This window comes from Diadema setosum, chromosome 5 (assembly GCF_964275005.1).
Source record: "Diadema setosum chromosome 5, eeDiaSeto1, whole genome shotgun sequence".
NCBI classification, from domain to species: domain Eukaryota; kingdom Metazoa; phylum Echinodermata; class Echinoidea; order Diadematoida; family Diadematidae; genus Diadema; species Diadema setosum.
The window spans coordinates 19,869,058-20,006,089 of NC_092689.1; the positions used below are offsets into that span (position 1 = coordinate 19,869,058).

Sequence of the window (137,032 nt, forward strand, 5' to 3'; positions counted from 1 at the left end):
GCGTGATTCCTGGATGGCATTCTGAAGTTATGATAAGCAGGATGTGCGCAGTGTGTACTCACGGCAAAAATGTTGCGCAATGTGATGTAGAATGTATACCTGTGTATATAGTAACCTTACGCTTCGTTATATCAAAGCTAGATCATTGATTTTGCAGTGTTGCTTTACATACTAATCTATATCAAAATGCCTTGCATTGCCAATCGAAGACTTGACCTGGGCTATTTGCTAACTTTTCCATGTATATAAACACAAACAAACACACACACACACACACACACAAACACAAACAATTAGGGGATGCTCTTAAGTGCAGATTTTGGACATCTTTCCCCGCTTGGTCACTTCGACGCCCCCTCGCTGGTCATACCTCCCCCAATCATGAGCATAAACCGACACCCTTGACATACCAGTGGCGGATCCAGGGGGGCGCCCCCCCCCCCTCCCCCTCTTAATTTCCAAAGCGGAAAAATATAGCTACAAACGGCAGTTTTTGGACTGTAAAATGTCAAAATTTTCAAGCTCGCTCGCTGTCATTTAATCGTTATGCAATTCTCCTGATGTTGCTTCCAGTAATTTGTCGTTTCACACCGTCATTCCATAATCCATGTAAGGAAAACTTAGGCCTACAATGTTGCTCAATGACTGCGCTGTGGAATGTATCACATTCCGTTGTTATAGACTGACAGCGCACGCACACACACATATCCACGCACGCACCCCTCAAAATTACTTTCCATGAGGTGCCCCCCCCCCCAATGTCTTGACCCACGGTACGCCACTGCCCCCACCCCCATTGTAACTGTCATAAAACACGATAACAACACCACGTCACGTGGAGTTTGATGATTCCTCACATAAAAAGTACCGGACGGTATCTACATGAAGTAAAACCACTGCAACTAAAGCGATACTACAACATACGATGGAAAATTATGTTTCATTATACACTTTGGGGACGTGATGATTTAGTAGCAATTTTCACTTTATCAAAAAGACATTATTTTTCTCTGTCCCGATAGTGGGAAAAACTTCGCATTGAATTATCATATATACTTTCTTACTTAAAATTATCATTCTAAGTTGTTTGCTGTTTGTTGATTAAAGAAAGAAAGAAGAGAGAGAAAATGGGGCCCTATACAAATAATCTGCCTCCGCAACATGCAGCACTAAACATTATACATTTTATAGAGGTATAAACAAGAATATTAAATATACCATGTCTCCACGAGGGAGCTCATAATTTGAGCTCACACTGTCTCCACAAAGGAGTTCATTATGTCTCCACGAGGGAGCTCATAATGATATTGATGAAAAACTCATATTCTTCAAGCAAACTCAAATAACTACATAATACACGCGCGCGTGTACCGCACACTAACTCACCCACGTGCACACACTCAAACACATACACACATACACCTCCAACCACGCACACACATACTAATATCAGAAGTAAGCCCAAAGTAATATACAGTATTTAATGTATTTAATGCAGCTGATGAGCTGATGACATTCATGACAAAACTGTTTGTAGATGTCACTATTGTGAAAGGGATTGTATTTGTAAAAATATTGTTTTCTGAATACTATACAAATATTACTTATATTACCTTTCATGATTATCTATGCTTTCAGTTCATAATCATGTCAATGCATGTAACAAGGACTTTGTCCCCTCTCTTTCCGCCAGCTCGGAACTGGCTGCAAACAATGGTATGCAAAGAGCTTTTCACCCCAGAAAACATCTCTTTGATGGCATGCAATGTAAGTTTTCGGGTATAATGGTAACATAAACAGCGCCAGCATGTGGTGGAAACAGCTTATGAAACACAAGTCCTGTGCGTCAATACTGGCGTGTGGGCGATTGGCTGGAGGCTTTGAAGTTGGTAGTCCACATACGACAGCATTGAGGAAGAGTTTAAATGCAAAAAAAAAAATAAATAAATAAATAAATAAATAAAATAAGATAAAATAAAATAGATTATATAATAATATATATATATATCATATAAGATTTCAGTAACTTGAAATTTCAGAATGAATTTTAGATGACGTGTTCCTCCTCTACCTCTTCCACCTCCTCCTCCTCAGAGGTACTGTCTACCATTGGGAGCAGTGATTCTAGTTATCACATGAACTGATGCACATGATTGTGTATGGGTCAATAATTGTCACAAAACATCCTACCCCATAATAATTGCGAAATAGAGCCTCACATTAAAGCGAAATTACTATTTTCTCAATAAACCATAACAACTGTAGACGGTTTATTCTAGAAACATTCTTATTCTTCTCCTATGTCATATTGTGTAACGTTGGGTGCTGTTTGTTGTTACTTACTAAAACGAACCCACTGATCGGTGTTAGGCCTACATGTATAGATAACAAACATGACAAACGCCCGTTTTTCCAAGTGTAAGCGAATGTGTGACCATAGTCAACATGAAAATTTGGATGTTTACATGAAAACTAAAGGATAAGTTCACCGAAATATCGGTCATGTGGAATGAGTGAATGCAGCGAAGTTAGTAGAACACGTCAGTGAGAAATTGGGGAAAGTCGGGCATTCAGTTTAAACGATTTTTTTTAACATTTTCTTCGCAGCAATCGCTGTATGAGAAAACTACTACAGTTTGTAATGTCACGCATGTATTTTTTTTTTCTGACCTAACTCTCATACTTAGTATTCTTATCCCATGATTAGAATATTCTGGCTGATGGTCATAATTTGTCATGCTTTTATGATGAGCTCAAGCAGGTGTATTATAGCAAGAAAAAAAAATACACCTTACTGGACAAACTCACTCCTTTCTCTTATTTTGGTGGAATTTATCTTGATTTATCACGCGTTATGAGATATATTTGACTATACTTGCAGGTTGCACTGCGGCATGAGTTCAAAAGAGCATCTCTTCCCCCAATTTCTTTGATCGAAATATTTCCCACTTTTATAATGACGGCAAGGTTGAGGCATTTTGTTGAATACATTCAAAACGTCTGTTAGATTAAGCAGCTTTTTATATCGAAAGAAGCATACGTTACTCTGACTATTAAAAAAAAAAAAATCTTCTTTCATCGGTGGGAGAACAGTGAAAATTATAAGGATCTGAATTAAAGAGTTCGGTGCGTTATAATCTATATTGATCCTTGGACAAGCTGTTTTGCCCACAATGATTCTCTTGATCAAGGTGTATTAACCCTTTGTGTGTCACGTTCATTTAGAATCCATTTATGTTTGTGTGTAAACACATTTGACTCTTTGACACAGAAAGGGCTAATGGATACTTGTCGATGGCAGTGCTGCATGGGGTATAACAGGGCTCCCTGGAAGAGCAGTGCGTTAACACTGAAGAGGCTATTTCAAAACCATGATGTTCGTTATTCCGAAGGTTTGTTAATCCGGAAATAAAATAGGGTTTGTTATCCTGAGGGCTCGTTATTCCGAAACACACAAATTCCCTATATACCGAGAGGTTCATGACTGTATCCGAAAATGAAAAGTGGTGCGTTAAGCTGAACATTATATTTTTGTGGCGTTATTCTGAAGATTCGTTATGACGATGGTTTGTTAATCCGAAAATGAAATAAAGTTCGTTATTCCGAAGGTTCGTTAATCCAAAAATGAAATATGGTTTTGTAGATTGTAACCAAGACCATCAGGTAATGGAAGCGGTCTACATAGTTATATACCATGCAGGGAGGTTATACGCACAATACATTCCTGCATCAAGTCGAGATATGGCATTATATTACATGGGTTAGTCAAATACCGGTTAGTGATTGGCTAAACACAGTCACGTGATGGAGGTACATTCATTAACATGTTTGCCCATGGGCGAACATTCTTGTAATGTTCTCCCATGGGAAAACATTTTTCACGTAACTAATGACAGAAGGCCTAGGAACGCGCGCGCACAGTGCATTTGGCTCCGCGCGAGCGAGGGATCGAGTGCGTTGTGCTGGTATGATGGTGGTTCGGATGTTGACGTTAACGTACAATGTACTTGACGTATTTGACTTATAACAGAATGATGATGACTTTTGTTGTCGGGAACATGTACCAAACGTTCCACCCTCAGGGTTTGAAATGCTATTTCGGGAGGCTATAAGTCCCTCGACTTCGTCTCGGGACTTATAACCTCCCTCAATAGCATTTCAAACCCTTCGGGTGGAACATACGGTATGTTCCCTCCCCCGCCAGTCCATCTGTAATAATAATGATAATAATAATAATAATAATAATAATAATAATAATAATAATAATAATAATAATAATAATAATAATAATAATAATAATAATAATAATAATAATGGGGCATGTGAATTCAGTGGCGGATCCAGGCGAAGGGCGCACATCGCGCGCGCCCATTTATTTTTCTGTTAAAACAAAAGAAATAAAAAGAAAAAATGGAGGAGAGCGCTTACGCCCCTCTTTAATTTTGTAAAGGCACCCCCCCCCCCCCCCCGTTTACAAAATTACTGGATCCGCAGCTGGCCTTCTGGAAACGCCTATCGTGTCGGGATGTGCACCATCAGGTAGGCCTAGATGTTCGTCTGGAGCCCAACAGATGAGGCTGTAAGGAAACTGGAGGACTGTGCATTCATAGCAGCCGAAAGGTCATCTTTCAAGATAAATATCAGGGTGCACGGCATCAGGTTTTGCTACCTTAACTTCAAAGTCTTGTTATAGCTGATGATGTTCGGGAAGCTCTTCAGATTTTTATCACCTAAGAGGTGGTGTAGATGTGACTTGTCTGTCTAGCATTGTCTCGAGCGGCATTGTATTTTGTTAGTGCAGTATATGATTGACCATCTCATACCGGGTTTATTGATAACTTCTTGATTTCCTTCTTCTGGTCTGATGATTGGTAAAGTGCGAATTACAGAGAGTAAAGGGTGTATCTGCTGCTTCTGCATATCATAAAAATGCCTGCATATTATAAAAATGCCGCCATATCAGATTCGGATTCGGGGCATGTTTCTGGTGATCACCTTCCTCAAAAAGTCATTTCAGCTTGATGCACAGGATCGAGAACGGAGTTGAGATCATGAGAAAAACATATACTTGATTTGTGTGTGTGTGTGTGTGTGTGTGTGTGTGTGTGTGTATGTGTGTGTCATTTGATAATGAATAATAGCGTCATCGGATTTGCCATATATATTATGTAGCGAAGTTCCTTTTTACTTTTACCCTGGTTTAGATTACACAAGTCCAGTTAAGGTCTGCATGGAAAGAAATAAAGTCCAACCGTCAAAAGTTTACCAAAATCGGATAAAAATGAGGAAAGTCATAAAAAAGTGGAAAGTTTTGCTAATTTCCACGAAACAGTTCTTGAAATATGAAATTACAATGAGTGAGGTAATAATGTCATTTGGCCTCACAACTTGCCATTATAACAGCTTGTGCACAAAATCTTGATATTTCTATCTTTCTTCTCAAACGCAATTTTGCCCCAGTTTCATATCAAAATATATCTGACTGATCATTATTACTTTGAAGTTATTCAGCCAAGAGTAAAATTGTTTTACTGAATTTTTATCATCTTTGTACACGATCACTGGAAAATTGTTACTGGTTATGACGTCATTAGCTCACACATTTGCATACTCAATTATCAACTGTTTGAGAACTGTTTTGCAAAAATTAGCAAAACTTCAAAATTTCATAGATTCCCGATTTTTATCCCATATTTGATCAAATTTTCGCTCTTGTCCTCGTAAATTTTTTCCCTTTCTTTTCAGAATAACGTTGAGATTTTCATTTGAGGAATGTCAACAACTTTATATGCTATCAATTTCTGTCACACAGAGTTCCAAACAAGACTTATTAGAAAATGATTATATCTTGTATTTTGATCATTTCCAGGAGAAACTTATATTCAAAAACTATGTCACATACACCTATGAAGTTCCAAACATTCCTCAAAATACTAGACCCGACTCTTTAATTGGGAATTCAGGGCCATGTTAGTTCAAAGTTATAGGAGAAAGGAAATGGTAACATTTCACAACCAAACCTTGCCAGTGTCTCTCATTTTCAAGTATAGCTGTTACTACCAGGACTGAAGTTTCGCTAGGACCTCTATCACGTGTATGGATGTCACATTCATTGAGTTTTTCTTTGAGAACAATGCACTGCATGCAAACTCATGGTATGTGAAAAGAAAATAGATGTGGAAATTTATTTCCATTCATAATCTTAAATCATTCATTTTCGTAGATCATACAGAACCCGAGTCAGTTGCAAGTGCTGCTCTGTTATTGAAGTATCTACGTAACGAAACGTAAGGCGCTATCCCTTTGTGTGTGTGTGCACTCGTGTGTGTTTGTTTCGGTTGGGAGAGGAAGAGCTAATTTTTTCAGTTGTATAATGTACTTTTTTGTGTATGATATATTTTCTTACAAGTGGAGTATGAATATTTTCATGTTTACAATATTCAAGTGGAATATGGTTTGATATGATAGTGAACTAAGATATAATGCAAAAAGTATCGTTTCGTTAGTATTGTTTACATTGGTTTAAATGGTTTGCCTCCTTTTGATTTATCATCATTTTAACTGTGCATATCATTCATTACAGGGTGCAATTAATTATTCTATAATGAGTCTTTACCTGAATCCTCGTACTTGATCATTTCAAATTAAGCCCTGAAAATCATAATTATGGCACAAGAAATTGTAGAAATTCCTACTTACCTCTAATTTGTACATCCTCCTACAAAAAGTCTATATATAACTTTTTCAAGGCCTTCGAGTCTTCAATCCTTTACACACTGATGTCAAATACAATAAGACTGTAAATAGTTTTATGAAAGTTTTCAAGCACGATAGGGGTGGGTGTGTCATTTATATCTGCTTGTATACATTAATACATTTGTGTAGGTTTTTGTGTGCATGTATGTGTGTGTTCCTGTGTATGCCAAATTGAAAAAACAAAACAAAAACAAACAAACACTGTACGTATTTACTTTCCTGGGATTCGTTTTAAATTATACCCATTGCCGTCTCATTAACCACTTCACTTGATAACTCTGTTATTTGTTTGTGTAATAATACAGTCATTTGTAATGTTATATTTGTTTATCATATATTGTTGTCACATTGTATGCATGTTTTATTCAGTGAAAATAAATGAATGGGCGAATGAATGAATCATTGTCGATGTCTAAGATGTTAATTTTGTTTTAACTGTATTTTTTAACTTTTATTTTACCTTGTACTCAGATCGGAAGGTTCATGTAGGCCTATATAGGCCTATGACTTGAATGAAATCAATGAAAATCACAGAAAAAAGTGTGATGTCTGCGTCTGCGTAGATGTTTCTGTATGTTTTTGTTTGTAAGATTGTGTATACATAGGTTTAATACTTGTTCATGCTATGGGACTCCCATTGTGCATGAGAAACATTATAGTACTGCACTGTTGTACATACTACATGCTTTCGTGTGTTTGTGATGTCTGCAAGTATGTTTCTACGTTGCTTTTTATAATTTGCATACGATCTCCTTTAGTGCAACACAGTTGTACCTATACTTGATCATATAGCGTATGGTAAAAATAGACCGAGGAATGATGTGCTCAACGATGTGGTCAACGAAGTTGGCCTGTATGTATGTGTGTGTGTGTGTGTGTGTGTGGGGGGGGGGTAATATGGGAAACCCAATTCAATTTACTCACAGCAGAATTCATTACATGACCGATTGAAATGCAAAAAGAAAATAATCTGAAATTGACTTCATATAATCACAGTGTCATGAAAATTGGGATTTTTTACGTGATTAAAATTTCAAGTACCCATACCTCCTTCAGAGAGAGAGAGGGAGAGAGAGAGAGAATGAATCAGAAAAATGTTACCCCCTCCAGTTTCTGACAGTTTGGACCTTATAGAGGACAAACGTGAAAAACAAAAACAAATCAATTTTAGCGCAAGATTCTATGTGAGCTGTTTTCTCATACTAGTACACTGTGTGGATAGAACTTGGAAGATGAAATCAAAGACAGCTTTGTCCCCTAGAGTAGTAATTGCGATACGTTTATGACATTCAGTATTATATACGAGATCTTCCGGACACCGTTATGGAGGACACAAGTACAAATAATAATAATATTAGTAGTAGTAATAATAATAATAATAGTTATTATTATTATTATTATTATTATTATTATTATTATTATTATTATTATTATTATTATTATTATTATTATTATTATTATTATTATTATTATTATTATTATTATTATCATTATTATCAACATAATCATTATTTTTCATTTATTCATTTGGCCGTACAATTGCAATATAATATACATACAAAGGTACGTGTATAAAATGTGTAAGGGAGTGACACATGATCGGCCAGGGCTCACAAAATATAGTAAACTTTTTTTACTATTACCAGGAGGCATGTGAGTCCCAACATGTCACTCCTTATCACATAACAAAGACGTTCATGATATCAAATCTGATTAATCGTTAACATCTCAATAAAACAAAAAGTAAGAAATCATCGCTCATCAATCATGTCACTTATTAGAACGGACAAATACGGACAAAAGGTCTAGGACCTGCATGATCATAGACTATGTCATAATTTGCATATACGGGGGCCCCATTTCGGGTAGTCAAGTCTATAAACATACACCCTGCGTATAACGTGTGAAACACCGTACATTATCCATCGCTCGATCCAGGGTCACGTAGGGCGTGTGTGAGTGTGGGGCTGAGATCTATCCTGTTTCACTAGCAGTTTTCTTTTTATGTCAAGAGCAATCCCAGTTGTTCAAAAAAAGAAAGAAAGAAAGTATAGACAATTCAAGTCAACCCTAACAATGTGGGGTAGCCTATCTAGATACCTTTCTGTGTATGCTATGCGAGGTTTTCTACTCTATTCACGAGTATAGCCAGGTGCCCGCACCTCGTCAGGGGCCCGAATACCGTCACCCCGCTTAAAATCGTTTTGAGCGCACTGAACAAAAATGTATGCCCGGGACTGTGTTCTGTACGCTTGAAACTTAGCAGGACTACCACAACCAAGCAAACTGTGGTGAAAACCGAACAGTTTTTCGCGAAAATCTGAAATTTTAATAGGGCTATAGGAATACGTGTTATATGTCACCCGCACGCATCTTTTACGTGTATGTCTATGCGAACATCACTGTCACCCGCACACGTCTTTTACGTGCTAAGTCTATGGGAGAGCGGGTGACGAGTTGCGGGCCCCTTCCTTAGCGCGCAACTTTTTCTCATCGTTCGCGTTCGACGGCGATAGCTGCAAATTTTCAATATCGATCAGTGAACTTGTGATTCCATTGGAATTTTCAGCATTTTTCCTGTATGTGAGTTGGATTTCAAAGAATTTCAGTGGCGAAATGTGATTCAATTATGGGCAAACATTAACTATGACGAGGTGCGGGTCACCCAAGTATACTAATACAGTACCTTACGATTTCCCCATACACGTTACAAAACGCGAGTCGCGGCAACAGGCATAATAATGAATATGCATTAAGCCGCGTCCGTAAATAGGCAAATGCAAATTAGGTAAGGTAGCCGTCAAGCGAAAGGCAACAAAGACTGCCGCACTACGCCCAATTCTTGCTGTTACTGCTATATTTACTAGAATTTCTTCCAGATAGTTTAGGTGCGTATAAGCAAATCTTTTTGTTGGCCCCATCTCTCCTTTCCACTGTAAAGAAAAATGTGCGGAGATTCGGTCACTCGCATTCCTGTTGACGTTAATGTCCACCTTCTGGATCCAGAACACACGAATTTCACTAAATCTCAAACATGCAAAGAAGCAAGAACATTATTCAATTTAGCACGAAAGAAGAAAACATACGGCTTTCCTTAACACCAACACTTGCCTCTTTGACGCTCTCTTTAGGCTGGTTTGTCACTTTGTAATATCATAAACTGGTCAAATTTGACATGTTTTATGACTTAACCACCATTTACGGTCATTTGACTAATCCCCTCTGATACCTCTGTCGTGGATCTGATGTAGTGTGGAAAGTATCTGAAAGGAATATGACATCAGATATTACGAGCCATTCCCTGGTTCCCATTCAATATATCCAAACATGCTCTTTCCGCAACCTGGGGGTTCATAGGCACCTGCACATCGTCTTTCCGGTTTTCCGTCATGCCACGTGTAACATGAATGAGGTCCGAAAACAAAGACTAATACGTTGCCCTTGGGACGTCCCGATGCCCCCGCATGCGATAAATTGGGTCAAGGGACACACTGTATACCCGTACTCAGTAAGTCATTGAATTTAAGTAATGTTTCAATTTATGCATATACACAGACTTATAAGTGGTTTCTCAATGTATTGTCCAGCGCGAATCTTTGAACCGCGATGACTTTCATGTTTGTTTGGGTTGTTTTTTTTTTTCACTTGATGCCATTATTGCACATGGACATACAAATTGAAAAAGTGAGACCTCCATGTCATGCGTATGCTGACGCATAATGGTTGTCGTATGTGGTGGTGAAGTCCTATCCTATTATAACAGCGCAATTATTAATGCTCGACGTAAATGGGGACTATGAAATGCAGCAGGACTTATGTGCACCACCATCATTTTATTTGAATGGCACTGCAGAAAAAAAAAAACCCCACCCGACTCTAGAGATCAACGGACTCTGCGAGTTTGTGTGTGTGTGTGTGGGGGGGGGGGGTGAGATGGAGGTAATATTCTGATCATGGGACAAGAACATCAAATGTTAGGCAAACTGAGACTTTGACCTTATGGTCTGACGAGTAAAGTCTCGCCTCCGGTTCACATATCGAGGACAATATTTGCTTCGTTCTGTTTACGTTCATTGCAACGCGTCTCGCAGCTATTTTTAGCACGTTATTGTATTCATATTTTTGTTTGAGACATGGGAACAGATAGATTTACAATGCCTTGTGTTTATGTGCTCTCTTATCATTGTTTTCGCGGGACTGGGGGAGCTGATATGGGTGGGCTGATGAACTGAGAGGATGTTTGTATTTGATTTGTTGGTTGATTGATTGATTTTCTGTATAGCCGAGAAATAATACATGTTTCATAATTTGAGTTGTGCATGGTATAACAAGTGCCTGTTTGAAACAGTCAGATTGAATGAACAACAATAGGGAGTGTTGTTCCCATTTCGCAATGTATGGGTCTGTGAGTCATGTAAAATAATGTCACTTTGTGAAGTCGATTTGTCAGAGCATATCATATTATTGCCTCATCTCTGGACGGGAACGGCTGCTCTGCATAAAAATAACATGCATGTGACTTTATCTCTCGGCAGCATATTACCAGTACAATTTCTTCCAGCTTATACTGCAGGACAAGCATCGTCCTCGGCTTATGTAGGTCTCATGCCATGCAAACAACACGTGATTACTATAAAATCTGCAAACCTCATTTTAACGACCTTTGTTGTCGCTCTCTCCCACTACTTATCATCAACATAGCATTCAGGGACTTCACCAACGGAGCTATTGGCTCACCACTTTGCTAGGCTTGCTAGGAAGGTGAAAATTTTACTGTGGCGTCCTTATAAAATTCGTGAGTCCTGATCTGACTTCTCGCCAGGTTGCATTCTTTTGTGTGTGTTTGTGTGTAGGCCTATGTGTGTTTGTTTTATCAAGGAATAAAAACACAATAAAATCTTCACAGACAGATATGAACTGATAGCCTTTTATGATCAGTGGGGAAGAAAGGAAAAGAAAAAGGCAGAGTACATGTAAGTACATGTACCCATGACAGATACAATATAGAGCCCCCATGGTAATGAAAAGTATCTAATGATTAACTTATTCGGTACATGTACGAACAGTTTTGTAAGCTATACAAAAATGTATTGAAGTAATGTCCCGTGAGTAAGTGAAGGGACTGCACTATACAAGTTCGCTTTTTAGCAGCCCCTCAATTTTCACTTCCCCCAAGTCTTTAATGAAACAAGATGTATTACATGTTACAAGATATGTTATCATTTGACGTTTGTATTACCTATGTATATTGATTGGAAATGAAAATAAAACATGAATGAAATGAAATGAAAAGGTGATTCCCAAGATCCCTTCCGACCCCATGCAAAATAAATAGAAGGGGAAGGATCGACAGAGGTTCAGCACTCTTGTTTGGTGGTAATATGGCGCCACTGTGATACCAGGGAGGTGGGAAGGTGATATACCAGCTCAATACGCATGGAGCTAGACTGAGCTCCATCCACGGTATTATACGTTTAATGTATACTTTGACTCCTTGTGGCGCAAAAACAAACAAGAAGTCTATAGTGTTAAAAAATATCGTATTTCAAAACTCCATGATCAGACAGCTTGCCTGGGGCTTGCCACATCTGTATAATGGCTAAGTGTGGTATTAATATCACAGTGCTTTCAGACTGATACGCAAATTACATGGTTATATGAACAGCAGCTGCAGGTGAATTCTATATATAGTAAAATGAAATGATTCGCTGCTAATACGTCCATGGGATGTAATAAATTAAAAGACTTGAATGTGTACGTAAGATGCAAGACAATAAGCTATTTTGACCTGAACACTATTATTGTAAATGATTTACAGCTTATACCGGCATATCATACTTAACAATGAGATAAGGTGATGATATTGCCATTGCCTCGCAAGCCCCATTGTTTTGTTCACACACAAAAAAAAAATATTACCAAAAATGTTAATATGCATGGTTATAACAATATTAATGATGATGAAAATGATAATAACAATCATTTTTTATTATCATTGTGTCGTTATCGTCATCATTATCAGTATCATTACAATTATCATCATCACATATATTTTTATTATCATTGTTGTTGTTATCATTATCATTAATATTTTCATTTTCATTGTTATCATTATTTATTATCATCACTGATTTTCATTATCGTTTGTTAATAATTCGACAAAATATGACCCCATGATTGATCCGCTGAAGCACTAAAGCACAATTTTATACCGATGATTTTCTCCTGTTTTTGAAGTCCAAAGAGGAATATTAAAGACGTGTATGGTGCAAGGGATATGGCAGTCTCGTGAGCCCATGTCATTATACAGTACACTTCTTTTATTTGATCCACTGTGACTGTTATATTGATATGTCTATTGTGTAAAGACAGTAATCAAATTAAATGACATAAATTTCTTATCGTTTCATAACTTTATGACATCTTCATAACACTCTTTTGTTGGTTACAATGTATCACTATTGAAGTCTATTCAAATACGCATCTCATTTTGGAGGGAATGTATAGTTTTGGTTGAGATGGGGATTCAGATTTAACTCTTTGCTAGATAATATCATTAGAAAGCCTTTAGGCCTATATGAAATATCAAAGAGCACACGATTTTAAGAGAATTTAAAAGTTTATTTGATGAAAATTGGTTTTGAAGTTGCTGAGATATCCACAAACAAACAAAAGGTGGGACACAAACAACACTTTCATTAAAAACCGAATCCCCATCTCAACCCAAACTATACCATCCCGTTAAACAACATCGAGATATGAAATAACCTATCCTTGAAATTTTCCGTTGCTTGGTATAGTGTCTTCAAACATGAGATGATGAACCATTTAGTGGAAAATAAACAATGATAAAGGGAAATACAAGCCCCAAATCACTGAAACAAATGAAAGCGAAATTCCCTTCGTTCGAGCGTGCACGTAGCCACGTACTCTTGAAAACCTCATGAATAATTCAGTGTACAGAATAGGGATTCACACAGGGACACATGCACGCACACGCTCAAACGCAAAGTTGCGGACACACACCATCACACAAGCACAAGCACACGATACACACAAAACGCACGACGAACTTCATGGAGCATAATATTCTTCTTAGCACAATGCTATGCAACAGCTGAGTTTTGACTGGAAACCACACCGTCAAAACAACCGCAAACCGTTATCACTGCTAGTGTTGTGTGGCAATCGACAATGTGTTGAGCAAGGAGGTTTGAGCATAATAATTAGGAGCGGAAGAGGGAATGGAGGAAAAGAGTAATGGGGAAAAAAGAGATGCGGAGAAAGTTATAACATTAAAAAGTTTTACTAGCTTCTATTACATTGCTCAACATGTATTACAAACCTTGCATACAGATTTGGTATGCGAGGTAGCTTGGGTGAGGATATACCCCATTACGTCTGTATGGTATACGTAAGAAATCATATCACACAGAAATCATTCCAATGTTATAACAATCAACTCCAAAATAACTTACAGTGAAGGATAAATTTTATCCATTTAATCTGAGATTTTCGACAATGAATAAAACAGCGAGGCACTATACTAGTATACAATCATTTAAAGGGTGTGTACAGTTCTAGTCGAGGTGAGGATTTAGCTTTTAACGTTTTGCGAGATATTTAGAAACCACAGAGATGCCAAAGAGCATGCGATTCTAAGGGGTATCAAAAGTTTATTCGATGAAAATCGGTTTCGAAATGGCTGAGATATTCAAAAAACAATGTGAAACAAAGAGATCCTAATAAAGTTGTGGCATGTCGCCTTTTATTATTATCACTTTTTTGGATATCTCAGACATTTGAAAACCAATCTTCGTCAAATGAACGTTGAATCCTTCTTAAAATTACGTGCTCTTTCATATTTCACAAGAGGTTTCTCATTATCTCACTTAAGAATGTTCAAAACATGAATCGCCACCTTAACCAGTACTGTACAGTCCCTTTAACTCTCTCTTGCGATTCTTCTCACTACCAGGATTTTGACTTCAAATTTGTCATCAAAGATAAGAGTGGTTACACGTGAAGTCTGTAGTCTCTCATTGCTTTGTCCAGCAGTTGGTAAAGAGAAATGGATGCTATACCCCGGAGCTCCATGGTGTGACACACAATACACAGTGATTTCTAGAGCTTTGGTTCGTAAATATTTTCTATTCCATTTCATTTATTTCATTTAAAAAAAATGCAATTGCAAATCAAATACATTTAAATACACATAATTACATAAAATCAATACAACATTGTAATTATACTGCGGATGCATGTGAACTGAAATACATTAGATATGACTTTCCAACAAATACAGAATAAAAATTTATAGAAAATAATAATGAACGGCTGAAAAGCTGAGTTTGTAGTTTGCAGTCTCCTCTTAAACAATAACTAAAATGACTAATTACTGCACTAACAAGACTATGATAGGCAACTTGCCTTAAAACTTCCGTCTTCTCCATCTCGCCCCTTCCTTCCTCCACCCCCCCCCATCTCTCTCTTTCTCTGTTGTTGTTGTTGTTGTTTTTTTTTTGGAGCATTTTATAGGTGTGATAAAAATCAATGATGACAAAGAATGCTACAGGAGCATTGACTTTTTTGAAGCTTTCGGCATTCATGTCTTCATCAACTGTCCGTAAAATAGATGGATTGATAAAGAAATAACATAAAACGGTGGTGGTGTTTAGGATGAACCTAACCTTGAGGATCCGTTGTGGTCTTGGCCTAATGATCGTCTAACACCAATATGACTAGGCACATTTGGTGTACCGTCAACTTGGTCTAAGGTGCTGGCACTGTCAACTTGGTCTTATGACCATTTTAGTCTCATCATCATTTCGTTCAATGCCCACTTAGCTAATCAAAGTTCGTCCACTGATTAAATGATCTAATGTCCACCTTGTCTATAATGTAATTTTCCCCATTTCGTCTAATGTTTTTGGTCTATATTATAGTGTCAGTTCGTATGATTCTCACTTAGTCTATTTTTCAATTAGGTTACATATGAACAGTTCGTCTAATTGCTGTTTGGTCTACCATCTCTAATGGCCATTTTGTCTGTATTTCACAATGTCTAATATTCATTTGGTCTATTTATATTTCGTCTAATTCCGATAGGTCTAATTTTCATTTGGTCTTCAAGCCAATTCATCTAATTGTCATTTTGTCCGAACACTGTTTCGACTAATTACCACATCGCATGGTAATACGGTGCAGATTCGTGCAGATTGCAAGTCCAGATATAGACAATATAGATTTAACTTTTTTGTCTTAAAATCAACGTGCCTATAATCTACTAGTATCATATTAAACATGTAAATATATGTTTTTAACATAAAACATAAACTATGTATGCGCGTTCGGCGAGAGTATTGTGCGGCGGCACCATTGCAGGATGGTATAAGTCGGTCTTACATAAACCTATGAAACTTGTAGCTTTATTTTGTATTGCAGCGATAACGATTTTCATTATACTGCTGCTGTATATATCACGAACAATGAATATCTTAAATGTTGTGCCATGCATCATCGTTTTAGAATCACTAACTTTTTGGCTTTTTTTTTTCTCGCGGATGAGAAAAAGAATGCAATGATAGATAAATTATAATCCCTGGGTGTACGACAATTTTCTCCATAACGATCATTCTGAGTCTCCATTTGGTAATTTCGTTTGTTAACACTACATTACAACTTGTCAACACTACATTACAATATCAATACCAGGTTAGCCGTTAGATTAGACCAAGTTAACATTACACGAGACCCATCGTGCATTAGATTAATTGGCCAGTATAGACTATTCTTGTACATTATAGACTATGAGTGGCCATAGATCATTTGGTCAGTAGCCCAACTAGTAACTAAATTAAACGAAGCTTTGCAGAGTGATTATAGACTAAGCGATGAATAATGTGAATAATCAAAGTGGGTGGAGCCCAAGTGCGTTATTGGCGAAATGGTAATCAGACAATATGGGTGGTAGACCAATGGGGATTTATAGACGAATTGACTATTAGACAAACAGGTGATTAGACGGACTGGTAGATAGCCTAAGTGGCGATAAACCAATTGAATGTTATAGACAAAATGTGGGCATAATATAACTACGTCAAGTGTCATTACACCTAATGGCTATAACAAGACAAACTGGTTGCAGACGAAACAGAATCAGACCATAAGTACGATAAGACCATGCAAATGAGGCATGGGAATTCGGCAAAGTGGGATTAGACATTAATGGTAGCTCCATGATTAGACCATGGAGCTATCAAGTACGATAGTATTTCCATTATTAGACGAATTGGCAGTTTCCAGATCGGGACGGTATTTCAATAATTCTAATCTGCGACAACAGTTGTGAACATGGTCAAGGCTCCTGTTTGAATATTCCTTCGAAATGGAGGAGACAGACGGTGGACCCGTTCCTTGCTCCTAAGCATTTTGATTTCTTCTCGGTGGATGCATAAAATGAGGCTGCCGATTCCGATCCCCAAATCCTCATTTGTGGAAATCGCACACTATGGGAAGTTTGCTGGTTCATATTAATTTTCCTTCGCGAGTGGAGACCCTATGGTCACGCCTATGGACCTACCGAGAGGAATCATTCATACCCCTTCCATCGATTTTCTTTTTCCAGACGCTTCATAAAAAGCACACATTATTTATCTTTGCTCTCTAGCCTAAACTCTTCTCCTTCCCACCCCCTGCTAAACACGTAATACACACAGCACAGTGTAACAATCTGTACCTTTCTAGAAAATTGAATCTCAGACGTTATTCTGACGGAAGCGTGGGAGCATAAACCATTATGATCATTACTTTAAACAATCATGATTTACTTCTGCTATCATATCACTGACTTTTGGTCGCCTCCCACCTCCCCGTCGTTCATACCTTATAGAGTACACCTTTTCGTCACAAAATATTTTCCACTACTCGATGCTGTTCGTCCTCTTTGACGCCACCATACCATGTAAAATGCAACGTGACTTCATTAGTATGCAATTTTTGCGGACCAATGGCAAGCATGCCCTTTTCAGTTTTTCTGGGTCACGTTGCTTTTCATGCTGGCACCGCGGTTGGTCGCCAGCAGCCTGATATGTGCTTTGCTTTGACGATCGACATTGCGCAGACTGGACATGTAATGCATGATCACCGTATGGAATCGTTCTCATAACATACAACGCTGCATGCAATATTGTAATGCGACATTACCAACGCCGTTTACGAAGAGGAACTCTGTACGCCATACCAGTGCATATTCTATCGCACATCGCTCGTCATTTTCCACAAATTGTCAGATCTGTTTGTGAATCTTCGTAATCTCTTTGCGGTTAATTCACCGAGGGAGAAACGACATGACAGCTGGAGTTTGGTGACAGAAGCATATTGTTCTTGTGGTCGAAGGAACCAGTGATTTTCCAGGCTGTCGTCTGGTTTCTACATAGTGTGATGTCGACATCGGTGGAATCTCTTCGTTACATCTTCATGATGCTGTGCATCGAGAATTTCGACAAAATTCGTGCCGGTTGATCGGTTGTTCTCGTGAGCACATAGTTTTATTAACAGATTAGGAGAGAGATTCACTACTGATATTGACTTCTGTAGACTAGGGTCTACAAGCTTTAGACTTTGTAGTCTAAAACCCAACCCATCACCTCCAGTTGTCTGAACTGAGAGACGTTTCCAGAGAGATCTAGCGACTACATGCTCTGTGGAGCCCAAGGTCACGTTGACCCAATATTTTCTGAATCAGTCTAGCTCTTGTTGCCACTGGAAAGACACAAAACTAATAAACCTAGAACTTATAATTGTGACATTTTGTCTTCATTCTGCTATTCTACTACAAAAGGGGACTTGATTCTAGATTCCTTGGGATCTAGATTAACCTTTCGTTATCGCCAGTAAAGTACGCCTTGCAATGCCAAAGCGTAAGCGGTCTTCGGAAAAGCGTGGTTGCCTCGTTCACTGGTTTCGCAAAGGTCTTCGATTACATGATAATCCAGCTCTGAAGGAAGGCATTAAAGGCGCAAATGGATTCAGATGTATCTACATTCTTGATCCCTGGTTTGCTGGCTCATGTAGCAAAGGGGTCAATAGATGGAGGTGAGAACACAGTAAAACAGTAAGACCTTATTTATGATCTTGAACATTTTAGAAACGATACCATTTCTGTGCCAGTGATTCAAATGTGCCCAAATTGTAAACACACATACAGTAAATTACAGGTGTACTTTCACCTCATGTACAGATGGACAAGAAGTGAATGTAGCGGACAGAGCAGAGGGTTAAAGAAAGGAACATTGAGAGGGACAGTTGATATGTAGATGTCTATAGCATGGCATCATGTGTAGGCTACAATTATGTGTCCACACTTGCTGCTGGTCATTTTATGCTGCGTTTTCATTTCAGAGATGAAGCGGTAGGGCATACAATGTATCAATAAACTCATGTGTCAGATGGAGTCATTTATACAGGATCAGAGAAGAATGACTGGTCAAAATGTCAGTGATAGTCATTGAGAGTGATAGGACATGATGTTGATTATCATGGGAATTTGCTTTATTCACATCTATTTGCTGCCTTGTATTAAATTATGTTGTAATTGCAGATATACACTACTTTGCCGATCAACTTGGAAAAAAAATAGCAGTGTAGACAGATTATTGGTGGAATAGATGTCTGTCGATTCAGATACAACAATGCAGTGAAAATTAAAGTGCTAATTAATGGAAAGTGCTGCATGTTTAAGCGGTCATGATGGAAAGTGGACTTTTCCATGTACAGGTACATATTGTAGGGCCTATACGTACAATTGTACAATTGAAAAATACTGCAGACCAACTTGGTGTACATCTGTGCTGCCTGTTTGCTGTCACTTCTGTGTTGCAAGTTTAAAAGTCCTTGTGCCATTCTTTCAAACTAGATACTTGTATTTCTAAAAGGATTATTAAATATTAAAGTATGTCTTTAAAGAGTACAATACATACTATTGTAGGGTCACATTCTTGTGACCCGGATGTCATTTTCCTGTGATGTACTTGCCCTACTCAAGCAACTTAGTGTACAATGATACTATTTTCTTCAAGACCCAAGATGATGCTGAGGGACAAATAAAGTCTGTATACTTATAAAAAATACGTATTAAACATCAAGGTAAATCAAGGTATAATTTGCTGTATACTCTTACATACTACATAGATTACAAGTATGCCCTTATCAGATAATATCAGTCAAGAAAACGAAAGAGAAATTTTTAATTTGGCAAGACTTCCTTCTGTAGATCAGCAAGGTTGAAGCATGACAGTAGCTGATGTTTGAATTAGTTTTGAACCTTGATTTCTACAAATAAGATTTTGTTTGGTGCAAAGACTGGAGTACTGATCAGTGGATGCTGTATTTTTATAATACAAAAGAAGCAAAATATAACAAAGTAAACATCAGTACTGTATGTGATTCTGTATATTTCACTATACATGTATCTCAGCCCCATATTCAAGCTAACAAATTACTGACAATGTAAAAAAGTCCTTTGTGGTTGATATTAATGCAAAATGATTATTTTTAGGGTTTTCTTGTTTTTAGTTTTGGGAAAACAGGTTTTCCTTCCAAGCAGATTTCCACCCATAAAAGACAAGTTAAAAACAAGGAAAAATACTGTAGAGCCCTGCAATAATGATCATTTCTCTATTTTGCTGAAGTTTTCACTGGTCTGTCACAGTTGCATTGCCTTTGATTATCTAGAATAATTGATATTGTTCCAGCATTTTGTATTACAGTAGAAAACAAAATGTCTGTGTTTGGCTGCATTCCAATGTGCCACCATGAAGTATAATTGGTTTCATCATTTGTAGTCTTATGTAGACTAGAGGCTATTAGAAAGCTTATTAAATTTCCTATTATAAATGACCTTGCTAGTATTTTTAAAACTGTATATGGATACTGTGACACAAGCATGACACATTACAGAACTTTGTATAGTGGAAAGGAAAGGGGTTATTTTGTATTGGCATTGGATTAGATGGAGTAATGCTGGCATGAAAGGGAGGTAGGGAAGGTGGAAAGAATAATGCAGATCTGCATACAAGTTGTGGTGGTCTGTTTCATATACTGTCTACTGGTCCTCCCTGATCTCCTGAACACTATTTCCAGTCTGTCTTCATTTTCTTTTACGTACCTGGTACCCACACATCATAAAAATCTGAAGTCACTATTGTTGCTCAGAAATGAATGATTTCTGGTGTAGTTTTTTTTTTTTTTTTTTTTTCCTTTGGTCCTCGGTGTCTAGTGCTAAGATTAGCTGACACAGATGTCATTTAGAGTATGATCATCACATTGATAATTGAATTGTTATCAAGCAATCCCACTGATTTGTTCCCAAAATAGACTAACATGATTCGTCTGCTGCTCTGCAGAACTTCTTTTAATTATGTTAACGTGCAGTTCTGTCCATGGTGATGAGGTATTAGCCTTCATTCTGCATAACAGGAATTTGTAGGGGATAAAGAGCAGGGCAGACATGGCTGAACCCCTGTCACTGTGATCTGCCAGAAACGTACATATTGTACAACAATAATACAATAGTGTACTCGGCTAAAAGTAGTGGCACGAAAAAGTAAAGCCATTAATCAGCAAAATAATTGTACATACTTGGGTCCACATACTTTTTCATTGTTTTCAAGAAGTGACTTGATGGGGAAAAAAAGAACACTTTAAAAATCACTCTTATTTTCTATACATATTTTAATGCAAATTTCTCAAAAGCATGGAAAAAAAGAAGAAGAAAGGACAGAGCCATGAAGAAGTATAGTAACTAAATGCCATCCAGAGTCTTGAAGAAGTCTAGTAACTAAATGCCTTCAGAGCCTGGGGCTGGTGCAAGAAGCGAGGAACAACACCTTGTCACTGTGTAGTTCTAAGCATGAAGCCATCTTCATTACTATTACTAACAGTGAATCTTCCACCATTTTGCACTACATGCAATGTTACATATCAAGGCTGACATCCAACCATATGCACCTCCATCACATTATTATCATTGATTTATTTTTATACATTGATTTATTACTGCCGGCCTGAGGTACATGTACACTAAGAGTACACCCATTGTTTCCTAACATATGTTTTTCAGTGTAAATGGCGATGTAATGTATAGCATGGTTTATGGAAAAGTGCAGGGGTGAGATAGATCACCCATTTTGTGTCTTCAAGCTGTGAGCTAGAGCATCTATCACCCTTTTTATTTCTCTGCTGAAAGCGTCAGTGTGTAAGTAGATTCTGAATTGCACACGTGGTTCTCCCTCAGCTTGATGTCCACAGAGGGACATTTAGCTGATAGTCTTCCTGCAGGCCGATGAGTGCATGAAGTGAATTACAGTTGGACCATGGAGCTACTAATACATAGCTCCATGGTTGGACTGAGAGTTACCATTTCTGAACAGCGTACGTGGTATTCCAAATGGTATCTGTGTGCGTTTGATCATGACAGCATGGCATGCAATACCAGGAGATGTTGTTCCGATCAAGTTGCACTGTACTTATTGCACTCCCTGTGCCCACATCATCTGCATGCACCAACTGGAAAATACTACACTATGGATACTTTCAACACATTGGACTGTCTGGAGCCAGGAAACAGCTGACTTGGTGTAGAAGACCCACAGTGTTGTTCTGGATGATATGCAGCAGTGTACAGTGATAACTCCTTGATGTTGGCAAGGAGTTTCAAGAGCTGGAGTTCCAACTTGCTATAATTATTCAAACAGCTGGCAGTTTTCTGTGGATGTGTAGTCCACTTCCTGGACTGTATTCGTAGTGTGCCCGCGTGTGTACGGATGTACGTTGATGGTGTCTGTATGTACACTGTATTACACAACAAGATCACCCCTCCTGAATTTTTTTCGGGAGTACCAATTGGCGGAGTGTCGCAATCAGCGGTTGGCCGCATTGGGTGGGTGCCGAGTGTGTGGGGACTGCGGATATAAAAATCGTCCAGTATCTGGACTAGTGGATGTGCAAAAGAATTCTACAGGTGAACTTGTGCCTAAATTGATGTTTCTTCATGTTTGAAAGTGCCATCTCTTCCTGAGCAATCTGAAGCTTTGTACTTCAAAATTGCTTCCACCAGTTAAGCTTTCGAAGGATGGAAATAACACTTTATTCTGTGGTGACTATATTCCCCCAATTTATCAACATCAGAGAGTAGCTGTCACTATATATAGTTCACACACCATAACAAGAGAATCTGGCTATTAACCAATCAAAGGGTTTGCTATATCATAGTCTCTGTGCGTATAAGTTGTATCCATATGGGATATGCATACCAGGGTACTGTATTTGCTACACTCAAAATTGTCAAGTGACCTCGCATTACGCGAAAATTCCCAATCATGTTTGAGATTGTACCCGGCATTTGCCTGTTTGTGCATTTTATTGCTTTTGAAGTATCAGCTTAGCTGTATCAATTTTATTAAAAGTATTGGCCACAATATGCATGTAGTTGTAAAATTTATTTAACATCATTATTTGATTCTGACATTTAGCATAGTGTTTACAACTGGATACATGCAGGGTCCAACAATACAAGTGATGTGTTGTGATCAGAGTGTCCACCCAGGAAAGGATTGTGCATCAGCCCTTTCCGACTCAGGAATTGAAGCAAGGACGTCTCGATCATTGCAGAGCCATTTAGTCAGTCTGAAACCTCCTTAGTGAAGTGTGGAGAAATTATAGAAGAAAAAAAAACAAACATTTGTGATAATTAATTGGGTATGAGAATATGTACATCGCTGGTACTAGATAGCAAAAACAAAGTCCTTGCCTGGTGGTATCCTTTCTTCATGGCAATTCACATCGTCATCTTACAGCATGCGCTCTGTAGTATAAGAACAGATTTGACTTCTGAAAATATCACTCAAAGATTTCCTCTTCATTTCTTTACTGCAGTCTGAGGCATGATGAGGAAATGATTCGTGGGTGTGCAAAGAAAAGGGACATTCTTGCTCATGAAAATATTTTGTAGTGAAAAATCCTGCTGACAAAACTTCTGTTTCCTTTCGAGAAATCACTCTTGCTTTATTTGGTAACATTTCATTGATGAAAATAATGTTGTACATGTTTATTTTTTTTTGATATCTCAAGTGTTTACATTACAGTATGCAGATAAAATTACAAAGGGGAGTGGTCATGCTGATTGCTGATGATTCTGGGGTGTGCCAGGAAAAGAAACATTATGGTTTATGAAAATACTTTATAGTTAAAAAACTTTGCAGACACAACATTTTTTTTTTTTTTACTTTCCATATGTCACTCTTGCTTTATTTGGTAACATTTCATTGATGACAAAAATGTTGTACATATTTATATTCATATTGATCAAAGTTTGTGTTACAGGTTATTTACCTTACAGTTACTGTGATGAAAATGGTTGGAATATTTTTTTTTTTTACTTTAAAAAAAGCAGACCACTCCCAATATGATTTTTTTTTTTTTTTTGGTGGTATTCTCTTGTGAGTGTTTACAGAATACAGTATGTGCAGATAGTAAAAAACACATTGAGGAATGGTCTTGCTTATTGCTGATGATTCATGGGTGTGCATGGAAAAGACACATTCTGGTTTATGAAAAATGTTTAGAAGTGAAAAATCTGCAGACACACCTCTTTCTAACTTTACAGAAATCACTCTTGCTTCTTTTGGTAACATTTCATTGATGAAAATAATGATGATGTACAGGTTTATTTCATACTTAAGCTCAGTTTGTTTATTTACCTTTTACATGTGATGAAAATGTTTACAATGGAATACTTTTGTTTTGCTAGGAATGTCACTCCCAATGGTTATCACATTTGGAAAAAAAAATCCCTTGAGAGTGTTTACAGAAAGTACGTGCAGATCAAAATACATGTACCTAGGAGCGGTCTTGCCACAGAAGTTGGCACTGAGCCAAGTCAGATTCCAACCAGTGTGCCCCCCCCCCCCCCCATGTTTGAGTAAATAGTCTGTGTACTCAGACCCTAGACTAAGTGCTTTAGCAGAATGGATTGTTTGAGTGCATTTTGACATTGTCATTGTCGGTTGGTCTGTTGAAATCGAATGCATCATGCTAACTGATAGAACTGATAACTCCTGTGTTTTGATGTGGCTTACAACAATAGCATGGCAATGTTGTTGTTTTTTGTGAGGAGAAATCAGAAACATACAACTGTACAATGTAGTTATGGCATTTTTTGAAGTATTGTCCAATGTACAACCAGGGAGGTGGTGTCTCTTCCACCTCCCTGGTACAACTATAAATGTCTGTTGTACTTGTAGGCCTTTGTATGATAGTTGATACAGTAGTACAATGACATGCATGCACATTTCATGCTTGTTGCACCTAAATCGGTGGGTCCTTTGTACATTATAACAGTAAAAGCATGAGATACATTGTACAAGTACATAGTGTGTATATACATTGAATTTATTCATCATTATGTGCTCGCATTCAATTTTGCTGTGACAGGGAAATAGTAATTGGAGTTCAAGGAAAGGGGATATTTTGGTTTGTAGAAATATTCTGGCATGAAAATATTTGTAGTGAAATTATGCAGATTCCATTCGTGATGAATCTAGCTGACAATATCAATGGAATCCAGGAATGCATATCTAATTTATTTTGTTGGATTAAATCAAAACTGAATGAGATGACTTACAGTATATGTTTACTTGAAAATTTACAGAAAGACCCTTCATTTTTAATATTTCAATGTACTGTAAAAGTGAAAATGTTCATAGTGTGGAAATTTGCATGTATTTCACGCAACCAGAAGCTATCGCAAAGAAAAAAAAAAAGCACATGAATATTCTTGCACACTATAATCCAGTTGTTTAATGTCTGGATTCTGCAGGATTAAAAATATGCAAAATTCATCTTTCCCTGTCAGTTGCAAAAAATTTGTCACACAAAATATCCATTTTTACAGTATGTAAGTTGTAGAATTTCATGAAGAAAATGTAATACTGAAATCTCAGTAGGCCTACAATTGTGTTATTTTCATTATGCTGTGATGAGAATGTGTGCAGTGGAAAACTCTGCTGCCAAGATATTTATAGAATACCACTCCCAATAGTGACTATCACTCTTTCATCTCTATAAGAGTGTTTACATACAGTACATAAAGATAAAAATATGATGGGGGAGTGGTTTGTTGGAGATGTTGGCAGTGAGCCAAGCCAGATTCCAACCTGTGCCCTGTTTGGGTGAAATGGTGTGAACATAGTCTGTGTGCTCAGACCCTCTGAGACAAATTGCTGTAGCAGCGATAACTTTCAGTTCATTTTGGCATCTGGTGAACTGTGAAGCATATTCTGTATTCTACAGTATTGTAGAAGTGATCATTAATGTTACTCACTCGTGTTGTTTTTGCTCTCTACCATTCAACTTGAATTTGATATTGAATCTGTGTATGTTTGATACGGAATCGTACTTGTTGAGAGTTACAGTTACTACACATGATAATCTGCACAATTATTATTGGTCTGAAGCTGTCCGTTGTCTGATTCCTACAGTGCAGATTATACGGGTGTTTTTTTTTTTCTTTAATACCATATAGTTCTTTACCATGTATAAGACTGTTCTACCATAAAGACACAAATTTATGTTAAAAATGCTGCCCTACAAATTTTCTTTTCTTTTGTTTTTGCTCTGTCTGCCTCAACTTGAACACAAATGAATGCCACTGATAGTAGTATTGAATACTAAAACTAAAGATATCAAAATGTGTCATGCAGTGTTAGTGGTGTACAACATTATCCACTTTGGATATGATAAAGTAAAAAAAAAAAGTGTATAAAGAAGGTAGGGGGGGGGTGAAAGGCAGACAAAGGCACTGTAATCTTTGTGAGATGTCTATGCCAGTCCACACACCAAAGTTTATAAATACACTAAATAAGCAAGAATGAAATCATGTGTGTGTGTGTGTGTGTGTGTGTGTGAATCTTCAGGGTCTAAATGGATAGACTACTACGTGTATGCTGAATCCAGGGCAGGGCAAAAAAAAAAAAAAAAAAAGATATATATATATAACAGGCACCTACTGGAAGACCCAGCACGTTGCAGAGAGACTGCTCTTGTGCAAATCCAGTGTATTTAGAATTCACTTCACCTGCATACTAGTCTGGCTTCCAGACTGTCTGCTCTTACTTAATTTCCTTTCCAGAATATTAGCACCCTCTTAAAGACAAAGAAGTAGCAGGTTCTTTTGCCTTTTGCAAAGGCAGCGACCACAGAGAGCACGTTTTGTATTAGGGTCAGGAAACCAGACAACTTGCATACAGATTATGGCATGTACAATGTATGCTGCAGGCGAGGCCCCATCAGCTGAAAACTCATGTCCCCAAAATATTTATGCAGTGATATTGTATTCAGGGTATGTTCTGTTGTTGCATGTATACCTTTTGGAGAATATTTCACATTTTCTTCATGACCCAACTAAAATCTTGTTACCACATTGTTATGCACTTGCCTCTATTCTTGAGAAATAATCAGTGATTTCTGCAGTCATAGAAATGGAAACAATGTTTATGTAATTTACAGGTTTGATAAAAATTGTTTTGAGTGGTGGCTAGGTAACTACAAGTTACTGGTAATGTGACCTGACTCAGTGTTACCCCAGTAAGGGTGGAAACATTCGAGATCATCAAGATGAGAGAGAATTGCAAAATGCAGTAATACAGTTCTTAAAGGACAAGTTCACCTTCATAAACATAAGGATTGAGAGAATGCAGCAATATTAGTAGAACACATCATTGAAAGTTTGAGGAAAATTGGACAATCGATGCAAAAGTTATGAATTTTAAAGATTTTTTGTGTTGGAACTGCTGGACGAGGAGACTACTACACCTTGTGATGTCATATGAGTACAACAGTATAAAGAAAATGTAAAGAAAATCCAACATATTTTCATTTTTTTCGCATAATAAAAGAGCATTTGGCTTGCCTCTTTCTAAAGGTAGGGGGAATAATATTACCCATAACATATGTCGGTAACGAGTCAAGGGAATGTGTACCTTTTTCAAAAGATTAAATTTTGTGAAATTCTCTTTATATTTCCCTTATATTGTTATACGCATGTGACATCGTACAATGCAGTAGTCTTATCATCCAGCGGTTACTGCACAAAAACTTCAAAAATTCATAACTTTTGAACGGATTGTCCGATTTTCCTCAAACTTTCAATGATGTGTTCTACTAATATTGCTACATTTTCTCAATCCTTATGTTTATGAAGGTGAACTTGTCCTTTAAGATGGGAAAAAGAGAAGATAGATAACATGTATATCAAAACTTGAAGAATACAGATTGTTTAGGTTTCAACTTCTCTACATCTTGTCTGACTTTCAAGGGTTTTATTTTCTGCAATACATGACATTACAATAGTAGGCCTACATGTATTGAATTGACCTATTGTATCTTAAATACCTATCTCTATGAGGCTTGGTTGAATTTAAACTTCTTGGCCATTTTTTTTAATGCATTCATTTAGTGTCAATAATGACAAAATCAGTGCTGAATTAGTGCATCAGGCTTTCATGATGAATTTGCTGTACGATATTATGTATACTGAAAGTTATGGGATGAAAGTGTCACACAATTAACATTGAACCCCCCCCCCCAAAAAAAAAAAAAACAAAAAAAAAAACAAAAAAAAAAAACAGATGGGCAGGAGAGAAACAAATAAGGATCAATCCATAAATATTCCATACCTTTTGTTTTTTTGGGCTGATTGTGATAGCTAATGTACACATGAAGCAATGTGCAACTGAAGTTCTCCTTGTAACTTACAAATTTAAGCCAACAGTCATCACATAAAACACACACAATCAAATATTTAAAGCTCAGATCATACATACATGTATAGCACTGTTTATGCGGTATACATTAAACTTTGATGATTAATTAAGATTCAAACTGATGTTGCATGGTTGTGTCACTTTAATACATAATTTGATTTTATTTCAGCAAGACACATGTAATTTGTTACAAGAACAGAGATCTCAGAAATTTAAGGGCAAGTTCACCTTAGCATACATGAGGCTTGAGAGAATGCAGCAATATTAGTAGAATACATTAGTAAAAGTATTTGGAAAGTCAGACAGGCAGTTCAAAAGTACAATGTGTAATGAATTTCTGAAGTTTCAGTGCCGCCATGGCTGGATGAGAAGGCTATTGCAGCTTGTGATGTCACATATAACCTTATAAAGAAAATAAAAGAAAATTCAACATGATTTCACTTTCCTCTCAAAATAAAAGAGCACTTGACTTGCCTCTTGCAGAAGGCAGGGGGAGAACAATCAAGTGTTGGAAAAGTGTTCTTATTTCAAAAAGGATGAAATTTTGTGGGATTCTCCTTATATTTTCATTATATCATGCCAAGCATGTGACATCATACACTGTAGTAGTCTTCTCATCCAGCAGTGACTGCCTAGAAACTTTAAAGATTCATAACTTATGAATGGATTGTCAGAGTGTCCTCAAACTTTCGCTGATGTGTTCTACTGTCAATATTGACGCATTCACTCTATCCACATGTATCGTTTTCATGAAGGTGAACCTGTCTTTTTAAGTGTTCAGAGGCTTTGTCCATGGAGTGTACATCTTCTTTTGATATGATGGAATTCCTTAAGTGTGTAATAACACCTTCAAACTGTGAATACCTTTGATTTTCTATGAGAATAATGGTTTGAAGTTTTTAAGATGAGATGGAAAGAGAGACGGCACAAGTAATGGAAGACAATAGCTGGTTTACTCATATTTGAGGTTTTAGGTTCTTTGAGTGCAGAAGGTCTTTATTCAAATTGAGAAAACTCACTTCAAAGATCAAGTTGCTCAGTGTTTGTAAAATGGTTGCTGTGACAACAGACATGTGACTCGATCTCTGTAAGATGTTCTATCAATACATATGCAATTTTTTTGACACATCCGATTCAGATTATTCATTTTGCAGTGTTTTGAGATTCTTGATGATAGTTTGAGGACAATTGCAAACCATGCTGCAAGATACTGTAAAACACGATATATTCGCGGCATGAAAATTTCGCGAACTGGAGCCGACGGCCTTTCTCGCAGCATGAAATTTTCACAACTTACCACTGGCATCCAATGCATATTGTGTAGGCAAGAACTTTCGCGTGCATTTTAATTTCGCAAATGTTGCCACTCGCGAAATTCGTGAAATTAAAATGCACACAAACATTTCTCGTTTGACAGATATATTATGTTTGATGGAGATAGAAAGAATGTCCCTCACATTGTTTTAAAAGACACTTAGTGAACATTACCTTGTCTCGCACTACAGGTTCTTATTAGAGTGCCTGGAAGATCTTGATTCAAGTCTGAGAAGACTCAACTCCAGGCTGTTTCTGGTGCGGGGTCAGCCTGCAGACGTGTTGCCAAGGCTTTTCAAGGTGAGCAAAGTGTGGCTTATGAGCTGTGTAGAGGCAGCCACCTCCCTGGTAGAGGTATCATTGTATATTTTACTTATAGTGTGTGTTTGTTTGTTTGTTTGTTTGTTTGTTTGTTTGTTTGTTTTGTGTTTCCACTTTGAAGGGTGCCAGTGACATTCTTCTGTCCCACTGCTCCATAACATCCCTGTACATCCCTCATTAATTGCATGAGATGCAAATGTAAAAGTGGAAATTTTCACGCATTTTGCGTAACCAGAAGCTTGCATAGAAAACAAAAGCACACAAATATTTTTGCATGCTGCATGTTCCAGTAATAAATGTCCTGATTCCGCGAAATTAAAAACATGCAAAACTCGTCTAACCTAGCTGAGCATGAAAATTACTCTCGTGAAAATATCCACTTTTACACTAATAGGTAATAGAGTATCTGTTTTGAAGGATAGAAATAGGTGCTAAGTGTCATGAACAAATGAATATTGATTATTGTTGTAGTACATTAAATGTGCAATGTACATGATGTGCACATAGCCACGTCCATGACCCATGAACTTTGGGAGTTCATATTCTCACCTTTAAAGCAAATGTCATGTCCTTTCACAGTCATACCTTCAGCCATCCATTCAGAGCACTGTGCTCTCTTCAGTCTTGCTACCAATTTGTGCATTGTACTCCAGATATCTTAGTTGGCAAGCATCTGATTCCCTTCCTTCAGAGTCCATTATGTTTAGAGCTCCTTTATGTGTCTATCCACATGTTTTGATTCGTTGTTGCCATGCTTATCTGCCAAATGGATCTTAAAACTCAGACCTTCACCTGCTTCTCAACTCAATTCTTTCCATAGTCTCTTCGTCAAAGTTGTTTTTTTTTTCCCCCTATGAATTCAATGAAAATGTCAATGTTTTCGTATTTAGGAAAATGCCAAGACTGTTGAGGAAGCTTGCTCAAGGTGAAATGCCACTTCATGTTAAAGTCGACCTGAAATAGATTGAGTGAAATCAAAGAGACTGAACATTTATAGGGAAAATAAAAGAGTGAATGTTCGTAATGAGTGTCACATGTTTTGGCAAACGAGTGATGTTGGTCACAGTCGCGCGTAATTCACATGAAATAATGATGTCATCTTCTTTCCAGTCTCCCTTTTAATTGTACTCCAGATTTAGTTGCATCATGTTCTTCTTTTGCAGCATGATGATGACTTCTAAGTTAAAAAATAGTAATTACTACCCAAAGGGGGAATTGTCAGCTACAGTCAGTGTGCGCATCCATAATATTTTTGTTTTGAAACCAGTGGGATAAATATTAATAGCCTGACCTTGTTGAAATTCTGTAACATTTTGATCATGTGTGTTTTTGAAGAAAAGACAACAAAATTTTGATTTCTTTCTTTGTTAATAATGTGCTGTTTTGTCAAAGTCACCGTGATCATGGAATGGAATTTTATGTCATACTCTGCACAGTGAAAGAAATTTCCAAGCTGTCTCACTTTGAAAAACAAAATATATGAAATGCCTTCATTTGCTATTAACCCATTGAGGACGGGTGCACTTTGATTTTTGCTACAACACGCATTTGCCATAGATGCTTGCCCAAGTATACTCAGGACACGTCCTCAATGGGTTAAAAGGTGTTGGCCAGACTTCGGTGATAATTTTGCTGTAAAATACTTCCCCCCCCCCCCCCCCCAAACAGAGACTCCCCCATAATGTTGTGATATATTCTATTCTATCTGAATCTTGTTCCTGCTGTAGGAATGGAAGGTTACGTTACTGTCATTTGAAGAGGACTCAGAGCCTTATGGAAGGACCAGGGACCAGGCGATCAGTACCCTTGCTCAGGAAGCAGGGGTCAAGGTTATCAGCAAAGTCTCACATACGCTGTATGACCCCCAAGAGTAAGTACAATTAAAATGGTGCCCTGACTTCTCATGCTTACGATGGGGCATTCATTTGTTATGTTTGCTCGTTTGTCTTTCTTTTGTATTATATTTGCTTCTGAGAGTCTTTCTTATTATGCAGTACAAATCTTTATGCATACTATAGGGCTCGACACTAATCTTTTTGTCTGGTGGCCCGTTTGGGCCAGTTAAGTCTTTACATCTGAAATTTTTGTGGCTCGAAAAAGAAATGTAGTAGCCCCAAATAAAAAACGAAAGTACCAATCCATTTTGAAACTTAGTTGCCAAACTAACAGATGCCTTTCTGGTCAGTCTAATGATATCCTTGTTCACTTTTACATTCACATATTGCCAGTCTCCCCCTTCTCTTTTCTCTGCTCCTTTGTATCTCTCTTTTGCTGTCCCTTTCTTTTGCCACTTTTTGTGATACATGTATTTCTTGTGCTTTTCCTATCTGATAATTGTCCCTCGCCTAGTATCAACTCATGTATTCATGATGATTTTTGTTTATCAACTGACCATTCTATTCACATGCCTCTCTGTCCCCGTGTCTGTCTGACGCCCCCCCCCCCCTCCCCCAATAGGATACTGGCCCTCAACAACAATGAGCCCCCTTTGACATACAAGCGTTTCCAGGACATCATCTCGATGATGGGCATCCCAGTGTATCCAGTGGAGGCCATTGAGGCTGAAGATGTTGAGGGACTTAACACTTACATTGAACCCAACCATGATGACAAATATGGCATCCCCACACTGGAAGAATTAGGTAAGTGTCATAAGCCTTCTTGAACTGAAGACCTCTCAGAGAAATTAAAAATAACAGATCTATCATTTTTCCAACTAAATTTTTCCTCATCTAATTTGACGACATCTGTAATTGCATTACCCCTGTAATATGTGAACTTATCTGTTTTTGTGGGTGGGAATTTATCTTTATTTACAAAGGTCACTCCAAATGCAATCATTTGCCACTGAACTGGCATGCCACTGTTAAACGAGAAAAGATTTCTGTTAGCAAGCACCCCTGGGGCAAGTTTTCCCCGGGAGGATTGAGCTTTGGTCATGTGAACATGTGGTAGTAGTTCTAAATTATTTATATATTATTTCTGCATGAAATGTCAAAAAGCAAGGAGGCAGAATTAAAGCGACCTTCATTGTGTCAGAAGAAGCTGGTGACGATGTATCAAATGCAGTTAATTCTGTGTGAGATTAATTTATCATAACAGGAGAATGAATATTAGCTTTGACTCAGGCATCAGATTTGACTTTCACACTTTTCATACTTCTGTGGAGATTTTTTTCTTTTTTGTCACGGTTGGTGGAAATTGACTTGTGCAAATTCAATTTGCTTAGAGTTGCAAGTTGTTCTATCCCCATACACTGATTCGTTTCAATTTAAAGAAATAAACATGGCTATACTGGACAACATTTTTATTGATTCTTCTGCAGGTTTTGAGATGGATGATGTCCCCCCACCAATGTGGATTGGTGGAGAAACGGAAGCTAGGCAACGCCTAGACAGACACTTAGAGAGAAAGGTAGGATTTATCTTGACTGTGTAATATTCAAACTCTTCAAAATTTGTTCATTATTTGATCTCACTTGTATTGAAAGCTATATTTATATGTTTGAATATTGAGAAAACAGGTATTTATAGCATATCCCTTTTCAAGTATCTCATAGAAATCTCAGTTTAATGTATTATAATCTATGTCTGTGGTTGCCATCGGCCATCTGCCTTCAGGGAAAATAAAGTAATGTAATTTATAAGTGATCTGAAAAGGTTAAAGAAAGCTGCAAACCCCTTCAAGGCTGTCCTATTACAGCTGAAATTGCAAAAGTACTTATTGCTTTTCAGTTAGTTTCTTCAGAACAGAACAGAACAGTAGTTAGAAGAGAATGGCCTGAATTTCAACTTGAATGCACTTTGGTAATGCTACCATGTTCCCAGCGGCCATGGCAGTCCTGTTTGCCTTTACTGTAGTGCGCCGTGGGTAGATGGGATATTCTACTCCCCCCACCCCCTTATTTTTCTAGTCTCGTTTGTTCGGGTCTTTGCTCCGGTGAACATGTAACTGTCAGATGCCGTTCTCATGGCATCTTGTCAGACCAGACTACACAATATTTGCTGTTGCATCCCATGATGAATCACCTCCAAGTTTTGTTGTGGCCTGTTATGTGCCACCACACTTTGTTGCGTTTACCCGGTTTTATTACCGCCTACAAGGTTTCTCATTAGCAGTGGGACTGCAATGGCACATTTTTGGATGGCTTATAAATCTGTCAATGGTATCCACGACAATCCTGGCATGTCATGTTCGCCCATCCCGTCCAAACCGTCCCAACGTGTTGCATCACGTCCATCCCGTCCATCCACGTATGGTGGCCTAAAACGTGACTGCCGGGCCGCCAGGAACACGGTGTAAACACAGTGCAGCATAACACTTTCCTTGTTTGCCCTCCTTCCCCCCACCCTCACCCCTCAATATGTTTTGCAAGTAATTGATTTTCAAAGTTGATGTACATATGCAGTATAACTCCTCAGGCATTTAGGATGATGTTTCACAAACATGAGCAGTTTGTAATTCTCACACTGAGTCCACGGAAGGATGTTGAGGCGTGGATGGTCTGATAAAATGTGTGCTTGTATTTTGGTCCACAGCATGTTTGTGTGGTGCACCCACCAGACAGCTGGGTAAATATTTGAACCACAGATTGTTCATAAAAGCTTGTGTCCCATCATCATCAGTTCTGCGTTGCAATAAACAGTTTTTCCATCCATCCCCCCCCCCCACCCCAGGTATATTAAGTCAATCATATAAACAAGAGGAGTATTATTATAGTTTTGGCTGTCAAATTATTATTTGAATTAAGGAAATTTTTCCCCTGCCAATTTATGATTGATTGTGCTTGCCATCAATTAATTTAAGCAGGTATAGCAGGGATAGATAAGGAATGTGTTGATAACAACAAGGGGTAGAAGAAATCACCTCCATGGTAACAAGTGCATGAATAACATGATATCTATTCTAATAACTACCTAGACAGCATCATAACATGCTGTGGCTGCTCTTTTTTCCCTTGTTTCATCCCTGCAGGCCTGGGTGGCAAACTTTGAGCGCCCTCGAATGTCACCAGCATCGCTGATGGCCAGTCCTGCAGGACTCAGTCCCTACCTCCGCTTTGGATGCCTCTCACCCCGCACCTTCTACTGGAAACTCACAGAGCTTTACCAGAAGGTGGGTGTACTAAAGTTTTAGGGCCTAATATTGCTCAAGGGTTTTTTTCTTTAGTAACTTTGACTTTTTGCGGGTTGCTTCAATTGATCGTTTTGATTCAATTGATTGTTCATTGTTGATTCAATTGATTGTTCAATTGATGTAAATCATGTAATTAGGGTCAGTAAAGATGAAAACTTAAAACTGTTGGGTAAAACATTTTGGCATTGAACAACATTTTATTCATGCTCTAAGTCCATGCATATAGCTGTATCAAAGTGCTACAAATCAGTGCAAGTGGTCCAGCATCATGAACATTCAAAGGAGAGAAAAGACAAAATCCATGGAATTTCATAGTCTTGGGAAAACCTGGAGGCAGTGTGATACAGGTAGTTGTGGATGCAAAACTATAGTAACATTAACTTTCACATTCAGAATAATACCATGGCAGTGGCATAACCCCAGCAATGTATATTTTTGTCAAATTTTTCGTCCTTTCTTTCGGAGGACTGCACATCTGTCGTTCTTGGCAGTCCAAAGAAATATTAGTGCTCTCTTACCAAGTCAAATCTCAGAAGCATCGGCCTTTTCTGTGAATTGAAAACAGTATGTCGATTGTTAGACCTTACCCCCTGCCAGTCTCTGCATTCTCTCACCATTGAATGCTGCTGTAAAGATTACCCCTAATTTGAATATATGGTATCATGATATCAAAGGGCATACTCATTATATCTGAGCATACCATTGAAGGTAGACAGAAATACATATATATATATATATATATATATATATATATATATATATATATATATATATACATGTATATGTAATGTATATCTATTTACATGGTGTTAAAAGTGTTTCATTTATTCAATTCTTTTGTTTTACTGGGGTAATTCTATTGTTGTTGTTGTTCATTACCAGTATAAAGAAGGAAGAACAATGTGAAATACTGTGATGTTTGAAAGTACCATCGGAAATCATGTCTGTGCATTATAATCTAGAAATTCTTAGTGCACAGAGTATTTGGGAGATTAGATCTGTCTCATCTGCATCCATGAATTGCACCCAAACCAAGATGATAAATTCCTCTCATATGAGCTCCTGAAATAGAGCAGAAATTTGCATTACGTGGACACAGAAACAGTGAATTTCCCCGCTCACTAGACAGATCAGTTCTGATGCTGTGATATAAATAGCATGCATTTCCCTGTGGGTTAGACAGGACGTGTGTTGTTTACGGTATACCAGTGTCATGAATATAGATGCTAGCAGATACACTCGGGTTGTAGGGTTATTGTTTTGTTTATGACAAAGAAATTTGTAAAGGTTAGAGTTGGTGGGGTTGGTAGAGAGGCATAATTCCACACTTTGACCTTTTGAGTGTGATGTGATTGTTCTCTATTTTCTGTCCTTTATTAGGCAAAATAGGGGGTGGATGACATAGTTGTTGATTTAAGATTAGAATCAAATGCATCAAAGAGATCAACAATTGGTGAATGTTTTCTGTTGAGATAACATTGTTTGTTAGGTGTAAAGTATCATAATCACATTGCAATACATTTCTTAAGTTTCTTGTAGTTTTACATACTTTACATTGGTACATACAAGGTGTACTGTAACATTCTTCGCCTTTTGTTGGATGTAGAGTGGGGATATAATTAGAGTGCCTTTCATATATTATAATGTGTATCTTTGTTTTACAGTCAGTCATTTGATAACCCCTTGTTTAATTTGGACTGTAATTGTAAGAAGCATTTCTAGAAAATTTTCTGAATTGCAGGAGTTGTTCTGGGGGGCGTTTCATCAACGAGTTCGTCGGAGTTTTCACCGACAAATTTGCTATCAGCCAATCAGACCAAGGATTTCATTAGCTTTTAGCAGTTGTCAGTGTAAATCCTTGCGTCTGATTGGCTGATAGCAAATTTGTCGGTGAAAACCTCCGACGAACTCGTTGATGAAACGCCCCCCTGGACTGACTTGGTCTGCCAAGTCAATCCAGACTTACAGATCTTTGTGATTCTTGTATGCATTTGCACCATCCCCGTATTTTAGGCTTGTATTGCAGAAATGTCTCACACTTTCTGTGTATTGCTGTCGTGATTCTACAGGTCCCAGGCTGTAGTGTGCAATTGTGAATATTAGCAAGACTAGATATCCTTAGCTAGGAAACTTCCAGAGTAGCCCATCAAAGTTTTTCACTGGTGCTTAGAACTACATCTGTAGATGAATGACTAGAGACTAAAACGATTACTAAAATACTAAATAGTCTGTTGTAAAATGAGTGTAGGCAAAATGTGACATTGAGGTTTTATCTCTACTACAATGAGAAAGCAGAAAATATATTAAAAGGGAGGAAGCTATATGTTCTGCCGCAAGACCATGTGATCAGAAGTTCAAATAAAATATAAAGGAGGGAAAAAAGTTGAGAGGAAAACCTAACCCTATCAGGGAATGACACAACCAGAACTTCCTGAGCTGTTCTTTGACAGATTACGGAGCAGGTCCAGCCAGCTCATAAATCATATGTCCTCTCAGTAAGCCTGGGGATATGCCCTGGGACACATGAGTCGTCCAGTCACTCACACACATTGCCCTTCTTTTCTTCTAACATGTGACAACTTGCTAGTCTTGGCTTGAGCACAGCCAGCAAGATTTGTGTGATTTGTCAGGTGAACATGCAGTCTGTCCTCTTCAAAAATGGTGTGGATCAAACTACTCTCAGTTTTCAGGGGTGTGTAGATGTGCAAGACATATTTTCCTTGATGTCAGGCAATGCATTGCCATGATGGTAACAGCATGTCTTAAATAAACATCCTGCAATTTTGGATCGAGCTACATGTACATGTAAATGCCTCAGTTCTATAGCATTTGACTTCAAATGTGGCACATGAGACCGATGCAATTTACAGAATGCAAATCACATCTTTCTTCAATGCTGAACAGTGTGTTGCCAGGGTAACAGCATTTTCTTTAAAACAAAAATCATGCAAAAATATTGTTGATTAAAATCAAAACGCTTGCTCTGTTTCTGACCATTTGACTTGAGATTTGGCACATGTGACCATCACGCTGTAAATCTTAGATGTGCAAATGTAGTGTTGAGCACTACATTATCCTGCGTATAGATGCTATTTAACCCATTGAGGATGAGTCCCAAGTATACTCTGGCAAGTGTCTATGGGAAATGCATGTCGTAGCAAAATCAGTCCGTCCTCAATGGGTTAAGGGAATGAAACAGGTGGATTACACACACATTTTATAGGTAATCATTATTTGCTGGTGAGTAGTTGTCTTTTTGCCAGGTGCACTGACAAGAAGACAGTAACCTCAGTATGTTTAATAGTATAACTCTAATCTGGCATGTGTGGTCACCAACCACAGACAAATTCTGTGGCCTGTAATAGCAGTCTCACACACACTTTAGTTTGCAATAGGTTTAGTGAACTTTTTGGGGGGCCATATGGGGCGACACATATGTTAACACATTGCATAAGGTTGCTATAACTTTACCACAGTAGATCAGTAAAGTTTCTCCTCACATTATGCATTTGCATAAATGGGCAGATTTACATAGTTCACAAGAGAAAGCATTTGAACACTTTGCCTTACTCCATGCACTGGGATCCTGGAAGTTTCATAAGTATCAGACAATTGGCCAACATTTGTGCATTGATTATACCAAGTAAATTTGGTCTCCATCAATTGCTCTGTTGCTCATCGCAAAGCTATTTGAGTTTATTTCTTTTGAACACTTTTATAAGAGGGAAATTTGGTGTATTGTTTTTCTCATCGCAGAATTTGTTTTTAGCTTTAGACGAGTGATGGATTGTCTTTTTTTTTCTGTGTGTTTGTACATGGAGGCAAGTCTTCACATTTGTAGAGTGCAGGTAGTTGTGATTATGCTCCAAAGGTCACCAATCCCAAAATAAAAACAGGGGAAATAGAGGATACTTTGAGTGATGTTCTGGTGTATTTTCTTTTTGTGTGTGTGTGTCTAAGTTTGATTTGAATATCTGTATGTAACTTCACTCCATATATTAAATGGCTAGGTGTCATACATTTTTTATCATGATGGCACAAATACTCATCTCCTGTGAGTTTCTTTTTACGTAACCTATTCCAAATGACCATGATATATGGGTTGTGTTTAGCCCATGCTGTGTTCATTAAATTAGTTAAAGGAAATCAACATCAAAATTTAATGCATTCCAGCCATGACATTTTACATTTTAAAACCTTTAATGCTGTTGCGTCCACAGGTTCGGAAGACCACCCATACCCCATTGTCACTGCATGGCCAGCTCTTGTGGCGGGAGTTCTTCTTCACTGTGGCATGTAACAATCGTATGTTTGACCGCATGGTGGACAACCCAATCTGCATTCAGATCCCATGGGACAAGAATCCCGAGATGCTGAATCAGTGGGCTAATGTAAGCCAGAGTCTCTTTTACTCTCTGTCTCTCCTTTTCCTTCTCTTCCTTGCCAAACACATTTGGAGTACGCTAGGCTATTCTTAGGGGGCCACCCCATACAGTTGGCTCTGATGTGAACATGAAAATTGGCACTTGTGTGGATTAATGATTAATGCGCTGTTTTCACCTAGCCTCAAGGTATTTCTTTTCTAATGTACTAGTATTTAATTATTTTCAATATCCAATGTTTTACTTTGTTTAACCTACCAAAAAGTATCTGACAGCAAATGTACTCATATTAAAGTGTAATGAATAATAGTTTGAATGTTACTCAATGTGCTTTTTCAAATGAAGAGCAGTCATGCAAATCCACAGCATGGACATTTTCATGGACTTGTGATCATTTATCATATTAAAGAACTCATTATATGTGCCTTATCCCTATGAATGTAGCTAAATGTGTGGAAAATGTGCAAGAAAAGAAGTAATATTTAGAATGAATGCAAAAAGAAATAACCATTGTGAGACAGGATGAAAGTCTGTGAGGGGGCCAGGGAGGTCCCCATCCCCGTCTTTACAAGGGTCCATTGCCCCTCACTACCCCCCCCCCAAAAAAAAAAATGAATTTATGTACCATGGATTGTAAATGTCATTGAGTAATAATACTTTCAAAATCTGTATGTGTGTTCGTTCCTTCATTCTTTGAAATGCAGGGAGAAACAGGGTTTCCATGGATAGATGCCATCATGACTCAGCTGCGACTGGAGGGCTGGATACATCCACTGGCCAGACATGCAGTGGCTTGCTTCTTGACCCGCGGTGACCTCTGGATCAGCTGGGAAGAAGGCATGAAGGTCAGCAAACTGCCCAAGAGTTTGAGACTATTCATTTGTCCCTTGTTTCAGGTCGAAAAAAATGGTAATAATAGACCAAAAACCGATACTCCCAGGGAAACTCCCAGCCTCATGCTGGTCCCATTTCTCTCTCTGCATTGGGTAGTTAACCTACCCGTAGATCAGCAGTCATATGTGTGCATTTGCATGGTACTAGGACCCTTTAATATGTCACTACACTTCATGTGATCGTGACAAAGTATTGCCTTGTAAAGGGTGTGTCGAGTAAAATCGAAAGGGCCAATATTAGCCCTCACTTGAGTCAACATTGAACATAAGTGCCTTGATGCACGTTTTCACATGTAGAAAATTGTAGGTTTAAGAGAGATGGACCAATATGTACACATGTATTTGTATGCATTTTCATTTTTAGGCAAGTTCCATTTCATGGCAATCTAATCATCACACTGCAAAGTATTACATAATTTCAGCTTTTGATTCTGATGTTATTATCTTCACATACATGGAAAAGACATAAGCATCAGGTAGATGTGTGCACTATGAGTCCATACATACCAGCAATATGACACCATCACACTATATCATCACTGTGATGCCAGCATACCATATAATTGCAATGCCATCTTAATATCGTCACTATGATATCGTCATACCGTATCGTCACTGTGATACCATCACACCATATCATCACTATGGTACGATCAGCGTAGCATCATACCATTCATCTCCATGATACCACACTGTACCAACATCCTCAACTCTGTGACCTCTGATATCAGGTGTTTGACGAGTACCTCCTGGATGCAGACTGGAGCGTCAATGCTGGCAACTGGATCTGGCTCTCATGCAGCTCTTTCTACCAACAGTTTTTCCACTGCTACTGCCCCGTCAAGTTTGGGAGGCGCACAGACCCCAACGGGGACTATGTCAGGTAAAGCTAATAGTTTCAGTGCTCACAGAAAGCATTCTTTTTGTTATGCCATGGCTTTGCTGTATTGGAAAAGATTCTCTTCTTTTTTTTCTTCTTCTTTTTTTTAGGGGTGCCCTTTCAGCCTGACATTGGAGTTCTTACCCTAAAATCATGAGGTGAAAAGCATGTTAAAATGCTCAAAGGGTTTAATCTGTAGGGTATTCAAATTCTTTGATTTTGTTTGCATAACATTTGATTTGTTGACAGACCATTAGTAAATTTTGCACAAGTGCATGTAGTAGCACCACAGGACAGTCTAAATACGGGTTGTCATATTCAGGGTTTTGAAAAACATTGGTTAAAGGTGGAGGTCAACTTCTTTGATGGTGGTATGCCAAAGTTATGGCACCCAATTCAGAAAAAGCCATGCAAGTGAAACTTTTTCTCCAGTTTCTAAACCATTCAAATCAAATGTACACTTATTTGATTAACTTGATGCAAAGTTGGGCACGACAAATTTGTAAGAGTAGCAGAAAGTACATTACCATGGAAACAGTGCATCTAGTCCCCTAATCAGAAAAAAAAGCCTCGAACATTTAAATTCTTCTCCAGTTTGTGAGCAATTCAGGAGAAATTTAGCACATGTGGTGATGGTGATGGAAAGTCGTGCAAGACATTTTTTTCAAGAGTAGCACAAAGTATGTTGTCATGGTAACGGCACATAATGGCCCCATTTCATCAAAACACATCCTTTGCCCTTATTACAGGAAATACCTTCCTGTTCTCAAGAACTTCCCCTCCAAGTACATCTTCGAGCCATGGACAGCTCCCCTGGAAGTACAAGAGAAAGCAAAGTGCATCATTGGTGGGTTGCTTTTCCTTTTATCACATCTTATCAGTTTTCCATGTTCATTCAAAAGTCACATGCAGTATCAAAGAGACAAAAGCTTCAAAAAAGTCAAATTGTGCACTTTCATGCACATCCCAGAGACAGTTTGCAAATGCAACCATAAACACTGCCTAATTTTCTCCGATGTTTACTATCTGAAAGTCAGAGTAATAGCTTTTGAATTAAGAATTGCGGAGCATAACTCTAAAGACTGATGAAAAGGAGGACAAAGTACGGTAACTGTCATTTACTTGTGGCAGACTCTTTGGAAGCATTTTGTATCCACATCCCATGCATTTTGTTGTTTGATAAGTACTGCAAGGGCTATTATAGCTCAAAATGAAATGAGAAGTTCATAATTTCTTTGCAGAAACAAGATGTTGTGCTCCGTAATTTGGAAAGCATGTTTTGAAAGTGTTTTTTTTTTTAATGTCTTTATGCTCTTTTCTCAGTGTTTTTGCCAGTACATGATATACATGCATGTCTTTATGCCAGAAGAGAACAAAAAGGCTACTGCTTTTTTGTGTTCATTAGTCACTTTCTGCCTGTAATGATTAAAGGGATCATACAGTTTTGGTTAAGATCTAATTTAAGGTTTTTAAGATTGTTTGGTGAGATAATGAGAAACCTCTTACAAAATATGAAAAAGCATGTAATTCTATGAGGAATTCAAGGTTTATTTGATGAAAATTGGTTTTGAAATGGCTGAGATATCCAGAAAAGAGCGATTCTAATAAAGTGTGGGACCCACACTTTATTACAATCGCTTTGTTTTACTTTGTTTTTGGATGTTTCAGTCATTCCAAACCCGATTTTCATCAATAAATTTTGAATTCCTCTTAAAATGGTATGTTCTGTACTATATCATAAGTGTTTTCTTGGTATCTTGCAAAAAGTTAAAAGCCCAATTCTCATCTCCACCAATACTGTACCATCCCTTTAATGCATTTATGAAAATCATACATTCTTCATCATTTTTTTAGGCAGTTCACTAGTGATGATGTATGTAAATGACATTGACTTTATCGTAGATTTTAAGGTTTACTCATTTCTCCTCAATCCATTGACATTTTTCCATATAAAAACAAAAATACTTATCTCTGTTTCAAGCACTTCTTGCTGGAATTTCTACAGCATGGACAAGCTTTGATTAAGCAATGTGAATATTGTTAAGTTTGTAAAACCTTGTAGACATTTACTTGGGGAGGGGTGTAATACAGTATGAAATATTTGATTAACGCAACACATAGTAAAGTACTCAGCTGTACTACAGAAAAATTAAGCTAACTTCACTTCTGACACCACTTTGAGCTCGAGACTAATGGAATTGGAATGTAAACATGCCATGTTTGTTTCATAATTTGCAACCGCTGAGATATTATGACCTCTGGTTTTATTTGCTGTTCTGTGTTGTAGATGTAAGTTGAATTAATTGCTGACTTCACTTACTAAATGTACGTGATTTAAGACATCTCTCTGCAGGAATATGTAAAAGTAGTCCTCCAGCCCTCGCATGAAATGCCAAGTTCTGTAAATGTGCAGCGCCATCACCACGCGGGGGACAGATCACTTTCAGCCATCCCAGCCAATGCCCTCACTGTTTTGCGATAAGCTCTTTTCTTCCCCTTTTGAGTATAAACATGTCTCCAGACTTATGGGTATTGTAGGTAACCCATATCTTAAATTCTAAGATCCGAATAGAATATGGAGAAAACAAAAAACACAGTGCAAAAAATTGCGTTTAAGATTTAGAGAGATATGTTATATCCATAATCTCAACCTCCAACAGAAATTCTGTTTGATGAAAAATATTACCTTTCTTTTATCACATCCATGATTTCTAAATTGTTTCAGAGAAATAATACTCTCCACATAGCAATGTGGCCCTGTAGGTTGTTTCCTCATGCACGATTTAAAGGAACATCTTCAATAATATTGACGAATAGTTGCCTCCATTCATTCATCTTGATTAAAACATTTATACAATATCGTGTCAAGAACGATATTCTGCTAAATTTATCTAAATTTATGTGGCAATTAATTTCATTTTCTAATCAGTAGTAGAAACTTGGCATTGCCCTGCATGTATGTTTACAGGTAATGTACATAAATTACATAAATATATAAATGTACAAGGTCTTTAAAATGTAGCTTTTTAAGTTTTCTCTTGTAGTTTAAGCTATGTTCACTCACATTTAGAATTATACTTTTATTTTCTCTTTGAAATATCTAATGTTTGTGAAGTGGGAAGATTTGTTTTGGCCTACTTATTCATCCAGCCAATCAAAACATTTTGAACCACATGCATCACATTTATCTTTAGTTTGATTTCATTTCCTCATGAATATTTGCTTAGGTAATATATCAAGAAAAATTTCTGAATTGCATCTAAAGTCTTGCAGAAATAAAGATGCAATGTGAAGAAAGATGTGTTTCAGGCTGACCAGCCATGAAAAATGAAATGGTGTCGTGAGGGGAAAAAAAGAGAGATAAAATTGCTCAAAAACTAAGTTGTAATCAAACTCTTGTTTTATCCCATTGGAAGTGAGTGGCCATTACAGAGCTTCTTTAAAGTAATTGGGTTTTTAACTTAGGCTCTGTCATCGTTTTCTTTTACGTTCGTCTGTTTGTTACTGTAAGCATCTAGAGAGCTTAATCTTGTCTGATTAATTTCATGTCATTGTTCAACGATCAGCGCATGCATATTTTACCCATGGTATGGTCCCCTGCCCGGTGCCAGCCGCTGAAATGAGGGTAGAATCTGTGATGTGCTGATACTCTTAATGATCTAACCCCCCCTTGTGATGATGTCTGTAATTAGCTGACATAATGCTCTGCTAATAGCCATGTACTGAGTGTAGTGTGGCTCTGATCAACATCATATAATGTCACACAGTGGTGACATGAGATTACAGCTGAGAAGGTTCAAATGTCAAGTATAATTTCAATTTAATATAATTTCTTCAGTGTTAGATAAAGTAAAGTGAAAGTGAAGCAAGGCAAGATTTCTGTAATGGAGGACATTTTCAGTCTCTATCTGAACCAATTTTGATGTCACATAGTTACTTCAGAAAATACAGATTCTTGGCTTGGATGAGAGGAAACTTTCTATCATCAATATGTTCATGTTTGACAAAGACGGGTGCTGCACTGATGCCAGTGTTCTACCTGTAGTCATAACTGTTTAAGGGTGCTCCAGGGTAGGGATTGTCTGTGCATCCAAACAAAGAAAATTGGGTTTGTTTTCGCGACACAGATTCTTGGTGAAATTTATTTCCTTTTAAGTAGCAATTAACGGTGAGGAATGTATACAATTTTTGTTCATTCATGCATTGCTTGCTGTTTGCATTCATATGTGTCTGTACATGTGGACTGTCAGTGGGTGAGGTAATCGAGAGCGCTGTGTGTGTGTGTGTAGGGTGTGTGTTGTTATGAGTTTGAACACCCTTATGTAATGGTGAGTGTCTGACTGTAAGCAATGCCTGGTCTCTTTGACGGCTTCAGCAAAGCTGCAGACATCATCACTCTGTTGGGGTCAGACTCTGGTGGGGAGATTTCCCTGCCAAATGATTCACCATCCCTCATTCCCCACAATGGGGGGACTCGATCACAGTCATTCAGAACATACCATCGTTGAACATCAAGGCAAAAGCTACAATGAATTCATTGAGTCCTGCTCCAAATTGATCCTGGCAAGGCGTCTGATATACAGATCCAGGACCTCAATTGGGTTGCTACTCTGCAAAATTTCAGTCAAAAAATTTTTATTAAAAATTTTTGTTTAGTGTTGCCTGCCTTGCCTTAACCATTGATGGTTAGTTCTTGATGACTGTAAATTCTGGCCCATTCCATTATGGAAATGAGGTATGGTTGAAATCATCAAAAGGTAGGCGGGAAATGGTCTTCACCAGAGAAAACTTTCTTCTCACTAATTCTCCCATGTCTGTATGTATGTCTGTCTATCTGTCCTCTCTCTCTCTCCCCTCTCTTTTTGTCACATGTTTTACTTTACTATAGCTTCCCTTTGCGTTTTCTTCCCCCCAACACTACCTAACGTTAATTGTATTCCACGTCTTGTAAGGATTAGTAGTTATGAAAGTTTGTGTTGTAGGCCTAGTAGATTTGATGTGGTTGAGTGTTTAAATTCTCTCTAAGAGGTGCTTTGGATAGCATGCAGAAGATGAGAGTGTCTTGAGAGATTTATGTTTATATTTATTAGTTCAGTCTGTAGGGTTCACTTTTCCCCTGTCATAGACCGGAAATTAGTGAAAGGAGATGGTTGTGTTGTGCTGAGATTAGAGATGAGAGAAATTTAGAATGAGGCAAAGGAGAACCTTGCTAACACAACCTCTGCACTTGACCCTTTCATGACCCAACAGGCAAGGATTACAACTTCCCCATTGTGGACCATGCGGAAGCCAGCCATAGAAACATCGAGAGGATGCGGAAAGTCTACAACAACCTCTCGCGGCACGGAGGACCAGGTACGTTCAAGGGATGGATCCAGCATCCCAGTCAAAGCACTGTAGACTCCTGCCCTGCCCGAGAAAATGTGCTGGTTTCAGCCAGGTTGGCAAAGGGCGTACTGACCATGAATCTGGCTCCAAAGTCCTGACAAAGGCATAAGATTTTTAACACAATGACATTTGCACAAAGTTGTGCAGTAAAGTTTGCTCATACCATATGCTTTAGTGGCAGACAGGTGCAAATCAAATTGGGATGATTATTTTACCTCATCCACTACTTTTGTATGTTTTTCGCAGTAAGCCATTGATACAGCACAGTTTTCTAGCTCATGGGAAGTACTCAATGTTGTCTTATATACTGTATGCAGGGCCAGAATATTATGAGAAACATTTTAATCATACAGCACGTGGAGAACGCATTGGTACAAGTCTGCCCAAGAGCTGCTCAGCCTATAGTCAATTTCTCTTTATATCACCTACACAAGGGAAATCTCGCTTATGTTGAGTAAAGAAATGCAAGAATGTGTTAGAATGACACAAGTAAGCAGGTCTTTTTTGCATAATACATATGAATACATACTGAAGAGTCTAACCACTTGGGGCCCCCACTTTTATACCCCTAAGTAGCACCAGAAAAATGTAGTTAGGTTTCTTTTCTTTTCTTTTCTTTTGTTTTGTTTTGTTTGTTTTTGCTTGTCAGCTGATTAACCCTGGGGAAGTGGCACCAGAAAATTGCACTGAAAGCCCTTAGCTTGTCAGCTGATTAAACCCGGGTGTGGCACCAAAAATATAAACTGTCCCCCCCCCCCCCCACTTTTAAAAAGTTTAGTGCCAAGGAAATAATTTAAGAAAGGACTTTCTGTCTTTTGCTGCTTTGCTTATGAGTACAAATTGACAAATTTATTGGTTCTTGAGCTGAATGGTGTCCATGTTGATAAAATTGCTTGGAATGATCATGTCATGAGTGCTGCTGGCAGCAACTAACTAATTTTGTGGTAAACTCTCTTACTGCTTGCCCCCCCCCCCCCCCCCCCCCCCCCCCCCCCCCCCCCCCCCGCCTAGGACTCCTTGGCTCTGTGCCAAGCTCCAAAGAAGCATCGGAACCTCCGCAGAACACCAAGAGTGTGGACTCCATCTTGCTGCGACAGAAGGAGGTAGCCCAGCATCGCCATGGCGTCAACCCTGATCAGCCTGACCAGCCGATGCCCAGCAAGATGCAGTTTATGGGGCGGGGCATGGGTGTAGCCATTAGAAGGGGGCACCACTACCCACCTGCACCACCTGCCCCTGTGGACTACCAACCTTCCGAGTCCCAGCTGGCAGGTCCCAGACTTGTGGTTGTGCAACAGCAGCAGCAGCAACAGCAGCTCGGGGTGTTGCCTCAAGACATTGCCGGCCCCTCCAGCTCCAGCCCCCTGGACATGAGACCAGGCACCTCAGCAATGGTGCATGACATGGGTCATGGCAATCCTCACCTTACCTCTAGGCAGTATGTCAACCATTGAGGCACTCATTGGTTTTACCCCTTCTCCTCCTTGTGGGAGACATTTTATGTGTACATTGAATTTATAGTCATTTGAATGCAAGGGAAATCATGATTATTATGCCCCTACTTTCAATTCGCTATACCTGTGTCTATGTATATACAAATAATACTATGTGAAAGAATGTAAAGACAGATATTTGTTTTGTGTCAGTTTCACCCTCACATACTTTTTTTTTAATTCATGGTGATATAAAGCTTATCCTCACTGCTACTCATGTGCATTCAAAATAGAAACTTTACTCAGTGTCAAGTGATGTCATGAAAAATGAACTATCATGTTATGTAATGTGTCAAATACTGAATGCCCATTGTGATGTTAAAAAACATTCAAACAAAAGTGGGGGATGAATTTCAGTTCTGGCATCTACAAAGATCTTTCACAACACCCTCATTAAACCTTGATCGCTCTGTGCTAAGGGCACAGTTTGTTCTTGCATGGACTAGTAAATGGTTTCAGAGTGCTCAAACATGGATGAATGTCACATCGCCACATTTCTATTTGCAGATTTAATCACCACATGATGCCTTATTTCAAGTATGAGAAACCAGAATTTAGTCCAGAACACATATGTTCTGCAAATGAGGACCAGAGCCTTATTTCATTAAAAGTTGCTATGATAACGACTCTTGCAGCCATTACAAGTGTTATGGTAATGACAAGAATCCTGGTTTCTGATTGGCTGTTGCTATATCAGAAGTTTCTATTCTAGAAAGAGTTGCTATCCTAACATCTTGTATGGTATGGGACCCAGATGTTGGCCTCTCAAAAAAAATGCACAAATTTGTGAATTAAATTCTCATTCATGATCTTTTTTTTTTTTTTTTTTTTTTTTTTTTTTGTTCCGACTGTTATTAACTGCACTTTGACCAGTGCCTTGAAGTAAACCAGGTCATGCTGAACCAATTCTGTCCGCGTTCATACAGTACCTGCACAAGAAGTTAAGTGCCGGTTCAAAGATGTTCTGTCACGATTTGACAAATAGTTGTGATATTCCACAGGCAGAATGAGGAAACCAGCTTTCATCAGATCACAGCCCATTAAGTTTGACATCAAAATGAATTTGTGCTCTGGTAGGGAGTCATTTTAAACTCTCCTCTGCTGGGCCTTGCTGTTTGTGTACCAAAATGCTTTTAGCTATGCTGATATATGTATATATATGTACATATTTTTGTTTTTCTTTGTGTGAATAGCAAGTAATCTCTAAACTGAGTATTTTGATATGCCTGTGTGTGGAACTTATTCAGCACTTCAAGTATGTGTTCGGGACTACAACATGTATTGCCTTATGGAGACTATCTACATTTGTTGTGTGGTAATGGACTTGATATAGGCATGCATACACAACATTTCACTTCAGCTTTGCACAAATACCCATGAAATAATATGTGGTGCCATACTGAAAACAGGCGTTTGACCAAAGCTTATTGGGTAATAGCTTTGGCAATGCTGTAGACAGAGAGATAAGAGAGCTGCTGTGCCCAAAATATGCCGAGATAGAAAGAGTTACACAGTTTTGTCCATTTCCCAATGTCACTGGATTATATACATGGCATCAGCAGACATGTATAAGCAAGAAAATATTTTTTTTATACTCTCCGCCAGTTCTCCCAAGATGGAAGAATTTAAGAAAATTTGGTTTGATGCTTTCTGTTTGGTAGCATACTTTTGTGCAACAATGTAATTTTACATCATTATTATCATAACAAGGTTAAATGCAATGAAAGCTGCCAAACATATCCTGCTATCCACATAGACATCAATCAGGAAAGATCCATCCTAGACCCTCACACTGTCAATGTTCTCCAATACCCAAGTGAGTCAGGTGTTACAGAAATGTCCTTTGATAGTCCAGAGATGTCAAACTTTTAGATCATAATACATAAAATGTGGTGAGCAAAACTTGATAATTTGTGCTGCAATGTCAAGAAACGTAGATCTGTGCTGATGATAGTGTCATTGTGGAGTGATAGTGAGTGGCAATTTGTTTCCACTCTCTCCCATCAACCAGAAGAAAATTATGAGAAAGGGAACATAGATTCTCATCAGTGAAAGATAAATTAATGTATATGTATTTGTGTGAAGAGAGGAAATGCACAGGTGTTGAAAGTCACTGGATGCTGTGATTTCTGTTCCTTGTATCCGTGCACACTACATATACATTCTACCGTTAATCATTGCATGCTATGTCCTCACCATGCAGTAGTGATGTGTTCATAAGTTTTGTGCAGAGACTCCAACTCTCCCGTTTTCGACGGGAGATCTCCCGCCGAAAGCCCATTTTTGCAAAATCTCCCGTTCTCCCGCTTGAGATTTGATTTCTCCCACCCTGGCTCTGTGTCTCCCGGTGGAAAGGATTTCTTTCTTATAGCTATCGTATGTTGAAAAAATAAGCCTTAGATAGCACCAGAGAACATCTAGAACCCTAGGAACTTCGCGGTTCGCATACATCAACTTGGAGTCTCCCGTTTGCTAGGGGTTTCGGACGGGAGAATCTCCAGATCAGAAGGTGCTTGGGGTTGGAGTCTCTGTTTGTGTGATTGTCGGGTTGGGATGATGTCATGTATACTAGTGCATTTACATTTTAAGAGTCCTGATATTTTTTTTTTTCTACAAAATTAATAATGTCAGTTTTTTGGTAAGGCAAATTTATACTGAACCTCCACTTAATATCTGAGAAATACAGGATTTTTGGTGAGATATGGTAATCACTGTAGTGTGTGAAATATCCAAGCAGTGTGAATTTAGGGGCCCAAAGGAAAAGAGCCATTGTTAAAATGTCTTGTGTACACTAATGGGTCTTGCCATGCATATTCTGCATAGTTTTGAAGACTGCACATGGAAGAGAGATTGTATTGGATACCACATGTATGATCAAAAAGGTGGTAGCAAAATATTATTTTTACTCTCTAGTGAAGATCAGAGGCAACTGTACTGCACATACTCGTTGGGGAAGTGAAATGTTTGCCCGTGTTGTCACACAATGTGTGATGTAAGGTTTATAATTGGGTAGTATGTGTAGGTGACAAGAATATGAATGGACCGGCAGTTACTGAATTCTATCCGTGTCATTGGATATCAAAATCTTACTTCGCTGGTAGAAGAAAATGAGCTGGCCTTATGATTGAGCTAAATGACCTCAAAGTTCGAATATCCAAAACTTGGAGAATTTTCATTCCACTTTGGTGATATTTTTATATCACATTGTAGTTGTAATGTGTTTGTATGAATCTGCACTGAGGAAGAAAGAACATTTTCTGTGTTTGCCTTTTTAAGTTTTTTGAACAAACATGTCAACCTTACTGTACTCACCAGATTTTCAACAAACTTCATCAAACAAGAAGGCGAAATTACTCATCAAATACCTTGGATAAATATTTTCAAATTTTTGTTATCACTCAGGGTATCGTTGCAGGCATGACAAACTTGCTACAGTGATAGTGGGACATGACCGTGTCAAGATGAGAAATCTGTCGTAGGTCAGAGGTCAAAGGTCCAAATCAGGAAAAACCCAAAAAAATGTCACGGCTTCTTCAATATTGCAGCTCAAAAGCGTATCATAGTTTCTTTGTTGGTCTATCTGTATTGAAGTGTGATATTAAAATTAGAGCATGGGTAAAGTAGTGAAGTGAAAAACGTACAGGTGAGAATCTGGGCAAAGTATGGTAAAAAAAAAAAAAAGTACAGGGACCAATGTCACAGTGGGGTATTTGAATTAAACCACTGATGCAGTAACTACGAGCACATTTTTCCAAAAGAAAATATGCTCTCAGCTTAATAGATAGGCATAGTGAATATTGGTTGATATGCTGATTACTTCCTATCCAAGGTAATGGGCTTAAAGTTCAGTATACTGCAAATCTCAAACTAAGGACGACTATGTTTCATAGGGTGGATGTATAGTTGTTTTAAAGTGTAACATCTCATTTGACTACTTCATTTAAATCAAAGGTATTTTTTTTCCCTCCAAACTGTACAATCATGAATGGCTGTGTGTATATATGGAATTTATAGCACGTGTCCACATTTTTTCCCCAAGAATTGGTGGGTTTTATTTTCTTTTGTTGTCAATCTTGTTGAGTGTACAGTCAGTAACATTAAGTTTTACATGTAAAATTTACCTTGCTTTTGTGATTTCAATTCTCTTTATCAACACCGCTTCTGTACATTTTACATTGTAATGTTTTCATTCCTCACAAAGTTACTCCTTTTATACTGTGTGCCACATGCTGTAAAGTCCCTGTCACAATTCCCATTCCATAAGGCGAGTCTAGCCTTTGTTATAGCAGATTTGGTAAACCGATGCAGTTATTCCGAGTATTGCACTCACAACTTGGCCATTTTTCACCTTGCAGTGCTTTGCTCTACTGGTTAAACCTCCAACACTTACAACTGACCATGGCGTGACAGCGGCCATGTGGCATGAGCAAGTGTACCTTGCTGCTAATGTGCTGGGTACATTGGACTACACTTCTGAAAAGAGAGGTGAAGATGCAGTACCCTCCAATATTCTGTTTTACTTCAAATTAAACTTTTGGTAAAAATGAGAGTAAACAAGAACCAAAATTTGTAAGTGTGACAGTTTGATAGGTACCTCACTACAAGCATCTGTAGAGCCATCTACTCTTGAGCTTGAGTGAACAAGTAGATTTTTTGAGAAGGCGGCTTTGGAAGTATACGTATGTTTGCCTGCCTGCTGGGCAATCTTGCTAGCAGATTGGGACATTACCTTGGGAACCACTTTTTGCCTTGTCCTAGAGCAGCCTTCTTTAGAATAAGAAGCACTGAGTATCATACCCTAGTGATCCTACTGAAATCTGGCCAGTTGTTTGTCCAGTATCACACATTTGTTTGGCATTTGTGCACAACTGTATCCATCTATTAGACTGTTTTATGGTAAATAATTGTCCAGTACATTTTGTGTGGTGGGAAAAAGGAATAAACTGTCTGAAGTTCAAAAAAGACATAAGTCTGCCATAATGGTGTCATTCAAAGTGGTCAGAGCAGTGTTGTGTGTGTGTTTGTGTTGTTGATCCAAAAACTGGTGTCATGTTTCATGTATTGTCTTGCTGGTGAGCATTATACCACATGGAGACGTTTGATACCGTATACATCGTACATGTATATTTCCAGGTTTTTATTTTTGCGAATTTTGCCAGTCAGGTGCTATTCGTGAGATTAACAACACACAAAAATATTTACTCTGATCTTGACATGAATGCGATGTGCAAGCATACATTTTTTCTGTTCATCACTGTATATCCTGATCGTGAATTTAACCACTCATAAAATTGTCGGGAAGTCCCAATTCACAAAAATTAAGAGAGTCGCTAAATATATGGCATATACAGTATGCAACTGAAAGAAAGTAATAAAGTTTTTGGAAGGGGTTAAAGAAGAAATTATTTCTTCGAGAACTTCAAACCCAAAGGTGAAGACGCTCTGAGACTTTTGTGACATACAAACTCATGAGGGCTAGTCAAGATCTGACTGATACAATTCTCTCCTCTCAAGCAAATCTTGCCAGCATTTCACTTGATCAGCCAACATCACTAGACTCCTTGAACGCTTTCATTTCTTTCGTGGTAGCTGATGTTACATGTACAATTTTATCTACACTATCCACATTCAATTTCATAACAAGAGCAGGAATGATTTTGCTACATCTGGAAAATGCAAACAAACATTTACCAGTGCTCTATATCTACATATAGTTTCTGCTTCATACCAACACTCACACATGTCAATGTCTAAGATTGCATATTTGATGAACTGGACAATGCGGCCCGAATTCCCGAAGGTGGTACAAATGAAACCATGGTTTAAACCATGGACAAAAACCATGGAGCGCCAAGTGTCGCATGGAATATTTCGTTACGAAATCAGTCATTTCGTCGATGAAATGATTATTTTGTAATGAAATGACATTTTGTAACTAAATGAACATTTCGTCCACGTAATGATAATGTCGTTAACGAAATGGTCATTTTGTCTACGAAATGACCAATTTCATAACGAAATATTCCGTGTGACACTTGGCGCATCATGGTTTTTGTCCATGGTTTAAACCATGGTTTCATTTGTACCACCTTCGTGAATTCGGGCCTATATGTCTGAATGACAAAGAACTGTTTCTAGGATGCTGTGTATGAAACAGATTTACATGTCTTTAACTGCAATTACATGTACCTAGACTGTAGGCTCTGACTGCAAATGACAGTATTCCAAATATCACAGGAAATTATCACAACTGTGTGTATGCATTGCCCGTCATGTTACTGTATACACGCAAGTCAATCAATTTCCATGATTGTGTGCTACAAGTACAGTCTGGGGCCATATTCTCAAAATATTTGAAATAATAATATTGATACAACTTTTAAGAAAATCAGATTTAGTAGAGAAGTAAGCACATTAGTGACTAATGACATCTCAAACTGTTGTAGAATACCATCTGAGAAAATATTCAGCTTGCTTTTTACTGTAGGGGACAATATTGTAAAACAAGGAATGTTCATGTGCATTTTAATTTCGTGAATTTCGCAAGCGCCAAGATTCGCGAAATAAAAATGCCCGCGAATGTTCTTGCCTACACTATATGCATTGAACGCCAGTGGCAATTCGCGAAAATTTCATGCTATGAACTAGAAATGGTATGCCTCCGCCATAATGCATGATTTTCCCAATAGGTCTAGATAGTACATGTGGACACTGTGTGATTACATTTTCACAAAATTGGCAAAATATTGGAATGACAAGTTTGTCACAAATGTGTTGAATGTTTACCTTCCTTGACGTAGGTTTAATTGGATGAATAGGAGAGCATATACAATCTAGGGATTTAAGGACTTTAACTTGACTTTGACCCATTCATACATTTAGGCACTGAGTAATTTTCAAGGTACAGGTGTGGAGAAAAAGTGCAATTTCTGAATTGAATAGTAAATTGTTACTATTTTCATCTGGCCCTTGACCCTAAAATTCATAAGATAATTACTTTCAGGTAGAACATGCATAATATGTACTAAGTTTCAAGGTAACTTGAGCCACTTCCGAGATATGGAGGAAAAAGTTAGTTCAGCACTTTCACTTGATCTTTGACCTTTTGACCTTTGAGGCAAAAAGAGAGGAAAAAAAAAACTTTCCAGAGAATTTCTATTAGGTTACACACGCATACACCAAGTGTAAAAAAATAACCCTGCTGGCATTGCATAAATATGAGGGTAATAGTAACATTTTGACGTCTTGCACTTGAACTTTGACCCCTGACCTTTGACCCCATGAACCCTACATTCTCTAGATAATCACTTCCAGTCAGTACATGTATATACTATGTTCCATGAAGATACCTTGAACAATTTTCCAAGGTACGGAGAAAAAAAAAGAAGTTTTAATATTTTTACTTGACCTTTTGACCTTTGACCTCATGACCCAAACTGTCACCAGAGAATCTTAATTGGGTAATACATGTATACACTAAGTTTCAAGAAAATCTCTTCAGGCATTCAATAGATATGGTGGAAATAGTGAAATTTTATGTATTTGACCCTGACCTTTTGACCTTTGACCTTTGACCTCATGACCCAAACTTTCACCAGAGAATCTTGATTAGGTAAAACATGTATACACTAAGTTTCAAGAAAATATCTTCAGGCATTCAATAGATATGGTGGAAATAGTGAAATTTTATGTATTTGACCTTGACCTTTTGACCTTTGACCTTGAGCATGTGCACCCAAAAGTTGATAGGCACAACTTCACCCCCTAATACACATACATGCTAAGTTTCATTAGGATACCTCAACAGGTTTCGATAGTTACCTTGTCCACAAAATTCATTACGGACGGACGGAAGGACGGACGGAAGGACGGACGGAAGGACGGACGGACAGATGGACGGACAACCCAAAAACATAATGCCTCCGGCACCACTTCGTGGCGGAGGCATAAAAAGGCCGTCGGCTCCAATTCACAAAAATGTTGTGCTGCGAATATAATAATTATGTTTTACAGTATTCTAGCCACGTAAAGTAAATGAATGCTGTGTGCTGCTGTTGTAAGGTTCCACCATATTACTGAACATAATTACCTACCAATTCATGAGTAAAGTTTCTGTCATTCATCTACATTTATTGGCTATACAACCATCAATGCTACAATGACCTAGAGTGGAGTCATAGAGCCAGGCGTAAAGAATTGAATGGTGGCAAGCTTCTCTGGTGATCTACTTGACAAGAGTACCTCAAAGCACATGTACATGTTTTTATGTTGTTCTCTTTATTACATGATTATGTATATCAGTGCATGTATGTTCAAAATTCTGTCCTTTCAAACTCAGTTTGACAAAATATCAGATTTATCCCAATGCAATCTCTAGACCTCTTCCTCAAGATGAATCTTTTATAAATTCACACAGCACAAATAGAATATGACAAGAATCTCAAGTGCTTCACATCTTGTCTTAATAAGACACAGTTTAATACACAAGTATCATGGTACTGAAATACTTGTACAGTACAAAAAGAAATGACACATCACAGTTCACTCACATCAATCGAAAAACTCACAGGTAACTTTCTAAACATCTCAGTGGGTGAGTGTTATCAATGCACATCAAAAGAGTAATATGAAGCTGTGCTACAACCTAACTTTCATACATAGTCATAATTTAGCAGTGGAGAGAAGGTGAAGGGCAAATTGTGCCGAGAGATAACAGGGATTCCTGCAGGCGCTCTGTGAAGATGTAGTGAAACCCTTCGTTGAATGTTTACTTTCCTACTTTGGCTATCTAGTACCAACATAATGGGGAAATAATAGGCCAAAAATATCTTTGCATAAACAGATACAATCTCTGTACTGCTGATCTGTGTACTAAGTCTGCAAGCGCTGTTGACTTGTGAAATACAAAAATTAGGGTTAATGCCCGAATCATGTGGTAATAAACTTATACTGTAAAGAGACATCTGCTGATATGTCCACGTTAAAAATCAATCGTGTCAGAAGAGTGCTGAAGGGAAAGATGACATGAGACTTGTCCCCACTGAAAGGAAGATCATAGCCTTGAAGCAACAGATATATACCACATGTATAGTGTATAGTGACAATGTTTCTAATCGAAGCACCTTGAATCAACACTAGGTTTCATCTAAGCAATGTGCTCCGAAGAAACAAAAGAAATTGTAATGCAAAACATCCTTCTCATGCTCAAAACCAAAGCAGTCAAATTCAAGATGTAGTTCGCAAAATGTCCTTCTTATTTGGTTAGAGACGATGAAGTTACTACACCTACTTTGGTCAACAGCACGTCTGATTTCCAGCTTTGAAACATCTACAGCCATACAGTGTGTGATATATATTAAATCCCTGTAAATGTTCTAATATGCACTAAATTTAAATACTAACTCTCTTGGAGGAGTCTGTGCCTTTGAATGTTTTGTTTTGTTTTCTTTTCTTTTTGAACAGATATATTGTCATACAAATGATGTGCATCATCATCATTATCATCAACCTGCTGGGATCTATCATGTATAGCACATCTTCGTAGGCACAGTTGCAAATCATACCATCAAGTAAATTATGCGTTTCAACAGTGCTTGACTATCGTTTGTTACATCAGTATTACATTCACATTTGCCAGAACTCTGCTATAAATAGTGACATGCCATCAGCATGGTATTACTTCCACGACCTGAATGCCTTTCTACTACACAATATATGACAATCACATTTTCATTTTTAATGCATCTTCTTGTTTTGCACTGTCATCACAAACAGTCACGGAGTCAGAAAAAAAGAAAATGTTTGCATTGTCAGTTGTTTTCCCCATGTCAGAAAAGGTCTGATGTTACACATTAATCAAAATGAACAGTTACCACTTTCTTGGCAGTAACATACCAATCTTGTGTTGGTCTACATTTTCATTGCAGTCACTCTATCCAGGAGAACTATTTCTAGCACCTCTATCCTAATTGTTAATGTCACCATCGGAAAATCTAAGAGAACGAATTAAGGTGCATTTGTAATTATATTTATAACATTGCAACAAGACGACTCCATTCTGATGTCATATATGCACACTGAAAATAATGGTCCCAGATGGGATGAGTATAGAAACAAGCCCCAGTGGAAATGAAAATTTCTCATGTGTTATGAGGCACTGCATAAATTTAGCTTGAACAGACATAAATGTGATCCTGCATCACAAAACCAACAAAAAAGTCACCAGACATGGATTTTCTAGTTCGGGACATATTCTGAAAGAGCAGATTCTAAGCTGTAAAATGATGTATAACTCAAAACAGATGGTCTATACTAACCTATGCAAATAATGAAAAGAACGTACACATTCCGGAAAAAGTGAGAAAAGAGGTGTTGAAGTTAAGGGTCTATTCAAGCACTTAATCTTACCTGGCTGTGCTCTGTGCAATGAATGGAACAAAAAACAGGATGTAACTCTCTGTAACAACCACAATGAGGGGATTATCAGATTAAGCTGAAAATTTTCCACACTCATTAAGCACATTCTATTCATGACTGTTATTAACTTTGAATGTAGTAGTTCAATCCTTTCAAGTTATCAGAGCTGAAATTGAGGAGTGTGTACTGGGATTTTACGAAATGAAAAGGGGCCTCAGGGCCTTTGTCACACTATTCTACAACAAGAAGTTCTGAAAAAACTGCAGAAACACAACTTCCCATGCATTTTATGATCCCAGACCTTACAATTATGTAGAAGAATAGCTCTTTCAGAAAATATAACAAACTAAAATTTGAAAAGGTTGACCCATTTCACCTATTTTGACTCCTCATGTAAAATCAGGGTGTGCAACTTTTTGTTGGCTTTGTGATACATGGTCACAAATGTAGAGAAGCATAACTATGCAAGAGCAGTGCAGCACTCACTCTGCACCCCCCCCCCCCACCCCATTATGTCATTCATCTTGGAACACAACTACACTTCCATTGATGAAGCAGTGTTGATTCCTCGTTCTAATATTTCACACGACAGAAGTATCTCACTTACAGTTGGCTACACTGTAACTCAGTGACCTGGATCAGACCGTTGCCTGTAAACAAGATGCAGAGAAGTATGTGACAATCACCTTTCCACTCACTTTGGGAGAGAAAATTTGTCTGGAGACACTATTACTAGAACACTAACACAGCAAGTTTAGGCATAAATATTCCACATAACAACTTCAAACAACAAGAAATCATGTTTCTGAATGATGCATGGCACAAGTTGCTGACAGATACTCATGCAGACTGCAACATAATGATGATTTGACAGTCTTGATGAAAACTTACAGAGCAAAGGAGAAAATAACACAGAGTTTTTTTCTTTTTTTTTTTCAAGTACATAGAGGCATTACCAAAGGTATGATACTTTTTATAAGGAGGGCTGTACTGTTTCTGTTATCATACAGGTATTGTGCATTGTATTTTGTATGCTAACATCAACTAGCATCTTGGTACACATGTGACACTCTATATGCATGTCTCATTTGAACTACATTGTTATCATGTCCTCCATCAGATAGCGGGCAAAGCAGTCATGAAAAGAAGTAGAATACAAATGATACCAAATTCATTAAAACTACACAGCAGGCCATCTAGCCCGACTCCATTTTTCATATGACTTGTAAGAGTGCAAGGAATTTTCAGGTATAATGGAGACATGAAGCCCCTTGACCTACTGTACTCACCTGGGGGCAGCCCTGATGATGTTATCTACCCTGAGGATCATCTCACCAGCCTCCGCTGCACTCAGTACCACCTGGCGTTTAACCTGGAAGGACTCCAGGACACCCAGCTCTGTGGTGTCTCCAATGGTACCATTGGTCATGTCTGCAACATAAACATGGAGAGAATGAGAGAGACATGTCTATGACACCACCAGATCCAGCTTGAAACCTGCAGTTCAGCATCCATGGCCCAAATTCCCAAAACGTCACCTAGATTTACACATAGTTCATGCATTCATGAAAACATGGACTAAGTAGTCCACCATCTAAATCTAAACCACTTAGCATTTCCCAAAAGGCAAACTAAATAATCCATGGCTAAAATATTTAGGCCACAGTCTAAACCACTGACTTAATGAACCTGAAGGTAGCCAAAATTTTGAACCCTCAAAAGCTGAACTGAGCATGCTCAGTACACCCCTAAACCCTAACCTAAATGATATCAAATGATCCAGTTTATCAATGGACTACATCTAGGTAACATTTGGAGATTTGGGCCAATGTGTTTCCACTAAGATTTTGGAATAGGAAAAGAGATGTCCACATATAAGCATTTGCTGTTTCAATCTTCTTCACAAAGCAAGAATTTCATCTACGTTACAACACCTGACAGAGTAGAAATGGAATGGATAAAACAGCTTATATTTGTAAGCATGAGCTTTCTCAGTCACAAAAACATTCACATCCTTTTTCTTTCATTGAATAGTTCTATCAGTCATGGAAACAAAAGAAAATGTGGGTGATTCACATGTAATTTAAAAAGAAAAGATACACGAGCCTAGAATAAAGTCATTTGAAGAATGACTGGGACATTTACATATGAATGGAACAATTAGCTTTTCACAAGAATGAGTAAGACAAATCACTTACTCAGCCCCATTTTGTAGTTGCCCTGGGTGTGTGCTGCCCTCAACTGTGACACCATCTCGGCACTGTCGTACCCTGCATTGTCTGCAATGATGGTGGGCAGCTAGAACAGAAAAACATCCGGATAAACCATGAATTTGTTTTGAGTGAAAGTACTGTTCCAAGGAAAATAGCTCTGGTCACACTATGGGAAACTACGCATAGTTTTGCTACACAGTATTTTGCCTCACATAGTTTACGCAGTTCCAACTGCAAAATTTGTCACTTCTCACCAAACAACAATATACAAGGGTTTTTGTGTAGTGTGGCCATACATGACTGAAACTTTAAGGAGTTTGTCATGTGAGTAGATCAATTCCATGTTATGTGCGCACATTGTGCATTTTTTTTGCACCTTTGTATTTTCTCACATTCAAGAAGGGTGTACAGTTTTCGCCCATGAGGAGCATGTGTGTTACAGACCAAAACTGTGGGTAGTTTTACATCACTGAAACTATGTATACTTTTGTCTGTATCGTGATTGCCTGTGCAAACTTCTGGAAGTTAGCGGGAAGAAAACTATGCATAGTTTCGCGCAGTGTTACTGTGGCTAATGAGTAAGGAATCTTCCTTGTACTATCATCAGACAAATCAGACATCTTTTAAAGGGCATAACCTGATAGAATTATTTGTGCACAAGATATTGACTATAAAGCAGATATCATTTTCTCTAAGTCTTCATGAGTAAAAACAACACATTAAAGAGTGACATCTAAAAAAAAACACACACACACACACATGGACAGATTGACAAAAAAAAACAAACATAATGCCATAAAAACAAACAAACAAACATGAAGCTCTGGCATAGAGGCCTAAAGAAAACATCATGCCAAATTTGCATCATAAGTAATTTACATCAAATTATCAATGTTTCTATAACCTGGTATCTGAAGTCTGCATTTTGTCAGCACAGTGAAAATTAATGCTTAAAGGGGAAGGCTAGTAACTGATCAGTGGGAATCACTGGAAATGCTGGGAGATGATTGTTCCAATCCTTATGGGATTCATTCAAGAGTTCATTGTATATCTATTGTTGTGTGAAAATGATTTGCTTCAGAACGGTCTCATATTCAAGCAATATGCAAATTAATGCTCCGTCACTGACCAGGGACGCTAACCTGGAAGCATTAAACTGCACATTACTTGAATATGAGACCATTCTGAAGCAAATCATTTTCACACAACAATAGATACACAATGAACTCTTGAATGAATCCCATAAGGATTGGAACAATCAATCTCCCAGCATTTCCACTGATTCCCACTGATCAGTTACTAGCCTTCCCCTTTAACCAGTCTGTCTAACTGGTGCAAAGAAAAAGAAAGGTCAATCTTATCTGTTACTAGGACTTGGTCCTTGTGAAAAAGAATCGAATCATGAACTAAAGATGTTATCTATGATGTGAATTGCTGAATTACCTGTCGGAGAGCTCTTGCAAAAGCCTCAATGGCAACAGATTCCTTGCCAGGAGTTCTGACTGCCAGCTGGCTGACAGCATTGGCCATCAGCATCTCAGAGGCACCTAGGAAATAAAGAAATTAATTGGAGGATAAGAATCATCGTACAGGATACTGACCACTATATAGGTTACCATTACCATTACCATTACCATTACCATTACCATTACCATTACCATTTCAAAAAGTTTACCACTGATAACCTATCACTTCCAAGTCATCTTCTGATGACAATTACAAGAATTCAGACACCAGCTTGATTCCACTCACAGATGGTTTCGACTGGACTTCATACTGGTGGATGAAATATTGCACAGTTCACATCACTGATATTCAAATCCAGTAGGTCTTTGAAGAGTTGGTATAATACAGCTGGGGGTGTCAACATAATAAATGCAATGGCACTTACAATGTCACTGAAATGTGAGCGTATTATATATATAACTGAAAATCCATATGATTGTCATCACACTGCAGTATGATGATACTTAAGAAAGGCCAGGTCCAATACTATTTTATCCCACTTGGAATGCTCAGTATGTGCAAAATATCAAAATGCCTGCACATAGCCACACAACATCTTAACTGTGTATTCCATACCTCCACCTGGAACAGTGCGAGTGGTTCTGACTGTCTGAGAGAGAACACAGAGGGCGTCATGGAGGGATCGTTCCACCTCGTCAAGAATCTGCTGAGTGGCACCTCGCAGCACAATGGTACACGCCTCTCCCAGGGGCACACCGGAGAACTTGATCAGCTTGTCTTCACCTGAGAGTCAAACAAAACAATCCTTTCTTCAAACTCAGACATGATTTGTTGAGGCTCCACTACTGAATACTGCAAGCCTAAAACCTCTTACAATGCTCTTGATACCAATCATGAGATACAAATTCAAGCATATTAATATGTTTCCATCACCAACTTCATTTCAACAAATGAAACTTTAATGCACTTTTTTAAAGCTTGTACAAGATATTCTGAATTAATCTAATACATCACTGAGCTTTTAAAATCATTACAAATTGGTCAGAATTAAGTGTAAAAGAGAGATACTCCAGCCATAAGTAAATATGGTATGGAATTCTTGAATTTCTCACATTCTCTTCATATCTGTGTATGTAATGAACTTGGCTATAGATGCTTATTTCAAGTGAGGTTCACATTTGTGTCTTTGTGTGATGGGAATTGTGAGTGGCATGAGTGACGGTACAGAAACGTTTTTCTGGATCACAGATTTCACCACTACTGTGGAGTTGACAAAAGCGATGTAAAAGCTGTTGCTAGAAGGAGTGAAATACACAGTGACAAGAATATTGCAATACACATATGTGATAGCAACACATCTGTTCATTCAACAACAATGAACACACAGAAATCAATATCTCGCCAAAAAGCTTTGGAACTTGAAAATCCTGAGATTGAGAGTTACATGCAAGGGACTCTGGTGAAATCCATTTCAAGATTCTATCACATCTGTCAAGTTGTCAAAAGACGTTCATGCATTTTTGTGTAATTTGTGAACATACCAATCATGACCTCTTCAATGAGGTCACACCGCCCCAGCTTGACGAGGTCGGGTCGGTCAAAGGTTGAGACAATCTCGCCTCCCGTGACGAGAGCCAGACGCTCCACACCTTCAAAGTCTGCGTGCTCGATGGCCATGACGCCAGCATCGGCAAAGAGCTGCTCTGGGTAGTTGTAGATCAGTTGTCTGTGTGTGGGAGAGAAGGAAACATAGCAGGTGAGACAGAATGAAAAAAATCGATGAAGAACACTAAGATCTAATAGGCAAGCCAATTACAACTGTAGATGAGTTCTGAAATATATCTGAATCTTTGGAAATTCACCACATTTTGAACGGTGAGAACTGTAGCATTCCATATCAAATTGCAAAATTTTCATACTCTATTGTGTTCTTGCACAAGCAGTGAGGTCTCTTCAGTTGTAGTTAATCAGTTGTGTGTATAACTTCCCATTATAAATGTCATGTGACATTAAGGAAGTTATCATTTACTACAAAGTGGTTGTAATTTCTTAATTCAAATAAAGCACAATTACTTCCATTACTCTTTCCCTCATAGATACACAAACATGCACATCAAAAAAAAAAAACAACCCCAAAACAGAAAGAAAACAAAAAGGACCAAAGCAAAGTGTATGAACTTCAGCAACAGACCAAGCACTTTTTTCAAGAAATGCATGCTAAATCAGCATTATATGTCTACATTTTAACCCAGTTTCCCCTTTTCTGTATCTACTAGTTTTGGTTCAGACTTAACCTCAGGTTTTTATCATTTTTTGGTGAGATATTGAGGAACCTCTTATGAAATATGAAAGAGCATGTAATTCCATGAGGATTTCAATGTTTATTTGATGAAAAATGATTTTGAAATTGATGAGATATCCATAACAGAGTGATCCTAATAAAGTGTGGGACCCACATTTTGTTACAATCGTTTTGTTTTACTTTGTTTTTGGATGTTTCAGCTATTCCAAACCCGATTTTAATCAAATAAACTTTGAATTCCTCTTAAAATGGTATGCTCTGTACTATTTCATAAGTGTTTTCTTGGTATCTTGCAAAACAAGTTAAAGCCCATTTTTCATCTCCACCAATACTGTACCATCCCTTTAATCTATGACTATCAATTTACCTATCTGAGTATCTCCTTATGTAACAATTCATCTACAATATTTGCCTGCTAGTCTGTCTGTCCCTCTCCCTCACCTGTTAATGAAGACATTGATGTCATGTTTGATGATCTTCTCCACTTTGTCTTTCATCTTCTCCTTTTCTGCCAGTTCCAATTCAGCAATCTTGGCTGTGGAGTCCACCCTCACACGGGATCCAAACACCTGCATCACAATGACAAATGTTGCCACAGGAATCAGTCAATGACAATTAACAACGCAAGTGACAAGCTGCAACAAGATATCTCATATGTAGCATTTTGTGAGCACACCTCTAGTTAATAGTTTGCTTCATGAAGACAGCATGATTGCCTGAAAAGTGGTCTCTTACTCTTTTTCATATATGATAATGATCTGTCAACCTATCTAAAAGATTGTAACATCTCTTTGTATGCGACAACATGTTAGAACTATATGCAAACAGCAAGAGCACAAATAGTGTGGTCAAAACATTGATTAGGAAGCATGAAGTAGTGGATGTATGGCTGACTGACATAAAATTTGCACTGAATGCAAAGAAACATGAATTTCTGATGTTAGGTTCAAGAAAATGAATCGAAACTTTAATACCACATTCTGATATTGGACAAAGAAAAGTCCAACACTTACAAAAGTGCAAGTACTTGGCAGCCATGCTTGACAAACATGGCTGCCATGCTCGTCTTTAATGGGTTAAACAACTCCTCTCCTCTTCCATTTTAGATATCTTTTTCACATTTTCATGCACCATGCTGGGCTGATTAGAAAGAATCAATTTTTATGTAAAAGCAAATGATTTGCTCTTCAAGGATGTACAAATTGTGAAACAATGATTACAGACAGCTGTTTGCTACTTTTATGGTGGGCAGCCACAATGCCAAGTCTAGCCCCTACCTTTACTTTGCATATTCATGACTGGTGACAATAGGATGATAACGTGTCCATAACCTTAATCAAGGCTCGACACTAACTGTGGCCCGGTGGCCCGGGGCCACAAAAAATGAAAGTCGGGCCACCAAATTCCAAAAAAGGGCAAATTAGGTGGCCCACCTCGGGCCACCAAATTTTTTTGAAGAGTATGTCAATAAATTTGTAACTTTTTGCGCCGGAAATGTTGAGGTTCATTTATGAGTAGATATGTCCAGCTTCCAATTCTTACTATGATAAAACTGAAATATTGGACTCATAAAAAAAAAAGGACTTTTAATGTTTTTTATTGTTTTTTTCGGCCCACCAAAAAATTTGAAATTGATGATTTTGATGGCCCCATCGGGCCACAAAAAAAAAAAAGTTAGTGTGGAGCCCTGCCTTAATCATCCAGAGCATTTGCTATGTTCTCTTCAGAACTCACCACTACTACCACTACAGGGCTATGACACACGGTGCTTCACAAACTGTCTCTCATTTTCTCAGTTCACTATGCAAGAACCATCCTCTCAAACCACACATACCTTGATCTTGTCGGTATCCATGGGAGTGTTGGCCACCAGGATGCGGGCATTCTCCACCCTCTTGGGCTGGTTGACTCCGACCTTCTTGTCCAGGAGGAAGCCCTCATCCAAGTAGGAGTCATTCATGTTTCCACCAAGCTTCTTGATGATCTGAATAGCATTCAAGTCTGTTTTGCCCTAAAAAAAAATAATAAAAAATAAAAGATAAAGATGAATAAGAAAAAAAGAAAAAGAAAGATAAAAAGAGTGAGAGCACTGATGATTCCATGACTGAAGTGATGATAATAACCAATAGGAAGAAGAGATGAAGCATAGTGCACTCCCATTATAACGAACATGGTTATAACAAAATTCCGTTACAATGAAGTAAAAGCATTTGTCTCGACTACGAGGTCCTTACCTTTAACCTGAGCACAGCATCCACACACAGAGTGGTGAACTTGTCCCTGTCCTGTGAGACAATCTTGGAGCTGAGTGTGGTGAAGGCAATCTTCATCAGGTCCTCTCTGAATCGCTGTGGATCCGCACTGCACGTCACATGACAACAGTGTTTGTTATTCAAGAGCTTGTTTAATATGCATGTTCAAGAATGCTGCCTGAGACAAAACGCACATTCAGATTCAATGTTTGAGTCTCAATTTTGTGGAAAATGCACTCAGTGCAGTGGTCATGAAACACCATATTCACAAGTCAATTGTCTGCATACATGTATGTGCAGAGTTGCAAAATTGATCACAAAGAGTGCATGTTATCGTGATGTAAGGATTTCAAACACAAAGCAAGCTGCAATGTATCATATACTTTATTAAAGCTAAATTCGTGCAGCAAGTTGGTATTATGCTTTTTATGTGTAGAGTATGAATTTTTGCTCAACATTCAGTATCAGATACACTTGTATATCTCCTAGACTAAAGAAAATTCTCACTCAGTACACTCATATGCCAAATGATGTAGAATTTTAACAGCACTATAGAGCCACTGCAGTGCATTTATGATGGTAATTTTGTGACACAAATTCTTGTCAGGGCACTACACTTATGGGTCTGGGAGTGAAATAAACATCTCATCACATGATGGGGGGGGGGTACAATCTGACAGGTCAATATTTCAATATGACCATGAAATCAAAGATGACAGAGTTCATATGATCAATGGTCTTTTTGGACTGCAATAAACTGATTCTGTTCAGGCCCCCTTCTAAATATTTCGTTAATACCGACAGCCAGAAACAAAATCTAATAGATATGATTCCATATATTGTATGTGCTGGAACAAAAAAAAAAATAGAAACAAGATGTCATCACTCATCAAACATGCTCTCACTAGATGGGATATGATACAGAAAGTGGGCGGTTGTCCTGATGATAGTATACATTTGTATCCATACCTGTGATCTTCAGAGGCCTTAGTGAGGGCAGCAACAGCCTCATCCACTGCCTTCCTCCAGCCACTGATGATAGTGTGAGGGTGGAGCTTCTGTCCTATCAGCTGCTCAGCCTCCTACGGTGAATTAGAGTTGGGGAAAGAGAATTGGATTGGCTTTGCACCTTGTGGTCACAGGATGAACTTTGGGTCTGATGTTGTATAACGCTTTACACTAATCCTTCAATAATCATCTGTGCATTTTGAATGAAGTAAGGATAAAAATCTGACTGATTTGAATGATATGAAATCAGTTCCTAAAAGAAACACAGATATAATGTGAACTAACCTTGACAATGAAAGAGTGCTGAAAGACTTTGTTGCCACAAAATCACATTTCTTCTTTTAAACTCTGAATATAAAGGAAAATGGTTAGAAGCTTCTCCCAGGTCAGAGACTTACCTTCAAAAGTTCACAGGCTAGTACTGTCACTGATGTTGTACCATCACCAACTTCATCATCCTGAACTTTGCTGATTTCTATGATCAAGCAGCAAAGGTTAAAGGTAAGTTCATTGTTGCACACCTTTCCACACGACAGCATGGAACTCACAAAGCAACATACTAGAGTTGTGTTTGCTTAACTTGATATCGCATACATCATGGAAAATTCAACCAGTTCTAATCACTGTAAAAGATGATCCAGTTTCATCTTACTGGTGGTGACAAACCTAATTCACTGTACGAAGGAAATTCTGGTGACATTTAATTCTTTATTGCCTAAAGGACAAGTTCACCTTCATATGCACATGAATTGAGTAAATGCAACAATATTAGTAGAACATATCAGTGAATGCTTGAGGAAAATCAGACCATCCATTCAAAAGTTAAAATTTTTAAAGTTTCAGTGCCACCATCGCTGGATGAGAAGAATACTAAAGTTTGTGATGTCACATGCATAGAACGATATAAAGAAAATATAAGGAGAATTCCACAAAATTTCCCTTTTTTGAAAAGTACACATGTACATTCCTTCAATTTGCTACTGACGTATACAAGGGTAATATTATTCCCCCTGCCTACTAAAAGAGGCAAGTCAAGTGCTTTTTAACATTATGTGTGAAAAGTGAAAACATGTTGAATTTTATCTTTATTTTCTTTATATCTTTCTGCACATGTGACGTCTAGCTCACAAGCTGTGGTAGTCTTCTCATCTAGCAGTGGCTGCACTGAAACTGAAAAAAATCTTAACTTTTGAACGGATCATCCGATTTTCATCAAACTTTCACTGATGAGTCCTACTGATACTGCTGCATTCACTCACTCCACATGCAAAATATGAAGGTGAACTTATCTTTTAAGCAGAAGAAAGTTCTACTTTGATATGCATATACGCTACTCTGATGCCTAGTGTCACTGTAACATAAAACAATGTGAAAAACTGGACGCGCTGGTGAAAAAAAAAATGTGAAAAACTGGATGCGCCGGTGAAAGAAGATCGATCTCTAGTGACAATAAAGCTCACTTCAACTACATATGTAGGGAGAACAGTATCTCACTGCTTTATACAGTCCTTTGACTGTAATGGGGGAAATTCAAATTTTCCTTTTGGATGACTTAGATTACAAGTTGTTTGAGATGTATTTTCCTATACCACTCATGCTTGGATATTACAGATGAATACAAATCTACACATTTGTAGTGTTTGCAATAGAAACTTAAAATAGTACTGGAAACATTTCAGAAAGAAAACATGTCAATGAACTTCATAAAGGGGTTGTCTAGAAGACAAAATCTGACAGTACGCTACAAATTTCATGGAAAGCACACAGTTCGCTAACATCCTGAGCACAAAAATTCGAGCTCTCCAGTTATCTTACCAACAAGAATCTTGGCAGCTGGATTGTCGACACCAATGGACTTCAGGATGGTTGCACCATCATTTGTAACAGTCAGAGGTGCAGTAGGGCTGTTGCTTTGCAAAATTTTGTCCTAGAAAAACAAAGGATCAGATCTCAATTAACCATTACACTGTCTCTAAACACTTTTCAAGGGTGTGCTTACTTCTCTCAAATATTCATGCAAAACTACAAAGACATAGATAGACTTAAACAATTTTTCTCTGACATGAAAGACTTGGACATATTGAGATTCATTACAGAGGCCAAGTGCTTCGTACAATTTAAAAGAAGTAGCTAAAAAATCACAAATCATACTCTTTTGGTAGGCTTCCCACATGAGAACTGAGAACTAAATTTCAGCATAATCCCAGCATATTTTCTTTGATGGTTTGATAAAATGTTATTTTTGTTATCAACACATACGTTTTTGTTTTGTTTTTTGTCTTGATAAATAAAATATGATATAACTGTAAGATAATACAGATTTTAAAAAATTGACAATATATACAGGTAGATATTACTCACAAACTCTAATCATGCCCATTTTTCTATTGGGTAACAAACTCAAAAGACACAAATCAACCCCATACAAAGTAATGGTAGTTCTTATCTTCATGAGGTGTTTCAGGAATAGGATTTTGAAAACACATTGGTAAGAAATGCAAACTTAGTCCAAGAGCATTACGTCAAAAAAGGCCTAAACCTGGACATTTTTGGTAACAAGCTGATTTTTTCAGGATAGGTCCACGAAAATGTCTAGAATAACATACTAAAAGTCCTCATGAATCCTCCTTGAGCGTTTTCCGCAATCCAAGATGGCGTCCAAAATGGCCGCCATTTCCAGAAATTCTTGTAACTTTTCAACCAGAGAACCCAAATACAAAATTTAAATGTCTAAATATATGTTTTGAAGCATGAAGAACTCAACAAAACACATATCAAGAGATGTTGATGCACGCAAGTACCGAAATCCAAGATGGCGTCCAAAATGGCCGCCATTTTCTGAAATTCTTATAGCTTTTCAGTCAGGTAACCCAAATACGAAATTTATATGTCTAAATATATGTTTTGAAGCATGAAGAACTCATTGAAACACATATCAAGAGACTCTGTTGCACGCAAGTACCGAAATCCAAGATGGCGTCCAAAATGGCTGCCATTTTCTGAAATTGTTATAGCTTTTCAGCCAGGTAGCCTAAATACAAAATTTAAGTGTCTAGATATATGTTTTGAAGGATGAAGAACTCAATAAAATACATATTAAGAGATGTTGACGCACACAAGTACCGTAATCCAATATGGCAACCAAAATGGCCGCCATTTCCTGAAATTTTCATAACCTTTCAACTAGAGAACCCAATACAAAATTTAAGTGTCTTTACACGTTTCGAAACATGAATAACTCAATAAAATACATATTAAGAGATTTAGACACACGAATGTGCTGATTTTAACGCTCGAGCTCTTCCTTATATGGAAAATAGGGTGCAAAATGTCCCAATTTTATCTCACAATTATGTAAATAAATGTCAATATATTTTATAAGAAAAATTTTATTTAAAATATAGTTCTTATGTGTAAAGTATACAAACAAAAGCATTTGCATGTTAACGTCAAGGAGTGTGTCCTTGTTACGAGAGAAATGTTTCACCAACAGATTTGTTGCTAAACAGAAAGCCTACTAGAAGGCAATATCCGTTTACCACATGGTCTATTTTCGTCACCTTAAGCACATGAGATGAAAATTTAGTGGTAGCCCCTTTTTATTACCAATGCATTTTATGTTTATCATGAGGTGAGTTCCAGTTGAAACTGTCAGTTATCACTTGAGAAGTAAAAACAATTCTTTGAAAAGTAAAGTTATTTGAGCATGGAGGGGGGATACTTCTCCACCACACGAGGGACTTTTTTTCTTTCTTTTTTTTTTTTACTCGAAAGTGAAATACATAGTGCAAGCGTTTGGTAAGATATTGAATTATTTCCATCAAAGAGTAGGAAATTGGATATAAAGTAGTATTCAGGGAAATGGGCAATATGATTAGGGAAGGGTGTGGGGGGGGGGGTCCCCTCCCCCTCCCCCCCCCCAAAAAAAAAAAAAAAAAATGAGGGAGATTTTGCATTTTCAGACCTGATATTCAGACATCCTGATGCACCCTATTGGTGAAATATTAGATTTTTGTTTCCATCAAAAAAGGAACAAAAAGATATACAATCATGGAAGTGCGCGGTTATAGGGTTGCCTGCTCCCACACGAGGGAAATTTTCGTATTTTCACGGAGCTGTTGCATCCATTTGGTGAAATACCCGATATTTGTTTTCTATTTGAAAACGTGAGGAACAATATATATTCAGGAAAGTGTCGGGGAGGGAGAAGTGTGAAAGAAGAATACTCCTTCCCATACCTCAGAAATTTTTGTATTTTCCAATTTGAAATTCAGAGATTTAGCGCACTCTTTGGTGAAATATCTGAGATTTGTTTTTGTCCTAAAAGTAAGAAAATAATACTTATGGAAATATGCGGGGGAGGCGTATGAGGTGATGCACCTTCCCACAAAATGGAGATTTGTTGTTTTTTTTTCAGGTTACGAGTTTTATGGTGCGCTCTGTTGATGAATAGATTTTTGTTTCTATTAAAAAGTGTAAGTAGAATAAAGACTAGTATATTCAAGGCAATGAACTAGTAGATGATGGGGGGGGGGGTCACTTTCGACTGGAGGGAGTTTTGCGTTTCGATGATCGTCATTAAACGGCCTAATGCACCCTTGGTGTTATATGGAGAAAATTATCCATTCTCGAAGAGTAGATAATAATAGTCTCATTATCCCCATCCCCCATCGAAAAGAGGGAGCTTTTACACTTGAATAGAAATGAATTAATTATATCATTTACACACATTTGATGGAATATTTGGGAATTGTTAATCAAAAGGGGAATTTAATATATATTGGGGGAAGTGAGCAGTTGAAGAGTTAGGGCAAATTACCCTTCAATATGAGGGAACTAACTTTTGCATTTTGTAAGTGGAAGATCTAGTGCACACTTTTTGATGACAGATTCGGAAATTTGTTAATCTCAAAAGTGTACAAAGTCTATAAAAAGGGGCCGAGCGAGGGACGTTTAGCATCTTTATGATTGCAACTGAATGACAAAGTGCAAATACTTCAGGTTGAATATTTGGAAAATAATGATTGTACAGGCCACCACCTTCCCCACGGAGAAGGGGGGGGGGGGATGCATCCAACCCAACCTATACCCGTTTTGTGCACATTTAAGGGAAAGATTCCATTGGACCTTCTGAGTTGTTGAATCTCGAACATTATGTTGAATTTCTTTGTCTCTTGAAACAGGCTAAAAACAGCAAATTTTGATGAACAAACGGCGGCCATTTTGGGCAACATTTGGTTTTCGGGAAGAACTCACGTGGTTTCATTTGTACTTATGTGCTTCATGATCTCTAAATAAGTATTTCGTTGGGTTCCTTATGTCTTAAAATATATATTTATACATTTAAGTGCGTATCGCAATTACGTAGTTGCAGGGTTATGAGAAAAACAGGAAATGGCAGCCATTTTGGACACCACTTTGGATTTCTGGAAGTGCTCAAGTGCTTTATTTGTGTTTCAAAATCTCTGAATTTGGTTCCTTGAGACTCAAAACGTATATTTCGACATTCCAAGTGTGTATAGTTGACATCTACTTGCAAAATTATGAAAAAAAAATCAGAAAATGGCGGCCATTTTGGACGCCATCTTGGATTACGGTACTTGTGAGCTTCAACAACTCTTAATTCGTTCTTTATTGAGTTCTTCATCCTTCAGAACATATATCTAGACATTTAAATTTTGTATTTAGGCTACCTGGCTGAAAAGTTATAAGAATTTCAGAAAATGGCAGCCATTTTGGACGCCATCTTGGATTACGGTACTTGCGTGCATCAAAATCTCTTGATACGTGTTTCAATGAGTTCTTCATGCTTCAAAACATATATTTAGACATTTAAATTTCGTATTTGGGTTACCTGACTGAAAAGCTATAAGAATTTCAGAAAATGGCGGCCATTTTGGACGCCATCTTGGATTTCGGTACTTGCGTGCATCAAAATCTCTTGATCTGTATTTTATTGAGTTCTTCATGATTTAAAACATATATTTAGACATTCAAATTTTGTATTTGGGTTCTCTGGTTGAAAAGTTACAAGAATTTCTGGAAATGTCGGCCATTTTGGACGCCATCTTGGATTGCGGAAAACGCTCAAGGAGGATTTATGAGGACTTTTAGTATGTTATTCTAGACATTTTTCTGGACTAATCCTGAAAAAATCAGCTTGTTACCAAAAATGTCCAGGTTAAAACTAATACTCTTGGACTAACTGTAATCAGCTTATACACACACACACAAAAAAAAAAAAAAATCCTCTGATAATTTGTTTGTTTGTTTTAACAAGCAGGCATATTTAAAAGAAAACACAGTAGCATACCATTCCTTTGGGTCCTAGGGTACTCTTGATCAGGTCTCCGATTGCAATGGCCCCAATGAAAGAGGACATGCGGGCAAGCTCTGCCTTCTCCTCCTCTGCATTCTGCTTGAGAATCTGGACGGGTTGCAGTGAGACCTATATACCAAACAACAAGGGTGACACATTTGTAATTTGACTAATATGCACATGCTACTGTAATTTTTTAATACAATACCACTTAATTTATAATCAATTTAATGTAAAATTAAATAATGTCAGTTTTTGTTTTCTTTCTTACGTCTTAGTCACATTATGTGTTTAATATTTGAAGCACTTGTATCTGCTATTTTTCACAAAATTATCATCATTTATTGCATTATTTATGTTATTGTTACAATTTTACAGGCCACCATAGGTCATTGTAGGGTCATAAAAAAGAAATTGAATAAAATTTGATGATTTTAGTACTAGCCCAAACAATGGTGAGAAGGATACAGTGTAGTGGCAATGCCTACAAATGTACAGTATGTGTATTGTACAATGTCACTGACATTGTAGAACGTGGCTAGTGCAGCGATATGCGCGATAGCTCTTGTCTTTGTGCCAAGATCAAATTCATTCTGTAAGAAAGGCCAGAAATGTTGATATAGTAGGTTTATACTCTATGATATCTACTACTAGTTCTAGCTAGAGGGCTAGAGTTGACAAGTTAAGTTGTAGCACCAAGGAGAGAACAAAAAAATACAGAAAATAGACATAGACATCTGTGACACTTTTAATATGACATGATTCAATCAGCCAAGACAATTTGTCATTGCCTGTGCGCAGGGCATGGCAGTGTTGATTGGAATTTATATGAAGCCTACTTACTAATAGTACTAGAAATGTGTAGGACCTAGCGGTATTAGTTCATAGCCTGACCAGATATATGCTGTGCATCTCTGAGAAGCTGGACCTGTGCACTTTCAAGACACTTCAATGAGACACATTAGTCGTGGAACATTATGTCATTAGGAAGTCTTTCTAAGAATAAAAGGGAGAAAGAAAAGAAAGAACAAAGGATAAACCTTTCGGACTAGACCTAGTCTAGATCAACCTTCTAGTAAACCCACGTCTATCTCGATTCTCAGTTGAAGAAACTTGGAATGAACCTGGAAAACTTGGAATTCTGGAAGGGTAAGGTCAGCAACCCGATCCCTGTCACCCAAGGTGTAAGACAAGGCGGGGTCTTGTCTCCATTACTCTACACTACATTCGTTGATGACTTGATAAAGGAGCTATAGAGAGAAGAATCTTGGATGGTCAATAGATGGCCGTTTCTCGGGTGTGGTAGTTCTTGCTGATGATGTAGCACTCATCGCTAACTCTCCAGATCAGCTGCAACAGATGTTAGAGGTCAGCTTCAACTACGCAGAGTATTGGCATTACAAAATTAATCCCTCCAAAAGTGCAGTGATAGCTATCAACAATGCTAAGCAACCTACGAGATCATCTTGGTGTGTCAATGGATTCATTGTTGAGGAAAAATCCAGTCATCCTCATCTTGGGGTCATTAAATCAGGCTCACGGTATGATCCTACAGACAACATCATTGGAACTGGTCTCCGTACTTTTTATGCCTTGACTGGCTCCGGAGCTTATACGGGAGGGCTAATTCCTACACTTGTATCCCAGTTATGAAGGATTTTTTGTATCCCGAGAATGTTGCATGGCTCATCGACCACTAAATTCACAAAATTGATGCTGCAGAAGTTGGATGGGGCACAGTCCCATCTCTTCAAGCAAGTACTTGGAGTGCCAAAATCAGCTGCTGACGAGATAGTCTATATGCTCACCAACCTCTTGTCTTGCCTCTCTCTGCCCAGAGAGATAGATCTTGACAGATTGTTGCTTCTAGGCCAACTCGCCAGCCTTGACCATAGCCGTTATGAGTTCAGAACATTTTTAGCAGCTCTCAAAGCTCGTACACGTACGGTTCAAGTCCTACAAGAGACTGCGTTGAAATATAATCTTCCAGATCTACATAGCATTGTCTCTACACCACTCCCGTACTCAACTTGGAAGAGGTTGACTAAATACAGGGTCTATCAGGCTGTAAGACATCTTACCATACAAGGAATCTGCTCCAAGTCGTCTCTCAAGTTCTGGATAGATAACGTTCCACCCTCTGCTAATCTCCTATATCCGAAGAACCCCCCGTCTCCTATTTGTATCATCCATCATGCTTTAATAAATAGAGCCCAACTTCTGTCATCCACATACTTGACACAACGTCATCTCTACATACTTAGAAAGTCTTCCATATGTAGATCTACTTGCCCCCTATGTGAATCTGAGGATGAGACAGTGGAACACTTTGTTGGATCTTGTCCCAGTCTTGTTCATCTCCGTCAAGAGTTCATATGCAGAGTCAAGGAATGTCTTGTTGATCACCCGAAATGTCTGGACTTGTATGACACTGATTACCCACTGCAATTTTCTCGTCCTACTAACCCCGGGACGCTCCGTTTACACAGTTACACACTGTGGGAGCGTCCTGAGTCAATAGAGTGCTATATCGGTAAGCTTGAAAAACATACACAGTCTGTCACAGATTTTCGCGCCTCCGTAAGTTTCGAATTTCACTAGAAAAAACTTACTTTTATAGTATACATAAGATTCTTATCTAATTCCTACCATACGTTCACCTTGTTCTTGTTCACACTGGTCCAATGATCTTGAAAAAACGTTTTTTTTTACAGGTCCATCTCCTAGCTCCCCATCCCATTCACCATTTTCGAAATCAGTATGCAGTACACTGCGCACGTAAATATTCATGTGCTGGGCGGAGTCGCAATGCTTTTAGCCTTCTGACAAGGCCTGCGCGCGCGTACCAACCCAGAAAGCAACGCAATATACAGCGAGAGGGTTTGCCACAACAGTATGATACGGCCTTGCCATAAAGCTACAGCTGTACAGATGAATTGACGGCCAGCGCGTGCGCACAAGTTTCAAATCCATTGACTGTATAAGATGTCGTTCTCCCAAGTTCCTTTCGACCAAGTCGTATTTAAGTCATCAATTCGAGCAGAAATGGAATATTGGCAGGACCAAAAGTTGAACGCAGTCAGTCTTCAACATTATAACTTCACCTGTAAGTCTTCATATTACAGAATTTTTGCGATTTCATATTGATATTTAGGCGCTATACTTCGCCTGTCATGATCATATCTGCTACAATGCGCAGCCCCAACACTGCGTGTTGGGGCTGGTCGCAGTTATCGTCCTACCTACCCTTTCAACCTTGCCTGCCATCTGTAATCCAAAATAGCCTGCTTCTTCTATCCCTCTTCTTTCTTCATAAAATCCATACTTGCCGTTCTACTTATGTTTAATACCATTATCTTATCTTGCTGGATTTGCATATCTGGATTCCAGGAATCTCCAAAATAGTGGAGGGATCAGCTAAGAGAGAGAGAGAACCAGCAAACAAGCCACCAAATACATACAACTGTGAACTAGCAACTGTAGTCTGTTGGCTGGTATGTAGGTATTAGACAGAAAGATCCGTCTGTCCGGAGGACTCTTTTATATTTTGCCATTAACGCTGTTCTCCGTATACGGAGGGGATCCGTGAAGCCAGACGCAGTCTCCGCGGAACATTCCCCGACGGACAGATACAGACCGATCTTTCGGGCGTCAACATGGCACTGCAAAAACTACAGTTTATGGGACCATGTACCGGCGTACATGTTTTCGTCGTCAAGCAATGAGGTACATCAAGGAATGGGTAAAATCCCTAGTAAATCAAAACAAGAACCAAATACGAGACACATATTTCCCTTGTAGATACTCTGCATGAAACAGATATTGTAAAATCTGATTTAAAAAAGAAGAGGAATTACCATTTTGACGAAATTTGATGCTCGGCGAGCTCTCTTCTGCCCAACGAGAAATGCACACAAGCTATTCACCACGAGGAAATGGTGGCGGTGGGCCGATAGATGGCGTGTGATTTTCCCTTCCGATCAATGAGTCAGAGCCACAGAGCCGATAGTACAATAGAATAGTCTCGAAGGACTGTGTGACTGTACACAGTTTGTGTATTTGATTGTGTGTGTGGAAAAAAAAAATAACGATAAAAATCTAATAAAAAAAAAAAAGCCATTATCTTTGCTTTCTTTTCTTCTTTGGAATGTGTCATTTCTTCATGTTTCATGAAGAGATAAGGTTCCTTTGCAACTTCAAACATTACAAGAAACAACTTTTCCCCCAATATACATGTATGATTTTATCATAGAGCTCTTATACAGCTCTATGGATTTTATCAATCAACAACATAGCAATAACTATGAAAAAAAGATAATAATTTTAATTATTTTAATCAATAACATTTATTGTCATTCATAAATTGTTTTTATCGCAACTGATGCCCATTTGAATAATCTGTAGAAATTTAAATGCAGAAACAGATAGACTGTATACCGGTATCCATTTTTATTTATTTAAGATAGAAATGAAGAGCTTGTTCGCAAAAACTGATAAGTCCATTTTTGAAGATTTTGAAATACGGCCTCTGTCATAAAGTACAAAATAATACCTTTTAAATGATATATTGGTCACTACATATAAAGGTACATTTTTGAAGTTATGGTCAAAAGAAGCAAAAATGTTATTATTTTCTTTATTTTTCTTAATTGACCTTTAATCGCAAATATCTCCATTTGGCAAATATTTTTTTTTTGACATATCAGTTTTTGCGAACAAACTCTTCAAATATACATTGTGATAATGTTAACACACATATCTTTGAGGATACTGTATAATTCTTTATTTTGTTATGATTTTTTTCTCTATTTGATGATGATCTTTTACATTAAAAAATGTGAAAATGCTATTTATCTGCTTCTGCATTCAAACTCTCCATATTTAATATGTTGTGTCAAATAGATTCTGTGCAAATTTCTTTGAACAGAATTCTTTGCCATACAGTGCAGTCCCGATGTAACACACTTTCGGTTACAATGAAAAAAGAAAATCAGTCCGCAAAAATTAATGTCTCTATGTATTTTTATTGTTTATTTGTTAATTTTTGATATAACAAAAGAAAATTGCCGATCCCGAGGACTTCGTTTTAATGGGAGTCCACTGTACATTTTTTTTTTTTTTTTTTTTTTTTTTGCTAATGTTCTGCCAGAATGTTTTGGAATATTGGCTTTGATAATTGGACACTACACTAGTCAATCTTCAAAAGATGACTCGATACTCACTTACCAAATCCCAAACCACAGAGGGTCTACATTTGATCTGCAACATTCTGTTTTACTTCCGGTAACCCTCTGCACAAAGGAGCTGGGATTGCCAGTCATAAACTCTGCAGGGTGTGGTTTCAACCCGAAAGGCAATGACTGAATTCCTTTCCAGATTCACTTTGGCTGCACTTGAGATTTTACATGTAACATGATATTCCATTGTTTTATATTCCAAGATTATGAAAGAAAAAAAATCAGATTATAGAGTAAAATACCGTTTGCGGCAGGCTTTGTACAGGGTGCCTATTTGCGGCAAGGGCCATTTCATTCATTGATGAAAAGGCCCAATCAGGTGTCACTTGCCATAACACTTGCGAGTAACTCCCGCTTGTGTTTTAAAGTGGGACTAAGCACACATGATGTTCATTAGCTGTTTTATTGATGAATGAAAGTGCCCCTGCCAGAAGTAGGCACCCGCCGGCCGCATATTGGGTATTTTAGTCTATACAAGGCTTGATATTAGTGATGGCCCAGGGCCACCAAAATAAGATGTGTAGATTTACAAAGAGATGCTTGGTGGTACAAAACTTCAAAATTGCGTTAAACAAATACATACTGCTACTGAACGTTTTCGACGTGCACTCTTCGGAGTAGAAACAGCACGTATGAAACAGGAAGGGCGAACATAACAATGTAAGCAAAACGAGCAAACCATTCAAGCAAAACAGTGCATACGCTGATTGGCTAAAGTAAACATGAGTCAGAACATTTCATACGTGCGGTTTCTACTCCGAAGAGTGCACGTCGAAAACGTTCAGTAGCAGTATGTATTTGTTTAACGCAATGTGTAGATTGTTTTATTGTATTTTCCCTATAGGGCCTACTCAGAATAAGAGGCGAGTTACCACTTGCAGCTCAGTGCTTCATAATTGCACATAATTCAGCAGATGCCACTACCAGGGGTTGCAAGATAAGTCTTCATGGCTGTAACTATGTTTTACAGCCAAATCAATACGCACACACACACACACACATACACACACAATTTTTTTAATATTTAATCTTTTATAGTGTGAATGGTAGATACACATTACTGCACTATTAAATGTTACATAAAATACATGTAATTTGATGAATATGTGGCATTATGGAAAATTATGATTATGCCTCATACCAAATATGTAGTGAACGTAGGTATACAGTTTATAAAAGTATGTGGCAAGAGGCATTCGTGATTTCATTTGTTTTTCCTATGTAGCATTTGACATACTTTGTCATACATGCTAAGATTCACATACCCGTCACAGTGTATTGTATTGTTTTAATGTTTTAATTTCCTTTTTTTATGTTTTTATGCATTTCTTCAGGCCACCAAAAATGGGATTTGATGACTTTGGTTGCCTGAACTGACCACCATGAGAAAAGTCAATGTTGAGCTTTAATGCGATAATGTATTCGTATATACACTATATAATTTATGCAGAGATGTCTGTGAAATGTTATGTGTATTTCTCACACCTACAATACAATGCTTCCACCACCTAGGAGTGATAAAGTTGGCACGGAGTTTCTTGCATATACATGTATATTGAAACATAATACATATATAATACCCTTTCTTTCTTTAATATGGAACAATGAAATGTTATGTTAGTAAGATTGCAGTGCTCTCGTAAATACTTAGTATGTCTGTTTTATGTTCAGCTAAACAAGATGTACTGCATAAATTTACAGAGTTCCTTTTATGACTTGTTCATGCAACAACACACTCTCACTTTGATTTCCCATCACTCCTATTAACACAACTGTCCCAATTAATGTATGGTACAGGGTACTTGCTTATTCCATCAAAAGAAACTCCAGGACATTCAATGATCAGATTTTGAAGAAAATAACCTTTTTAGGCAATGTCATACTGCAGAAACAAAAGAGGGTTTTTTCCATCATAAATACAAACTTAAGATAGCAAATGTAATATGGCAAATGGGCTATACAATGTATTTCAGTAAAATCTTTTATCATGAATTTTCCAAGGCCTCTGGAATTATACACATTGCGTACCCCATGACTTTTCTAAGCCTGGAACATCATTTTTTGCTTTCCATGACTTTTGTATGTTTTCCACGACTGCAGGAACCCTGATCATCACATCATCAGCACACAGTGTCAACAAACCTTCCAGTGATACAGGAATCATTCAGGGACAGACAATCAAGTGAGTAGACTTGAACTATGCTGATCATAGACTAGATGTATGGAGTTTGTTTTATAAATACTCCTACAAATAAAAACATATTACAGTGCACTCCTCTTACGTATAACGAACTCAGTTACATTGTACTGTATAATGAAATTCTTGCTACATCAGAGTAAAAACTTAGGTTCCAAAATTTTGTCTATACATATCTTTATATACTTTATTGTTCTGCTACAATGATTTGGATATATCAAAAGAAAACTGAGGTCCTGTAGACTTCATTATAAGGGGAGTCACCTGTACTACACTGCTGTGGAGAGGTTTGCTTATAATGCAAGTCCACATAAGTAGAGATAAGCATCACAGCAATTTCAAAATGAAAGACCACACGACTTTTCTTTGGGTTCAATATCTGAATTTATTTGTAGCGTGATGTACAGCTTGTGAGAAAACATTCAATCAACATGATGAAGCGCAGTTCTACCAAGAGTCCATACAGTTGGCATGATGGCAGAGACCATACAGAGCAGGAGAACATGTTACACTGAAGCTGCTGGACAGTGTAACAAGGGCATGAATGATTGATCCCAGAGTATGAAGATGTGAGGAGCGTGGTGGTGTGTTGACACAAGTCGGAGGTGTCTAGAACTGGATCATTTGTCCCTGAGAATGTAAGAAAGGATATGAATGTCAGTAGCTGAAAATATACTATATAAGCTGATAGAAAAACGCATACATAAGGTATGCAAGCAAGTACAAACAAGGAAATAACAAAAAAAAAATGAAATAGCATTCATCAGTCACTGTAAGTTGATTACCTTTTTTTTTCTGGACATATCAACTGTCTCCCTCTGTTTGTAAGGCAAGCAGCTACAATGAATTTAAGACCAGGTTCACAACTCATCTTTTGAATAAAGTTACTTAGGTTTGAATTATGCATGTTATGACTATCATTTTGTAATGTGCAGTAAAGTATATCATTATAGTAGCTGTGCAATATTTCTTCTGCATTTTTTTTTTTTTTTTTTTTTTGCCATCAACATAACTTCATCACGAGCTGTAGAAACATTGAGTGGTGCTTTTGATGAATCGCATGTTGTCCATACTAATAGCACCTTCCTTCATTCTTTTTTTCTTTCTTTGATGAACCCATACAACTGCACAGTGTAGTAGAATTTGCATTTGAAACCAGCTTTGAGGCATAGCTTTGGAGATAGCAACTAAGAAGTACATGAGGATGTTCTCTATCATGCTTTACACTTACCTTCCTCTTCTTGTCTCCTCCCAGCTCAAAGTGCTTGCACCTCTTGATGGGAAGCTGTTTCCTGAACTTGCACTCGGTACATTCCATACGAAGAACGATCTTCTTGGTTGTCTTGGCCTGGGGAAGAAAGGAAGCGACTTGTTAAGCACATTGAACTTTACAGAAATTCTGACGTACATGTACAGGTAACAATGTCACATCTGGTAAACACAATAAATGAAAATCTGAATAACTATCTCATTATATCGTATGTCCCCAAAAAAATTACAACGGTACCCTCTGCAATGATATCTTTAAAAACAGTGAATCAATTTAAATAAAAATTCAGGGTATGAAACTATAACTCACTGCCCACATCTTACAGAAAACCCCATTCGATTTGCTTCAGTGGTCAAAGAAAAATGAGGAATTTTGTACAGCATGTCAGAAGTCTCTTCCCTCCAAGTTCTGTCTATTGTATTCACACACAAGAGCAGCAAAGTGCTAAACTTTGACTCAGACTCAATCAGACTCATGACATGCTGTACAACAATCCACATTACTCTGTGACCGCTTAATCAAATTGAATGGGGTTTTCTGCAAGATAGAGCTAAGATGTTATATTTTAAGGCCTGAAGAAGCATTTGGACAGTTTAATCATATTGGGTGTTAGCATTTCGAAAATCTGATTGTAATTTTTTGGGGGGACATACTGTATGATTGCTCGTGTGTGAATACATACTGTTATTGGTAGCAATACGGCACACCTGCTCTGCCATCTATGTGACACTTGCAAAAAAGTGATGGTATTTGTTAACTTGCTCCTTCACTTACCACCACATACATGTATATCATGTATGTCATACTATGGACATTGATAAAGTGGGAAAGGCTTCAGCACTTGGAGTTGTGAGATGGCTACATCTTTGCTCTTGTGACATTCCACTCAACATAAGTTATCTCTGCAGCACTACTAACACATATACATATAGTCTATAAATAATGGATGAACAATAGTATGTTAAAGATAATATAAAGTTTTGGTATTACCTCAAAAGTTTCCCTGAATTTCCTTGTCTTAGTTTGTGTTTCAGGTTAAAGTACCTTTCATATAACTAACACTGTGAGACTTACTCGCCCCAAAGTGCTCTCATGTCTTAGTAATCATGCAATAATGGTTTCGTACCATGATGACTGAATGTGACTCGGTCGAGAGGACCTTGGGAGAGCTATACTGAATTGACGGCCAGCGCATGCGCACACAAACATCTTATCCGTCCATGGATTTGAAATTTGTTCGCATGTGATGTGTGCGTATGCGCTGGCCGTAGTAATCAGTGTATGTAGCTCTCCCACGGTCCTCTCGACAGAGTCACATTCAGTCATCAATTCGAACAGAAAGGGACTATTGGCAGAACCAAACGTTGCCCGAAGCCTGTTTTCAAGACTTCAACTTAATTGGGAAGTCTTCAAATTGAAGAATTTTGTGGATTTTAAGTTGATATTTGCCCGAGATACTAAATCTGTCATGATCCTGGATGCTACAATGCGAAGCCCCATTACGCTATGCGTATGGGGCTGCTGGTCGCAGTTAATTGCATGATTACTAAGAAATGAGAGCACTTTGGGGCGAGTAAGTCTCACAGTGTTAGTTATATGATAGATACTTTTCAGGGAAACTTTTGACGTACCAAAACTTTTTATTATCTTTAATCATGTGCACTGCTGAAAAGGAAGCACAGCCTGTACGAAGTAGAGAGCAAAAATCCTCTGTCATAAGCCCCTTTGTATATCGAGTTCCCTTGTGTCATCAGCAATAATGTTGGGGCAAGTGAATACCAGTACAAAATAATTTAATGTACAGTGAAACCCCGTTATAACGAGTTCGGTTATAACGAGGAACCACTTATAACGAGATGATCGCGTCAGTCCCGTTTTCCTTTGCATGTAAACAATAACAAGATTCCGGTTATAACGAGGACATTTTCGGTGCATCATGATAAAGAAAAACATTTATAAGTAATTTGATCGGATACAACGAGGTTCCATTTCTTGACCTACCGCTTTAAAACACGCGACAAATGAAACACTGAGAACCGAATTCACGCTAACCCCGTTCTGCAGAGTCTGTGCTGAACGCAGTATTAAATGTGCATACATGTACACACATGTGCACTGTGGATATGTATACGAACCCCTGCCGTCTCTCTACATGAACAAACATGAACAAACATGTTTTGAACAAACATGTTTTAGTCCCGCCGTTATCCTTCTTTACCACCCATTATCCGTGACGAACAGCAAGTACCGTTCCTTCCACGTTTTCTTCTAAACCGCGCAATAAGCAACAGGATTACCTTCCGATGTTCCTACTAGGTTATTGAACATAATCATTCGATTTTCTCTTTCACGAGATACATACTATGTGCGTGATATTAGGTCAGAACACACTGCAACGAGAAAAAAAAATAACACATTCAAAAACTTTTCATGTAGCAACACTCGTGGCCAAAAATGGATAAATATGTTTTTGAAATGGGTGTGCAACTCATTATTATATCCTTTACATTTTTAGTTCCGACTTCCAGTTATTTTGGTGGTTAGTAAATATTAGTGTGTATACATTGTAGTTCATAAATGATTAAAACCGAAATATTTAATGAAATCATCACGAACACGCCGGGTGACAGTATAGCGTAAAAATAGATGAATAACGCATTTTAATCTCCTCGAGTCGGTGTTCAGAAAACGAAACAAACGCATTTAACAGTTTGAATAGATCTGGGTTTGTTCATTATTATTTAACACTGCATTTCACAATGAAGATTTCTTTCTTTCAGAATGGTCTATGAAGTAGAGATTTGCGTAAAAGGATCACAATTACCTTCAAAATTCAACCCTGTCACATTTTTCAAGAATGGATGTATAAAACACGAAGAGATTTGCGGAGGAAAATAAAGAGTGCACTTTTTATCCCTTCGTGCGCAAACATCATACGTGTATAAGATTACAGCCGAAATGATTCATGGAATCATCGCATTCCCGCTGGGTACTGACAGCGTAAAATTCCTCGCAAAAAGACTTAACAAACGCATCTTATACAAAGTGATTTTGTTCATACAAGAGGAAGAGATAGTGTACAAAGAATCACGAAAATGACTCTGCCGAGTAGGCCTACTTCTCAAGAACGTATCTGCAACTGTTATGCGAAGAAATCTTAGGAAGAAAAGAACGCATTTCAACCCCTACTCTTTTTCATCTTTTTTCTGTATCAATTCACAAATAATTCCCCTTTATTCTTTCAATAATAATGGTCCATACTTGTGTGATAACAACACAAAGACTGCTCTTAAATTTGATTTATGGGTATATGAGTTGGTGCTATGTTTTTCATTGTTTTTAACGCGTATGGTTACAACGAGGTACCGGTTATAACGAGGTAATGTCGCCGGTCCCATGGACCTCGTTATAACGGGGTTTCACTGTATCCATTAGACCAATGTACTCACCTTCTTGTGGAAGATAGGCTTGGTCTGTCCTCCATATCCACGCTGTTTCCTGTCATATCGCCTCTTACCTATTCATACAAAATCAAAAGATGTTTCAACACTTGGCAAAGATTCTGACAAAACAGGATCTCTGGTACTGTATACGCTATATATTTTGGCGATTTTAGCGAGTCTTCCCACCAATTTTGCAAGTGGTGAATTTCCCAATTGTGGAGTACAGTACTGTATGGAGAAATGTATGCATGCATGTCACACTCGGGTCAGGATCAAAGCTAATTTTTTTTCTTTTGTTTTTAAATTCACAAATAGCACCAAACTCACGATATTCGCCAAATAAAAGCCTTGCAAAATGTTCGCCATATACAGTACATCATCACATACCAATTTGAACCATACAGTGTGTACAAGTACATATTCTTGCATAGAAATAATGATCTATCTCCACAAATTTAACTATGATCTAGATGACAAAAAAGGTACCGGTAACCCTTTGACTGAAGCATTTTCTGAAGACAGAAAATCTACAGCTTGATAACAACAATTTAAGTTTCACTAGACTAAATGTATATCACATTATACTATAGCTCATGCCTGCCATTCGAAGCAGTAAATGTAAGATATTCTTCAGGAGCATGTGATTTTGTTGTTGATAGGTTACATGTGTATTAGACAATTCCTCCTTGATGGAAACATGTACATGTGTGGTTCAATGGATAAATGAGGGTCCTTTCTACTTACCCTGTGTGTAGAGCGAGGCCTTTCCAGCTTTGTACTGGGTCACTTTGTGATTCTTGTGCGACTTGCACTTTTTGCAGTAAGTGCGGCGGTTCTTGGGAACGTTCACCTGAAATGGAATGAAATGATAGTGTTGCTCAAGTTAAATGACAGTTATCTATACAGCTTTCTAGAATATGTCAGTTCTTCTTCTTCTCTAAAAAGATAATTTGTCTCATTCAATCCTGAAGACTATGTGTACAGATGTAACTTGAACATGTGCAGCCCGATGGGACGAATCATGTGAATGCCGACAAGTGGTTAGATAGTATGGTAACCCTACTACATATCGACCGCCCTTATTGAAACCGACCGTGTAGTATTGGCGCACAGAATGCTTAGTACGCACTCCACTGCACGCAGAGCACATAAAAATGGATTGGCTTTGACTGTCAATGAGGATGTGTGGGAAAATGTGAAAATTCACTGTTCATTAATGGTTTGAATCAAGGACAAAATTTCGAATGAATATTTTAATCGAATCGTAATGTAATGTCTATGAAAGTTTCTAAAAAGCTTTGTACAACACAGTGTTCAATACAACTTGGTTTGTGTGCATTGTCAATGCAAAAACAACGGTCCATCTAAAAAGGGAGCGGCACCGCGGGGAGCTGAAAAGAGGCCACGCAAGTTCAACAGCAATATTTTTGCACTGAAACTTCGAATTGAAAAGGGAACAACGGCATTTGATAGTGCTGGATTTTCTCAATCACGTAGGTCAAGTTTTTACGTGAATTTCAGTGTTAAATATTCTTATCAAGCAAATAAACATTAGGTGGTCGAGTAGTCGGTCCAACCATACATTATAATGGTACTTGGCCAAGAAAGCCAAAGACATAACCTACAAGATGCTTGTAAGACTGTTATTCGACTACTGCTTCACAGTTTGGGACCCCAGACTCAGATTTTGACAGACAGACTGAAAGTAGAAACTTAGCTGTTAAAAAACTGCGATGTTATGTACAGATATCTTCCATGCGTGCACAAGCTCGCTCTGAAAATCCCACAGCTTGCATGGTTTGCACGCTGTTTGCACTGCATGCAGCAGGATGCTTGCATGAAAGGCGCCCAACCAAAGGCTGATGAACAGCTGAATTCACAAAGAAGTGATAGGAATAGTAATTTGGAATACAGTCAACCTTACTTCAGTCGACCTCACATACATTGTAAGTTTAATAATCGCCGAAGTCAAAGGTCTCTTCAAGTCCTCTTCTTTTTTCAATTTATTCTATTGATTTTAATCCCTAATAAGTCAAATTTTCTCTTAGTCAAAGCTAGATATACCCATTTTTTCAGTCCAAATAGATTTGACTTAGGCAAGGTTGACTGTATATGCACAAGATTAGGGCCCCATTTCATAGTAGATGTTAGGATAGCTACTCTTGCTGGAATGGGGATGGAAACTTCCAATAGCAACAGCCAATCAATAGGCTGGATTCTTGTTGTTACCTTAGCTTCACAATTGCCATTCCAGCAGGAGTTGCTATCATATTCATATTAACTCTTTATGAAATGGGGCCCAGTTTAGTTCTGATTTCATTTTTTGTTTACGCATAGATCTATCTCGGTATCTAAGACTTCCCTTTCATGGGTGGGACTGATTTGTGCATGGAGCAAGAGGGTAGAGCCAAAGAAAAAAGCACTGAAAATTTCGAGACGTCGGATCAGGCCATGGCCAATAGGTACAGCAGCCCTACATTTAACAAACCCGCTGGCACTCATGTTTCGGTGGGTCGCTTCACATCAGACACAGCAGACAGAATTGTTTCTTCTTTTCATCATGGAGAGCTTGTTGAGAGTGAAAATGTGTAGGGTCTACATAAGTCATCATATGGTCATACCACTAACAAGTCAAAAAAACTGCAGTGCAAACTTGCGACAATTTATATGCCACTAATTGCCACATGTGAGATGGATGATAAGTGCTTTAATATGCGGAGGAGGGATCCTCATGAGCCGAAGCGGCCGAGGCCCGGCCCTCCTCATGAGCTTAGCGGGTTTCCCAGACTGCACAGCACTGGAAAGCCGCCATACTGATGGCCCGTAGATCTAGGATGCGTTCATGCAAATTCCGTAGACGAATCACAAACATGAATCATGATTCAAAATGGCATTTCAAATCACGGTCTCGGAGGAAGAGCGTTCATGCGGGCTTTCGCAAAGATGATTCTAGCTCAGCTCATCCTTTGCCATTGCTCAGTGCACTGCGCAGTTTGGCCTTGTCTCTGCAACTCATGCCTGACCTGTTAAATCCTTCTGCCAAGTGATCAGTCACTTTATTGTAGGCCTAGGCCTATACGTTTTTATTTCGGTGAATACCTTCCAATAAGCTGTGGCATTCAGACTCTGCCCACAGATCAAGGAATATAATCTCAATTCTTCGTCTCTCCAATTGTTTCCTTTGGCTGAATGTTTGGTACAACATCTGCAACCATTACTATTATCGACTCTATCAGAGAGTTATTACAATACATGTATCTATTATTACAATAAACAGCTAGTTACTAGCATAGAATCGGTGTAGACCCTATGGGCAATTCCGCAGTTAGGTGGACATGACATGGATAAAAGAAATGTGCCTCTTTATCTTACCCTTTAATCTAGGTATCAACTAATGCCATGGATGTTCACCAATCATTAGGGTCTTTTAAATTCAGTAGATTTTATTTTTCGTATTTATTGATTTTGCGAGATCTAAAACCATCATTTAAAATGTACATGTGGGACTGGGGACGCTGAAATTCACTTAAATGCAAATTACAGTGGGTTCCTTTGAAATTTTTTCTTCAAAGTTTTGCTAAAGGGTAAAAGATGAATACATTTAAATACTCCAGAAGTCATGTGACATTTTGTCAATTACAAAAGGGTGAAATGACCTGCGGAATTACTCTGGACAAATGTAACGTTACTAACCGTAACGTTACTAACCATGCTTTTGGGGGTCTATCAGAGAGTTATTACAATACATGTATCTATTATTACAATAAACAGCTAGTTACTAGCATAGAATCGGTGTAGACCCTATGGGCAATTCCGCAGTTAGGTGGACATGACATGGATAAAAGAAGTGTGCCTCTTTATCTTACCCTTTAATCTAGGTATCAACTAATGCCATGGATGTTCACCAATCATTAGGGTCTTTTAAATTCAGTAGATTTTATTTTTCGTATTTATTGATTTTGCGAGATCTAAAACCATCATTTAAAATGTACGTGGGACTGGGGACGCTGAAATTCACTTAAATGCAAATTACAGTGGGTTCCTTTGAAATTTTTTCTTCAAAGTTTTGCTAAAGGGTAAAAGATGAATACATTTAAATACTCCAGAAGTCATGTGACATTTTGTCAATTACAAAAGGGTGAAATGACCTGCGGAATTACTCTGGACAAATGTAACGTTACTAACCGTAACGTTACTAACCATGCTTTTGGGGGTCTATCAGAGAGTTATTACAATACATGTATCTATTATTACAATAAACAGCTAGTTACTAGCATAGAATCGGTGTAGACCCTATGGGCAATTCCGCAGTTAGGTGGACATGACATGGATAAAAGACGTGTGCCTCTTTATCTTACCCTTTAATCTAGGTATCAACTAATGCCATGGATGTTCACCAATCATTAGGGTCTTTTAAATTCAGTAGATTTTATTTTTCGTATTTATTGATTTTGCGAGATCTAAAACCATCATTTAAAATGTACGTGGGACTGGGGACGCTGAAATTCACTTAAATGCAAATTACAGTGGGTTCCTTTGAAATTTTTTCTTCAAAGTTTTGCTAAAGGGTAAAAGATGAATACATTTAAATACTCCAGAAGTCATGTGACATTTTGTCAATTACAAAAGGGTGAAATGACCTGCGGAATTACTCCGTACAAATGTAACGTTACTAACCGTAACCTTACTAACCATGCTTTTGGGGGTCTAGCTAAAAAATCATCGGTCGAACTGCTAAAAAAATTTGCATGAACATTTGTCATGATGTAATAATTGAAATTAATGCAACACTTTGTTTGAAGTAACTTGAATTTTTACACACTTTTTGTTACAAAACATTGATTTTTTTGTCATGTCCTTTTTTCGTAACGTTACTAACCAGCCCTTTAAGTTGCTATAGCAATTCTAATATTTCTTGGATTGTGTTCATTCTTTTCTGTATCATAAACCTGGGAAGGATGAACAGGTTTTTGACATAATTTTGACTTGAAATGAATAAATGGTAATTTAGTGGTAAAAACAATATCTAAATTTGTTCAAATGTAACGTTACTAACCGCAAAATTGCCCCTATGGCATTTATGTAACCAAACTAGGTCTAGTGCAGGTATGGTACCGAAACAAACAATTCATAAGACATACAGGTACAGTCACAAGCGCGCGAACAGAAGCAGAAGCTGTGGGATACCCTGGCCCAAGAGACACACATGCGCACATCGCACAATGACATCATAGAATCATGACTGAAATCACGGTTGCGTTCATTCAAGCGGTTTCTGCGATTGTGATTCTGGCAGAATCATGATTCAAAACGCCCTTTTTTCCGCGTTTCAGATCAGTGTTTTGAAACGCGTTTAGAATCTAAATGGAAAAATCACATCAACACAACGCAACTAAATTAAACACGTTTAGGGACTAGAGTCTAAACACATTTAGAAACGCAATTCTAGTTTCGCATGAACGCAGCCCCCAACAGTTAGACTTTGTTTTTAAAACGTTAGGCCTTAACGTTAACGTTAGACTTAAGTTAGAGTAGGCCTAGACCTCAGTTTCTCAGACTCAGTCTTGTGTAGCAGACAACTGACGTTAGACTCAGTTCCAGCTAGGAGTAGACTAGAAGGTATTTAGTACAGATAAACGTCTACAGATAAGCAGTGGTACGGTGGAGCTGGAGCCTATGTCAATGTAGCCCGACCAGACACTGTTACGCTATGCGAAAACAGCTCCTGTCGCGACGTACCATGTACAGCGACTGGGCTGTGTATAGTTAATGCAGGGAGGTGGCTCCCTGGTTAATGTCAATGATGTCACGAGTAGACCATCCCATGTCCAAACAAGTTAATTAGGCCTATGTATCGTTAGTTCAACCTTCAAACTCAGTGTGTGAGTAAATTTACGTGTAGCTCGTAGGCTAACATTGCAGTGCATGACTGTGATCGACTCTCGTCGAGCGCGAGTGACCGACTTCGACTGTTTTTGCTCGTCAGTCGAGACTACGGAAAATTCTGCAGGGCACTGTAAAAGTTGCAAATGAGGAAAATTAAGCAAATTTACAGAAGGGGATAATACTTCGTTCAATCACTCTTTTCGCTTTTAAACCAGTGAAATGCTGTAGGGCCTAGGCCCTATTCTCTGTCGGTAAGTTTACCATCAGTTACACCCTGTATCACACCTACATTCTAGTGGTTTACACGCACCATAGTCTCAAATACGAACAGACATGGGATAGACCGTCACGTAAAATAAAATAATTTTACATAATCACTTCACATTATGTCTAAAAGTCAAAAGAAAATACGTTAATATGGCTATTGCTTCAGGACAGTAGTTTCTCTAATAAAGGATGAGAAATATTAAGCTGAGATTTTGATGGATTAGTTCACATCATTGAAGCCATTACCATCTTGAGTATTTCCTCACACAGAAAGACCGTGAGAAGGTACCCACTGACTAACTGTGAAGTGGTGTGATTGGCTCCCTGGTATCTCTGTGTAAGACAGCGATTTGTAACATCAGCTTTGATTCGTCAAATTTTGGCAGCTATGGTGTTTTTAAATACACCAATTTATAATCAAAGAGCTTCCCATAGCACCCCACCACACACCCACACACACACACACACACACACGCGGATACAGGCCAATCAAAAATGAAAGAAATTCCCATGTGCTATTGGACGTCTTTTTTTCTTCTTTTTTTTTTTTGACGAACAGTTCTCGGAGGGTTTGTGTTTGTTTGTTTGCTTGTTTGTTTGTTTGTTTTTTTTTTTTTTTTTTTTGAATACTGAGCCCGCCTGGCATTTTGTGTGAAAGTATTGCCATTTATCTATTCACACCCTGCGCAAAAATATCTGTCATGATAAATATAAAATTGATATTCTATATTAATCATACAATCTATATCGATAATTTCATATTTTTCAAGACAGTGCAATTTTTATAACACACGTTTTTTTTTTATAATAATGATTATGAGTTGAATAAAGATTATTGTGTGATATTGATTGACATTATGTATTCAGATTATTAATTGTTATAAAATAGTTTTGTTGTTATGAGAATAATTGAAATGTGAAGTATGAATAATGTTGTTATGTTTGTATGCTTATTGCATACGCGTGGGTAGCCCCCCCCCCCTTTATATGAATAACGTATATATCGGTCTTTGCATAATTTTGGCCATTAATGATATATGATATTGTAAAAAAAATAATAACAATAATGATTATACGGATTGATAAGATGATTTGTTTGATTTGAATAGAAACACAAGATGAAAAAGAAATAGATTCATTATGTTATATCTGTTTGCACATCTCATTCCAAGTATTTTCTTCTGTTTCTTTCTAGCTCTCTTGCTATCTCCTTCCTACCCCTTATGTGTTCCATCTCCCTCTGTCTCTATACACAAGTGTTTAATATCTCTCATGCCATCACTGCCCGCCCTATTTTTTTTTCTTTTCAGTACATGTATAAACAAAATTTGAAAGTTGTTGGAGAAGTATAATGATTTGTGTATCTAATTTCAGTTTATAAGTTTGTGTATGCATATATGATTGTGACATGAAGATTATGCTTAATTTCTATTGCAGTTCTTTCAATGTGTATGTACAAGTGTGAATTTGATTAATTTTGATATTTTGTCTTATATACATATTATATATATATATATATATATATATATATATATATATGTATATATATATCATATATATATATATATATATATATATATATATATATATGTATATATATATATATCATATATATATATATATATATATATATATATATCATATATATATATATGTATGTATATATATTATTATAGATATATATATATATATATATATACTAAAAACATATTGTGTAGTTTCACATTTTAATCGAAGAATGATTGTATGATTATGTACTTATAAAATGAAAAATGATACTGTACAAAATTCTGCAATTCAGCCATGCGGGCTCATGCAAATGAATTTTTTGATAAACCATTACCATCCATTATAGCAAAAGTTTTCCTATCTGCAATGTGACATATCTAATTTATATATTTATCTATGTAATATATTACAATTAAAACTCTTTTTTTTTTTGCATTTGCATATATGCAGGAGATTCAGGATTTTTTTCATTGTAACGTGGATTTAAGGTTAATGTTGAGGAAACAAATAATTATGACGATATACACCACATGTGACACGAAAACACCCATACCATGCACACAATTAAACACACGTACACACACACACACACACACACACACTGGATCTAACAATCTGATATAGTTTACCATATTTTCTTTATCATCGTCTTCCATACAGCGCCTATATGCATTACAAAGTGTGTTATAGTCTTCTCACCAGTGATGGCAGTATTGGAACTTTTAAAATGTAAAACTTTTCAAAAGATTGTTCAATTTTTCTGATATTACTACATTTCCCTCACTTCACCATCAGGCATGTTTTGGTTCAATTGTTACAACAACAACAAAAACAAAAACAAAAACAACTGACCCTATGTTAAACACTACTATATGCTACTATACTACCACTACTACTGTTACTATACTTAGAATATTATTCTACAGGCCTAACATTGATGATGACATTAGAAACAACAACAATCATTAATAAACAACAACCATACATTAATGAAACCGAATAGGGGCCTAGAAATGAAAGTGATGATTATTTCATTAGGGGCCCAAATCCGAAACGCCGTTATCGTGATCACAATTGAGCTAGGCTCCTATACTATATTTCACAAGTTGTTTTGATGTGCCGGTTGCGATGGCAATTAAGTTTCCGGGTAACCAAGTGATACAAATTCTGCTTCCTCCTAACAAGAAGTTTAAGATTTGGTCTCCTATCCATTTTGTAAAATGCGTAGAAGTGATTTTTACTCAGTGACACAATCAATGCTACTTTATGTTAGTAATCGAATTTTAACGTTACGGCCATAAAAGAATTGGAGTAAGGCTTGGAATCTATCCTCGGCAGCGTTCTCCGTCTCATCAACATTATCATCATTATTGATAATATATATTACTAATGTCATATCGTTTTAATAGCGAGGTTATTGCCAATTCGATGCAATCTGGTGGTATACAATCATGATACACGTATGTGCTTCACCTGCTGCAATTCTGAGATAATGCTATCTGCATTTATAATGACAGATTGCTGTTTCATTTTTTTTTTAACTGTCATCCATCGATTTCAACTGCTAATTCGAGTTCAGTTTGCCGTCACCATGAACAATTCTCTGCGCACTTTTTTTTTTTTTTGGGGGGGGATTTATTATCTTTTTTCTAATTTCTGCTAAATGTAACTTACGCAGGGCTTGTGAGGGTGCGTGGACCACGCTTGCTTATGCTCTTGTTTCGCATGAAGGACACCATTACTGATCAGAACCAACCAATCAAAGGTCGACTGAAATCGATCGATTCATGAGTACGAGTTGATCGAAAGATTTGATCGGCGAAGTGAACGGCCAGAATTTGCATGTCGATAAACTGTGCGAGCTTGTGTGTACGAACGTGTGTGTAGCTATACTGCATGCAGCAGCGTACAGTGCGAGTGTAAAGTGTAAGAGCTCATCTCTATACTGGATATCTCATATCACTCATCGCACAACAGCTGCGGTGCCGGCGCGGCGATTCCTGCGATGTCGTCGTGACATAAATCTTTCCGTGTATTCTGAAGACATTTAATTGGTGAGAAAGCCAGTTTCTCGTAAAAATTGTGTTGTTTCATGTCTGTTTAGTCCGTTGTAGTGTATTTGTGATATTGATTTGGATGAGGAGCTGACGTGCGATATTTCTGCCCCGCCGTGCCCGTGCCGTGGCTAGGAGAAGCCGCTGACGGAGGCGAGGAGAGGTAGGTCGTATTGCACGGGGCGTGCTGTGTATCCTGGCAGCGAGTGACGCTTTTTTGCTTGCGTGATTCCCGCTGCACTGTATCTGTGCACTACCGACCGTATTCACGGTAGGCCTATTCATTGTAGACGTGTAACGTTAGATCTGTGTACGATACTTTTACTTTTAAGTCGTTAGTTAAATTACGATAAAATTGAAGTAGTGGTGCTCCGCAGATGTTCTGCAGATTCTACTATTTTGTTTTGCAACAACATGCAACAGTTAAATGAGCACCTAAGTGTTCAACTCCTTAGCACTACATCCTGACTTATTATATGGATCCTGCTGAGTATCTTCGTAACGTTAGAAGTAGAAGTAGAAGTTGATCAATCATCAATGACATGCAAATTCATGCAAATTGCAATGTGTCTGGACGGTCCATTTTTAGAGGTCAGTACTAGAACTCTAGAAGTAGAATTCTAATGTTAGTACTATAGGCACCTAACGTTAGGCCCCTAGTCTAAATTAGATCTAACAAGTTACTTATCTAGTAGTTAGTACTAGCTAATGTTAGATTACATTCTAGTGGGCTTGATAGTGATGGGTGATGTCTTAATTCTTATGAGTAAAGTAAAAATGTTGCACTTGTCAACAAACTAGCATTCTGTAGCAATGCCAATGTCATGGCTACAGGCTGTACGTGTAGCTCTGCAAAACTGGCAAAGGCAAAGCCAAAAGGGATCTTTGTCTTCTTCATGATCTAGTGATGTACTGTTTACTTTTACTATTAGCTCACCCTCCATTTAGATTGTCTATGTTCTACATTTCAATCAGGTCTGGTGGTAGTCAGTCCTATCAACTGAGCACCTGAGTTCTGTGCTTGAGCTGAGTGATGAGATGCATGGTGATGATGATGACAAATTAGATCTTACAATAGGTTCTACTGTAAAACACGATATATTCGCGGCATGAAAATTTCGCGAATTGGAGCTGATGGGCTTTCTTGCAACATATTTAAAAATTTTGCAAATTGCCAATGGCATCCAAAGCATATTGTGTTGGCAAGAAATTTCGTGTGCATTTTGATTTCGCGAATTTTTGCACTCCAGGACAGCATCTTCGCTTTTGGGAGAGTAGGCTCCTACTCATTCAAACTTGTTCAAGGTTACTTGCGAAATTAAAATGCACGCAAACATTCCTTGTTTTACAGTATTAAAGTGCATGTAAAACTACAAACTAAGAGTAGAAGATTATCGTTTTCCAAACATCACTTGTCTCTCCTCATGAGTCATACAACTACCGTTAATGAAAAGGTTACTTTCACTCATACTCATGCAGTGACCTTTCGATACAGCCTTATTTGGCATCATAGACAGCACAGCCTGCACCTGTTCATAGATTTTGCAAGAAGAATTTATGGCACAATCATATCATAGCCATAGGCCCTACAAGTACAAGTGCTACACTGTACATTATGTATCTCCATCCATGTGGTCTGCTTTGAATGAACAAGCTCTATGTAGTATGTATCCCATTTTGAAAAGATAAGAGCCTTATAGCAAATTGGTACACACATATAGGCCTACATACAATGTAGTATTGTGTTACAATAGGAATATTATATATGTACATGTACATGGTGTAATGGTAGGCCTATGTATACAATGTTTACATGTAGGTCTATAACAATGTATGATACTCATGCATGGCCAGCAGCACATTTTTAAAAGGGGGAGGGGAGGGGGCAGTTTATATTTCTGGTGCCACTTCCGTTTTCATCAGCTAACAAGCAAAAAACAAAAAAGATTTTCAGCGTAACTTCCTGATTCCACTTCCAGGTTTCTTGACAGCTGACATGCAAAAAAAAAAAAACCTTACTCACGCTCCCACTTAAAGAGTTTCATCGACTGGCAACAGAAAAATTGCTGTGGTACAGCTTGCAATCAGCAAACGCTTAAAGGGACTGTACAGTACTGGTTGAGATGGGGATTCATGTTTTGAACATTCCTAAGTGAAATATTCAGCTGTTGAATTAATGTGTTTCACTCTTTGTTCAAATAAAGACATTGCAGCAGAATTCAATATTGTGTACACAAATTTCTTCTATAAAGTATAAATTTTCCACTATAAAATGACTGTCAGGTAGGAATTGACATCTAATCATTTTTATGCTATATGATAAAGCCGAAAACTCATTTTTACATCATCCTTCTGGGTATCAGAGGAAAATAATTCCTTTGAAAATCAACCATTTCAAATTTTTCCATTTCCACCTCGCTCCAAGTGTAATGTTCGTATTGTTTTAGCCACAAGTTTTTATAGCACACTGCTTTTCGGTCCAAATTTTGTTCCAAGTTCAAATACAAATCTAAAATGTGATATCACACAACATGTATTCAGAAAGTTTTTCAAGAATTTGCATAATTCATCAAAAAAACGTCCTTCAGACATTACATCACCAATGCATTGCGGACATTACATGTACAACGCATGTTTTATAGTCTGAACAAACATGTAACTCTGTACCATTGCAAATGCAATTATATTCTTTTATTATTCATATTATATACACCTGTAATAACAGTGTATAAACCACTGATGGGGCTACTCTGGGTAAAGAATACTGAATGAATAAATATTCCTTTTCTTGAACACATAAAAACATACACTATGTGTTGTTGCGTGCTAGAGATATTCAAAGCGTTAATTTGTTATATTGATATCTGTCGCAGAAGTGAATCAGAATGTCCTAGCCCTTGCATTAACATTTATAATTTGGAACATTTCCTGAGCAACAAGTACAAATGCACTGTTTCAGTAATGTTTTGCCAACTCCCCTACAAGCTTGTTATCGTAGCTTCACTGTCATGTACAGCAATGTACTTTCAGGCGTGGCTGCAAACTACAATTTTATACACTGTATGTGTAATGGTAGTTACAAGTAAAACTACATTTATGTTGGCAAGAATGTGTGTTATAACATGATTGGAAAAGAGAAACAGTCAAAAAGGCCAATGGGCACAGTCTTTTTCACTCACTGTATATGATCACTTGCTGTCTGACTTTTCAGGAAAGAAGTACATGTACAGCATGTGCAGTTGAACCTCAGTTGGCTGCCCATGTTGTGACCGGCAGCCATCCAAATAATTTTTCTGGATAAGCGACATGATATGCTCAAGCGCAACACTTATGAATACCTGGTAGCGTGGGGATTCATGGAGTGGCCATGGCCACTATATAATGGTAGTATTCAGTGCATGTTGTGCAACTCTGCTGCAGCGCTCAGCAGCTGCAGCACCGGTGTACAGTGGGTGATTTCAAGTTCGGTGCCAGTGCTAGACTGCTATTGCTAGTGCTATTTCAGCACTAGCACCAGCGATAAATCCGCACTTGAAATCAGTCGGTGTTGGGAGGTTGATGTAAAAATTATGACTTCGGTTGCTGGTGCTGGGCTCGGTATTAATTGTCGTCTGCTGAACCGAGCTCCACTGTTTGTGTTGCAATTTACATGCTTTTTCTCCATTGGCTAACACTAACCCTAGGGGTTAGTGTTAGCCAGTTGAATAGAGTGCCTTTATCTTTCACCTCCTGCAAAATCTTGTACCCTCGCACTCGTGACCCTTCACTATAAATCATAACGGAGTGATTTTGCAGGTCCCAACGCTTTATATTTCTTTGTCTTTGTACCCTGATGTAATGAGAAATTTTATCAAGGTACAAGCTGGTGAAGTTTTTATGCCTCCACCACGAAGTGTCGCCAGATAGGCATTGTGTTTTCGGGTTGTTCGTCCTTCCGGCCGTCCGTAATGAATTTTGTGGACAGCGTAACTAAAAAACTGTTTAAGGTACATGTATCCTAATGAGACTTGATATATATATATAATGCATGAGTAGACGAAGTTGTGCCTATCAGCTATTGGGCGCACATGCTCTAGGTCAAAAGGTCACGGTCAAATGCTCAAAATATCACTATTTCCCCCATAAAGACTGTGATATGCCTGGAGGTTTTTTTCTTGAAATTTGGTGTATACAGTTGTACTGTACATGTAATACCAAATAAAGATTCTCCAGAGAGAGTTTCGAGTCATGAGGTCAAAGGTCAGAGGTCGAGTGAAAATGTTAAGATTTCACTTTTTTTTTCCATATCTTGGAAATGGTTCAAGCTATCTTCGTGGAACTTAGTACATGTGCATGTGTACTGACTAGCAGTGATTATCTAGGGAATGATGGGGATATGGGTCAAAGGTCAATGTCAACTCCTCATAATTTCACTTATTTAAATGCAATGCTTGCCAGATTTTTCTTGAAACTTGATATACATGTATGTATAACCCAATAGAGATTCTCTGGGAAGTTTCTTGCCCAAAGGTCAAGTGAAAGTGCTAAATTTCATTTCTTCGTCCATATCTCTAGGTATCATCATGAAACTTAGTATGTAAAAGTTTTGCACTATTGGAAATGAAATGAAATAAATATCTATATAGATGCATGTTCTACCTGACAGTGATTCTCTTCGGAATTTTAGGGTCATAGGGTCAAAGGCCAAGTTAAAATGCAAACACTTTACTAGTTGATAGTAAAATTACACTTTTTCTCCATACCTTGAAAGTTGATCAATGCATAGACTTATACAATGTAAAAAAAAAAGTCAAAAGTGAAGTAAAAATCCTCAAATCCCCAAATACCTGCGCTCTTAGGCAGTATAGCCATCCATCCAATTAAACCCAGTTCAAGGAGTAAACATTCAAACACATTTGTGACAAACCTGTCATTTTAATATTTTGCCAATTATGTGAAACTCATCACACATTGTCAAGACATTGTAGTAACTAGTATAGACTTACTAGGTGAACCACACATTAAGGCGGAGGCATACCAGTCGCCATAGCGACATTTCTACATGTAGTTAGGTCTTTGTTATAATGAGGTTCCTTCTGTGTATGCAAACTCGGTGAGGTGATAACTTCTTCAGTAAAATTAATTTTTAGACATGAATGCTAAAATGTACCCAAAATGTAAATTACGTACCTCGGATCGAATGTTTGTTGTGTCACAACAACCAAGTAGTAATGACTTCATATTTTAGTTGAGATTGCAATTGCTTACATTGTAGTTGAAAACCAAATGATGTTTAATTGTTTAATTTTTTCATATCTATAATACTTTTTTCTTGCACTTGTACAAATGACAGAGATTTGATGACTTCATCACCTTGCAGCTAATTTGCCGAAAGGCGCTTCCAAACAAAACCTCATTTTTCATAAGAACCTGAATGATGTAATGAGGGAAAGTAAATCATTAAATTGGATGGCAATATTTTCATGAGATATTAATTTTGCAAATATCAGTAAGTTGACCATTTCATAGGAAAATACTGCAAAATACAGGGGCGGATCCAGGAATTTTGTAAAGGGGGGGGGGGAGCAACAAATATTTTTGGTGCTACTTCCGGGTTTCATCTCATTTTTTTAAATTTCTTTTGTTTAAAAAAATAATAATTAAGAGGGGCACGTGCCTGGGGCGCCCCCCTCTGGGGCGCCCCCCTCTGGATCCGCCACTGAAAATATACCATGGACAGTGTATTCAGTCTGGATCCGCCACTGAAAATACACCATGTACAGTGTAGTCAGTAGTTTAAACAAAAAGAAACCAACTGAAGGTATATTCTGCTGCTCTCTCCTACCTATAACTACATTGTATGGAGATGTAAGGCCTGGTTGGGTAATATTGATGCCATAGAACCAATAGGTACTATATGCAAACTCACCGAGATCAAGGAGGTACATGTACCGACTAGGCGAGCTGGCCTACATATAGTATCTTATACAATTTCTACCTCGTTGCTACATGCCTAGATGCATAGTCTCCCTGATAGAACGTACAATTTTGTTGCACCAAAGTGCTTACTTAGTACAGAAAACTAAAATGGACTTCATCTATTCAGACCCAGGAATGCTTAGATCCCTTAATCCCTCTGAGTGCATTTTGAAAAAGCAGCAGACCCAAAGGGATTAGATGTTGTGATCCTTCAATGGTAAGACCTTAGATCCAGAAGGACAATCATAGCAGGGCCTGCTTGCTTTCAAAATAAAGGACCAAGGTGATCAAAACGTGTTTTGAATGTAGATTGTTGATTGTAGAATGGCAAATGCTTTCAAAGACCCACTCTGTTGCTGTACATGTACTTTTGTCATGGTCACACTCTAGGTCTTTATTTTTTCATTGACATGAAGTTTCTGAAGTAATATAATCAAAGGTGTCATGAATTACTCTGATCAAGTGCATATTCCATGCCACTTCTGTGTGAAATAATTCACATTCATTAAAATAATAGAACATATTACTAAAGCAGACAAAAACACACTGTTTTGTATCGTAATCAACAAAATCTATCTACAACGTGTGACAGAAACTAGATGTGATTTACAAATTGTAGTCTGCACTCTGTGGGTAGAAAGAGGGTTTATTTATGTTGTTTGTGAATATTTAAAAAGCAATATAGATAGATTAGTTCAACCGCAAATTACAGAATCAGTGGTACAATGTATTCCTCGTACTTTGTACATCTATTATGACAGTCATGTTTTCAACAGGCTCCATAGATGATTCAATAATTGAGATAATACAATGTACATATTACATGCAAACAAATTACACAGTACATGTATATGCGATATTGGGCACCTGTATCATGTGGAATATGAACATGAATCAGATGGGCGCCACCTAAGTAAGTTATTTTGACTTAAGAGAAACCTATTGTTTGTATGTGTAAGGGCAAAAGAATCTGGGCCTGTGACCGCCCTCTGACCTATCCAGACCTAACCACTTATCAAAATTTGTATTTAGTACTTGAAGCATAATGAATCACTCATGAAATAGCGAAGCATTTTCATTTTAAAAGTTTAAAAATCAATGGTTAATTAACATGATTACTCTATGCATGTATACTCAACTGCCAAAATCAAAACTCACAGTGATAATGCTAGAGAATGTCTTTGTCCTTTCTTTATGAAGCCCCCCCCCCCCCCCAACCCAACTTTGTGTAAGCTTCACAACTTGACTTGATTTCTCACAAGCAGAAATCATTTTGTTGAAGTTTGAATATATGGAGTGATGCCTGGTAAACCCTTGTTTGCATGGGGTTTGATAATCAATATTGATAAACATCACTCTGGCCAAACTTCTGAAACCAAAATTCAATGTGGAACAATGTTTCTGCCCCTTTTTGTTCAGTCATTGTGAAAGTTCCAAAAGCCTTGAGTAGTAACTTCACTATTTGACTAGAATTCTCATGACCAGTAAATTTAATCTCTTTAATGTTTAAACAACTTGCATTAGAGCGATTGTCATGCAGTGAACTTAATATTTGCTCTGACATCTGTTTTAAATAAAGGCAAGGCTTTTAACACCAGATATGCATGCTGCATGTACTTGTACACAAAAAAAAAAAAGAACATCCAGTCACTTTTCATTTCAATAAGTGGCTTTAGAATCAATGAGACACATCAGCCATAGCTGTTTAAATTACTGTAAAAGCTGCTTTTTTCATGTGGGTTTAATTTTCACAAATTTTCATGAGGTATTGTTGGACCACAAATTAAAAAAAAAAAAAGAAAAAAAAAAGAGAAGAAAGCATTGCCACCTGATCTTGATTGCATCAAATTTACAGACAGGTACTAGTGCAAATCCTGAAAACAACATCTTGCAAAAAAGTCTGTGACCTCATTCATGAAATTATCTATACATGAAAATAACAGCTTTTACAGTAAGCATATGTCTCAGTCTTTTTAGCAGCAATAATATGACATCAAGTTGAATTTCATCAGTAACAAACAACAACAAAAACAAAAACAAAACAAAGAACAAACAAAACTGCTTTAAGCAGTACACTAAAATACTATTTACATTGTACAATATATAGCATACAAGTAGTCTGCAGGAAGATCATTCAAGTAGGGCTACATTGTGTGACCACTTTATATTCTTCTTTTTTTTTATTATTAAACTTGATAATAAACAGTTTCACATGGGATGGACAAGTGATACACACATGATGCAAACATTACAAATGTGTGATAACCCAGATAACAAATAGACTGATGATCTTACATATGTAACAACAAAATTAGATCAACATCAGCGCAAAAAATCAAGAAGCACAGTGTATGCTGGTTTGTATTTGAAAGGTATAGGTAAACAGTAGTTACAGAATATTGGTAGAAATTTCAACAGGCAAAGTTCCCTCATTGCCATGGATCACACATTGTATCCAGTCAGTTTTACTGAACTTTGACATTCTTCAAGATGTATACATGTACATGCTGTTGCCCACTGACAAAAAAAACAAACAAACAAACAAACAAAAAAACAAAAAGAAGAAATGAGGAACAGATTATACATGTACACAAGACAAAGCCTATAAGCAGAGCCTCCTCCATATGTTTGATTCAGGTAGGTAAAGAATGAATCCTAGGAAACCGAGAGAGAGAGGGGAGAGAATGATACAAAGTCTGCTCTACTTCTAAAGATGAGGATGATGCAAATCTGCTAGTGGTGATGTTTGCTTAACATTGATACAACTGGGCACAAGTTGGGGTAATGGCAGCTTCTACAACCATTCTTATTTCTACAAAAGCCATAAAAGATAATGAAGAGCTGCCTTCTTTATATGTATTTGAGATCTTCCACAAAAGGGACGTCGTGATTACCATATAGCAGGTACAACTATGCAAACACTTGTAAATGGAACTTCGGCTCATTGGTGACTGTTTGAAGATGGGGGCAAACAGGAATTAAACACATGGCTACAACCACTTGTAGCGTTGTTACGTAAAAGGCCCATCTCGGGGATAATCAATATCAGGCCCAATAGTACTGAATGGGCTTACACCCATAGAGTAGTCTACAACAACTCAGACCACTGGTGTGAAGTCTTGAGTTTTGTTTGTAAAGATGCCGGTAGGATTCCTTCTTACATCTGAAGTTGTTTGTGAGTGCACTACCTTTTCTAGCACTGTCAAATACATTGTACACTTGGAGCTCATTGCTGACAGTTGACAAAATTTTCCCAACTTTTCATGAATATAAACTGTAGTTCCTATTTGTTTGAAAAAATGTCACAATTTTCCAGACATACATTGTAGGGAGCACACTTGTAAATGTTGCAGTTTGCATTTTGCTCACACTTCTGAAAAGACATCATAATTTTAACATAAAAAAGAACTCCTCTGGGGAAACCTACGTAAGCCGTAGTCACACTGGCAAAAGATCGCGAAGTTTAAGATCGCAATCTTTAAGATCTTGAAGTTTTGCCAGTGTGACCGCAAACTTCCCGTGAAACTTTCTGTGAAACTTCTCGCAAAACTTCCCATTCAAACTAGGGATATTTCCCCCACTTGAAAGGCATGCACTTTTTTTCACAAACCATTTTCCTTTGACATGTTCTATGGAAGGCAGTCTTTGCATGTAACAGTAGACAGAAGTGTGAAGAGTCAGAAATTGCTTGTGGGAACTCTTTCTTTCTTGGCATCCAACTCAAAGAAAATGTTTTAAACTTTTCTTGAAGGTGAGCTTTCAATGTTAAAAAAAGTGCAAGGGTCTGAATGTCAAGACTGATATTCCTCGCTGAACCCACGTCATTGTAGGCTAACTCACTTCTTCTTTTTTTTACTTTGAGAAAGAGAAAAATAAAGAAAGGACTTGCTGACTCCATTTAGGGCAAACAAAACGTGCTGTCATTGTGTTTTAGGTTGCCTCTTTTGTGTTCCTTGTCATAGATGGATAGACGACCCTTGGGGATTGTATATGAGAACCTTTTGTTGAAAGTTGAAAAGGTGCAATTGGGAGTGTATGTTCTTACACATACTATGTTCAGCTGGAATGTGAAAAGGTATACAGTGTATAGATTGTGTGTCTGAGGGAATTCTGTACAGTTGCCAGAAGTGACTGGCTGCCATGAGAGCACTTCTTTCACATGGCTACATAGACTTGCATTTTTCTTGTTTCCTCCACACTGACAGTCAAACTTGCAACAGGGACCAAATGAGAATATTTAAAAAATGGTATGAAAGCTGGCACTGTCAGATGGCGTGCCATAACTCTGCATTTGATTTAATCCTTGATTTAACGTCTGTGCTATACAGTACTTACAAAATGTACCTGTGAGGAGCCATACCATCCGAATGCACCAATCCTTATGTTCCAGGGAGTGTTGGGAAAATGAGCATGACAGTGTATCATCAGGGAGAAAAAATTTGTTTCATGCACTGTTTTCAAGATACAATGTAACTATTAACTGTAGGCCCATGTACTTTCATGTTCAGTGACGCATACAAATTTACATCAGAACCTCATACTCAAACTTCCAGTGAACATGTACACGTACATTGTACTGTAGGTCTTTGTTTACAGTACAATGTTTATGTACTTTAAAGTACATATTATACGGTGACATGCCGGTCAATCATTTCATCAGTGGAGAATATTGGTACAGTATATGAAGGGTTTGGTTTGAAATGAAAGATGGTGAAAAAACAAACAAACAAACAAAAAACCACAGTTACAGATCAGTGGCATTTTTAGTGATATAAGAGAAGTTTTTTTTCAGTTGAATGACAGTGAAAAAAAAACAACTTGACATTCTTACATACATCAAGGAACGGAGAAACAAATAAACTGTCTGTGTCACTCTACTGGTATGTTATTACTCATATGAGATGCTTCTTGTAATGGATGGAATTACTCAATTACGATTTGTTCTCCATAGTTTCATGGAAGCCAAGAGTATACTTTCGTTTTGATATGCATGAGATGCTACAAGTGTGTTGTGCTCCTTTTACACACAATGTTGCATTTTACATGTACATGGTGAGGAAGTATCACATTTGAGTATTTTCATTTGTGAGAGACAAAAGTGATGAGTAACATGCAAATTATGTCATAGCAATGTTTGTACCAAGATAACCGGTACTAAGCTCCTAGTTGATACCTTGTTGGAGGATTAATTAATGAACCTTTAAGTGTACAAAAATGTACATGGAAATGATCATACAGCAATTTAGCTTTCTTTTCCTGTCTGGCTTTGCTCTGATTTTGCTCTAATGTTCATTTTTTCTTCCTCTTAAATCTACTTTCATGTCAGGCTACAGTTGTAAATTCTCCTGTTTGTTCTGAACTCTAAATTTATCTGTGCTTGCTATATAGCTTGTCATTCAGAAACAGTCTCTTGTGAACAGTATACAGTACGAAAGAGAAGAGATTGGTACTTGCATAACAATCACTCATTCACTTCTTGTTCTTTTAAATACTCCTTTCATAAAGTGTCCCCTCTTCAGTCCACAAGGAATGTCTAATGACAAAAGCTTTAAGAAGTATGTGGAGCCAATATGTGTACTCCACGTTGCTTCTTAACTCATTGTGTGAGGGCCCCCTGATCATTCAATGTTTGCACATGTAAGGTTTCTTGGTGATGGAGGTTCTTTCACACCTGAATTAACCAGGAGCTGTTCCTGGGGCCTGGTGCTTTACCATTGTGTTGAGATAATCATTCTTCTATGAGCCTATGGCTACAGACCTACCAACATTGACAATTTGCACAGCACAGAGTCATAATGGATGAATCGTGTCTCAACTACTTTTACATTATAAAAATTACCGGTCTTGAAAACTTGCAAATTCCCTATCGTACTTTACAGGTACTTTGACATTAAAGAGACAGTCTTAGTGATTTAAAACATGACATTATAGCCAAGATTTTATCTCTGCTACAAGTACTTTAAAAGTGGATATTTTCGCGCTTGGCTGGGTGAGAAGAGTTTCGCGTGTTTTGAATTCCGCAGAATCAAGACATCACGCACAGGAACATATGGCAAGCAAAAATATTCGCGTGCTTTTATTTTCGCGCTAGTTTCTGATTGCGCGAAATGCACGAAAATTTCAACACCGCGAAAATTTCCACTTTTACTGTACTTGAAAACTCATGTTTCAGTAAATAAAACTGAAATAAGCCAGTTCACAGCAGGGAGGTGTAAGAAAAGGAGAGACAACTCCTGCTCTCCTTGAAGGATGCACGGTACTGCCGAGAAGTTATGCGCTTAACTACAGGTGGAAATCAGGTGCTTTGACAAAAGAGAGCATCAATAATCGGGACTAGCGCTCTCACATCTAGAAATACTTGCCCCTACTGCATTTCGCTCTCTCTCTTTCAATGTGATGGCAACAATGAATTTGTGTACCTTGAATTGGAGCAGCGAATCAAAATGCAGTGTAAAACTGACAATTTTAACAGCAAATAGTTTAAAAGCACGCAGGTGCAAGCTTTAGCGGAGTACTTTATTTGAAAGATCAAAATATCCCAGATTAAAGGATAGAAAACTAACATGCGGAAATGTGCGCATTATAGAAAAATATTAGGTTTTTAAGAGGGCCTATTTTTCATTTCATTTCGATTTGTGCATTACGAAGAAACTAGAAATACATGTTTATAATATTGAATTCTTCCCTAAACTACTCTTAATCAATTCGAGTATTTCATTTAAAATTTTACGGAGGAATAAAGCTTGTAATTCAACGAAAGGTGAAATGCGTTCTTCATCTCCGAACTTCGCCTTGCAACTAGAGCGGTGCAGAGCATGACTTCAAAGCGTATAGTGGAATGCTAGACATCCCATTGTAGTGCTTTGAAACCAAACATGTGTTTGCATGAATGACAAATGAGTTGTCTCTCCTTTTCTTACACCTCCCTGTTCACAGTTTAAATAGCTCATGGGCACATTGGTACAAATGACCTTTCTTTTTTCTCAATTGGTTAGGCACTTCACTCTTTTCAAAGCAGCATGATGCATAAGCATGCCCACAATTGATGGAATTCATGTTCAAACTAAGAATGAACTTGCGCAGAGCAGGTGACAAGAATGGTCTGTCAGTTGACACTTTTGGCGGGTGTTCATTTCATTGTTTTGTGTTGAATGTATATAAACAAAGTTTTTCTACCAACATTGCTAAATACCAGGCTTGCAGTCAGGTGGATGTGCTAGTAAGCACCATTTACAAGGGTTACATGAATAATCATTATATCAGGGATGCTTATCTCAGTGAATAGACCTTATGCATATGACGTCACACGGTCTTACTAACTGAAGGGCGCCCTCCCTCAGAGGGCAAGCGATGCGTTGCTAGAGCGTGCTTTTACACGCGAGGCAATGGGCATTTACACACAACATCGGTGTTTCTTTTACTGTCTTTTTTATTGCATGTAATCTGCAGCCCTAGATCGGGAAATTCAAGCTTGTATAGCAAAATCGACATTTGAGGTATGCATTGCACTCACCTGGTTAATGATATATCCAACATTTTGGCACAATTTTCATGAAAAAAGATGCAACTACCCGCGGTCGTAACAGCTCATCAACCTACGAATCCGTTAGCCAATCACATGTGAGGTAGATTTCTACGTGTTTTTTACTAAAACACGTACCTCGCATGTGATTGGCTAATGAAATTCAAAATGGCGACATACATTCAGCGAACGGCGATGTTGCGCTATGGATACAAATTTCTGCGATATAACCTAGGAATTCTGTAGTTGCTGTGAGTATTTCGATTGCACAATGTGAGAAAATTACCCAAATATTGCTGCATAATGTGTCATGTCATGTCAAACTTGTTTGATGGTAAAAAAAAAAACCTGCCACTAGCCTGGGGACTGGCGGCGAGTGAGGCGATCGCCGCTAGCGCGCATAGGAAAAGCACATAACTAGCTGCACGTCTCTGCGATGTCAAGGACTTCGCTTGCCCTCTAAGATGGCGTCGCGAGAGGTTGTCAAGCGAGTGATGACGTCAATGCATAAGGTCTATTAAAAAAACAATCATGCCTGATTGTACAAATTACCTTTTTCTGCTCATGTGCAAAGTGGAACTGTTAACTGGCTTATACTACCGTATATCTTGCAAGAAATAAAACAGTCTGACTCACGATACCATTTTCCCTCTTGGCTGCATTCTTGTTCTGCAGTGAGCTTACATGTACAGTCACTGGTTCTGCCCTACGTGTAGTTTGTAATCAATCATGAAGGCTTCAGAACCAAATGAAACAAATACATTACCACTTGTAGGGCTGTTATTTGCAACATTTCTAGACAACATATCTTTCACAACAATAAGTCATATTTATGTACATGACCATAACTTTATTTAGGGCTGAAACATGAACATTTGTTTCTTTCTTTTCTCTTTTTTTCAAGGGTCATGACATTCAGATTGTGCACATACATTTAAACATACTGAAATTTGACAAGAATTAAGTATTCAAACTACCCTAAATGTCGCTAAAGTTTTAAAGCGGAAACTTGCGTAGAACAATTTTACTAATGTACAGAGTGACTAAATGTTCATGCAGTCAATACAATGTACGTAGCTGAAAAAGGCTCAATCATCCAACTTGCTGATCAATATAAACATTTTGAGGAAAAACAACGGCAAAGACATGATAATTTCATTACAGGTATATTATTGCATAGTTTTCAGTTTTTGTTCTGTATACTCCCAATCAATAGATCTGCACGATCAGACAGTAATGGATTAAGTATTTCATGAGATACAGTGTGCTTCCATGTCTCTTCTAGTTCATACCTGTAAAGCTACAATGTAGGATTCAGGCCAATAATTAATAATAAGATTAATAATGGAGTCTTGTAATGCGCCATGTCTGTCACACAGTGGCACTCCCGGCGCAGAAAGGTAAGACCTCCTCCCACATTGCTTCATTCAGGAAAAGATCCCAATTGAAAGAAAGCACAGTTACTGAAATAAAAAGTTGTAGTAAAATTCTTAAGTCTAGATTCCTTGTTTGTCAGTTACAAGTCAAATGTTCATGTTTGTCATGGATGTTGTTTTTCGCAGAGACTCTCAAGTACCGGAATTGGTTTTGCCCAGCAACATAATCGTGGGGATCACAGATTTGCATTGCTGTGTCAATATCTTGTGGTGTTTTTAAAGCCCATTAGTAGCAATACATACATTGTTACCAAAGTGACATCAACAATGGAGATAGCAGGGCAATGGCACTATATTTGCTTATCATGCAATATCTTTTTAACTGTACACGTAGCGAAGAAAAATACTGTCAAGTTCTTGTTTCTAAGAGCAAACTAGCTTTAAAGAGCAGGCAAGTTATTGCTTATTTACTTGTTGCTATGCTAACATGTAGAGCTAGTAGCATGTGATCTCACAATGTTCATTTGGCTTCTTTATTCTCATTTCAGCCATGCTTCACATGCTCAACATCTCATAATACCCTTGATCTGGGTTAACAACCGAAAATATAGTACCATACTTCTTTGAACTCAGTTATCTAAGTCATCTTTCATTTTGGAATCTTGAAAGGTGAATGACTCTTTGATACAATATGCATGTGAACTCAAGCAACATTCAATGTTCTCTGCGTTTTGTGGCTTTGATAACAGACATAAAATATATTTCCTGTCTTATCTCTATACCGTGTTGACATACAACTGTACAGCTGTTGTGATGCATGCAATTGTATCCATGACTGCATTGGCTTATAATACATAAGTGCAATGAAAGCTTTGTTGTTGCTGTGGCATGGCAACTGTGCTTCAGTGATTATTCATGATATTTATCACACCAGGTTGACTCATTTTCCCCCTGCGGTACTTCATTGAATCATATTGTAGGACAGAATAGAATGATCAATAATTGTGCAGCTACATGTCAAGTTGGTGTGTGCTCATCACAATTGATGCTTTATGAATATTGAATATCAAACACAATTCATTTTACCTCTCTCGAGATCTCAAGGATGATCTGCTTTCAGACTGGCTATAGAATTTCATTAGGTTTTAATACACATTGAATGATCATGTATGAATTTGTATGTCTAAACATCTACAGTTCTGTCAGTTGTTTGTTTGTGTGTGTGTGTGTGTGTGTGTGTGTATGTGTGTGTATGTGTATGTGTGTGTGTGTGTGTGTGTCCTATCAAGTCCTCTTGGAATTTTGCTGCAGAAATGTCATGTTGTTAAATTGGCATTTCTAAATTTCTCTATACTAGAGAAAGGTTAGATGGAACTGTTAGAATGCATTGAATGTACACGTACATAAAGTCAGAAATGAAAATGCAAAATTTGCCACTTTGAGACAGAATCAGAAATGCTGATATTCAGTGTTACCAGTAAAGGATCAGTTCCAAGTTTTAGTGATCTAGGGTTTTGGTAATTCTGTGATTGAAGTGTATAACATTTGGCGTATGACCAAAATAGGGCTCTCATGAAAAAAAAAAAAAAAATATATATAAATAAATGTTCATCCTACCTTTAACATGAAATACTACTTGGCAAGAAGTAAAAATGAAATTCAAATATACAGTGTATTGCACCAAACCATGGAAATATGCCTCTGGGACTTGATGGGTTAAATGGGGAATTCTTACAGCCCACTGTTGTGCAAGTACACTACAGTGCAGTGCATCCAAAATGTATTATGCATGGTTTCACTTTTGTAGATTAAAACATTAAACAAACCACAGATGTGACATACAATATTATGCATGCCACCATGTAGCAAACAACATGTAGCGCAGAACAGCTACAGATCTGGCTCAGGGATCTTGTATTAGCTCTAACAAGGGGAAGAGCATTTTTGCAAGAACATATTACAACATTGTATAACCAAGGAAGTACCAGGCTAGTTTACATAATACCTCCTTGATATGACTATGTTTTTGCAGTTAGCAGCAAATGGACATTGGTTATTACAGCAGAGATGCTATCTGTTACTCTTTTGCAGTACATGTATTTATTCATTCTATTTATTTATTTATTTATTTATTCAGTTTTCTTTACCCAGGGTAGCCCCATCAGTGGTTTACACACTGTTATCCTAGGGGGCCCTGCAACAGAATGACAAAATATAACAGTTCAACATACACAAAATAACAAATCAAGGACATCCCTTTTTACATCATAACATCAACACAATATCAATACTCTATAATGAATGTATAGATGCAAAATTAATCTTTGGCGATAATAATACACAAGCTCACATTATTGGGAAAAATGATACCTTAACATTATACAAAAATATCAATAACAAAAGAATTCTACCCCAAGTGAGATCTGCTGTTACGTATGCTTGAAGGGAGGTGGCGTTTCGGACTTCAGAAGGGAGGTGGCATTTCGGATTTTGTATTGTTATTTGCCAAATATGCAGCAGGTTTCGTGGATAATACTATTTCCCCACTAAAAGTGATTGCCTTTTCAGCCATCAGAATACTGCCTAAAAAAGAAAAACAAATAAAGAGATATTGTTAACAAGGTTGACATTCCCAAGAAAGGTTAATCTAGCTGCTGAACATGTTAATTGATTAATCTTTTTTTTTTTTTATGGAAGTACAATGATTCAGTGGAATATATAGTTGACATTGGAGAAATGAGAAGAATTTGTATTAACCAATGTGGTATTCTATTGTCATCTATTGGTAATATTGTACTTGTGGTATAATTGTGCATGTGGTCTTGTTATTTTTATGTTTCCTATGTAGTATCCTTATGTCTTTTTTCATATTTCTTTAGCAATTTGTCTATATTCCTTTTTTTATTCATCTATTTTATGTGTGTAAAATATCACTGATTTGATACCTCATGAGAAAAGGATATTGGTCAGAGATCTGTGGGATACTATCCCTTAATTCTTTTCATTATTATCCAAGATGGTGGAAGTCAACACCTTGTTGCAAATTTGAGAAAATAATTTGGCAGTCGTGTGTGTGTACAAAGTATGACGAGTCACATACAAATATTTGCATTATGAACAAGTACGTGATATGAGATACTTCAGACTTGTCCTAGAATGACTGTGTCTACATTTTCATATATAGTTAATGCCATGTTGCCAGTTCTTTTGTTTTTAGTGACATGCTGCTTGCTCAAATCAGCTAGGTTTTCTACATGTATAAGGTACCATGAATTTTCCTGTCAGTACATAGGTATTTTGTTGTAATGATGAGTTGCAGATATACTCTGCAAGATTTTACCGTCTTGCGAAACCACTTTCTTACCTCTTTTCTGCATCTTTTTGCTGAAACTTCATATTATCTTCGGTGACAATAAATGATTGATGAGATATTGAAAAATGAATTTTGGATACTCACAGAACTTGTTGTTTCTAATTTTCTCTCCTTTTGATTTAATTGCAGGGAGAACCTTCAAAGTACTGACTCCATAGAAAGAAGCATGCTCCCTTTACATTGATGCAGCATCACAGAGTACTCCATTAGGTCTGCCATTCATCAGTCCATACAGGACTCTATCCTGTTGGCTGTGTCTATGTGAGAATTAAGGTAAGATTGTTGCCTAAATTGGAACTTTGTCACCATGTTTACTATGAGTGCTGATATTTGATATAAGACTTACCATGACTAATGATGTATTTGGAGCCAGTGGCTTTTACCATGGCCTTTGGGATCTATAATCTGTATCTGAATGATGATATCATCTTGAATCTGCAAAGGATGTAGCCTATGGGGCTGATTTAGGGATGCAGTACAATTGTATGTTCTTTACTTGATCGACCAAATTTTGTAGATATACATTGTACAATGTAGCATTTGATGTTGTATGTAGTCATTTGGTTTGCCAATTGCATAAAGTAACACTATATAGTGGAAATGTTTGTAATGCTTTTGTTTCAAGTGTGTTTACATCTCTGATGGAAGATTGTCCATGAGGGATGTGTGTCATCTGTGATGGTACATGCAACTTGATTTTCTTGGTATCCATGAGCTTTTCATTCTGCACACCACTGTATTATACATGTACTCTGTATGAGTACTCATGATGTTCTCCAGTATCAACACCCACTGTACTTTTAGTTTTATAACTCACTTACATGTATGTAACAGATTTTAAATCCTCTAAGTCATAACATTTAACCAGATTATTTGCTCCAGTTGGATTCAATTTGGTCAATATTCCTCTCCTGTGTCAGTAGGGTCAGCTGCACTTCTCACATCCACCTGAGGAATCCTTGACCAGGCCATGTCCCTGCGTGTGCAGCCCCTGGGCGGGGTGGAGCGGTCACGCCCTGTGCCGCACACCCGCCTTGACGATGATGCAGCCATAGAGAAGCTGTACCAGTCGGGGGAAAAGCTTGGGTCAGGCAGCTTTGGGGTGGTCTTTGAAGGCACCTGTCTGAAGACCAATAAAAAGTGGGCCATCAAAGTTATCAACAAGGAGAAGGTGAGATAAGCCCTATTCTTCATTTTTACTATCCACCTGCATCAAGTGGCAGAAATGTAATATTCTGCAGGCTAATCATTTCCACATCTGATATCAGTGGTTAAGTGGGTCTTGTGTCAAGTTCTTCCCCTAAATTTAATGTACAGTATCATCTAGAGTTGCTTCAAGTATCATTGTGCTATTTTAGAATCAACTGTTGAATCAAATACAGCTCTTTCTTGGATATTATCATACAGGTATTGCCTTTTTAGATAAACCATCAAAGCAATAATGTGTTTATACTGTCTAGTCTACATTAAGATATAAATGCACATTTCATTCTGTCTTGTTTTGGTGTTACATTGCCTGATGTGGCATCACTGTTTGCAATACAACAACTTTGATCCTCACTGCATAAGTCACATGGTTGCATTATTACCAATTTCTGACCCATATTTATGTTGACCATTTAATATACTGTGTATGTTGATGTTACCCTGAAGGCAGTCAATACATTGTGTAAGTATGTCCCCACCTAAATCCATGAGTATAAACATCACATCACCCTTTTCCTCTGATTCTACAGGCTGGAAGTTCAGCAGTCAAACTCCTTGAGAGGGAGGTAGCTATTCTCAAGCGAGTTAATCATAAGCATATCATTCATCTTGAAGAAGTCTTTGAAACTCCCAAGGTGAGTCAATCACAAAATTACCTGGTATTGAAGAATAGAGCAGTCTATGTAAAAGTAGAAGACAGTTGCTCTAGTGAAATACCTGTTTTAGGTATATATGTCTCATATTGGAAGTAGCCAGTTTCATTATCGCCTATTGTAGTACTTTCTACTGTCAGATCAAAGAGGTTATTGAAAGGCCTAGAGTTGAGATGTGGACAATTGATGTGCATTGTTTTTCCTTGGGCAAGAAGCCAATATTGTGAATTGCTTCTTTCTTCAATGTTATGTCCTTCTCATACAAGAATTTGAGGAACTCATCATTTTTTTTTTTCATTTTTCCTCGGCAAATATATGTTATTCGTTTTCATCAGAGCTAAACATTTGTCAGTACTTTGTTAACCAGTCTCCCAATTTGTGACTTGCTGATATGGTTGTTTCACATCCTCTAAATCTTAATTGTATGTGTAATAATAACAAACACTACCTAATTTGTCCACAACAAACTAGAAATACATGCAAAAAACATAATGACCATATACCTAATTTGAAGTGCCTACAAGGCAGTAGGCACTTCTGACATTTTAGAAATCTTACTTAATAATAATAATAATATGAACACTTGTAATGCGCCGGTATCCATCATGAAAAGATGCTCATGGCGCAAGAAAGAGAGGCAGAGAGAAAAAAACCAGTGAAAAGGAGGTATGAGAAAAGGAATAAAGGAAATGTTTACGAAAAAGCTTGTCTAAATAACCAAGTTTTAAACTTTTAAACTCTTAAACTCACTTAGAGAGGACAGATTGCGAATGTTGTGTGGGAGTCTATTCCATAGGAATGGGCCATCATATAAGGTGTCCAAAATCCAGCACAACTACGGAAAAAGGAGCAGAGAAGGGAGAGGGCTACCAGCAGGCGCACACTCAGTAAAAGAATTATTACTTCACTCTCTCAAAGCTCATCCGGTTTTGCAAATGAGGGTTTCAAACTTCCTTATGTGGCAATGAATATGATTATTGAGAGTGAGTTGCATGTACTGAAGAATCCCTTTGTCACTTTCATCCCCCAGCGAATGTACCTGGTGATGGAGCTGTGTGATGGAGGGGAGCTGAACAAACTTTTCATGCATGAGGGCGTCTTTTCAGAGGCAGACACCAGAACAATCATTCAGAGGCTAACAAATGCAGTGGCCTACCTTCACAAAAACGGTTTGTTTCACTGTCCCGTCATATAGGTTCTCAAAAGCAGTCGTGATATACCTGTACACTCTATGTAATAATTTATCATGTTCATGTAAGCGTTGGTGCTGCGAATACCGTCCATCCATCCAAGAGTTTTTAAAATGTGGAAAAAGTATCTACGAAGTCAAATATCATTGGCACATGATACTCTTATCAATTTGTCCGTAGGCCAATCTGAGAGTTATACAGAATTATGACTGCTGTTTGAGTACTGTGACAAATTTTAAACAGAATCCGCAGCATGATGTTATGACTTGGTATATATTTACTCTGTATTTGTCCCAAGAGCATTAATAATTCATCTTGACTGATTGCACCAGTGCAGTAAACTCTTGTTCAAATATGAGCAGAATTTCATTCTGATATTATGTGTCAATTGGCATACTAATATGCAGACACTCCTAACAGAAGTGAATGTTTGCGAGATCAGTAGTAGCCTATTGTATTGCTTTCATTTCACTTCATTTTTTCCCATCATTTTATTTAAACAGATATTGTACACAGAGACATCAAGCTTGAGAACATATTGGTGTGCAATGAGCCAGATGCTCCCAAAGACAAATTGAATATCAAGGTAAGATATTACAATGTAGGCACTGTCACAAAAATTGTCGATTATGTTGAAATTTTATAAAATAATTTGTTGTTCAGAAATGCTGGAAGAGAAATGTATATTGCCAACCACAGAGAATGAGAGAAAGAAAGACAGACAGAGAGACAGAGAAAGAAAAGAAAACATTTCTCATGTGATAAAATAATAGAGTAGCAAAAGTGGATATTCTTGATCACATGACCAGTTGTAGAATTGTTTTTTAAATACTTTTTTATGTAGCTTGTGGCTTGTGTGTGTGTATGTGAACATTAAATCTATTGGAGCATTATATAAACCCCTAAGTTTTTTTTTTTATTCTTCCTTTTGATATTTGTTTGTTTGTTTGTTTGCTAGGAGTAATGGCTGTGATAAGAGAAACAGAAATACATTTATTTCTGTACTATGCTCCTGTTTGGCAAGCAGTGAATGGTAATCAAAGTGCAAGAAGAAGGAAAATGGAACATTCAAGAAAGGATTTTGCAAATTCTCATTAAAATCAGATGTAAAACCTGATTGCCTGCAATTTTCAGATACATTTTTAAGTAGGAAAGTGACTTCAGGATATTTTGTTTGTTTGTTGTTGTTGTTGTTTTTGGCTTTGTTCTGCTTTTTCTTTTCTTTTTCAGGCATCCATATAGAGAATAATTTCCTAGACAACTTTCTTCTGAATGATTGTATGAATGATGATAAATTCATTAGTGGAAAATGGAGCAAAGAAAATGGGATTCCATCGGGATTCGAACCCGAGACCTCCGGATTGCTAACCCGGTGCTCTACCGACTGAGCTATAAACAGCCCTAGTCCAGTGTTCGTCCCAGAAACCCTAAATTCTCAATGCTCAATGCAATGATGATATATATGTGATATGTATCATAAGCATTATTTTGTAATTGTCGTTTTGTTAATTGCAGGAATATCGTCTACTTTTTTGGCATACAGATATTTTTGCAAATTAGTAGGTCACAGACATTTTCGCAAAATATTGTATTGTGATTTGACAAGAGGCTGTCAATGTCATTAAAAAATGCACTAAAGCCTCCTTTCACTTGGCTAGTGCATCAGGTGGCAATATTTTGATATTGATATTGTTGCACAACAGTGATTCAAGAAATTAGTGAAAATAACAGCTTTTACAGTATTCTGAGAGTATGGAATCAGCTGTTTTGTGCTAGTAGTCATTCCTCTTTTCTTTTCTTTTTTTGCCATCCTTCCACAGTTAACAGATTTTGGATTGTCTGTAGTCAAGGGTGGGGTTGGAAGTGACTCCATGATTCAGAACATGTGTGGAACACCAATGTACATGGGTGAGTGCAAATACTTTTGATCCCAGTTCATCTGTCACGTTTTTACTTCTTTTAACCCATTGAGGATGTGCCAATTTTACTTAAACATGTATTTCATGGACACTTGCCCAAGTGTACTCAAAACAAGTCTTCAATTGGATTATGACATCAATCACAAAGAAGTTTACTGATATTTGCCTCTGCCCCTCAAATCTATACCCCAACTAGACAGTGCTGACAAAGTGTTAAAATTTCTTTCTTGAAACTTTTGTGTTTGAATTGGACCATTTTGTTGTTGAAATTGACACATTCTGTTTTTGCCAGTGATAAGGCTGCACCATTTTTCACAGAAATGAAGAAGTAAACTTGGGCTACGGCCTGCATGCCAGCACAACCAGATCATAGTCTGTCCAACCCAGTAAATCACCTGCATAACCAACACATGTAGTCAAGAGTAGGACCATGCAATATGTCAATGGGCAACTTCATATTGTACAATGAATCAATCAATATTATAGACTTGTCTCTTTGTCATAGCCTGTAATTGCTGTTGTTACTGTGCCACTTTTTTTGGACATAAAGTGCAGCACACGCAAGTAACTTTGCATAGTCTTTGTGGCCATTGCAATACAATAACCTGCCATGTGGGCATCATAACATCACACACACATACAGCGCTATCTCATAATGTATGGCAAGCTGTATGGTACGTGTAAATTAAAACACAAACGTGCATGCTCTTTTTCATATGAGTTTCATTCCCAAGTTTAATACATCAACATTTCATCCGCACACACTCAATTATACTTCACATTGCATGTTGAATTATTTTTGAAAATCCTGACAAGGAGCTTGCATCATTCCGTTCATACTTCCTAAGCTTTAAATTAATGATAACACACACGTACAGAAAAAAAAAAAAAAAAATGTTGGGAAACATGCAAAACCAGGCAGAAGTGCAAATGAAATTTGTTGTCAGAAATTCAAAAAAGAGATAAAAGTTTTAATCAGAGTAAGATTCTCCTGCTTTTCTTCCTCCTAAATTTTTCCACCAAATTCAGGATGTGGCTCATACGGAGATGTGACCTTATTGCTGGTGATTACAGTATCCATCTGTATTTCATAAAGTACAATGCATTGTTTATCTTTCCTTTCTCTGCAGCACCTGAAGTTATTGACAACCAAGGTTACAGTCAGCAGTGTGATGTCTGGAGTATAGGAGTCATTGCTTTCCTTCTGTAAGTGTTCAAGCCTCACTTCTTGTTCATTCCTATTTTTTAACAAATGAATGAATAAAAGCAGAAGCCAAGTTTTCATATTCTATGTCTACATCTACATGCTCATTGGGATTTGTAACTGTGTCACTATCTTGAGTGTTTAATCTTAGTTCAAGTTTTAGTTTATTAGTTATTCCCCAGATATTAAATGAGTGAATTGCTATCTTTCTCAGTTTGCCAGCATTGGTGTTTGTTAGCAAGAAATGTCTCACAACAAATTCTCTTTTCCTTTTATTGTAAATAGAATCTTGTTTATGCTGATGTTGTAGAGGAATAAGATGGTTATTTGATGGTACAGGGGGTGATTGCTTGAGAATTCTTCCAGTCAAGATGAATCCTCTGTACTCTATGTATCATACAACACCTAAAAAGAGTGTAGCTATCCGATTGGTCGATTGCCCATTATGTGACATTCAGTTAGAATTACCATCCCATGCTGTGACTGTCAGCCATGCAATTTTGTTTGAGCAAAAATGGATAATGCATGTTTACCATCGCATGGCTCTGATTTCGCAATAAACAAACAATCGCTCGCACTCCACAATTGCATGTGTGCTTGCAAGCCAGTACTTTTGTCACTCATTTTTGTAAACAACTTCAACCGATCAGTTTCGCATACAGCATACGTATGTCGTACGTATGTACACACACTTGAGGACTGACTGTGACTGTTCAGCTACTCATTTGCCATCATCGCGAAAAATGGTTGCCATTTCTGTACTAAATTCAAGAATCTGTGTAGACTAATCTGTTGACATCTAAGGTGTGTAAGATGAAGTGTATGGTCTCTACTCGTGCAATGGGACAAGATTTCACACTCGATGAAAGATGAGGCACTCTATCTCATATCTCGTGCAAAATCTTAAACCATCGCACTCGTGACCATTCACTATTAAATTTGTATACTGTGGTCTTGTCCTGCCAAGGATGTCTGGGGAGCCTCCCTTCAATGGGCAGGATGAGGACGGGCTGTATGACTCCATCAGGAAAGGAGAGCTAGACTTCTCAACTCCAGCATGGAAGAGGATAAGTGATGAAGGTGATTAGTCCTAGAGTGTGTTTGCAAATGTGGAAGTGTCAAGACTGTAAAGCCTGCCTTAGTTAGGAACTTTTCAGCTCCACTTCTTAATTTGCATCCCATCTTTACTACCTGTCCATTTCAAGTTCTAAATCTTTGTGTTTTGTCTTGTCCTCTGTTTTTTCTCTCTGTCCGAGAAGACTTCTGACTCTGGGAAGCATGCATGCTACTTTGGTCTTCTAAAGACACCAGCAAGCTTTTGTGGATATGAGATGTGAAAAGTTGCCAAGTCACAGATTATGAATTGTATTTGATAATATAAAGACTGGTCAGGAATTTGCAAAGTATGATAAAGCAAGGGCATCTTATTATTATAATTCTTCTTTTTCACAGATTTTTACTGTGTACATGTATACCTTCAACTTTTCTTGGCTGTACTTGTCCTATCCTTCAGATTATATGAAATGTGGAAAGTTTTTTCATTTTCTTGTTTGTATTGCCTGTCATGATCATTTGTATCAGGTATTCCACTGTAATTGTGTTATAGGGTCATATGCAGTGATTAAGTTTGAAAACAAAGTACAGTGTAATTACTAGCTTTGTGTAAAACAAAGTACTATTGGTAAAGTCATACTATTATCATGCCTTCATTTTCATAAACATAAGAGATATGGTCCTTGTTGGTGTAATTTAGTATGGGTTCAGATAGCATAGTCTTATTCATAGAGCCAGTAGAATTAAATCTTTCTTTCTTTTTGTCACATTCTTCCCGTATGACAGCCAAAAATGCCATCCAGGGACTGCTGAAGGTTGACCCTGCCCACCGGCTGACCGCACATGAGCTGCTGGATCATCCGTGGATCACTGGGGACCGCTCCAGACCGATGAACAACGGCCCCACCAATGTCCTGGAGATGATGAAGCAGTGGAAGAATGACCTCCTCCTGGAGGATAAGGAAGGCGACGATGAGACGGATGACAGGAATGACGATGAGGCAAAGAACAACGACTCGGTGAACAACAACGTGAAGGAGGAGGAGGAGCAAGCTCCTAAGGGGAAAGATGCAGGAAGGAGGGGCAGCACCGGCACAGCCGCAAAAGTAGGCTACGAAAAATCATGATGTTGAGTGGTGTATTTGAAGAAAGTCACATCCTTTGCACCTGATTTTTGCATTTCACAATCCATGTGCCCTCATTTGGTTCGAATGCAACAGTCGATTAAGTGCGTTGCTTTCTGGGAGATGGGTCAACAACGCTCCCTAGGTATAGCTGACTAGGCTAGAAAAATCCAGAAATGCGGTTCCTTAGTTATGTGCTGGTTGGTTGAATATTTCTTTATTTGGTTGACTTTCATTCTGCAAAATTCCATTACTGCATCTGCCATATTGGAAACAGTTGTCGACCTATGGTGAAAGAACTCCAGTATACTTAGCAGTATACCTTACTATCTTTAGTGCATGTAAAGGGTAACCTCTGTGTTTTGTCGACCTAGAATTGAGAAAATAGGCCTCTTGTGGTATAAATGTCAGTGGCTCATGGATTGTTAAAGGGAAGAATTATTTATACTTATGTCCATGCACTTTCAGGCAGATGTGAATGATGGTATTGTGTCACTGCTCTGGCAAAAATAGCAACAACAACAATAATCAAATCACTGTTTGTTGACGCTGGGGAGCTTAAAGTGCAGTGTAAAATAGAACCTATGAAAGGAAGCAGTAAAAGAAACCACAGAATTATAATTTCAATTCCTGATATTCAGATTAGACTGCAATATAAGTTGTTCTTGTTACTTTGCTTGAACAGCAACATCAACCATATCCATCATGTGCCATCATGCACACTCTTATCACCTTCAAAAAAAAGAGATATGAAAGTGCAGTTAAATTTGCACAATTCAAAAATTTGCCAAGACGGAGAAAAATTTTTCTTCAGATTGATATAAATATGTGTTAATTCTATTGTGTAAGTCGAAATTCAAGTAACTAAAAAGACTCTGTAATCAATTTAGATACGACTGAGGTGAGGTTGACTGTAATCATAAGGTGCCTGTTTTTTGTTTTGTTTTTTGCCGTAACATGCATCATGATGTTCATTTAGTACGTTTTTCTCTGAAAGTAATAACATATCAAGTTTAGTTAAAAGTCGTGCTGCATTTTCTGTCAATGTCTGTATCTGACTGTCCACTATCATACTGCATCATATTCTTCCTTGCATTGTTATTAGACCTTGAAGCCTGCAGCACAAATGGCCAAGAAGTCAACAGTGTCAAGATCAAAACTTAGTGTGAGTATCACAAGTGTGTGTATTTCTCTAACAAGAATTGAAAATGTTTTTGTATGTATGGAATCTCCGGCAAGTTTAGGCTATCTTACATACAGTGATAGAAAAGACATACGAAGAGAGGAGTTCAAATAATAGCAATGTCCATAGGTGACAGGTGATTTGTCCACTGACTCAAACAGTGTCACTTCACTTCCCGTCTGATAAACTATTTGGCGAACATCTTCCACTACTGTCAAGGATCCTTGCCATTTAAAGTTATAGGTTCACATTGGTTTCATCATGATATGCTCTAACTGAAGTCAACTGTTCGTGTTTTTTTTTTTTTTTTTTAGTTATTGCAACCATTTGCCTCTCCATGGAATCAGATTCCTGAACATCAAAGTCCCTATATCATGACAGGAGAGCTCTGCACACTGGGAGTTCTACAAGTAATGTGTGTTGTGTGATCTGTGCAAATTACCCATTTTACACAGGCTAATCAAAAGTGATGAGGGTTGTGACAGAGAATATAAATGAAAGTGTGTGTATAGAGTGTTATTAGACTAGTATAACAATGAGTGTTTTGGTGAATATTTCAACACAGATATTCATATCTATCTGTATTATTATGCTTTTTTTGATAGTGGCACATCAATCAGCCAATCAAGAATGTTATTCTAAATATAGCAATAGTTGTATTTCAAATGCCAGTTAGAATCCTGTGATTAAAAAACAGTTGTCTCTCCTTCTTGTCGATGTAGCCAACAGACGGGGGACCCTCTCGCTCCTCACGAAGCAGTTCTTCTACGGCTGCCACAAATTCCAAACCATTTGTAGCTGGGCGAGGCCGGTCTAATGTAACAAGCAAGACATCCCCTCATAGGACAGGACCATCTACATCAAGAGCCACCCAGGATCGCCCCAAACCAACTTCCCCTAAAGGAGGCGGGGGAACTTCAAGCCGTGCCATCAAAAAGAAGCCGTCTGGACCAAGTTGAGAGTTACTCAGTCGTTCAGTTTCTACTTTGTATCAAATTTAAGAGAAAATCAAATCATGTATTTTATAGAGCAGGAATTATAAATTTAATGAAAGAGTTCTTGTAATGTGGAATACTGCTTAGTTCTGATGAATTAGAGGCAGGCTAAATCATTGCTCATATTTTGCTGCAAGTTAATATTTTCAGTGTTATTCTGGCTGGCTGCTTCACAAAGGTTGCAGGAGCAGAGACCCAGCATTCATTATTGACACAATTTGATGACAAGTAAAAAACATATGCACAGATGTCAGTAGTAATAATAGTAATCAGTTAGGTCTTGAGCTGCTAGTAGGCTAAGGACCAGTGGTTGTCAGTGAATTGTAAGAAGAGTTTCAGTTGTACCCTGCACGATCATATTCATTTAAATTGCCTTGAAACATATCCATTCTTAGGATCATGATAATATTTTTTTTTTTTCCAAGTGATAGTTTTGAATTCTGGTTATGAACCAAAGCCAAGAGGCAATCTTTAATGTGTAGTTAGTGCCTGTGGATGTGTTCCAAATTGTACATCAATTAGTCAGGTAAGTCAGAGCCTCAGTCATTCCATATCGCCCTTAAACAGTGTCCAGTGATCAAACGTCATGGAAATGTTCCCTCCAAAAGTTGAAGTGGTTTAGATATTCTATGTGTACAGATACCTGACTCCCATGTAATGAGGGTTATTTGTAATTTGTAAGATGAGCAGGAATAAAGGATTATTTTGTTTGTCATAAAAACTTAGCTCCACACTTTAGCATTAATCAAAGAATTGATTAACAAATTAAAACTGTAAGTCTGTGATGCAGCCAGTCTAGAACACACTGTAATATGACCATTTTTTTTTTTTTGTTTACCTGGTTTTGACAAACATGCATAATTTGCTATTGTAGCAAGTAATTGTTTCTGAAGTCATATAAATGTATAGTGTAATTATAGAGTGAAGTTTATGGCACAGTGTTTTGTTTGAGTGAATGAAACATTTACAGTACTGAGCAGATGACAGCCATTAGTGAATTGTAAGTGTCTATGATACATCTTATGTGTCATCCCATTTTTATTTTTTAGAAACTGCCACTAAGACTTTGCATAGCTAGTACTTAATTGAGTATCATTTGTGGCCAAACAATGTCACATATTGTCAGAATGACATTAGATACTTGTGTTTTGGAAATATGACATTAATGCTTGTCTCTTATTAGGTTTAGACATACTGACATGGAATTACTACTGTTTGTTCTCTAGGTACTAGCCCACATTTGTAAACCTGCAGCAATTGGTCTCATAGTTAGCATGGAGTTTGGGTATGATTGCAGTAACACCTGTGCAAAATTTCGTTCCAATTAGTCCATTACTTTCATAAAAATAAATGAAAATGCACCGTATGCATGCGTATAACGCTCGCTAGCTCCGGTCCACGTACGTACGACTTGCATGCGATACATGTGTAAGTTACATGTACGTACTAGTAGCTAGCCCCGGAGACCGCGCCACAAGGCGCGGTCCTGGCGGCTACCTCGCAGCTGAGCGGGAGCAAAAATCACTGCCACATTCACGGCGACTTCACAAATAAAGCACGGCTAAATTTCTATCATAAACACAGTGACAATTAATGAATTACCTTTTCGACTTGGTTTTTCTCACCCATTTATCTAGAAACTGCAAAATTTTCTACATTTTTTTAGGAGTAATAAGCGGCCTGCCCTAGTGCAACAGTGGAGAGACTTGCTGCTATATCAATCAGTACGCATTACGCATGCTCTCAATGCACTGCACTGCATGCATGCTGTGCGCCTGTGCAAGTGATTGTGAGTTTCAGTGAGCATCGGTGAGCTGAAGATATTCGCGTTATAAGACAACATTTTCTGCATCATAAGCAATGAAATGCATCAAACAGTCGCCGAAATTAATCATTTAGGTTTAATCGACCCATGTAAGTATTCCTAGTAGTTTTTGTTAAAAAATTAAGGAAATATAGCGCCGAAACGGCACCCGTTTTGTACAACTCCTCGATCTGAATGCGAAAACGGCACAGCCCCAACGCTGCACGTTGGGGCTGGTCGCAGTTAGTACGTAGCTAGCCCGCGCTCGTAATTCGATTTTGGGTCGGGTTGACCCGGTTTGAAAATTGATTTTAAAACGATGATTTTCTCTCTTTTATCGAATGGTATAGACAAAGAGCAACAGGTGAGGTATGTTACTGTTATAACTTGTACTGGAAGTCATATTGGACCTGTTTTATGCAGTTTTGATTTTCGTGGGTTTGCAAATGTGGGCTAGTACCTTTAAAACAAACAAACAAACAAGTCTATGACCAGGGAGGTGTTAGAGATGGAGTGGCAACTCTTGGCAATCCATGCAAACACATGTTTGGGTTCTAAAGCATTACATCGTGATGTTTAACATTCCTATTTGACATCATACTCAGTACCACTCTAGCTGCAAGATGAAATGTGGAGACAAGATAGTTTCACATTGCATCGAATTACAAGCTGTATTTCAATTCAAATTTGAATGAAATACTAAAATTCACTTTGAACAGTCTAGGAAAGAATTTAAAGTTTTTGTCATGTATTTCTGTACTTCTCGTAATGCGCACATTGAAATGGAATGGACATTAGGTCCTCTTAAAAAATTGATATCTCTCCATGATGCACACATAGTGCGTATGTCCATTTTCTATCTTTTAATCTGGCATATTTGATATTTCAAATGAAGTACTTCACCTAAGCATGTTCCAGCATATTTTTCTACTTTTTGCTGCTCCAAATCAAAGCACACATGTTCATTGTTATCAGCATATTCAAATGGAGAGCAAACTGCAGCAGGGGGAAGTCTTTTCTGTTTCGTGAGAGCTAGGCCTGATTACCAATGCTCCCATGTGTCAAAGTGCCTGGGCACCACCTGTAAGTTTGATTGCATAACTTCTTGGAAGTGTCGATCATGACTTTTATTTGGACAGTGGTAGTTCTTTCTCTGTCTGTAACACCTCCCTGCTATGGCACTACATGTATATCCTGTGATACTCTTGATTATTTTGCTCTGATTACCTTCCATTTCTAAGTAGTAATGTGAGGATGATAGTGTACTGTAATCTTGTGCTGTTGCATTCCTTCAGGACTAGGTCTTATCATTTCCCAATAAAGTGATTATGATTTGGCGCATGCAGGTTCGTAGACTGCAACTTGAAAGCTGATATATTGTCCATATTTGGCATCTTTCTATCAATGTTTGCTAGCATCAGTGAGTGGAACTAGCAACTGTAATCTCATTTGTGGTTGAGACTATGAAGATGTTGTCTTTGTTTTGATGGTGATACAGTCAAACCTGTCTACAGTGGCTGCGTGCTTTATTCAAACACTATGAACTACCTGGAGAGATATTATGTTGAGAGACCTTCCTTACAGCAGCCACCTTGGTTGCCTCTTGTTGGCAATGTTTCATTATGTTTCCTGGCCATTGACTCCTTGGTGGGATCTGTCCGTCGACAGATCAACTATTTTTGTTTCTTTTTGTCCAACATACTTTATTTTTTTGTCTCACGTAAAGGCCATTTTAAGCCAACCAAATTGTTAGCCGAGAGTGAAATTAAACACGGTGTTATCGTTTGTTTTTTTCATTGATTTATCAATCTATTTATCTACCTTTTTGTTCGGGGGAGGGGTGGTGGGAGGGGGTGGTGTTTTTTTTTCCAATTCTTTCTGAAATGCATTTATAAGTACCAGCTACTGATGAACATGCATGTATGTATGGGAGACATGTATGTGATGTGCAGTACAGAGAATAAGTGATGAAATCAAATCGGTGAAATCGGTTTATAGTTGCCACCTGTCTGTAAAGGCCACCTGTTGCACATCCCTTGAGTGCCCGCTGTGCACAGGTTTGACTGTATCAAAGTTACACTTGTATCAAATTTTTTGAAGTGCCATGTCTCTTGCTTCAAATGCATTTTATCTAAAAGTCAATAGTTGATGCAGCAGTCACATTCATGTGCATGTAGTATTTGCATTATTCCGTTTTGTTGTTTTTGAAAGTGCATGCTGCCAGCGAGGATGCGTTTACCTTAGAATGTGTTGTCTTGTGTTGTGCTATTTATTTATTCATTTATTTTGGTGATTTCTGTTTGAAAAAAAGGTTTATGTTAGAATGCAATAACTTTGCAGGTAAAACAGAAACAGAAGCAGAAAAATTGAATCGAGAAAAATGGTGTTAGGCAATTTTAGTTTCTTTTTTTGACATGATATTTTGACCTTCTGTGGGGACTTTACTCATAAGACAACATGCAGCACAATCTAGGGGGGCATTTCATGAAGCGTTTTGTAAGATATTTCATTTGACAAACTGTTAAAAGCTATAGAAATCCTTGCATCTGATTGGCTGACAACAAATTTGTCCAACAAAGTTGTCAGACAAAATGCTTCATGAAATGCCCCCCCCCCCCGAAATGTTAGTGCATTTTTATTTATTTTTTTCTGATGCAGAGTATTTATCAATGGAGAGATTTCCAACAATGAGCAAATAAATCAGAGCATATGTATGCATATGCATATACATTTTTTTTTCCTTTTTGCTAATTGGTCTTTGCTGATAACAGTGTAACTACGACAACCTGTAATGACGTTGAGAATCTTGCACCTGTCTTGAAGCTCAAATTCAACCCAGTTGGTGTGTAAGTGTATGTCAGCATCTGTCCTGTCCTGTAGAATTGTCTTAAGTGTTACTTGTGTAAATGTTTTTCAGTCAAAGCAGTCTATTTATCTTAATAATGCTTCTAAGTGTGATCTTAAATTGAGTTTCTTCATTCCTATGTAGGACTGAACACAATATCAACAAATAGTATTTCTTCATGTTGAGGTCATTTTCTTAATGGGAAAAGCATGTCAACACAATTCTATGCAAGTATATCACAAGCAATTTCTGAATAGCTTAATGTCTTCATTCTATTACTAGTCATTCCATTGAAATATGATTTTTTTTTCTTTTCTTTTTTATCCGTCCATGCATTGTACATGCACGTTATCAAATTTCAAAGCAATACAACATTCCATCCAATAAGCCTTGATACTTTGCCAGGTATTGCAAGATAGTAAAAACTGAAGATAATTTTAGAGCAGATGGCCTTAATGTGGATGACAGCTTGATATTCTGTGATCATATCGTTCGCTGAGAACCAGAAGGGTGCTTTCAGGTTCTTAGACTTGAGCATTAATAAAGCTGAAACAATCAATTTTCATGAAATATAAAGTTTATTCAATCAAACATGGGTAGATTTATAAGCATTGTTTCAAATATCAGGTAAATATCACCCTTGTGGTTCTGATTTTTAACATTTTACTGAAAATTAAAATAATTTGGAATTGATGCAGTTATGCGGAGGAGATCAAGCTCTACAATGTGATACCAACAATTCAGTACCCCTCATAATTTTGATAACGGCCTTCTGGTTCTCAGTTGACCATATACAGTATGTAATCGTTGCGGACATTGAGGTAAAAGTGACTTCAGGTGTTTAAACAGATATCTCCACGTTTTATGGTGTTAGTTTATTTCATTAAAAGAATGAATTTCCTTTGAGGTAGACGTATAGAAAGTGAGTAAAGCTTGTATGTGCTATGAAAGCTTTTTCTCAACATAATCAACAGCTTTATTTGGCAGAATAAGACTTTCCTGCACTTGATTGGCTATCAAAGGAAGTATAATTGCTCTCACACTATGAATGCAAGTTTGCCAAATGCCTTGTATAAGAAGCAAGAGAGAAAATATAATTGCGTGAATATAGTGAGTATGTATTCAGGAGAATAGCTTTTCTAGCTTTTGGGTCACATGTGGAGGTTCACTAGGTAAAATTGACATCAGCTGTAGTAAATATTGATATTTGTAGAAATAGAAGTACTCCATGCAAGTGTAAGAGTGGAGTAATCAGCCCAATTCCTGCTTGTGTCAGCAGCCACTAAATTATATTGTGTGTTCATTGGCAAATTATGTGCTGTACCCGTATTTTGTCCTTTTGCCTGTATGTACTAGAGATGTGTCATCTTATGTAGCCTGACTGTAGAGTGAGACGGGAATTTGATGACTCAAAATTTATATCAATCCAGTCAGGTGGTCAGGCATAACTGGATTTGCACTTCTCAATCAAGGCAGGTACAGTACTTACGCAAAGGTTAGTCGTAATCATCCGTCCATTTCACGTACCACTCCATTGTGCCTAGATAAGAATTATTCTTTGCAAGTATCATTACGCCCTACGTATTTAGTATGCAAAGCCCAATATCAATTTAAGAGAAATGCTATGTATCTTTGCTTTATTTTCTCAATCTAGAAGACAAAGAAGACATTTATTTTACTTGTGTTGAGTAGTGTGTGCAAGTGTTCATATTACAATGTCAATGCGTATTCCTGTTGAAAAACTGTCCATGAGGAGTGGAAGATGGCCTTGTAAGTAATTTTATAGCAATAATTACAGAAAGAAGAAAAATGATCCTTGACAATGCGTACTATGTTCTTGTCAGTTTTGTTGTGTGCCCCTTCAACAGATGAATTTTGCCTCTATGCCACAATACTTCATTTTAGTCATATTTATAATAATAATAATAATAATTGACAGCGCTTATATAGCGCATAACACAAAGTGATAATGTCCCTATGCGCTCAAAAAAAATATATATATATACATATATATTATTGTGACAGTAAAGACAATAGATGTTGCACGATACCAGCTGATGGCAGACAATAAACTAAGGGAGAACTAAAGATCGAAAGCTCCTACCCATCAGCTGGCAACGAGCAACATCTATTGTTTTCATCCTCACTATACATCATCCTTCCCAAGATGACAAAGGCATTTGGTAAAGATATCAGCAGCACACCATCTATATATATATATATATATATATATATATATATATATATATATATATATATATATACACGTATATGTGTATGTGTGTTATACAGTATATGCATAAAATAATATATACACCTATACACACACACACACACACACACACATTTTTATAGAGAGAGAGAGAGAGAGAGAGATATTATATGTAATGAAAAGACATAAGTCATCCAGCTGACATCCTGCCACATCCTTTGTCATCATAATTGTCACAATTATAATCTAAATATATACATACACACGCGCACAAGTAGGCCACGTTTTATGGTAAGAAAAGTGACTAGAGTAGACCTTTAGCAGAACCTTGGTTAATGGGAGGTGCCATTGTCACAGCAGGGACTTGCCTCCCGGGTCACATTATGTGCCTGCCCACATGTGGCTCTGTGCTGTGCTCCAGCTAATAGTCGTTGGAAATATTCAGCGTGAAAAAAAGAACAAGAAACTACAGCCTCAAGTTACTAATTATGGCTATCTCTCCTTTTTTCTCCTCACACTGCGTTCACATTGTCCCCCGCGCCGCGGGGAAAGTCCCGAGCTGTGGGACTTTCTCCTCCAAAACCATAATGTGAACGCTCGCTGGGACTTGTCCCCTCGTCCCCGCGAATCAAGTCGGGTACGGGGACAAGATTTGGAGGGGAGAGTGACCTTGGGGCGAAATTGATAGCGTCCAGCTGTGGTCATCAAATGTGCGCATGCGCTATGCCTGGCAGAGCTCGCCCCAAGCCCTAATTGCCCCCACAGCTCGGGGACAGATGAGATACCAATGTGAACGGTCAGTCGTAAAAAAGATAAGATCTCTTGAGGCTGTCCCCGCGGCGCGGGGGACAATGTGAACGCGGGGTCATACTCCTCCTCCTTCCTGGGATGACCTTCTACAGTCACCGCCTTAGTGCAATTAGAAAGCCTGAATGAGGGACAAGCCACCTGTGGTAGAATAATCAGGCTCATTATGGTACATTGACAGTACGTCTGTCGGATGTTTGATCAGGGGGTTAGCCTCATTACCACCCTTCCCCATTGTCCTATTCTCCCCCTGGCCTTCATCTCCCCCCACACACCTATTAATGTTGCATGACATCATGATCCGCTTCAAGTCTCTTATATCCCCCCGTCCCCCCCCCCCTCCCCCCCCCCCCCCCCCAATCACTAAAGAAGGTTCAAGAATACAATTATTCATTCAGGTCATATCAATCGCAAGGATATATTTATATGAAATACGATAGCTATGCAGAGATCTGATAAAGACATGTCCCGAGAAGTTACACATATACAGGTTAACTTGTGTTGGGATGCCCTTGTACAATAACATAATACAATTGATACAAAATACATCCTGAAGCATTCGTGTGTAGGCATGATATGACATTGTATTTTGGAACATTGTACTCAGTGCTATCTAAAGCCCACCGTACACTTGATACGGTATCGTGATTGGCTGAAAGCCCACGACCGGTCATGAAAATTCGGCATGAAATCTCTACGACTGGCACCAAGACCAAGTCGCACGACTGGAAACTGGCAAGGGTGGTGACGTCACACTTCCGGTCGTACGACGGGTAAATCGTGGCAAAGTCGTATAGTATGCGATGGCCAATTAACTCTTTCCCCACCGGTCTATAAAGCAGAATCTAATCTCAGATAAAAACTGATTTTGACTAAAATTGGTAAAAATCAAAGCAGGAGATAAGGCAATGGATTAAAATTAAACGGTATTTAGGAAAGTTTAAATGGTTTGGGAGTGTGAGATCTAGCGTGGTGTCTTCAAAGGGGTTGCCTAGGTGGCATATGGCCACCAAGTCTTTTAGTGATCATATTGATCATAGGGGGCAATCTCGGGGCGACATATAAACAAAAAGTAGCTTCGATGGGAGATTTCAGGTGAGCTGAATCAAGGGTTTGCGAAATTCAGTTATTCTAACACGATCATAATTGATAGTGACTTGCTCTTGTAGACATTGTTTTAGTATAATGCTCCAATGACGTTTGTGTCAATTTTAGACTGTGAGAAGTCTTTACCCGCTAGGCAGCGGAAGGGCAGTATTGCTACTAATACAATGCGAAAGAGCAAACGACCTTCTTTTTATCGTTTAGAAAGTTTCACGGAGTAGTAACACGTTTGTCTTTGATGAATGTTGGGTAGGACACTGTATCAAAACAGTCCGGAAGTAATGTGGAAACTTGTTATTTTGTTCCTTGATATCACTATAGTGTCACATGTGTAGGAGAGGATAATGCTGATATATATAGTGTGTCATGGTCCTGAGTAAGTCAGTATAGCTCCCCATACAATTGTATGTGTGAAAAGATGCTGAGAGGTTTTCACACTATTGATGCAATAATTTTGTTGTGTGTGTGTGTGTGTGCGTGAGTGCGTGCGTGTGTGTGTGTGTGTGTGTGTGTGTGTGTGTAATATATAGGAAGTATGGGATACTTGAGAACGAGATGACATTCTTAGGATCGAAATTATGTGTAGATTAGTTTTTTGCATGATTTGTATATTTTGCAATTAATAAAAAAAAAATAACCAATGGACTAGATGGATGTTATATTCTCATTAATGTCAATGCGTTACGTTTTGGCATCACTCATCTACCACGATCATAATATCACACAAACACATTTAAGTTATTGGCGTACAAAATTGTGATGTATTCTCTATTCCATCTTATACGTCATCATAAAAACAGATCCACTGTCATTACGCTGTCGGCATTAGCTTGCGTATAAATCGTGCTCAGCAATACAACTCACCAAACAATGTGTTTGGGTATACAATCATTTCTCGAATGTAAAACATAGGAGCGGAAGATACATACATGCACTACAGTTTTACACTAAGGTCGTCTACCCAGCGGTATTCATCACGTGAACACTATCAAGAAGGCCTTATCCACCAATTTGGAAAGGTTCATGTCAAAATGAAAATAACAGGATAAAGAAATACGGAGTGAGAAAATAGATGGATAGATAGATAGATAGATAGATAGATAGATAGATAGATAGATAGATAGATAGATAGATAGATAAATAGATAGATAGGAAGAGGACAGAGAGAGAGATACAGAAAAAAAAAATGGTCTATGCAAAGATTCAACAGACCTGTCACAATGTTGTCACGACACAATAAAACAATCAATCAATCAAACTGGCAATGAGACGGCCTCATTTGCTATAAACTTCTTCTGCTGTAACCATGATATCTGCCAAATTCATGTCCATGGGAACAACTATCAGACTTTACAGTGAAACTAACTCCCTTGCATCTCGGAGAGTGAAACATGGTACAGTGTATTGAACCATAATTATGTCCAGGCTGTCTGCCGACTTCAGCATATTGTACTAGCAATTCAGAAGGCTGGGGTATACGCCTTAGGTGTTACAGCGCCCTCATCCAGTACTATGTTGAGTTTCGCCTGTCCAAGCCATACAGCATCATTGGTCCTAGGGAGACGATGAATGACTACCAAAAATAAATGAATAAATAGATAAGAGCAGGTCTCTAAGTGAATACCAGTAAAACAGTCTTTATAGATTGATGTAGACAGTACTTCCGAATTGCTTGCTAAGTATGACAAACATATCTGAAGAGTAGGTGTGATAAGTAAAGAGTAAAAATTAACATTCACTTGTACATATTTTTCTTCGAACATCGTTGCAGCTGTAGCTCCTACAGTCGAAGATTTCTTCTGGTCGTAATGCTACTTTAAAAATATATTTCTGAAGCTATTAATTTGCTTGTATACACATTATTTATCAATGAACACTACACGTTCGCTGCCTACTTTACAAGCGCAAAATTTTGTTAATCAAGAATTCCAATACAAAGGCACTGTGCGGAAAAAAAGATGGAATGTGAGAAGTGTCATATAAGTTTCTTAATTTTTGTTCTATAACAGGCATGCATTGAGATATCCTTTGAGGAGTTACAGTGGATACATCGCCATGCCTGCACAATCGGTGTAGTGGCACGATCACCTTTATGTTTTCATTTATGAGTACAATAATTCAGAATCTTTATACAGAATGTTTCCTATTCGAAAAAGTAGTAGGTCTCCATGATATTTAAAACTGTTGCTATAAAGGTCTGAATTCCTAGGACGAAGACCTCTATTCCTTTAGGTCGTCATTCAGGTCTTGCCCTTTCTTCGGTGGTTTACAAGAAGATTTTGGGCCATCGCCACTTTGGTTAGATGGGCGATTCACCGACAAGTACTTTGCTGTGGTTGGACTGATGACAATGTCACACTAACCTTATCATACAGACCATTTTAAGACGGCTCAAAAACAAATCTATTATAAGCTGTCAGTGGCGTCTTTAGAGAAGCAGAAATTTGGTCACATCGCAAGACTGTGTGCAAAGCAGTTGTTCTCTCTCCATTAGCTACCGTGATAAACCTCACATTCTGTGGGCAATGTCCAATATCAGGTAAGAATCAATATGCCAAATTATCCTTTTGGACAAGTTATGCAAAGATAACTGCCATTAAGCAACCTTTCAGTAAGTAGGTCTTCGGTAATAACTGGTCAAAACGCGCTATATAGCGTCCGTGTGTCGTGTAAATCTGCAGGTAGCCGGCACTCGCCCGATGTGCAGTATACCTTGTCGTGAGAAATCTCGCGAACTTTTGTAGGTCACGCCATTGTTCACGAGACTCAAGGCAGTTAAATACCACGAAAAGATCACGAAATTGATTTTCATCAGTTCTGGTATTTTTTTTTCTTCACCAGTACTGTCACTTTTTAATTCCTATTAGTTGAAGGGTTATCTTCCTTCCTCCTGTTCTTTGTCATTATTAGTGCTCAAAGATTCATTTCATAACTGCAACAATACCCGGTGGTATCTGGTAAACACAATACCACAGAAAAATCAAAACCATATACGGTCGTTATATTTCAAACTCCTTTGTAGTTTAGCGCACAAGGAAACAGAGGAACGATGCCAATATAACATTACTATCAACTGCTTTCATTCTTAGTATTCAAATCAATCCGTAAGAGAGAAAAAAAAGAAAAACAAAAGGACTGCTTGCAGCGAATTTTGCTTACATATTTGTTTTGTTCACATCTTTGTTTTGTTTTGATTATGTAATCATTACGTAAATCTGTCGTAAATTGTAATTTCGATTTAAATCAAACTGTAAGTCATACTGGAATATACTTCTTAGTA

General features: G+C 37.8%; 4 protein-coding genes across 4 annotated transcripts; 2 read left to right on the forward strand and 2 right to left on the reverse strand.

Annotated features, from left to right (window-relative positions):
* The first annotated feature begins 17,968 nt into the window (after positions 1 to 17,968).
* LOC140228623 (cryptochrome-1-like) lies at positions 17,969 to 49,211 on the forward strand. The gene is made up of 12 exons (XM_072308869.1): positions 17,969 to 18,852; positions 30,083 to 30,191; positions 31,940 to 32,082; positions 32,670 to 32,854; positions 33,538 to 33,626; positions 35,187 to 35,327; positions 39,569 to 39,739; positions 40,435 to 40,575; positions 41,355 to 41,506; positions 42,253 to 42,350; positions 46,754 to 46,858; positions 47,903 to 49,211. The coding sequence occupies exons 1-12, from the start codon at positions 18,668 to 18,670 to the stop codon at positions 48,343 to 48,345; spliced, it is 1,962 nt and encodes a 653-aa protein (XP_072164970.1). The 5' UTR covers positions 17,969 to 18,667; the 3' UTR covers positions 48,346 to 49,211.
* A 7,621-nt stretch (positions 49,212 to 56,832) lies between these two features.
* On the reverse strand, positions 56,833 to 78,280 carry LOC140228624 (T-complex protein 1 subunit beta-like). Its single transcript, XM_072308870.1, has 14 exons — positions 78,219 to 78,280; positions 74,356 to 74,490; positions 69,858 to 69,969; positions 68,441 to 68,517; positions 68,004 to 68,116; positions 67,017 to 67,143; positions 66,617 to 66,793; positions 65,224 to 65,351; positions 64,022 to 64,206; positions 63,096 to 63,263; positions 62,457 to 62,560; positions 60,999 to 61,098; positions 60,090 to 60,231; positions 56,833 to 59,450 (listed from the first exon to the last, which is right to left on the reverse strand). Exons 1-14 carry the CDS (start codon positions 78,219 to 78,221, stop codon positions 59,426 to 59,428), a joined length of 1,596 nt encoding a protein of 531 aa, XP_072164971.1. The 5' UTR covers positions 78,222 to 78,280; the 3' UTR covers positions 56,833 to 59,425.
* A 3,875-nt stretch (positions 78,281 to 82,155) lies between these two features.
* On the reverse strand, positions 82,156 to 93,032 carry LOC140229186 (large ribosomal subunit protein eL42-like). The gene is made up of 5 exons (XM_072309453.1): positions 92,908 to 93,032; positions 87,253 to 87,358; positions 86,515 to 86,582; positions 83,027 to 83,143; positions 82,156 to 82,425 (listed from the first exon to the last, which is right to left on the reverse strand). The coding sequence occupies exons 1-5, from the start codon at positions 92,908 to 92,910 to the stop codon at positions 82,405 to 82,407; spliced, it is 315 nt and encodes a 104-aa protein (XP_072165554.1). The 5' UTR covers positions 92,911 to 93,032; the 3' UTR covers positions 82,156 to 82,404.
* Positions 93,033 to 114,614: 21,582 nt separating this feature from the next.
* LOC140229187 (serine/threonine-protein kinase 33-like) lies at positions 114,615 to 125,267 on the forward strand. The gene is made up of 11 exons (XM_072309454.1): positions 114,615 to 114,726; positions 115,377 to 115,624; positions 116,190 to 116,294; positions 117,343 to 117,481; positions 118,006 to 118,088; positions 119,323 to 119,410; positions 120,552 to 120,627; positions 121,593 to 121,705; positions 122,465 to 122,784; positions 123,908 to 123,967; positions 124,708 to 125,267. Exons 2-11 carry the CDS (start codon positions 115,424 to 115,426, stop codon positions 124,942 to 124,944), a joined length of 1,422 nt encoding a protein of 473 aa, XP_072165555.1. The 5' UTR covers positions 114,615 to 114,726; positions 115,377 to 115,423; the 3' UTR covers positions 124,945 to 125,267.
* The last annotated feature ends 11,765 nt before the right edge of the window (positions 125,268 to 137,032 follow it).

Excerpts from the sequence above, each read along its gene's own strand:
- LOC140228623 (XM_072308869.1), top strand. The coding sequence starts at position 18,668 with ATGCCAAAGCGTAAGCGGTCTTCGGAAAAGCGTGGTTGCCTCGTTCAC. Across the intron at positions 33,627-35,186 it reads ACAGACACTTAGAGAGAAAG|GCCTGGGTGGCAAACTTTGA; the intron begins GTAGGATTTATC and ends TCATCCCTGCAG. Across the intron at positions 39,740-40,434 it reads TGCTGAATCAGTGGGCTAAT|GGAGAAACAGGGTTTCCATG; the intron begins GTAAGCCAGAGT and ends TTTGAAATGCAG.
- LOC140228624 (XM_072308870.1), bottom strand. Across the intron at positions 68,518-69,857 it reads AGCTGCCAAGATTCTTGTTG|AAATCAGCAAAGTTCAGGAT; the intron begins GTAAGATAACTG and ends GCTTGATCATAG. Across the intron at positions 60,232-60,998 it reads CAACTACAAAATGGGGCTGA|ACATGACCAATGGTACCATT; the intron begins GTAAGTGATTTG and ends TTTATGTTGCAG.
- LOC140229186 (XM_072309453.1), bottom strand. Across the intron at positions 86,583-87,252 it reads GGCCTCGCTCTACACACAGG|GTAAGAGGCGATATGACAGG; the intron begins GTAAGTAGAAAG and ends TTGTATGAATAG. Across the intron at positions 83,144-86,514 it reads AGCCTATCTTCCACAAGAAG|GCCAAGACAACCAAGAAGAT; the intron begins GTGAGTACATTG and ends TTTCTTCCCCAG.
- LOC140229187 (XM_072309454.1), top strand. The coding sequence starts at position 115,424 with ATGTCCCTGCGTGTGCAGCCCCTGGGCGGGGTGGAGCGGTCACGCCCT. Across the intron at positions 120,628-121,592 it reads GGAGTCATTGCTTTCCTTCT|GATGTCTGGGGAGCCTCCCT; the intron begins GTAAGTGTTCAA and ends TGTCCTGCCAAG. Across the intron at positions 123,968-124,707 it reads TGTCAAGATCAAAACTTAGT|CCAACAGACGGGGGACCCTC; the intron begins GTGAGTATCACA and ends TTGTCGATGTAG.